The sequence below is a fragment of the Pygocentrus nattereri genome, chromosome 30 (genome assembly GCF_015220715.1).
Source record: "Pygocentrus nattereri isolate fPygNat1 chromosome 30, fPygNat1.pri, whole genome shotgun sequence".
Taxonomy (NCBI): domain Eukaryota; kingdom Metazoa; phylum Chordata; class Actinopteri; order Characiformes; family Serrasalmidae; genus Pygocentrus; species Pygocentrus nattereri.
The window spans coordinates 1,099,408-1,242,188 of NC_051240.1; the positions used below are offsets into that span (position 1 = coordinate 1,099,408).

The window sequence follows — 142,781 nt, forward strand, 5'->3', positions numbered from 1 at the left end:
AAAACTGCACTGCTGTTTACCTGTACTGCATTGAGAGCATGGCGTTTTTCCTCTAGCTCAACAGCTTGGGACTCCCCCTGCTGGGAAACCGCCTGAAGTGCAGTACTCAGAGAGAATTCCTGCTCACCACCACTGCAGAGAACACATTACAATGTGTGTGGCAGAGCGAACAGAACAAATGTAAGAGAGGACTGAGGTTATTGGAAAATAACTCTGTTTTCTATAACTATGCCATATGGGCCAATCACAAACAAAGCTTTCAAAATGACCACTGTTAAAAATCTTAAAAAGGATATGACGTGCATTTTTTTAATGCATATATCTATGTGCATTTTATATATCTTAGATATAGTTAGTGTTCAACCGAAGTGGTAAATTGAACCATCATAAATGTTTTTTTTTTTTTTGGTGAAAGGGCTACTGACCCTGGCCATGCACCATAAAGCATGTCAAACTAAAAGTCCTTTGTTTCTGGTTGAGCCACCTGACATTTGAAGAACTCGAGGACAAAGGTTTTCAGTGATTTGAGTGGTTAAAAAATGGTCTTATTTGGCAACGTTTTATATATATACGTTTTATTTATATATATACCTAAAATAATGCCAAACAATTTCATATAATTACCTTTTTAAACAGTTAATTTAATCAACGTGTATGATATCGAAATGTACACATGCTAGGCTAACATTATTTCTGTTTTTTTGTTTACGGTAGACGCTTAACGTCATTTGCTAAAAAAAAATAAACAAGCACTGCCTGTCAGAAACGCAACTAAGGGACCCAGATGTAAGAAACTGTGTATAGAAGTACGCTTTGGGAACGGTCGCGCAAACTGAACTTCTCAGAACCGGGAAAGCCTTAAAGCTTTTAACGTTACCTCGACATTTCTGCTCCGTCGCTGGACGAAGGTTAGCTGTTAGCTGTTAGCTGGGAGTGGGAGAAGGGGCCGCGGCAGGACGGCTATAGAGGGGCGTGTTACTGCGGGCCGCTCCGACCGACCTCCCTCCCTCCGAAGCTCCAGGGACTCAATTCCAGATGGGTGGGGTTTCTGCAGCGCTCCAGTGGTGCCAGAAACTGGGAAATAACCGTTTCTCCTCCTGTAAATGTCGATGCGACAGCGAGAGGCTTCTCGAGAAAGCCGCATTTACCAGTAGCTAGTTTACGAGATGTGACGTATAAGGTCAACCTTTCACCTTTTACACGAGTGAAAAACGCTGGACCTGAAGTGGATGAGAAGAACATAAATAACGCTTTTTAGACCCGTGTCAGATTTCTGTGTAACACGGGTAATAAAAGGCCGGATTGTGTTCTCCGCCATGCTGTTTCAGTGCGGTGGTCGTGTTTACTAACGTTGGTTAATCGGCCCCCCGATGAGCCGCGGGTCCAGCCCTGATGGCGATTTGTGTTCGACTTGTTTATCTAACCGCTGATTGCTTATCAGACATCGAAACACTGGTCCATAGTTCGGCTCTGTTGAACTCGGCTCAGAAACGGGGGAAATGTGGCGTAACGGTCATCGCGCGTTCATAGTGTCTGATTATTGTACTTCTGACAGATTATCAAACCTCAGAAAATGTAAAATCATGAAATGTATAGTGATGCTATATTTATTTCATATTGCCCAGCCCTAAATCCAGCCATGGCAGTTTCTTGGCAGAGACGACCAGATTTTGATTTAAAGCAGGTACAATCGTGAAAAAACTGGGACGTCCTATTAAACAGTTCTTTATTGGGAGAGATATGTCATATCAGTCTTTGATCTTTCAAACAATCTATAGATAAAGGTGATGTGTTTACATTACTTTTGCAAAAACGATGAAACTTTGACTATAATTTATTTAACAGTATAACCTCAGTTTTTGCTTTGAGTAGCATCATCTTTACAGCCGTCTCTTTGTGTGTTGTTTTTCTGTGTCGTGTTGTTTGCAGCGCAGAGACGCCAGGCAGGGTGGGCAATGGCCCACCTAATGAGGGCTGAAATCTCTGTGCCACCTTGATGAAATCCACATTGCATCCAGAAATGCAAATGTGCAGAAAAGCCATTTTTAACAAGCTTTGGATTAGGCACTTCAGAATATCAAAAGCAACCCCTGAAAAGCTATGTGCCACGATCGGACCGTCTGTTGGGCTGATCAGTCCCCACTTAGGTCTTGATACATCATTGTGTATTTGAAAAGCCCTTTTCCATCACTCTTTTTCCACATTGAGGTGTTCTTGAGCAAGACACCTAACCCCCAACTGCTCCCTGGACACTGCGGATTGGGCTGCCCACCACTCCAGGCAAGTGTGCTCGCTGCCCCCTAGTGTGTGTGTATTCACTAGTGTGTATGTGGTGTTTAACTTCACAGATGGGTTAAATGCGGAGGTGGAATTTCCCCGTTTGTGGGATTTAAAAAGTATCACTTAACTTTTTGAGTTCCGGCCTTTTTTCATTCAGGCTTCGTCTTTTGCACATTTTCAAAATTCGCAAAAAACTGGTGGAAAACCTGCTACATTTTACTCGAGTGTCCTCGAGTGTACACAAGAAAGTATTCATAGTGGATTCTATGAAGGAGCAAAGCAGCCCCAAAGCATGACCACCTCCATGCTGAACAATGAGGTTCTTGTGCTCAAATGCTGTTTGGTTTGCGCCAAACATGTCTTCTGTTACTGTACCCAAATAATTCAACTTTGGATTCATGTGTCCAAATCACATTGATCCAGACATCATGGTCTTTGTCTGCGCGTTTTCTAGCGTTGTTCTTACCCCGATTTTTTTTTTCCAGTAGTGTTTTTCTCCTTGCACACCTCTCATCAGAATCGAGCTTTTGCAGTCTCTTTCTGATGGTACAATGTACTTTGACATCAACTGCGGCTAGAGCTACCTGTTGGTCCCGTGATGACATTTTAGAATTTTTGGTGACTTCTTTACACATCTTGTGGACTGCTCTTGGGCTGAGCTTGCTAGGATGGCCTGATGTGGCTATGCTGACAGTTGTTTTAAATGTGCTCCACTTGTGAATTGTTTTCCAGGCAGTGGAATGGCTGGTTTCTAGTTGTATTGAGATCTTTTTAAATCCCTTCACAGACTCATATGCATCTACACAACCTTCTTTCTGAAGGCCTCAGAGAGCTCTTTGCGTCTCCTCATGGTGGTACTACTCACTTCAACAGTCAAGAGCAAACCAAAGAACAGATCTGAAGTTTAAACGACAGCCTCCTCCAAAATTCTCTCTTACAATGTTTTAATCATTTGCACCTGATGTGGCTCACCTGATTTCTATTTTTTGGCATTTTAAGTAATAATAAATGTAGGGGTGTTAAAAAAGACAGGTTTTCATGGGGTGTTATACTTTTATCACATATCTATAGGCTATTTGTTAGCAATGTTCTGTGTCTTTGGAAGAAGCACAGCCCTGCAACATCACAGACCATATCTCACTTAGGTTAGATTTTTTTGGAAAGGCCATGAGCCATTTCTGGTGTTTGTTTCCAAAAAGCCCAATTTTAGAGCAAACCACATAATCTGGTTCCAATTACAGGTGCTTACATTTGTTGTTTGATGACAGCAGTGACACAATAGTCTGTTGGCACAGAGGTGGCATCTAGCGGTTGTCCAACTGTGGAGAAAGTTCAGCCTCTCAAACCACTCACTGTGCTGTGGGAGGCAAAATTACACATGCAACCCTCTCTAGGCATCATTTGTAAATATACTGCTGTGTTTCTTTTGCAAGCTGTTAAATGTTCTCCTAATCTTAATCATTTCAGCCCCTATATGAACTCCTATATGAAATGAAACCCCCTATATGAAATCTTATTTTTTGGTCCTGCCTTAAACTCAAGTTTACAAACAATTTTCAAGTCTATTTCTCGTTTCTCCATGTTGAACAGAATTGCTAGTCTTTTTAATCAGATGGAGCTGCCGGGTAGAAGGAGAAGAGGTAGACCTCAGAGAAGGTTTATGGATGTAGTGAAGGTGGACACGGAGATGGTTGGTGTGAAAGTAGAAGAGGCAAGATAGGAAGAGGAGAAAGTAGATGGGGCAAGATGGAGGCAGATGGTCCGCTCTGGCGACCCCTAAAGGGAGCAGCCGAAAGAAGAAGAAGAAGAAGAGTTCTGATAGTTTTCTAACATAGGTTTATCTAACTGATCATTTCCTTTGTTTAATCTCCGTGGTAAACTTGTATTATTTAGATTGTAATTTCACTCTCTAGTGTCATCCAGAGTATTAGTTCATATTTGTGACAAGAAACAGTCCCTGAAGACGTAAAGGATATGCTTAAAAAGATCAAATGTGATTGACAATATGTCAGTTGCATTATGTTCATTATAGGAGTGCCAGTATATGCGATGAATGTTTTTTGTAAGGACCTTTATCTTTTGATCATTTTAACTTACTGAAATTTGAATTATGTCATATTTGTTTATGCAGACAACAAAAAATTAACATTTACAGCATCCTTACCTACCTTTCTGCTTTATGGTCTGCACAAATTAATCTTTTCGATACCTCCAGATGTTCCATCTCAGGAAATTCATTATAGATACCAAAGATTCAGCAAAATAGGCTCATCATTGTGGGAAATACTGGAAGGAACATGGATTATATTTTTGACACTTACTTGCTCTCTCTACTTTCCATGTGCCCCTCAGTTTTGTGGTTTCTATAGCATACGTAGCATATGTAAAGCATGCGTTTCTTTTTCCTTCTTTTTTTTCTTCCCCATCAAAATGGGACACTCAAATAAAAAAGAACATTATTAATAGGCTGCTAGCACTGCTCTGTAGGCGACCCTGCCAGTTTTGCAGAGGAGTGGTAAAGTTCAGCAACCTTACTGCTGGTCTTTAGTTAACTTTAAGGCATCATATGCTTTCAAAATGCATGAGTATGCAAAATTGAGGTCTATGGGCTAAGTGCTAGGGGCAAGGGGTGCAATGGGATTGCACTTTCACTTATTAAGTTCAATTCCTTGGCATGGAGTTATTAGGATAGTCCATTGTAGATGCCTTACATTTAACTTACATTCAATCAAATACACTATATTACCAAAAGTATTCGCTCATCTGCCTTCACACACTTATGAACTTGAGTGACATCCCATTCTTAATCCATAGGGTTTAATATGATGTCCACCCAGCCGTTGCAGCTATAACAGCTTCAATTCTTCTGGGAAGGCTTTCCACAAGGGTTAGGAGAAGCGGATTTGTGAGGTCAGACATTGATGAGAAGGCCTGGCTTTCAGTCTCTGCTCTAATTCATCCCAAAGGTGTTCTGTCGAGTTGAGGTCAGGACTCTGTGCAGGCCAGTCAAGTTCTTCCACACCAAACTGGCTCATCCGTGTCTTTCTGGACCTTGATTTGTGCACTGGTGCGCAATCATGTTGGAACAGGAAGGGGCCGTCCCCAAACTGTTCCCACAAAGTTGGGAGCATGAACTTGTCCAAAATCTCTTGGTGCTGAAGCTTTAAGAGTTCCTTTCACTGGAACTAAGGGGCCGAGCCCAACCCCTGAAAAACACCCCCACACCATGATCCCACCTCCACCAAACTTTACACTTGGCACAACGCAATCAAACGTACTGTTCTCCTGGCAACCGCGAAACCCAGACTCGTCCATTGGATTGCCAGACAGAGAAGCATGAATCATCGCTCCAGTCTCCACTGCTCTACAGTTCAGTGGTGGTGCTCTACACCACTACATTCGACACTTTGCATTGCGCTTGGTGATGTAAGGCTTGGATACCCATTCCATGAAGCTCTCTACGCTGCTCTTGAGCTGAACTGAAGGCCACATGAAATTTGGAGGTCTGTAGTGATTGACTCTGCAGAAAGTCGGTGACCTCTGCGCACTATGCCCCTCAGCATCCGCTGACCGCTCTGTCATTTTACGTGGCCGACCACTTCGTGGCTGAGTTGCTGTCGTTCCCAATCGCTTCCGCTTTGTTATAATCCCACTGACAGTTGACTGTGGAATATTTTGTAGTGAGGAAATTTCACGACTAGACTTGTTGCACAGGTGGCATCCGATCACACAGGAATTCACTTCAATTAACTTCATATTAACTTCAGTTAACGCACAGGAATTCAATGTAAAGCGAACCTGCCCACAACTATACCTCTTAGCCATACTATACCATTACTAGTACTGTTGCCACACCACACATTACCAAAATAACATTTTTAATCTTATCTGTTAAAACATTTACTTCTTACTTTTATATACGTCAATATGTTAGTAACATTTTATTATTTTATTATTAAAATAATACAATGACAGTAGCTTTATAGACACAATTTTAATGTTTTATAAGGATCGCCCAGTTGTTAAAAACTGATGCAAGACAATTTCAACATGATTTGACATTCTGAAAATATAATATATATCACTCAAATGTGTTAGATAAGTCTGATTTTCTTGCTGTTTGTCTCTGTGCAGGAAGCATTGTGCAGTAAGGGGTACAGTCTTCCTAAGCTCAGCAAAAATGGGATCAGTCTCAGGCTCCAGCCAGTGTAGTCATAACAGGATAGTGAGTCAGCGGGGCATTCCCCTCATGAATCAAACCAACCACAACAACCTCTGCTTGGTATTCGTCACTCCTAATCACGTTTTTCCTCCTTAACACGTCAGTGGTCTTAATTTGTGCTGGTAGACATATTTTGGGCGTTTCCTGCTTGCTTGTTTTTTTAGATAAATAGCATAATTCTAGCATAACCAAGCACCGGGGTATTTCCCAATGAAAAATAGAAAAAATAAGACAGAAAATAAAGCTGAGGAGCTTGTGCAATTAAGTTGTCTTGGAGTTCTCCTTGTGAAGCCCTTGGTTTTGCTCAGTATTGCATTTTTCAGAACTTATGAACATTCAAAATAGCTAGGTCTACTTTAGAAGTTTTTACTTCTGGAAGTTCTTGATGAAATTGATATTTTGGCATTGTACGCACATTAGATTTAGAATGGAACTGTGACCAAGGCGTAGACTAGGTGTTTCAGGCTAGGTGTACAGTTTAGTACATTTTTAAGAAGCACAATGCACTGATGAGCTATCCAAAGACTAGGACTAGACATTTTAGACAGATGGGCAGAAGATTAATAAGTACCAGAGTTTTGGACAGAGGAAGAAAAAAAAAAGGTGTTCCTTATGTTCAAAACCGTACCACTTAATCTGTGAAACCAATGCATCTGATGTAGCCAATCAAGCCCTTCTGAATAAGTTAATTAGCTAGAGCTTGTGTGAAACTAGACTCTGAGGGAAGGTAGATCTCTGGAAGCAGGGTTGTTGACCACTGGTGTAGATACAGCTAAAATGCTAAGAAGCCAAATGCTTCAAAACATACTAAAGCAACTTATAGTATTTTTCAGGGCCAAATTTGAATGTGTTTTATTTCAAATTTGTCACCCAACTGTATTTCAGTGGTTCTTGAGTGGGATACGTATACTTTTAAGTATTCTCTGACGCAAAACAAGCTCATCAGGAAATAATGCCCTGTTAAAAATTGGATTAGATGTGTTGTGGCAGGGAATATATAGAACTGTGTGCAGGGCAGAGGGTCTCCAGGACTGCTAGACTCACTGATGTATTTCATCACTGTGCGTTTTGCCTGTAACTATAGACCGCTAGACATCATGACATTGGGGTGACGGGGTCAGTAAAGTTATACTATAGAGTAAAGACAAGCCTAATCTGCAAAAACCATTTAGTATCAGTGTCACACTAATACCACACTCACACCATTTGTAAGCACCAGATCTCAAAAGTGAAAGTGTACCCATGCCAGAAGTTGAGCTATGTTTGCTTTTCTTCAGTGATTCAACTTCAGACTCTTTTTCTCTTGCCAGCAATCATATTAATAAATCCTCTACTGTAGACCAATAAGCATTCCACAATATATAATTCTGTTTTAAAAGGGTGTGCATCAGCAAAGTGAACACCAACAACAGTTGGAGTCCAAGAGAACATCCAGTCTTTATTCATTTCACTGAAAAGGAAAATGATTTGCAAGGTAGTGTATAAAATAATACAAATGGTAAAACTGATTAAACAGGTAGGATATTTTTGTGAAACAAAAGCCCAGTTTTGGCTCAGCAGTGCCATAGTATATAAAAATATACAATATGCATTGAGATACATATCTGAGTCACACTATGCCATGTAAAAGTGTGTTAAAACTTAAATATTAAGAGAACTCAAATTACTTAACAGTAGTATACAATGTTACACAGCAACAAGAAATGAACACAGGGAACTTCTTTTTTCTTTTTTAACAATGGTGTATATTTAACAGTTAACAAAAGTATGTGGACACTCTTAATTATTAAGTTTCAGCTTAATGACATTAAAAGTGGCACTATCATAAGATGCCACTCTTGCCACAAGTTAGATTGTGAAATTTCTGCCCTGCTAGAACTGCCCCAGTCAATTGTAAGTACTATTACTGTGAAATGGATCTCATCTAAGAGCAACAGCTCAGCCACCAAGTGGTACAGGTGTTTGCTCAAACTCAGAGATCCGGGCTGCCGGGTTTTTGAGGTGTATAGCGTGTAAAAATCGCCTATGCTCGACGCCAGGAGAATGCTTTTTAGATAGAATGTCCAGCCAGCTCATATAGGTGTGATGACCAAATGATCACATAGTTTGGCAATATAGTGTATTTGTTTCTATAATGTCACAGAATGTCTTTAAGGGTATCTCAAGTATGGAAAAAAATAAATATAGAATCAGGTAAACAGTTTGAGAAACACACAGTCTTCAAAGCTACATTTCACTGCTTACCCTAAAAGCCCCAAAGTAGCTGCCTTCAGCTTCTGGGTCAAGCATCCAAGAGTTTGAAACACTCACATATAAACCTTCTCCAGCCCGTAGTGAAAACACCCCGCTTTGTTGTTGACAGCACATGTGATAAGTCCCTCGCTTCCAACGCCATGTGTTCCCACTTTTCATTAGCAGTGCTGACTTTAAGGGGGAACTGAGTGACAAGCGCTCCTGGAACACATACTGTATTAGCTGCACTCCTTCATCAGACGGTGATATGGTTGGTGACCTTTTCGAATGACCGCCTTGTGCTGACTCAGGACCTACCTCCAGAATGTCATAGTAACGAAAACATGTTTTGGCATACACGTAGTACAGGCCTGATTCCTGAACAAGGATCCGTCCATTGTGATATCCAAAATGGTGAAGGTTGCCTTGCTCAGAGTTCCAGTGGATGATAGCGGCATGGACTTTCCCTAATAATAAAAGCAGAGAAAGGTTAGTGAAGAGCTACCAAACATTGTTAGTATTTACTGCTGTGGTCAACACTTCTAGTTTCTTTCATATGACTAGCCACATAGTAAAATTTTAATGAAACATTCTACACAATGTTGTGCCAGAATTGTGTGTTTCACACAAAACTGAATCTGATTGTGGATATGATGTAAGCCATGTATCCACAGAATACAGGTTCTATCAGTCAAAGGTGCTGCGTGTGATTAAAGTATTGTTAGGCACTAATCCAATTGGCCAATTTCAGCAAAAAATACTGGGCAAGATATCAAAAACTAAAAATGAACAAATCTGATCCGATCCTGTAACAAAGTTCAAATCAATTACAAATATCTCAGACTCAAGTAAAGCTCCATATGGTGTGGTTAGTTTTAATGCAGTGTTACAACTAATCCAGCCAAAGAAAATAACGCAAGAAGTTCATTTTCCCCACATATAAATGCAAACAAGTCTTTTGAGAATGCTGTACTCACACATGAATTGAAAATGTATTACAGATTAAACACATTTCAGTTTTATCAGGTTGGTCCTTGTTCTACTCTGTGGTCAATAGCAAACACACCAGTGCTTGCCACGGCCTCTTTTCATCACTGAATTTAATACATATATTTTTCTGTATTTCATCTGGTTAAAACATTGTGTTGAATGAATCAGTTTACCTTTTCTAGTTAATGTTACAACTCGCCCCTCTGTGTGTTATAGTTAATAACCTATGTGGTAAGTTCTGTTTTCAGCTGAATAGTTCACAAACAGTAGGTGCTCCAAGTAATGTCTACATTTTCACTTGTAGCAGCTTGCCTGTTCAAAATAAAATAATGGGCCTTACTGAAATGTTTTAAAAATGATTCAGAAGGCCAAAGACAAAATGTCACATTGTGCCCTACTCTCCCATAACTGCGTTTGCCTTGATAAAAAGGCAACATGTCTTATTTTAAACAAAGAAGCAAATTTCCACTTTTATTTTTTTTTTAGGAAGTATTCTTTGAGAATGTCATAGAAATTCTGACACTGTTTTGTCAAATAAAACTGCCAGGATTTGTACATGGATTAGTCCACAACTTGACACACCAAGCTGACTGAGAGAGCGTAATCTGAGTAGTGCCAGGGCAAGTAGCAACATTCACTACCAACAGTAATTTTAACTGTTTTTGAATTTTAAAGTGAGTAATTTTTGAATACTGTAGTACCAAGGAGAAAATCATTTGTTCTGAATAGACAAAAAGCTCAAAAGGTGCTTCGATAATAGATTAAAATCAAATCATGGGATTGCGTGTTCATGGGCAGTTTTACTTTTTGTTGGGTAATAATGAACATTTTAAAGATTTCATGCTTTACTGTTCGTTTTTAAGTAGTCTTTTTACCCAGGAAGCCTTTCACCACTGGAGTTTTGAGATATTTTTGTTAACCTCAAGCAAACATAGACACTTGAATATTGTACGATAACGGTGTTTTTTACTTTGTATGTTGCAGGTTTACAGACTATCGTAGATCCTGCTACAGAGACTTGTTCCCTTTTGCACAGGTACATTGTGTGTGTGTGTCAGCCATCAGCTGTGGTCTTTGCAGTACGTTCGAGTGCAAATTTATAAAAATAGAAAAGAGCCAATGGTGTCTAAGGGAAAGCTATCATCAGTTGGCCTTCGCTGCTGCTAGTTCTTCATTTTTGGCTTAAAGTGTCTGGGCCTTTATTTTATTTTTATTTATTTATTTATTTATTTATTTCCCCCCCAATTTAGTCGTTTCCAATTCCACCCGCTATTAGGACTCCCCCAATCACAGGATACTACCAACGCTAGGAGGATGAAGGCTAGCACAGGCTTCCTCCAAGACCTGTGAAACCAGCCACCACTTCTTTTCGAACTGTCGCTCACGCGACGTCACGGGACAGCCGAACGCGCTTGGAGGAAAACGCCAACCGCCGGATCTGTTACGTCAGCTAACAGATGCCTGCACTAACCAGCATCGTGCTGAGTGATGGGAGGAGAAGGGGGGCCATCCTACCCACCCAGAGAGAGCGAGGCCAATTGTGCTCTCTTGGATTCCCGGGTACGGACGGCTGTAGCATCACCAGGGATCAAACTCACGATCTCCTCCTGACCGGGCCAACGCTTAGACAGTTGCGCCACTCAAGAGCTGGAGTGTCTGGGCCTTTAGAAGTCAAGTAACCATATTCTTTTTACATAAATCTTGACTTGGTTCATGTTGAGGATCTTAAAATTTTGAAAGGGACCTGGACGCACTAAGCCGACTGCTGGCCATCAGATGCTGTCAGGCGGTCAGTGTGCAACCGTCACCCTTAGTTTGCTGTACGCCCCATCCTGCTGGCTCTGGCTCAAATTTGTAAACTAACAGTACCAAAGTATAATACCACCAATGAGAACATATGACTATATAAGAGCTCCAACATAAAAGCATGGGACACTCAGTTCTTTAATGGTCTTGTTTTTATATATCTTCATAAGTATGTATAATGAGTATTTCACTGTTAAATGTACAGACATTTATCTGTAAGTAGCCTTTTTAACCCACCGATCACAACAGTGATTCACACCTCAAGTGTAGTTCCAACATCATTGTACCATGTATTCCTTACTACGCTGCAGGACAACCATGCATGTCAGCTCTCTGCTGTAGTCTTTGTGGTGTGTTCAAGTGCAAATTTTCAGAAGAGACATAGGACCTTTTGTAAAGGATTCTATAAAGCACCAAAAAGAGTTCTTCTATTGCTACAAGCTTGGCAACATCACAGTAGAAGAACTCTTTCTGATGCTATAGAGAACACATTTCAAAGAGTTCTATAAGGAACCATATATGACATTCTCCATCAATCTGAAAAGCTTTTTCACTATGCAAAGAACCATTTAAGGGTAAGGTTCTTTGAGTCTTCGTGGTTCTATGAAGAATCATTTTCTTCACTAAAGAACCCTTGATGAACCATCTTTTTAAAGAATGTACAGCCTTAGTTTATGCTAGTTTTTTCTTGAGTTGAGCCTTTAAACACAAATTCAGTGAAAGATTCTTTAAGGAACCAAAAGTCAAGTCTTTGTCAAGCCCCCAAACATTTTATCATCTTCATTTTTAAATGGAATTCCAATGACTTTTTTTATTTTTATTTTGCACAATTCCGTCGATGAATCGTTCGAAGGGATAGGAACTGGAGGCTGATGTCTACAATGCAAAATAGCCATTTTTTCTATTATCCAAAATGACCAAAAAACGTGCATATGTTTTCATGGTATTTATATGTAATATTCATAATGGTAAAAATGGTGGTAGTTAGGTTGTAATAGTGCTGCTATGTTGCCTTACAACACTGTGCATGTATCTTGGTCATAAAGAGCTTGAAAAAACTGGGTCTAAACTTTCTCAAACTTGAAAATGCTTTGTAATAAGCAGCGTATTAATAAGCAGTTCATCTCATAGGTTTGTGTAAAAGCTTTTTTGAAGGTAGCCTTCAAATGTCCTTCAAAGATCCGGTCACTATCAGCATCCCTGAGAACAATTCTGACGGCACGTTTCTCCACAATAGTGCATTTCACATCAAACCAGTCTGAATGGCATCGATTTAGTCATGCCAACTAAAATCGGTGGAATTCCGACTGGGTTACAGAGACACTGCTTCCAGTGTTGGCACTCACTCTGTACATGTCCGCTGGCTGGTTTGATTGGCAGGTGAGCTGCTGGGGTGATGTTCTTGTTTTTCCTCTGAACTTTGGGTTCTGCTCTGGCCTTGGCGTGTCTGAATGCATCAGCTGGGACGAGATCGGTGGGAACAACCTGAATTATGGGAAGTGATTTCTAAGTGAGTCTATGTTTATATTGCCAATCAAATCTTGACTCAAACATTCACATAACTTCCTACCTCTGTGTTCCCCTGTAGCGCTGTGGAGGAGTCTGCCTGGAAAAAATTAGCGCATGTGAAACAAACAGATCCACTGCCGGGAATATGATTAATGGAAAAAGTGCACATCAGATTAAAGCTTCTCTGAGCACCACCACCTGGCATTCTGCTGACTGGTCTCTCTCCTGCTGCGTGCTGATGTAATTAGGTGCTTTGTCAGTCACAGATGTTAAGTCACGCCAGGCCCTTTACAAACTCGAATGAAGGATGTAGCGTTTTGAGTTGGAACTTAACTTTGAGATGCTTTATAAATGCAATGAACATTCAGAATGATAGCAATATGATGGATTGCATAGTAGTATGCAATAATGCACATGGTGGCTGTCTGCAGAGAACTGCAGAGAGCCGCAGCTCATGTTTCAATGAAAAAATCCTGAGTAAGCAATATTATATTGCAATAGCATGTATCTGCTGTAAAGCATGGCCACAGTAGTTGCTGCTGGCATACCAGCCAATGCTCCTCGAACAGAGAGAGAGGAGAGCTAGAGAACAAGAGAGCTTCTGAAGAGGGCAGATGGCTTCACACATTCACGAGTGAACATGAAACGTTTAGTTAAGTCATTTAAGAAGTACTCAGAGTTGTACCTGAGGTATATGCCCGGTCAAGTGTAACAGGACTGCAACACTGGAGACAATCTGTACAAATCCAATGACCGTGAGCGCGATAAACACGGCCGTTTTGCCGCTCCACTGCGGTGAGCGCCGCTGCTGAAGGTCCAGCTCACAGGTATCCATGTCTGTGCTCTCCGCAACGGGCATCATTCAACGGTCAGCTCTTCGCTGATTGCTGACAAAGTTACCGAGCGGACGGCGCGACCTCCTCCGGCTGTAGAGGGAGGAGGGAGGGAGGGGCGGTAGGTTGTGCCATTTCCTGTCTTCAAAAACTTGTGCATGCTGCCTGAAAGGGTGAGCTGAGTACAAGGAAAAGCGCTGATCGGTGGAAAGTTTTCATAATACAGCTACTTTACATATTTCGTGGAAATCTGTTTAGAGGATCCATCACTTTAAAATGACTTATCAATAGCCAGACTAGGTTTTAGTCACGCGTCGCTGGAGCTTTTTACAGGGCTGCTAAAACGTCTGGAGCGGGGCGCTACACGTTTATGTCAGCTACCGTGTACAGTGAATGTGCTGCGCCGCCTCTTTGCCGCTCGCTAAAGAGAGTAGACGCAGAGAGACGTGTACGTCTACTGCTGAGCACCAGTACTGGCGACTGTTTTCAGTGAAAAGTAGCCAAGTCCCCATTTACACCCAGTCTGGAGTATCAGGATTAGACGCGTTTAAAACAGATACAAATCTGACCTCATCAAACCACTTTAAAGTGGGTTCTGAGACGCATCTGAGCGACATGCATAAAACACGTCCATTTCTCAGTGCCGTGCGTCATTCTGTAGTCCTCCTAGCGTTGGGCATACCATATTAGGAACTCCGGGTCTAAGCCACATTTCTCTGCGGCCAGAATGAATAGGGTTTTCGAAAAGTCGCCTCTATCGCATCCTGTGTTAAATAAAAATGTTCAGAACCCGATACATTTTCTCCTGTGTACATTTTTGCATCATGCTGTACAAACACACAAGGCAGAACATGGGACTGCTTAGCCCATGGGATGGGCACAGGGGTGAACAACCGTGAAAACTCATGAAAAGCAGACTGCAGACTGGCAGACCAAGGGACCGTAGCACATGGGAGGAAGCCTGCGGTAACTTGCATCACCATAGATTAAGCTTGGTTGAGGTGGCCTGAAGTTCTTGGGCCCAATTTATGCCCAGCATGACCCAGGGGAGTGAAGCTGTAATCACAGATAGTGGCCCAGAATCTGGCTTTCACAGAGCAATGGGACCACTCACACAACCTGTTGGCCTGGGGGGCTGGTAAACTGAGGGCCACAGTCTGAGGAGATGTCTGATACGGACACTAGTGCCATTTGAGCATTGTGGAAAGGAACATCCACCAGATGCAGACTGGTGATTGCTGCCCTGTAGGCTTGTACATCACGTCAGCCACCTTAGCCACTGAGATCTGTGATTAGTGAATGTCTAGGTGCACAGCATCCATGACTGGGCTGGACACATAGAGGTCTTGGCCATGGCAAACACCAGCATTTCGTAGTCCCCAAACACAACAAACAGACGGTGTGGTATTTGCATTCGTTGGTGTGGATTTGGATTGAAGAATGCAAGAGGTTGCTAAGTGCCATTGACCCATTGCTTGTATACTGTCCCCACAGCATAGTCTGATGCATCTGTGGTGATAGCGATGGATGCGTCAGGTGAGAGGTGCGGCAGCATAGTAGCATCCGCCAGCACACGCTCTGTGACATCAAATGGCAGGAGTCTTTAGCAACACTGAGCTTGACTGGGTCCAGTCCTGCTGCGAGCATGAATGGACGGGCCAGCAGTGGTGAAGTGGTGCTTGATCCTGTGCTTGCTGCTGTCTGGTATGAATGTGGGGTCCATCATATCTGGAACCTCAGAAAGCAGAACTGAGAAATCATCTGAGATGGAGAGTGTGCTGGACAACCTGAGAGAGCTGGAGCAGCTGGGTGAACACAGGAAAGAGCTGAATGTCCCTGGACTGACATGGGAATGGAGCTGCTGTTGGTGGCCTTGAAGACCAGGTCCATGCACCCTGACTTCACATCTAAGTCTGAAGCAGGCAAGACACTCACCTGGGTGCCTGTGTCACAGAGGAAACAATGCCTGGAGTCAGTGTCTGTGAGAAAGCAGCTTGAACTTTGTTTTACAGCCTCTTGAAGCTGCAGGATGAACAGCATTTCTTGGCTTTGGCTCGGAAGCACATACGTCAGAACCAGAGAGCTGTGATAGGTGCATGGCCACGTGACACTGCTGCCTGACTGAGAATAGTCAGCCTCTCTATCCAGTGCGCAATAGTCATAAAGAGGTGAGCTCACCTAAGCCACACGAGCAGGCAGATGTTGCTCTCTATAAAACTTGGTCCAAACTTGGTCCAAACTTGGTCACCCTAGAAGCTTAGGAATAGCCTAAATTAGGCACTTGGAGAAGAATTTGGAGAAGGCTTACCACTCTGGAAGCAATATTAGTGTTCAGCGTAGCAACGACACAATAATACTTCGTTTCATCCTCCGTGATTTTCCAAATGGCTGAGCCTCAGCTTGGGCAAACCAAATGGCAGCATGTTGTTCCCAAAACTTAGTTTTGCTCCATTAATTTGACAGCTTCAGCATTCACTGCCATGTTGAAAACTACAAGGAAGTGTCTGAAGAGACCTTTGGGTCACTAATGAAGTTGTTATGAAGTTGTTTTGAGGCAAAGAGGCAAAATGAAGCTTTGTAACAAAAAAATGATCCCACCAGTAGTGAACTGAACAGTGGTCCCTCGGAAGTGGATGGGGACCCACAGGTTTTTGCCAGACAGGTTCAACTGTTTAATGCAGACCCAAAAATGGGCTGAGTGTTCAAACATGTTAAAGCAGAGTGAACTAAAGAATAGTTTGATAGGTCCGCACCAAACAAGGTAGGAGAAAGCGCCCTGAGAAAGCTCGTTATCTCTGATTAACTGTCTGCATTGTGTGCTGTCTCATACTGATGACGTTTAATTAGCCTTTGACTGCGATATATGCCACTACAAACTATGGCCTCACACTGAGTACAGGCCTGTGGACCACTAGAGGGTGCTTTGTGGCCCACTGGTGGCAGCCTATAGAAACCATGCACTAGATGACAGCTTCATTCTGCTTAATTCGGCCGCATTCAGCCCAGATAAAACCTAGCAGACTGTTATTTAAACAGAAATGGTAGTGCGTTGAACACGGTTGTGGTACAGAACTGTTATAAATAAGGCAGCTGAGCAGGCCATTCTTGCCGTCCTTTTTGAAGAACTTTCTGAATCTGATGAAATGAGTTTAAATATGACAAACATGTCTTATAACATTAATTGTTATTCATGCATTATTAGGATCCATTGTGTGCACAGCCTTTTTAATATGGCAAGTCTTATTAAAGGTTTATAAACATCGCTGTTCATTGGATGGTAAGTATGGATTGGTAGCAGTGTTATGCAACAGTCATTACAGTTGCTCGGCCTACGTGACAGCGGCACATCACAGTTTCCCATTGCAGATTAAACTTAAATGATCAGGAAACCAGCTGGAGTGCTTATAAATACAAACAAGTCCATTCGTCCCCAAATTCTCAGTGTTTGTATTAAAATCTTTCTCTTTGCCTTTTTGTTAGCTACTAGCTAGGCGAGACTGCTGTCTGTGTTGCTATGGTGAACAGCAGTGCCAAGTGCCAACCTTCAGGGTTAAAGGGTAATTACAGCATTAAAGACCATTTATTGTTAAAACAGTGTTAGCACAAACAGCAGAGCTTTTCTTTACTGCAAAGGAGGATTTTTACCTAAAAATCTACTGTGGAGCCCCAACAGGGCAGGGCAGTCAACCCCTGTTCTAGGGGTTCCTGACACACAATTGTGAAGTATTCCTAGCACCTGCCCCCCTTGTACCACGCCTGTCAGGAGTTTACATGATATGTATAAAAATGAATCCATGTATCCAATCCAGTCCAGTCCTGTTGCATGCCACTACTCTGACTTGGTGACAAGGATAAACGTCCCCTGAGAATGTATAGTGAGGAGAACTGCCACTCAGTCATGTCTTCAGGATTTTTCAACACTAGAGGGCATCCAAACTAAATGGGTTTCTGTTAAGCATTTAAGCAAAATCATAGTTTGTAAATGCTTAAACATCTCATATAGATGAATGCATTCCCCTGGGAGATGATCCCCAAGCTCTATGGGCTTAATAGTCCTTTCTTTTGTTTTGGCTGTAGATTAATAAAAAGATCTTTTAAAGTAGTCTGTATCTATCAGGATATACAAAGTGGTAGAATACCAAACTTTTGCCAATGACCAGATAGTTTTAAGAAGTGTTCTTCTAAGCAACCTTGGTATTGTCTGGCTTGTATTGTCTAGTATGGCTTGGTCTGGACGGGAATGGGCTATGGTTGGTTAATCTGCAGAGGGCACTGTTTTGCATCAAGGTGGCAGAGACGACGCCCTCTGCGAAGCTCCACCCCCCCACCCCCCCCACCCCCCCCAACAAACCAGAATGGTCACTCTGGTTGACCAGCATGCCCAACATATACTGTTTTTACTAGTGACCAGCTATGCTTGTTTATGCTGTTTTTTTCTTAGCAGGGCAGCCAAACACATTTACCTAATTGAACCTGGGGTTCAATCCTTATCAGGGCAAGCACCCTACACTACACCAATAAGAGTCCTTGTGCAAGACTCCTAACACCACCTTGGCCTACCTGTGTAAAATGATCAGCCAAGTGTCGTAAATAAAACAGACCATTAGAACCACTGGAATTAAAACCTGATGGTTTTACGTTCTAATAGGAATAGGTTTAATGGTTACCAAATGTGACAACTAGTTTCCTGTAGGATACCTTTAGATCCCAGAAAACCATCAACAGCACCTAAAATCAGCCCCAGAACACCAGCTACTCCATTAGAATCCTTTCTGCTGTGACACCAATCCTTCCTTAAAACACAATACCAGTGATGATTGGATGTCGGCAGAAATTTTTAATAGTTTCTATGGGTTTTTTTTTCTCAGAAGGGATGTCAGTGCAAATTTAAAAATGTTTGGTTTAAAAATTCTGGACCCTTTCCACCAGGATCATTGAGCCACTGGAAATATCTCAGATGAGGCCATTTGTTTGTGTGCATGTTTGTTTGTTTACTGTCGTTGCACCTCCTACCCCAATATTTGTAATGCTTCAGGGTGAGCACAGCAGAACATACTTCCACAAGAAATCACTTAATTACATTAAAAACATTATTAACTTTCCAAAAACACACAAAACACTTTTTTTTCGCTGAAGGTAATTTTGTTTAGTGTTCTTAAACACTCGCACGGTCTCAGAGGCCTCCCATTGGCTGGAAACTACATATCCCAGAAACCCAAGCACTTAACTACTTCCTATTGACCTTGCACAACAGAAATCCTCCGTGTGTGTCGTTTTCCTCTCAAATGTGACTGACTGCACATTTATTTCATCATGTCGCTGGACTTTTACTACGGAAGCTTCTAACTGGGTGGTTCTTTATTCTGTCCATATATTCGCCTAAAGCAGCGAGTGGCCAGTCAAGCCCCCGACTGCTGCTCGGACTGGTGAGGCGTGTTTAATGCGGTGTTTAGGTCTGTGTGAGTGAAGCCTTTGGGTTGAACTCTGTAATTTCACATGGATTGGAGGCAAACCTTCTAGACAAACGTGTCATGAGTGCACACAGATGGACACGTTTGTGTGTGCGAAGCTTTCTCTCAAACAGCGTTACAGCCTCCTTGGCACCATTTGCTCGAAAACGGGTTTCAGAAATCGGACGGTTCGACCTGACGCGAAGGTGCTGTTATAAAGGATGCAGAGGAGAAGACCTGCTGAGGAATGAAGCAGTCCAGAGACACCTGCAGCGACTGCTGGGCGAGTACAGGTCTGTTTCGAGCAGCTTACAGAGCGAAGCTGTGAGCGATTCTGAAAGAAGGCTGCTAAACCGAAGACTGGTCGAGCTGTCGTCGGTGGCAGACACGTTTCAGAGCTGTGAGAGGGCGCTGAAGGAGCTGGCAGAGGTGGAGGCTCATCTGCAGAGTAAGCGTCCTCGAATGCGTTGCGGTTTTAGGCAGCCGGTAGGGGTCGCCAATGTGCAATAAGACGCTTGGTGGTAGTGATGCTGTTAGACGTTCTTGCCTTGCCTGTTATTTGCCCTACGCCAGTTTAAAAACTCCTCTCATATGAAATATAAAAGGTACCACAGATGGAGAAACTGAAGACAGGCAGATGATGGAGCTCTTAAGAGACGAACAACATGAAATTGAGAAGAGAATAAAGAAGTTAAATAGAAAAGTGAGTCCTCCCCCCACACACACACTTTTTTGCCATTTGCTGGCGTCTGTAATTAATATAAATGTCACACTGTATAAGCTGTCGCTATATAACTATGATTTCTCAGTTGGTGCAGACACTGGTGCCAAGTGATGCGCAAGATGACAGTAGTGTAATTCTAGAGGTTGCAGCAGGGAGAACTACCGGAGGTGAGCATCTCTCCCACCTGTTCTTTGCCTCTTGATTTTTCAAATATAAATATTCAATTATTATTATTATTATTATTATTTATAGTCTCTGGTTTGCCTCAGGGGACATTTGTCAGCAGTTCACGCGGGAGATATTTGATATGTACCAGGGCTTTGCCAGCTATAAAGATTGGGACTTTGAAGTCTTCAGTTATGCTTCGTCTGATTATGGTACAGTACATGTCTCCTTTTCCTCTTTTTATTCACCCGCAGACCCTGCGGAGTTTTCCTTCTTATAAATTGAATGTAACGTATGAAGCATGTAGGATCACTGTTTTGCAGATTGGTTAACTGGTACCCGCTTTCATTCATCTTAGGAGGTCTTCACCATGCAGCAGTGAGGATTACAGGAGAGGATGTGTATCGCTGGTTGAAGTTTGAGGGTGGAACGCACAGGGTCCAAAGGATACCGGAGGTGGGACTGTCATCCCGCATGCAGCGTATCCATACTGGAACCATGACTGTTATAGTTCTGCCTGACCCTAGTGATGTAAGTATGAATTTGGTCATCTTGGACTACTCGCAACTTAAGACATGCACTACCGTATTACTAGTACTGAAAAAAAAAAACATATTTACGGGTAACCAGAGGAAAATATTTAAAATAATATCCCCTCTTATTCTTGTGTGGTTCTCCTACGCATGTTTAGGTGAGATTTGAGCAATTTTCTCCTGTTTCTATAATTCGGCTCCTGAGATTTTTTCCTCACACCAGCCTTGGCTGAATAATGCTTACATAAGAAAAGGTCTCTTCATTTTCTTCAGTATCTCTTTCTGTATCTCATATCATTCAGCAGTCTGTCAGTGTAGACAGAATTTGTGTCCCGAACGTCTTACGATGAAATGCAGAGTTCTTTTTATTTTCCTGGGTGGGATGTAAGTGTAGATAAGATGCCCGCTGAGAAACTGCTCGAGCAATTTCACAAGTTAACAAAGATGGTCCAAAGCTCAAAGTTTCCTTGGGTTTATATGTCTAAGCATTAGCTTACCTTACATGTTAACAGATATTAGATACATTGGATATCTAACAGGCATTAGAAACAGAATATATAAAAACAAAAACAGTCTAGTTTATTTTACAACATGGGTGGGGAGCTCCGGTGCTGGAGGATTGAATAGTTTCATAGTTTGGTGAGTCAGCTAATCAGTTTTGGTTCAGATTCATTTTTAATTGTGCAGATTTTCACAAGCCCAGTCGTGGAATGCAGGATTAACATTTCATGTGTTGTGATCACCCCTCAAAGGTCGACATAGCCATCGATCCTAAAGACCTGCGAATAGACACATTTAGATCAAGAGGAGCCGGTGGCCAGAGTGTCAACACTACAGACAGTGCTGTCAGGATAGTTCACCTCCCCACAGGTTCGGCCATATGGTTTTAATCATTTGTATTTCTGTAATATGTAATTATAACAGATATCGTTTAGTGATTATTGTGGCATGGCTATGGTGCAGTGTGTTCTTGATCTATTGTAGGCACTGTAGCAGAATGCCAGCAGTCCCGCTCTCAGCTACAGAACCGCGACGCAGCAATGCGTGTCCTCAAAGCACGGCTTTATCAAAACACCTTGGGCCGGCAGGTGGAAGAGAGACACACAGCACGTAAACAGCAGGTGTGTTACAGTTGATTAGAATCAGATTATTTTATGGAGTAAAGTTTGATTCACCAAACTAATGTCCATTATGTTTTAACTACACTTAACAAACTTGGAGCCTTTTTTTGTTTCTGCGTAATTGTCATTGAGATGTAAACAGAGTCATTTTGAGTAGTCCGATGTCTCATGCTCCATTCTTTAAGCTTATCTTAAACCTATGGTAAAACAATGTTGTGGGCATCAGTAGCGCATTCCTAAGCATTCTCTGTAATGACTTGGTGTGGTACTTCTTAGAGGCCTTGCTCCTAGGTGGACCTCATGACGCTGTTTGTACTCGTCATCCATCTTTAGCAGCGCCCTGGCAGTCAGGAGATATGGATACTGGTTAAGTACATAATGGAGGTTATTTACGTAGTTGAAGAGTAGTGAGAAGAGCCAGGTCCCTGAGAATGTTCAGCATGTGCCAAGTCCTTATGTACTCACATTGTATGAAACACACCCTGTGCAAGTATGGGTATGTAAGCATCAAACATCCACCTGGACTAATCTAGACCCTTTCCAACATCTAGTGTGACTTCGTTTGCATACGCTCTCAGTTTGCCATAGTGCAGCAGAAGTACATCCACTTTTAGCACCAGCGTGGTGATTATCCACTATTCACAAACCGCTGTGACATACGTAAACATCCTTAACTCTGCTAGTAATTTGGAGCTTGCTACTAGCTAACTCTACCTGTACTAGCTGCTTGCTTTCAAAATCAACAGCACAAAGCAAATTATTTAGCTCATTATGGAAGTAGAGAGCAGGTGGAAGAGAATCTGGAGAGGTGGAGGTTTGCACTGGAGAGGAGAGGAACGAAGGTCAGTAGAGACAAGACGGAATAAATCAAATCAAATCAAATTTATTTATATAGCGCTTTTTACAACTGATGTTGTCACAAAGCAGCTTTACAAAAATGGGAATCACAGCACAGAGAATCAGACAAAACACTGAACATAATATACAGAATATACAGAACCCCCGTGAGCGCTGAGGCAAGGAAAAACTCCCTCAGAGCTGGAGGAGGAAGAAACCTCGGGAGGACCAAGACTCACATCTAAAGGGGGGACCATCCTACCACTGGTCAGACAACTTATAAGTTAAACATTGAAAAGTCAATTTTACATCCATGCAGTTCTAATATATTCAGGTGTGTATAATCAACAGTGGAAACAATTAGAGTTCATATAGATTTGGATGTGATCTGTAGTGGAGAAGCTGCGTTCCAGAAACTTCCATCAGTCTGGTCAATCAGGGGGACAGGGGGACTTGAGGGTGGGACATCCATCAGTATTGGGCCGGACCGGTGGACAGTCAGTAACTCGGAGGAAGGAAAGATTTAGGAATTAGTTTAGACTGGATTTATGAAGAACAGAAAATGTAAAAAATTATCAGAGTGTGACTAACGACTCCGGCAGGTCTGAATATAACAGCCTAACTAAAGGGAGAGAGCCAGAAGGTAACATAGACACGGAGGCTCCCTGAGACACTGGCATTCACCCACTCCACCGTCCACAAACCTGAGTGACTGCATGTAGTGAGTGACAGCAGCACCAGCATCTCAGTTTACCCACAATTCACTATGTCCATGAACCCCTGGATCTGCAGCCTTATCTAAAGGGAATTAACATTAACTACCAAAAGCTAAACTAAACAAGTAAGTTTTTAGTCTAGACTTAAAGATTGAGACTGTGTCTGAGTCCCGAACATTATCGGGGAGATTATTCCAGAGTTGGGGCGCTTTATAAGAGAAAGCTCTTCCTCCTGCAGAGCTTCTCTGAATTTTGGGAACTACTAGGAAGCCAGCACCCTGTGATCTAAGTAATCGTGGTGGTTCATAATAGGAGATAAGGTCTCTCAGATACTCAGGAGCGAGCCCATGTAGGGCTTTATACGTTAACAGGAGAATTTTATAGTCTATGCGGAATTTGACTGGAAGCCAGTGAAGAGCTGATAGGACTGGACTAATATGGTCAAATTTTCTAGTTTTAGTAAGGACCCTGGCTGCAGCATTTTGAACTAGCTGAAGTTTATTTAAGTTACTGCTAGAACATCCTGACAGTAGCGCATTACAGTAGTCTAGCCTTGACGTAATGAAGGCATGTACTAATTCTTCTGCGTCATGTAAGGATAAAGCATTTCTTAGCTTGGCGATGTTACGGAGATGTAGAAAAGCTGTTTTAGTAACATTAGATATGTGTTTATCAAATGCTAGATCTGAATCTATGATAACGCCAAGATTTTTAGCTGTTGAACCAGGTGTGACTGAGAAGTCGGCCAGATTCAACATTAGGTGTGATAATTTATTTCTAGCAGCTTTAGGGCCTAATAGAAGAACTTCTGTTTTATCACTATTTAATAGAAGAAAGTTGTGTGACATCCATGATTTCACATCTTTTACGCAATCCTCCATTTTCTTTATTCTCTGTTTGTCATCAGGTTTGGCTGATATGAAGAGCTGCGTGTCGTCTGCATAACAATGAAAATTAACATTATGTTTTCTAATAACTTTGCCCAGGGGGAGCATGTATAACGTAAATAATAACGGTCCTAAGATAGAGCCTTGTGGAACTCCATATCTAACCTTTGTATAATTGGAGGGTATATTATTTACCCTCACAAACTGAAAACGATCGGTCAAGTATGATTTGAACCACGATAAGGCAGTTCCAGTTATACCGACCATTTTCTCTAATCTTTCTAGGAGGATATTATGATCTATTGTATCAAAAGCTGCGCTCAGATCAAGAAGTACCAGTAAAGAAACGCAGCCTTGGTCAGCGGCAAGAAGCAGATCATTTGTTATCTTAACTAGAGCTGTCTCAGTGCTATGATGAGGCCTAAATCCAGATTGGAATTTTTCATAGATCTGGTTTCTTTGCAGATAAGAGCCAAGTTGTTGGGCCACGGCCTTTTCTAAAATCTTAGAAATAAATGGTAAATTTGAAATAGGTCTATAGTTAGATAGTACACTAGGATCAAGATTTGGTTTCTTGATCAAAGGTTTAATTACTGCTAGTTTAAAGGCTTTGGGAACATACCCCAGGTTTAATGATGAGTTTACTATTGTTAATAGTGGTTTAATTATGTCTGGTAATACCTGTTTTAATAGTTTTGTGGGAACTGCATCAAGTGTACAGGTTGTGCAGTTTGATGAGGAGATAATTTTCTCCAGTTCTAAATGATGTAGTGGGTTAAAAACTTCCAACCTGACTTCGGTAGCTGGATTTTGTTCTATATCAGCCACACCAGATGACAGACAAGATGTGCTATTTATCTGTTGAACTTTGTCCCGAATATTTTCGATTTTATTATCAAAATAGTCCATAAAAGCATTGCTAGTGTGGATTGCTGGAATCTGAGGATCAGTACCTGCCTGATTTTTAGTCAGTTTAGAAATAACACTAAAGAGAACTCTAGGGTTGTTTTTATTAATCTCGATCTGAGAGGCCAGATACTCTGAGCGGGCTTTATTAATTTCTCTTCTATATTCAACAATACTGTCTTTCCAAGCAGAGTGGAATACTTCCAGTTTGGTTGATCGCCATTTTCGCTCAAAATTTCGTACTAATTGCTTTAAATACATGTGTGTGAATGAGAGGGAGGCAGGTGGAAAGGTGAAGATGCAAGGAGTAGAGGTCGTAAAGGTGGATGACTTCAAATATCTTGGGTCAACCATCCAGAGCAATGGACAGTGTAGAAAAGAGGTGAAGAAGAGGGTGCAGGCAGGATGGAGTGGGTGGAGACGGGTGTCAGGGCTGATGTGTGACAGAAGAATAGCAGCAAGAGTGAAAGGGAAGGTCTACAAGACAGCAGTGCGTCCTGCTATGATGTTTGGTTTGGAGACTGTGGCTCTGTTTAAAAGACAGGAGGCTGAGCTGGAGGTGGCGGAGATGAAGATTAGAAATGAGCAGATCAGAGGGATAGTGAAGGTGGAGCAGTTTGGAGATAAAGCCAGAGAGGCCAGGTTGAGATGGTTTGGACATGTGTTGAGGAGGAATAGTGGATATATTGGGCAAAGAATGTTGGAGATGGAGCTGCCGGGTAGAAGGAGAAGAGGTAGACCTCAGAGAAGGTTTATGGATGTAGTGAAGGTGGACATGGAGATGGTTGGTGTGAAAGTAGAGGAGGCAGTGGATAGGGCAAGATGGAGGCAGATGATCCGCTGTGGCGACCCCTAAAGGGAGCAGCCGAAAGAAGAAGAAGAAGATTATGGAATTTTCAACTGAAGATGATTTGGCTCCACCCATCAAAAAGTGGATAAAATCACACAGCTTGGCCAGCAAGCTGTAAAGCTTGCTGTTGCAGTTGTGAAGCTAGTAAAGTTGGTACTGTCCATCTCCTCAGTATGAAACGTTAAGCAACGCCTGCTCAATATTGTCCAAGGTTTGAGAAACTCTGGAATGAAATGTACAGAGCAAGCTAACAACTTTGAATTAAAGTTGTCAAGGACCCTGTTAAGTGGATGGAAGCTAAAGTTGGCTTCCCATTGGCTAGCTTGTTTTGCGAATTTTCCCTTAAAACTTAAAAAGTGCAGCAATTACATTCTGGCACCTGTAAAAGCTGATTTTAAGATGGAGTGGGACATTCAGTCAAGGTAACTTAAGCCTTATTTAAAAAGATGAACATCACCCATGCCTGCTAACAGTTCGGTTCCTTGGGAAAGGTATGAAAAGTACCAATATCCCTTCACAGCCTGGAATGATAAAGTTTCTGTAAATAGTCCGCCATAGGGGGCAGTCTCAGGTTAGGGAACCAGCCTCGTGACCGGAAGGTCACCGGTTCGATCCCCAGAGCTGACAGCACATGACTGAGGTGTCCTTGAGCAAGACACCTAACCCCCAACTGCTCCCCAGGTGCTGCGGATTGGGCTGCCCACCGCTCCGGGCAAGTGTGCTCACTGCCCCCTAGTGTGTGTGTGCTCACTAGTGTGTATGTGGTGTTTCACTTCATGGATGGGTTAAATGCGGAGGTGAAATTTCCCCATTGTGGGACTAATAAGTGTCTCCTTTATTATTATTATTTCCATTGCTGTTGCTCTGTTGTCGTTGATACCTGGTAGACTAGTGGGCTGGTGTTTGTAAATTTTAGAGGCATAAATATTAATAAGTCAAGACTACGGTGTAACAGTTTAGGATTTTTGAATTGACTCATTTTTCTGCCCTCTTTTTCAAATGCAAGGTTAGTATTTGAAGGAAGAAATAAGTGGTTTTTGTCTTTGTTTACATCCAACAATTGAGTCATGCAGATTTTTTTTAAATAATGGAATTTCTCTCTTCCTCCAATGAACATGCTTCATGTTGAATCTTTCTTTAGGTGGGAACTCGATCACAGTCGGAAAGAATACGGACTTATCATTTCAGCCAGGACAGAGTGACAGACCACCGGATTGGCTATGTTACCCGTGACATAAAGGTGGTTGCTCAAATCAATTGTACTCTGGCCATCAAAGGTTTGAGGCTGTTCTAACTGTGTTTAATACAAATGAACTGGATTTCTTTGTTGGTTTCACATAATGAAGTCTAATAAAGAGTAACCAGCTTTATTTTGAGGAAAGCAAAAGTGAAAATATGGAGATCGTGCTCTCTTGGGAATAATGCCAGTGCATTTTATCCACTTGAGTCAGCCCTTATCAGCACTCAGATCCTTAAAAACCTCTTAGGTGTTCATTTGCTCTCAACAGTAGAATAGAAGAATGTCGAATCTGAGTCTTACAGAAATATACCTACAGTATAGGAATTCTTCCTTAATTGGAAAGAATCTGAATAATTAAAAAAATAAACAAACTTGATGAGCAGTCGGTGTTGTATATTATATTGTTTTCACAAAGCTGTTCATGGAGAGTCGTACAGTTGTCATATTAAACGTCTCGTCTGTCTTTCTTTCAGGAGTTTATGAGTGGTGGTGAGCTGCTGGAGGACCTGGTATTGGAGCTGCAGGAGCATGCAGAGACAGAGGCCCTTCTGGAGTTGGTGAAGAACACCACAGAGTCGGATAATGCAGATGGCGGTCATGCATAGTCGCAAGATACTCTTTGTTTCAGGACTTCAATTGTAGGGAATTCTTTTTCTCTCTATTATGTGGAGACATGGAGTTTAATGACACACCTTTTTTGCACATTTGTGATCGCATTGCACTGATCCTGACTCTCTGGCACTGTGACTGATATCTCACCTGGGTCTCCCACTCAGAAGCTGACAACTGTTGCACATTGCAAGTCTGTCAAAACATCCATTTATGTGTAAGAGTAAGCAAGTACTATTTTTGTCCATAAATTGCCTACGCTTTAAGATTTGGTGGTGAACGTTGGACAAACAGCTGAAAACATATGTTCTGTTTCTGTTCAAATAAAGGATTTGTAACATGAGTATCTTGGTTGTCAAATGTACAGTGTCATGAATCTTATTTGACCTTAACAGGGAATGCTGGAATTTACTGCTCAGTCTGTTTACTTTTCATTTTTAAAAATGCCTGGAAATACTGAAACATTTTGTAAAATGCTCAGGAATACAGTTTGCAACAGAGTGAAAAAACTAATCCTGTTTTTTTATGTCTTTCTCTGCTTCTGGCAGTAGTGTGTTCACATTTTCACAACTTGTAACTCATTATTTAGAAAGTGGAAATTCTATCTCAATGTCACTATTTTAGGAAGGTAATAATATGAAAAATTATTTTGTAAGCAAAATTTTAATTTTAATTTAATAGATTTAAATTTTTACCTTTTGTTATTTTGAGTTGTCATAATAAATGGTATTTTGATAAAACATTGAGTTAATGATATAAATAACTCAAGATCTTGAGTAAACCGTATTCATTTTGCTATGATAATGTCATAAGATCTTGAGAAAACAAGTGACAATAACTCATTCAGTGGGGGGGCGTGAACCCATGGTTGTTTAGGACTAAATTTTACATTTGAAGTAAGTTGTCTTATCTTAAAATAACATTTTAAGAAAATAAATAATTGTTCTGAGATCCCCAGTTAAACTAAACTGAGAAAGTAAAGGTTTTGTTATACGGCTGCCAGAAGCAGAACGAGAAACCAAAAAAACAAGGCATTTTTTTCTCTTGGGTCGCACATGAATAGGCTTTTATATCATGATCATAAAATGGTTCTCTACAAGTTTTTGTGACATTTTAAATGTCAACTTCAAGCACAACATGCCAATAATAACATGATGAAAGGGCACTGTCTCACTGCACATGCCAATACCCACGTATTAAAACTAAAGGCTAGATCTGGGACAGGGGAAAACGAACATGAGTATTTGAGTCTTTATTTAAAAACTGGAGCTGTTTGACTGAACGCAGTGTACTGACTGTGTAGTCTCATCAAAATGCTCAAGACCAGCGTAATTTGTTATTTGATTAGTATGGGTTAGCATGATTATTAATAGAGGGTGTGGAGAGACTATCAGCTCAGTGCACTCACTCACGCACACCCGCTTACACATCGGCAGCTGGCCTATCTTGCACAAACAGCAGGCCTCCTTGCCTGCAAATGCAACCATGTTTCCAACACCACTATGGCAAATAGGCACATGAATAGGAATGTTGAAGATGAATCTTCTTTCCAAGCCTTTTATTTGTGACTGATGAAGTTTAGAATCTTAAAAACTGACTATAAAACAGTGAAAGCTCTGCATTACTTCTTCGTTTCTGACAGTGTTAACTTCTTTATAATATGTCATTTGTGCAGTGGAGTTTTTAAAGTTAACCCATGAGGGAAATTGGGGAAAAACACACTTTCCATGCCACTCTGCAGATTTACACAATAGGTATAAATATTAGAACATAAACAATAGAGAGGAGCCCACACTAAGGATAACATGAAATCATAGAGGAATGTTTAATAACATGACCAAGTCAATTCCTCTTTCCAACTTTAGAAAAATAATTCTCATACACATCACAAACTGGCAAAAATTACAAAATCTAAAAGCTGGACCAAAACCACGAGGCTATAAAAACTAAAAAGGGCTCAATTTTATCCAACAAACATTTCTAAAGTGGAGGGGGACAGCAGTTAAAGAAGTCTGCAATATGTTTTGATACTTAACCTGATATTCCGTGGATATTGCCATCATCTGCTGACAAAAACATTTTAATGGCAGAACCTAGTCTGAGCCATCTGTACATACTGTCAATAATGTTCATCCAAAACTTTATAGAAACAAACTTTGAGGCATTAAGCTCTCAATCGTCCTTCCCTCTTTGTCGAAAGCTCCTGGATTTTCCATTTTCCGTCTTTCTCTTCTTGAACGTGGCCCCTGCGCTGCTCTCATCGCCCAGAGAGGTGATGGTTCGTTCCTTAAATTTGGTCTTGGGTTGCGAGGGCAAGTCGGAGGGAGTGGATGCAGCAACTCCGCTTTCTGTCTGTGGCAGCTGCAAATCTACATTCTCACTGTATACAGAAGCAACAGGCATTAAAGACTAGTGGTGTTTAAATACAATACTGCAGTGTGCGTCTGTCTGCAGTGTTTTTCAACAAGTCTCATGAGTTGACATGCTAAACCTAGAAAAACATTTTTAATATAATGCATAACGATGATTTAAGGTCAAACAAGACAGCACTGTACTTACAAGGGGTCTTCCTCCTCCTGAATCTGCTCCCACTCTCCGTACGGGTTTGTCTTCCTAGGTTTCTTTGCAGGGGTTTCTTTCACTTCTACAGGTAAAGCTGGTTCTGCTCCAGCTCCATCTCCAACTGCACCTTTTTCCTCCTCCTCTGCTTCTTCCTCTGTTTTTGTCTCTTCCTCAGCCTTCTCTTCTAATGGAGCGCTCTCTTCTTTTCTTTTCTGAAGAGAACATTCCATTTTTATTTTAAATTCCACCAGTAATGCAAGGTCAATTTCAGCAGTATGTCTTGTCTAGTCTTGTCACACAACACAGCTATTATCAAAAGTTTGAAAGCACTTGCTGGAAACCTTTTCCATATAACATATTGGACAATGCTTTAAACTTAGTACGGAACATCAGTCATGAGCCCAGGTTTTGGAAGTCTGCCATCCTGTAGAGTCTAGTTCAAACCACAATCTGCTATACCTGCTTCAGCTAATTAACTTCCTCAACTGGAAGCTGGATCAGATGCACTAACGTTAGGAAATGCAGGTTAGAACTAAACTATGCAGGACATTAGATCTCCAGGAGGAGGAACAGTGACCATTGTAATAGAATATTATCAAATATGCATTAAAAAATCTACTAAATCTTACTCAAAATAGCTTCCCCTTTCAGAACAGCTTCAAACTGTTAGAACCGCTTCAATCAGAAGATATCATGGATAATATAGCTGAGCTGAAAACATGATTTGTCTTCCCAGACTTTTGACTCTGAATTTGGGGTTTTAGACTAAAATCCCCCTGCACTGGGTGACCATTAAAAAGATTTCAGCGTTCATCTAAATTTTTAATGCAGTACACTTCTCATTTGCTTGTATGAAAACAATGCCATAATATGAATCATGAAAGACACTGTTAAATCCATCTGTTTTTAAACTATATATGAATACACTTCTAACCAACATACAGCAATATGACAATATCATTATTATGATCAATTACAACACAAACATTTTAAGCTTATTGGTTGTATCATCAGTAATTAAATTAGCCAGAGGCTGCCAAGTTGTAAAGTTTCCCCTATAGTCAGGTGTAAATTTACTGCAGTTTGTATCTTGACAATGCTGTAAACCTGGTGGTTGGTTAGTGTAGTGGGTAGCAGCTCTGCCTTCTATGCTGTTGACTGGGGTTCAATCCCCACCAGGGCAAGCACCCTACACTATACCAATAAGAGTCCTTGGGCAAGACTCCTAACACCACCTTGGCCTACCTGTGTAAAATGATTGTAAGTCGCTCTGGATAAGAGCGTCAGCCAAATACCATAAATGTAAACTGCAAGGTATTACATATAAGTCTTATGACATGTTTGGCATATTGGACACTCCTTTTGATCAGTAGTGCATGAAGAAAAAAAAATTTTAAGGCACAGTGTAAGATAAACATTTATGTCTCTCACCCTGAAACTGATTTTGGGAACACTGGACTGTTTGGTCTCTGTTGGCTCTGCAGCCTCTTTAGGAGCCTCAGAACTGTCCTCTGAGGAGGAGAGGGGTTCTGGCTGAGGTGTAGATATGGCCTCCTGTTCCGTGTTCTCTTCAGATGAACCTCCCTCTTGAGGCGCGTAGTCAGCTGGCTTTTTCCAGCTAGACTCTGTTGGATTCAAATAACATCAAATGTATCTGACTTCTTTTCTGTAGTCTAAACAACTTTGTGTGACAATGAGGTATTTTGTGAGATACCAAGAAGTGCCAATATCATGATGAAGATGACAGTTTTTTTGTTCATTAAGACACAATGTACATGTGCCCTCAAAAGTACAACAGTGGTCCATTTGGGTACCTTAAATAAGTTTCTCAGAGAAAAGCTGCACGTTTGTATCTTTCAATAACAATGTTTCAAAACAAAAATAAAAATGCTGGAATCAAGACAAGGTGTCTGTACAAATTATAATTTTGAATAAACCTTCAATGGAAAATGGTACAATTATGTTCCATAACTAAAGGTACTGGAGATGTGGCCTTGCGGGTGAGACCTGAGTTAAGTATCTTGTTCCTGAGAGTGTACATATTAGTCAATATCAGTTTGTGGCAGTTCTGTTTATATAGTGAATTCCAGATGCGTTAAGTGTGAAAAGCATTGTGGACATGGAACATTAACTTGAAGTACTATGTGTAAATGGATTCACCTCCAGTCTCTGTGTTGTAATAGTAGGTATATCCATCTGGGCTCACAGCTTCTATCCATGCACTGCCTGAAGAAGCCTGCTGAAAACATACAATATACTCTGTGTATACCTTTAATACATTTATTTAATGGTGCTAAATGACAGTACTTACCCCAGTTTGGTCAGGTGAAACATCTTCACCATGAAACTCTTCTGGTTTTTCCCACTGAGACTCTAAAATAAATTCATTCCATTAAATCGTTGGTGTAAAGCAGGGTTCATCTGTTCTGGTGTTGGAGTTCAGCAGTTTGGTAATTTCCCTGCTTAAAAACCCAGACTACACCTGATAATTAACTGATGAGTTGAATGAAATGTGTTTGAACAAGGAAAGTACTAAAATCTGCTGGATTCCGGCCCTCCTGTACCAGAGAGGCTGACGAGTAAATCACATACCAGGGTTGGTCTGACCCACATAATAAATAAAATCTCCAGCAACTATTGTCTTGTACTGGTTGTGATGTACAGTAAAAACACAATTAAAGAGCAGCTGACCTCCAGTCTGTGTATTGTAGTAGTATGTCTGTCCATCATCAGTTGTCCCCTGTACCCAGGCATCTGATTCACTGCTGTGGCTGGTTTCTATAGTAACTTCAACCGCAGCTTTTTTAGGTTTTGTCCGAGTCCGAACAGGAGCTTCTGAGGCACCTACATAAGATCCAGCAGATATGAATTTCTTATGACAATTCAAACAACTCATTTTTACACTGCTAATGTTAGCATTAATGTCAGCATTCTTAGTGTGATAGAAGTGTTCCTTCTTTAAAGTAACCTGAAATCAATATATATCTTTTTATTTTGTCAGTTCAATTCACTGGTCATGTTGTGATTCCGAACCTATAACTCAGAATCTATAAAAGACAAGATTCTTGTTTTCATGTAATATTTGATGAATAATGTGAATTACTTATCGAGCTACGAAACTGTCTTCTGAATTGTCATTACATTACTATGCACCAGCAGGCGAAGAAAATAATATTAACGATAGCATCATGTTCAACCTCTTTTAATGCTCCTTTACAGCTAATGTGTAATATCTGATCAGGTCGTTATTTTAAGTCACACTCCAAAACTAGCTTATGATTTTATTGCACCTGTCCAAACATTTCCTGCTTTCCTTTAACTTGCCGAAGTCTGTTCAAAAGTGCCCAAACAATATCTGAGCATATACAGTAAAGCTGCAAACAAGTATGGTTCTGTAAGAGACTATTCGATTTACATAAATTATTCATTCATGCGCTGCAATGAATGCATTATTCATAACCTGTAAAAACTTTGGAAATGCAGCCTCTGTGGATTTTTCCTATATGGTTGTACTACTTAATACCACTCACAGAGTATTATTGTTACCTGGCTAGTTCAAAACATTCACAAGTGACATTTAATGATAACCTGTGCATCACAGTAACTAACATGGGTGACATGAGTGCTCACAAAATTGCAAATTTGTAGAAAAGATTATGAATAGCTGAAAAGGCATTGAAACTGCAGTCACATGTGATGCTTACAATACAACAGTGATTACTTTTTCCTGTTAATGGCTAAAGTTACAGGCAAAGTTACCTGATTCTCCTTGTAGTCTTTTCATGTCTTCTTGGTATGCTTTCATGGCTGCCTCTTCCATTGCTGCAAACTCCTTGGACATCTTTTCTTCTTTCTTGGCTTTTTCAATGCTCTTCTTTTTAATCTGTAATGAAACATGTGAGGGAGGGGTGTGAGTCCAATAGCAGAGGGTTCATCACAGCGACCCTCTTATCTCTACGCAAATGCAACACAGGCCATAAGCCAAATTACATGAACTTATTTTGGCAAATTGCAGTTTTCACCCCTTAAGCCTAGCTGCCCCTGCTGGTCATAAAGTAAAGAGCAGGAGCCATCATTTCATTTGCTTTCTTCATTTTGTGGCTATTCACCTTATTAACACAGACCTACATGAATTCTGTGTTGGTCAAAGCTGTCGATACATGTTTACACTGCCAGTGGCAGCTAGTGCTTTTTAAAAACATTTACCTCGTCGATTTTGGCGGTGACATTTTGTTTGTGATTCTTGCCCCTCTCGTGAAATTCAATACTCTATCAAGATGAGACAGTGAAGAAACATGACCAAGATCAAACACAATAAAAACAAGCTGAATTATTTGTTGAAGTATTGGGACAGTGGACTGTTACTCACAGGCTTGTTGTCTGCAATCCAGCACTTGCAATACTGGCAGAATTTCCTGGGTTGGGATTTCCAGTAGTCTGCCCTTCATTACACACAAGCGAAAAACGGAAGAAAAGGACGGTCAGATTATTTGCCCTGTTCTTGCAAAATCATCTGAATGACAATAAACAGAGATGTACAAGGAAACCCTGCACTAACAGACGAAAAACATAGGCTACAGGACCAAACGTGCTAATGCTATCCTCCTCAACTGAATAATGTTACTGACCTGGATTTGAATACAAAGTAGTGGGGAAATAAAGACAGTGGGGAAAGAAGACAGTGGGGAAAGAAGACAGTGGGGAAAGAAGACAGTGGGGAAATGGAGACAGTGGGGAAATGGAGACAGTGGGGAAATTAAGACAGTGGGGAAATTAAGACAGTGGGGAAATGGAGACAGTGGGGAAATGGAGACAGTGGGGAAAGAAGACAGTGGGGAAATGGAGACAGTGGAAATGAAGACAGTGGGGAAATGGAGACAGTGGAAATGAAGACAGTGGGGAAATGGAGACAGTGGAAATGAAGACAGTGGGGAAATGAAGACAGTGGAAATGAAGACAGTGGGGAAATGGAGACAGTGGAAATGAAGACAGTGGGGAAACGAAGACGGTGGGGAAACGAAGACGGTGGGGAAACGAAGACAGTGGGGAAACTGAAGACATTGGGGAAACTGAAGACAGTGGGGAAACTGAAGACAGTGGGGAAACAAGACAGTGGGGAAACAAGACAGTGGGGAAACAAGACAGTGGGGGAAAAGAAGACAGTGGGGAAACGAAGACGGTGGGGAAACGAAGACGGTGGGGAAACTGAAGACAGTGGGGAAACTGAAGACAGTGGGGAAACAAGACAGTGGGGGAAAAGAAGACAGTGGGGAAACGAAGACGGTGGGGAAACGAAGACGGTGGGGAAACGAAGACGGTGGGGAAACTGAAGACAGTGGGGAAACTGAAGACAGTGGGGAAACTGAAGACAGTGGGGAAACAAGACAGTGGGGAAACAAGACAGTGGGGAAACGAAGACGGTGGGGAAACAAAGACGGTGGGGAAACTGAAGACGGTGGGGAAACTGAAGACGGTGGGGAAACTGAAGACAGTGGGGAAACAAGACAGTGGGGAAACAAGACAGTGGGGAAACTGAAGACAGTGGGGAAACTGAAGACAGTGGGGGAAAAGAAGACAGTGGGGAAAAGAAGACGGTGGGGAAAAGAAGACGGTGGGGAAACGAAGACGGTGGGGAAACTGAAGACGGTGGGGAAACTGAAGACAGTGGGGAAACTGAAGACGGTGGGGAAAAGAAGACGGTGGGGAAACGAAGACGGTGGGGAAACGAAGACGGTGGGGAAACTGAAGACGGTGGGGAAAAGAAGACAGTGGGGAAACAAGACAGTGGGGAAACAAGACAGTGGGGAAAAGAAGACAGTGGGGAAACTGAAGACGGTGGGGAAAATGAAGACAGTGGGGAAAAGAAGACAGTGGGGAAAAGAAGACAGTGGGGAAACTGAAGACGGTGGGGAAAAGAAGACAGTGGGGAAACAAGACAGTGGGGAAAAGAAGACAGTGGGGAAAAGAAGACAGTGGGGAAACTGAAGACGGTGGGGAAAATGAAGACAGTGGGGAAACTGAAGACAGTGGGGAAATAAAGACAGTGGGGAAATAAAGACAGTGGGGAAACTGAAGACAGTGGGGAAAAGAAGACGGTGGGGAAAAGAAGACATTGGGGAAACTGAAGACAGTGGGGAAAAGAAGACAGTGGGGAAACTGAAGACAGTGGGGAAAAGAAGACGGTGGGGAAAATGAAGACAGTGGGGAAACTGAAGACAGTGGGGAAATAAAGACAGTGGGGAAACTGAAGACAGTGGGGAAAAGAAGACATTGGGGAAACTGAAGACAGTGGGGAAAAGAAGACGGTGGGGAAAATGAAGACAGTGGGGAAATAAAGACAGTGGGGAAAAGAAGACAGTGGGGAAACTGAAGACAGCGGGGAAAAGAAGACAGTGGGGAAACTGAAGACAGTGGGGAAAAGAAGACAGTGGGGAAACTGAAGACAGTGGGAAATGAAGACGGTGGGGAAACTGAAGACAGCGGGAAATGAAGACGGTGGGGAAACTGAAGACAGTGGGGAAAGAAGACAGTCACCACCACAAGTGTCCAATTCACAGTACACACAGCTAGCTAGGCTAGCTAGGTTAGCTAACGTTAGCTGCCCCAGCTAAAGCTTAAAGTTAGAGAAAGTATCACTTTTTAAGAACCTGAGGAGAAACGATGACACCAGTTCTAACCTACATGCAAAGTAAGCACTTACATTTTGAGTGGCTTCGGGTTATCCTTGGCGACACTAGCTAACTGAGCTACACGCTAACCAGCTACATAGCTGAAAACATCCACATCTGGCGCACAAGTGTGACGCTGTGGTTGGGCGACAGACACGCGGGAGAGGGCGCTGCTGCCAGAAGCGGGTTAAACAGCAGCGCTCGGTCAGTTTAGGACAGACCGGCTGTTTCATCACACAGAGCCAAGCTCAATCACACAGAACCCCGCTGCGTGGGGACGAGGCGAGCGCTCGGACGTCAGGCTATAAAGCCACAGCGAGTGGGCGCCACCGTCAAGCCTCCCATATGGTCTAGCGGTTAGGATTCCTGGTTTTCACCCAGGCGGCCCGGGTTCGACTCCCGGTATGGGAAGAGACTGTTTTCTTACCCGGCCATTCTTCTTTCTCTCGTCTATTGAGACGAAAGCCATTAAGCTGTATCTGTGACTGCCTAATCTGAAGTTTAACTCATTTACATGTTTGCATACAGTGTGTTTTTTTGTATACAGTAAACCATCATTCAGGGAAATCCTAATCCCACCATCACAAAAAACGGCTCCATTAAACACACATAACTATAAGAACCCCTTTATTTTCGCTTTACACACACACACACACATTCTTTAAAAGCATTGTAAGTGGAAAAATGTGATACACAGACCAGCGTAATGTGCAAAAGTGAGTAAAGTGTGTTTTAATATATTATGAAGACAAAAAGGAAGATTTGTACAGTGCTACATCTGTGGCTGTCCAAGTTAACCCTTAATCCAGGTGATTCAAATTCAGTCCTTAGAAGAAGAAAAAAAAAAAAAAAAAACAAAACAACAAAAAAAAACCCACACATGAACAGTGTAATACCAAACAATGAAAATGATAATTAGAATGAAAAAACTTCACTTTTACAGTATTTTTAATAACAATTTCATACATAATGTAGTGTTTTACGTTTCTCAAATTGAATATATGCAGTGTAGCTGTTCTTAAATTAGTTTAAATAAAAAAAAAAAGATCACTTGATCTCCTTAACTAAGATTATTATTATTTATGTTCTCACAAACAGTGAAGTCATTGGTTAAAATCATTTTAAATTACAAAAACGAAGAGTTATATTGCAATTGTAAATTCAATGCACTCTATATCAAGTGACTAACTTTTTTGCCAGATTTGTTTAGCAGCATGTTTAGTGTTTCTCCTTTTGGGAAAGCACCAAAAATAGGGATTAACTGATGCATGGCAGTGCGCTACCTCTGTACTTTGTTCTCAAAATACGCCATCAGTGGGTTAGCTCTGTATTCTGTCGGACCTTCAGCAGCTCAAAAGGAATTTAAACAGACTTTTTTCGTTTTTTTGCATACAGAGCTTTGAAAGCAAGCGGAACAGAGGGAGAACTCTGGGATTAAACTCATTATCCATTCACAGATACGAGAGTCATAAAGTCAATCCCCCTCCCAGCCCACCCGGCAAGAACACTTAGTGATGTAGTGAGCAGCCCCAGCCAGCAGGGCGCTCCCTCGTCTCCTCTGTCCCGTCTGCCTGCACTTGACCCGTTAGTAACAGCCATCTCGCCAGTTTGCATCCCGTAGGGCACTGAGGGTTGCCAGGCTCTTTGGTGGTGTCAACAAACTAATAGAAAAAGACAGAGAAGAAAATGAGTACAATATTATACACTGCAATCAGGAAACTACTAAATGGCACAACAGAAGAAACAGAATTGTTTATTTTTACGTTCATTTGAAAAAACTGCATATTTAGCAACATGTCTACAGTAAAAACAATGCTCTATTGACACTTTTAAAGCTACTTTTATATTTATAAAAGACATGTTACTCCTCTTAAAACAAAATGGACAAATTGGGGGCAGGGTTCACAAAAGCTTTCCTGAGTTTACGACGGATCTCAACACAAACTCTACAAACTTCATGAGAATTTAGTTCTATTAAGAAAGTATTCTTGTTTATTTTTATTTTTTTAAAGTAGGCACATTTAATGTCCAGTCGTGTACCAAGTAGAAGGTATTTATTTGTACTATTTCATAACCTAATGTTTGAAAAGAGAACAATAAAATTAAAAGTCTGGAGTCAAGACAGAAAGGCAGGGTGTGTGGAGTCACTGAAGACAAACTCTTGAGGGTTCCTCCCCAGTGACAACAGGAGTGTTACCCCAGTGACGGTTTAGTACCCACTGATAGTGTAAGGGAAAAAAGCCACATTTAAAAATCCCTTCAGAAGGCAGATTATACTCATTAGCAAACTATTAGCTAACAAACAAATTCTAATTTACTTGTTAATGTGAATTTGATTTTTGAATTTAAGGTAACTTTTTAAACTTCTCGGTACCTTCGCACGGGCTGAGCGAGCTTGCTCCGAGGAGTGGAACTGGTCCCAATAAATGATGCAGGGCGTGGGAGGCCACTGCGGCCAGGAGTCTGAGTACTGCCTCCTTTGCTGGGCAACGGAATGCTACTGCTGGGCAATGGCTGTGAACTGGCTGATGTCGTCACATTGGAGGGCCCTTTAATAGTGGGGCTAACATAAGCAGTGGCCTTGAGTGGTTGGCGTGAGGACAACGGGAAATTCCCAACACTTTGGACCCGATTCTGGAGCTGCCCTGGGGAAGGAACTGAACAAAGGAAATAAAGATGAAAAGTTCTGCAGTGGAATCATCACCAGCAATAACAAAAACATGTGGCAATTCTGTATTACATTTATTACATATTATTATTTCTAACTAATAGCTTCATGAAACAAGGAGGGAAATTATGTTGAAAGTGCAGATTCTGAACTTTCAACCGAGTCTGCATGTGTTTTTGAACACAAAGAAGAGATATTTAATATTTTACCATATCATATTACCATAACAGTGAATCAGGAGAAATCTGAGGACAAGGGCTTACAGGACAATAACAAAATGCCTGTGACCTTTGATTCCTCAGACAGCACTGCATTAAAAACCAACATGCTTCTGTGATGAATGTAAGCACATAAACATATAAGACCACCACATGCTGTGCTTTGAAAGGTGGTCTCGTCAAACTGTTTTTTTTAATGGACATTATGTTCTCCAGAAGACGAAAGCAGGAAAAGGACCATCCCAGCTGTTACCAATACAAAATTTAAAAGCTAGTGTCTGTCATGGTTAGAGGGGTCAGTTAGTACCAATGGCATGGTTAACCTTTTCAGGAACATCCCTGCTTGTTTCATCAAGACACTGCCAAGCCACATTCTGCATGTGTCACAACACCACGGCTTTGTTGTAACAGAGCGCAGGTGCTAGACTGGCCTCACTGCATCCCAGGTCTGTCTCCCACTGAAAAAGTGTGAATTACAAAAGCCCAGTATACGCCAACAGAGACTCTAGGGTGTTGAGCTGCTTAAGTGCCATATCCATTTCAAATAAAAATACTTTTAATACATTTAATAATCTTGTAATTGTTCAGTTTTCAAATGATTACAAGTCAAAAAGACTCCATACTGTCTGCTTTTGTTGACATTCATTTCATTTTCATTACAGCAGAAAGTGAGCCTTACTGGAGGACTGTAGTCTTGCAAGTCCACTGGAGGAGTCAAAGCTTTGACTATTCCGGATGGATGTAGGAGAACCCGTGTGATTGGCTGGACTTGGCACACTCGGCATACTGGGAGCCCTCACCAAGTTGGGCATGCTCCTCCTCAGTTTATCTAGAGCACATCATCATAGGCACTCAGGGATTATGTGGAGAGAGAATGTGCAGATGGGAAAGACGCACATTCACACAGACATGCATGCACAAAGGGTCATAAACTCTCAGACATTAATTGACAGCCAGTATAAAACTGCTTTATACTGATTAAATTATCCATTTTAACTATGGGGAAAATAGCATACATATGATCATATTTACCAGACAAAAGTGTCTAATATAGACTATATAGTACTCTGTATGTCTGTCTTATGTACTTTATAGACATTATAGTGTTTACGTTTTACAGTGGAACACAGTACGTAATACCGTTACAAAAACACAAGGTCCCTACAGTTAAGTCCTCTCACCCTGATTCAGTCATCATCAGCCTACACACTCCAAGAGGAAAAGGACAAGCCAATAAAAGCTTATAGCTCTGCAAGAGGCTTAGAGGCTGGTAAGCAGCGGATGTCTGGCAGGCACAGAGACCGCCATAAACTACAGCGCTAGTGTAAGCTACTCTCCATGTGAAGCAACTAAACATTGGGCAACGTTTTCTTGTCCCAGTATCTTCACTAAAATAAACTTTTACTTGACTTAAAAAAAAAAATAAAAAATCTTATTGAGAAAATACAACAAAAAACATGAATAGATCAAGTTGTGATGTGATTTCAAGAGTTTAAGGGGTTTTACTTACTTCACAGCAATTATTACAGAAAACATTTACCAGAAGTTTGACCACTTACTCTCATACTCAGCTGGATTCCAAACAGGATCCCCAAAGATTGCATAAGATTACAAACCAAATACATAATACACACAATACACAGAGATAGAAACAAAAAGAACCCAATTAAAAACGTCTTCAACAAAGGAGAAATGCTGTGATGCATCTTGCATGCTGTTCTTTTCCCAGTATGTCACCACTGAGGCCTCATTTTTAAAAGAAGCCCTCCAAACCATGTTAAGCTTTTAAGCTTGACATGGCATTTCTTTAACATCTTATAAATTAGCAAATCTGATCAGCCATGAGATGTAAACCCTGGGAAACCATGTTTAGCAAGACCGCAAACAGCCACATAAATGAATCAAACAGAACTGCAAAAACAAGTTAACTGTCACTGCATTTCCACATGGCTACCAGAACATAAGGACATATTACTTTTGTCCTACACCACCAAAAATAAATAAATAAAAGGTTATTTTAAAAGATATTAATTAAGGTTATATAAATCCGTTAAAAAAAAATTATTAAATAGAAGTTACTGGGTCATTTTTGGGACTGTCAAGCGATTAAGTACTTAATAATAAATACATAATTTTTACGGTTAATGATGTTTAACTGTATTTGTTAAAATGTGATCCTAAGAATGCCCCCCCACCCCCATTTACTTTCATCTTATTCACAGAGTACGTATATGAACTTGAATATGAAACTCTAAGCATGGCACATCATTTTCAAGAATTTGCGCACAGCTGTAGTTAGTGGAAACATTCATTTATTTACATTTTATTTTACTGACCGTTCAGAAATTCACGTAAAAATTTGTGAAACCTTTGAATGGAAACCCACTTACTGGCTATCTGAACAGAGTTCTTTTCCGGTCTTCAAACATTTAGATTAAGGGCGCCCAGCCCTGGTCCTGGAGATCTACCAACCTGCCGAGTTGACCTCTAAACATAATCTATTCAACATGACCCAGGTAACAAAAGCCTTCAGCAGCATCTGAATATTAAAGGCCAGGTGTGTTGAAGCTGACCTCTCCAGTGTGGTAGATCTCCAGGACCCAGACTGAGCACCCCTGTTTTAGAGAAACACTAATTTAGCACTTATTGAAATGTCTTTATTTATTATTTAATTATTTTTTTATTTAGGTATTTAACCTACTAAATGTCTTATTTGTGTGGTTTTGTTGCAGTAATAACTTTACAAACATTCAGGTTGAAGTCATTATAACTCATTTATCTCCTCCATGTGAGCAAACTATGGTTTCACTAAGTTGTTCAGAATATTTACTTTGTATACGACAACCATTTTTTCAATGAAATGTTTAAAAATAGATTATTTTACTTATATAAATTATGCTGCAACATTATGGATTCTACTGTAGCAACACAGCATGCAAGCAGCTGGGCTTTAGCCTGCACTACTACAGAAGGTGCGTAGGATTAAACTAGGAAAATTATTAACACTTAATATTTATTTAAAAAAAAAAAAAAAAAAGAAAGAAAGAAAAGAAAATAAAACCTTTGACAGCCCTAGTCTTTATTTGGTCATAAAATGCTCAGTCACCATCACGACGTTATTCCACTCTGAACCCTCTGTTCTCACCTGAGCTGGCTCTGAGGCTGGGCTGCTCAGGTGTAAAAACAGGTGTGCTGAGGCTGGCTGGGATCTGGAAGGGCAGGCTGGTGGGGGTGGAAGGAGTGGATGGAGTAGAGGGGGCACTCATACGCCAGTCTCTGATGCTGGTGAAGGTGTGTGAATGAGGCAGCCCACGCTGTAAGGGTCCAGTCCGGGTCAGACGGGGCTGTGGCGGAGGCAGCTGGCCATAATCTTCATCCTCATCATCCTCTTCCTCTAAATTGCATTCACCCCGCTGTCCAAACTGAAAGGAGAAGCTAGCGCTGCGGCGGCTGTTCACGCAAGCAGAAGCCGAGGTTGTGGCATAGTCCTGGCGAAGACCTTAAGTACAACAGGCACAGTTTGAGTACATTTTACTGTAACCTTGTCTATTTTTTAAAGACAAACACAAAGAACAGTAAACGCTAAGCACAGAATCAAGAAACAGGATCATAATGAATTTCCTTGCCCATAGGTCAGCTTCTTGGTTTTATACAAGTTAACAATGTAAGGCCCAGTTTTTATTTTTTGTTTTTTCTTCAATCTGGGAAACATTCATAGGGCAATGCAGCCATAGATCATGTTTAATCTGTATCACCAAAACAGTCGGCCAGTTCTGGCCTGTTCTAGATACACAAATCTCCACTTATTACTTCCTCTGAGAATTCTAGATTCCCTATTCCATGCCTACTCACCTATAGGCCTGGCAGGTCATCTCTTGGATTTCCTAAAGATTCTTGCAAAAATTTAAAAACTGCGCTCCACGTAGCTTTGAGTCTTTAGTTCATTTTTTTAGTAACAGTTTGCCCCAAAATTTTAATACAGCGACAATAACATTTAATTTAAGATTAGCTAGGTTTATGTTAATACATCACAAAATACTTTAATGTATTGTAGTGTGTACTTTTTATGTCATAGTGTTAACTCTCATCTTTGAAATGAATCCTTTAGTCAGTTTCAAAATGACTGCTGATCACCCAGCCAGCCAGCCTATGATAGGTACTGTCCCTTACTGACTGACTGATCCTCTGTCTGACTCACTATGAAATGCATATGCACAAGCCCTGTCCAAGACAGACAGTAAGTAGCATTATAAATCTAATTACATGAAGCGAAGTCGGCATGCCATGATGTAGGTCAAAATATAAACAATGACATTTTTAATGTTTGCAAATTTGAAGTTAACTAGATCAGAAGCTATGACACCGCTGTTATCAGCAGCCAGAGAAAGTGATTTGTTGTGCATATTTTTACAGTCACAAAAACTAAATATGCTTCACTTTACACAGTATTCTGAGTAACTGAAGACACATGGAAATCATATGGTCACATAATCTTTATCTAAATTAATCTTGCCTAGTTTTGTTTATGCAAAATGTAGTTTTTTTCTACATTTATTTCCAATTAGCCTTTCCTGCATTAAAGATGCTTAACTAAAAAGTATTACACGGAGTCTGCTGAAATTGTTTTTGCTTCAATTTTGACTGGCCAAGCTCTTCCAAGTCCTAGCTAAGCTGGTGTGGGATGACCCAATATTCAGTTGAACTCAATCCCTGCAGTGACCTGCACTCCACTTACTCTCCTCCTGGAGTCGAGCCATCACTTGCACATCAGTGAGGTCCTGCAGCTTGTATCCCAGAGCGATAGAGTCATCCTCAAGCTCGGAGGCACTCAGCTCACTGTCCAACGATGACTGCGGGCTGAAGGGACCACGCCGCAGACTGCGACCTGCAAAGGGCCAGCCACTTGCATGAACAACCAAAGACTAAGCTAAAAGTCAAGTTTTCTAAAGCACGTTCCATGAGACAATACAGAACGGAGCACAGTGATTTGGTGAGGGGAAAGCCGTTGCCATTGCAGAGGATTAACACAGCTCACATACGTTTTAACTCCAAACAACAGAACACATTTAACTTGCGATAACAGCAGAAGCGAACATTAGACCGCCTTACTTGATATGAAACATGGCAAATGACCGGCATGGGTGTCACCATAGTGAGCGTCACTATGGGGAGGGTCACCATGGCAAGGTGGTGATGGATTATGGGATGGCAGCACTGCTTACTGCGACTGGCTGGGTGATAGAGGAAAGTGGGAGTTCTCTCAGCTAGAGGAGAGCGGTCCTTTCCAATTGGGGTCAGGGTCGAAAGGAGAGAGGGATGAAGGGATGAGGGAGTAGATGAAGCTGGACAGAGGAGGAGAGAAAGAAATGCAAACAGGAAGGGCTTACAGTGAAGAAGAAAACATTGAATTCACACAGTATTTCCCATAAGTTTATACATGGCATCAGTAGGCAATCCCATAACTGTGAAAGATACAGATTTTTAAAGATGATAGTTTGTCTTGTATGCTGTGCATTACCTGGTCTCTCACAGGTAGAAGTGCTAGATGCTGGAGTGGAGCAGGATTTTGAGGTTGAAGAGGTGCAGAGAGGGGGAACTCCAACTACACGGCTGTGAGGGAAAGCAGGAGAGGATGGGGAGGAGGAGGAGGAGGAGAATACACCCCTCCATCTATTAACTAAAGGAGAGCAGGTAGAGGAAAGCGGAAAGAGAGTTAGACATTAGCATTAGCATTAACATAATGGTACCTCCTAATTAACATCTCAGACCTGAACGTCTCAAAATCAAAATTCTGCGGATTGTTTTAGGACCGTCATACTCAAATATGAGCTTTTTTCAATATTTCATATTGACAGATTTTTCTCCATGGAGAAAAGCCAACACATCCAACTAAATGCTTCTGAATCTAATAAGGTAACCCATATTCATACGCTGACCAACCTTTTCAACAAATATTCATAAGCCATATATAAAGTATACGAACAACAATTTGGGTCAAGAAACAAATATTTACAAAGTCAACAGTTCAGGGTCAACTGGCTTTACTAGTGTCAAGCTACCTTGCATTCTAGACCAGATTTCAGTCAAAATACTAGCTGGGCTTAAACGGTGTTAAAATGTCATCTCGTTGCACCTTTTATGCTTTCTTAACCACCATTACTGCACTTCCCGCATCTGAAAGGAGTTTTTGACCTAAGGGGCATATGGAACAAATACCCCAGCATTTTCTAGGTTATGTAAGAGCAGGAAAAAGGCAATCTTTGTAAAGAACTACCCCAGAACATCTCATCTAGTGCCATCAGAAAGCCTCAGAATGGGTACTGACAAGGAGCCAGAGTACACATCTGTTCCCTCAGGCACTGAAAACAAAGCAGCATTCAGGGTGTAACAGGAGGAAGCATGTGCGTCTCAATGCAAGTCATTCACAAAGGGCCACTGACCAGAAGCCAGAACGTAACAGCTTTGTAAACACACACATACGCTTATATTCAAACTAGCATCTTTTAAGCTGTACACTTGTGTTAATCCAAATATATATTGTATTCATAAATATGTGTATTTACACTTTGGCTGCTCAGTACATCATTTTTTAATGATAAAGACCAGCTCTGGCAATGTTAACACTATCAAAAGCTGCACAATGCAAATGAGCCCTTTCGATGCTCGCAGCATCTTGAATAACGTTATGTCACAGATGAGCTTCTGTGAGCGTTCATTTACATGATCCAACAATGATCCAACACTTAGTCAAAATAATGCAGGTCTGTCTTTATCCTTGTTACATAACGGTGGTTATATTATATTTGACTTAGCTATATAGTATTTTCATCTGTATCTTGCAGCCATAATCAGCACATTAAAAGATAATATGCTGCAGTCCAGCTATAAAATAAGAGCTGTGTCTGTGCCTATGTTGACCTATTAGAAAATAAGTAGGTTATGGAACCTGTCAACGGGAACTGTACAAGCCACTTGGCATCAAGAGAAGATTCCTTTCATGTAAACAGTTTCCATGGTTACCGCTCCCAGTCTCTTGCTACTGAATATAGCATCAAGAGTGGGCCAGACATCATGGGCTCTCCTCTCTGTGGTAACAAAACCAAACCATGGCCACATTAACAAGTTGTCTGATAATGATATTCGTGAAAATAAGACCAGTGTTATGGAGTTCTAATAAGTGGCCAACACAAACACCACTTGACAAACTTCAGCATATTCCTTACTGAGCATGATGTACAGCTGCTTCAACTGAGAACGTCAGCCTCCCTTTACCAGCTTGCAGCTTTAATCCCTATTAATCTATTACAATCTTCCCCCAAGTGAGTGCACCGTCACACCCATTCACTTTTCAAGGCCATGGCCTCATACATCACAACATGCAACACACTTCAGCTCTGCAGCTACACTACTTGCACATAACCTGCCTGCAAGACAAAGAAAATACTAGTATTTATGTAGTCACTACAAATTGTGATATGCTTTGCAATTTACTAAAATCATTTCCCTTGAACTCTTAAAGTGAGGTGGTTAAAGACTGTACAATTTTTTTGACCAAATTTATTACATTTATTGGATTATGTGACCGTCTTGATTCATCAGAGTGCAAAAAAGCCAAAGCAACATTAAAAATGGTTGATTATTGCAGTCATATTTCAGGATATCACGAAGACTAAGGCAAAAAGTATCTGCCATGTGCTAACTCAGGTGTTGTACTCGGTTCCTTCCAGGCCACAGCTCTGCAGAGATTAGTCTCTTTCCTCCTCTAAAGGCCACTGCACACAGTCATGTCACGGCACATAGTGCAGCGGTGCTATAGAATGCATGAGAACGCAAATAAATGTCAAGCTCATTTTTACACTCTACTTATATAAATTTATCACAATTGAAATAAGTTTATTACCTCTTCACAAAGTACAGTGTTCAAGGTGAAGGATATGAGGTGGAAAAAACACTACTACACTAGCAACATCAGCCAACAGACCATTAGTGTTTAGCATGTCCAGTAGGGTGGCCTCTCAGCTTCTGTCCGAGAGCAACGCAGAGAAACTTCATGCATTTGCTACAAGCTGCATTGACTACTGTCACGTTCTTCTTACAGGACTACTTAAGAAAACAACGCATACAAAATGCAGCAGCACACATCCAAGAACCAAAACAGAAATGCGCTACAGTCCTCTTTCGGATATTACGCTTCTAAAGTGGAAAAGTATTCCACTTTTTAAACAAGCAGTCAAGCACTTTATAAAACTATATAAAACATTTCAAAATATCTCGCTTTAGTGTTTAATTACAAGACAACAGCCCTTCATCTTTTTATAATTTAAATTTAATACCTAGTTTCTTCTATTGCTATTCAGCTTTATCACCTGTCTGTAAGCAGGTAGAGCTGCCACCAATATGAAGTGCTCTACAAACTTCTAATTCGGCATGATGGCTGGTTCTACGAGAAGATGCAATAACGTGGCTATTGACTGATTGGCTCTACATTTATGTCAATATTGTGCCATCATAGTGCTGTGTCACTTCAAACCCAAAAACTATTCAATCAAATAAGTTATGTTCACTCGCACAAATGCCAAATAAATGAATACAGTCCATTATCTTAAATCCACCACTTAATTAAAAGTCAAAGCTTCAATCTAACACCGGTTTCTAAATGTTAATACGAGCATTAGCTTAGCAGCCAGATCTGCTCATCACAGAACATTCAATTCTAACAGCCTTACTGACAAAAATTTAGATGACTCAAATTTGAGGAAGCGAAGCCGAGCACACTGTTAGGGGAACAGAAAAGTGAAATTAAACCTCATGTGGTGTCTGGAGCTGGAATCTTAGATAAGATAAGCTACCCAGGTCCTTTCTCCTAGCTAACTTAGCTAAAGAGATCCAAACACCCCAGTGCAGGTTCTGCTGCTCTGCTGTTGCAAGTATAGATGGTAAAAACTTATAATAGTGAGAATAAAGTCGAGTGACTGGTGGTGGAGTGAGAAGCCAAAATCAGACCTGTTCTGTAAGAGCTTTAAGCTGCAGCCTGATAACGCGAGTGCACAATGCCTCCCACACAAATTCAAATGACTGGTGCTCAAGTAACAGAAATATAATAAGTAAACGACTTCTAACATCCAACACCAAGAACATAATACAGCAGCTGGTTTGCTTTAAACTTACGCACATCTTTTTTACTTAGTTTTACGAGCAAAGACACAGTGTCATGGTTCCAAGCCACTGTTATTCTAAAGCATCAAAATCTGACCATGGAGAATTTTCAATTTTCTAAACACAAGTTACAAGCCATTTCCAAAAGGTGCTCCGCTTCTGAAAAGAGGAGCAGCAACCAACATTTTTTTCACCTGCGAGTTTAATGTTTGAATGAATTTCCCTTTCACGTCGAATTCCAGCAAACATGGCCACGACAAATGGTGTGTTTATACCATAATGTCTTGTGAGCACAGCTTAATGCTCTAAACACAACTGATGAAGGTCTTGCTAATTAGCTGATGAATTGAATCATGCATTTAATAAGCCCTCAGGTCTGCAGTGCTGTGGCCCACCAGGACTGAAGTCTGACAAGTGTGCTCACTAAAGTCACTACAGAGTCCTAGTGAAGTAGCTTCAGGAAGGCCATCAAGTTTGCAGTACATGTTCCAAAAGTGAGGCTCCACAATGTAAAACCTGATGTGACTGCAGGGCTCAGCACGTGTGAGCTGCAGCTTCATTATTACAGTGAGGTTCACCTGCAAGACGTTTTACACTGCAGTTGTGGATATTCAGGTTTAATCTGCTTTAAAAATGGGTGTATAATGTAAGTAAAGGTTTTAGATTAGATTCGATTCGATTAGATTCAACTTTGTCATTGTGCAGAGTACAAGTACAGGGCCAATGAAATGTAGTTAGCATCTAACCAGAAGTGCAATATATAACATTATTTACATAAAGTGCGGTGGTAACAGTGACCAGTGCATAAATATAACTGTTATATACATGTGTGTACAAGTGAAATGTGAAATATGTAATATGTAATATAAAATATGAAATACAATATAAAATATACAGTGTTATCTATGCAGTGTTATATGTATCTATATATCTGTGTATTAAGTTTATATACAGGAATGTACATATTGAATATATAGTATATAATATACATATATGCATAACACATACATAAAATGAGATACGCAATAATATGATTGTAGGTTATTATATACACATACGTATACAAATATAGACATGTAGATGTAATAGATACTGTACAGATGGTGCATTATGTATGCACTGGGAGCAGCAATACAAATGAAAGTTGTATGAATGAAGTATATCATCAGTGCTGAAGGTGTAGGAAGTGCAGTTTTTTAAAGTGACTGTGTAGCGTTCGTCAGGATAACCGCCTCAGGAAAAAAGCTTTTCCTAAGCCTGCTGGTGCGGGAGCGGAGGCTCCTGTAACGCCTGCCAGCTGGTAAGAGGCTGAAAAGTCTATGATTTGAGTGGGTAACATCTTTGATGATGTTTCTTGCCCTGCCCATGCAGCGTCTGTTCTATATGTCCTCGATGGTGGGTAAATCGGTGCCTGTGATGCGCTGCGCCGTTTTTACTACCCGCTGGAGTGCTTTGCGGTCAGCAGCGCAGCAACTGCCGTACCATACAGAGATGCAGTTGGTGAGTATGCTCTCAATGGTACAGCGGTAAAAGTTCACCAGGATCCTGGGAGACAGGTGAGCTTTCTTGAGGCTCCGCAGAAAATAAAGGCGCTGCTGCGCCTTCTTGATGAGGATGGAGGAGTTCAAGGACCAGGTGAGATCCTTGGAGATGTGGAGACCAAGGAACTTGAAGCTGGACACCTGGTCCACTGCAACTCCACTGATGGAGATGGGGGTGTGAGCCTGGTTCCTAGTCCGTCTGATATGTGGTTTATGTGGTTAAACCACCTGAAAATTTGGGCAAGTTGGTTTGACTAAATTTACTCTGTAAATAATGATACTGCAACAAAAATCCTTTATAGTTTAGGACTAAGCTAGGCTTCCTCTTTTAGTTAAAGCACAGAGTGGCAGACTTCTCTGGCTTATCCTGTGAAATGTGACAGGAACCGCAAGCTGTGAGCTTTGCTCACGTCTACAGGGCTGGCGTTCTACAGTCTCATCAGCATCCTCAGCTGCCTGCTTTCACCAACAGACCTTTGTGTGAAATGAGAGTGTGCAAAGTTTCACGTGATGACAAAATGGACCTTTGTTCACACAGTCTAAATGCATTACAGTGCTACATAATCAGATATCAATTAAGGGGCGTAATTACTACCTAATTCTAACTAACACGGTGCAATGCAGCACAGTAGTAGTGACAGGTGTACCAGTTCGGTATACTGGTCAAAACTCTTGCTCTGGCATAAGTAACAACTTTTGTAGAGGCAGGCCACAAATAAATGCAGATAAACAACAGATAACAGCATAAACAACAGTAATGCCATCCCTATTAGCTGTATGCCCAACTCAGGGACATTTCAGTCACATTTAAAATAAACAAAACATAGCAGACCCTGTCTAGTCTGCTGCATCTAAAGTAGTCCACTGAAGGGATTAACCTTAGCCCACCATTGACACCAGACGAACTGCTGCACTTTCAGCTGCATTAGAGGAGGCTATAGCAATAAGCCGTCGATCACCTGGTACTGATAATATGAACGACTAATGTTTTCCAGTCCGAATATCAGAGGTAAGAGCATTTAGGGTGACTTGAAAAATTTGCTGAAGCTAATCATGATTTCTTTCAATTCAAATTCAAACAAAAAAGCCACAGTAGAAGAAGTATAAGAACTTTAGCCTTGTAGAAATTAATACTTCGGCTGTTAAAAATAATTCTTATTAAAATATAGAGGGACACTTCAGAATAATAAGCCCATACTAACCTTTAGAAACATGTTTATATGCACATTTGCATGAGAAATAGTGTGACCATACAAGCAAATAAATAAATAAATAAATCCAGCCTACTTTCTTGATTCTGTTGTGCAACCAGCGTTCAGACGGCCCATACATAATGACTGGAACTCCTGTGGAACGACTGTTTTGATACAAACACTAATGACTTAATTTTCTAGACAAAGAGGAAACTTTCTTCCAACGTCCAGTGGCTCAAAAAGAACTCCAGCGACAATATAATCATGTCCAATTCTGGCAAACCAAACTTTTGTGTACTTGTATAGCCTACCTGACTCAAGTCTCTGACATAGTGATCGCCTAGTTGCTTCTGCCTCTGGTTGAGGATGGTCAAGCACATGCCTGCACCACTGCAGAGGGTCTCCACCAGACCACAAACATGACATGGAGGATGAATATAGCCTGGGAAGAGAACAAAAGAAATTGTTCAAAGCTGTGGGCAAACAGAAATTGTTCAGGAGCATCTACTTTCAGCGTGGAGAGATTTTTAACGAAAGTGTTTTATTGCTTCCACAGTAGAGAGAAACAAAGGAAGACTAAAAGAAGAAATGTCACATTTGAAAGCAAAACACTGAACACAGACTTGACTCAGCTCAGAGGATACTCCATTATTAGTACGCCAGATCTTCAGACGCCTCCGAGAAACACATTTTTAGAAGTCGGCTAATCTCTGGCTGTGAGCCTGCCCTTTCACGACACGCTAACCCATGACATGTCACTAAATAACCTGCTGGCCTTAGTGGCCATGTCCCTCAACCTACACCTTCTCAACAAGATCACAGATATTTAAAAAGACACGTAATGAGAAGCCATCAGACGCTTCAGCATGTGATCTTTATTTTCTCATTTTCTTCTTCAAGACACAGTAAGGCTTCTTTGGGAGAACATCTCCATAAACACTCACTGAGAGCAAGAACTTCATCTCGAATTTGGCGAGGACCGAGGAACCTCGCAACAGCAGCTCCTAAAGCATCGATAGCAGAGTCTGAGATTATGGTGGGCTGCTGCCATAGCAAGTACAAACTGCGTCTCACGCGAGTGGAGATGTTACAAACACGTGAAATACAAAACACTTGAAGCCTAATATGACAAGCCTACAGAATGTAGGACAGGCTTCTCAAACTTATCCCCAAGGCCATTCTTAATGTGCCAGTTAATCAACCAGATAAACCCTAGCAATACCATGACTTTCACCTAAAAATGTTTTATGACCGGAGAGAAAAAAGCAGAACAGCTAGGAGGCCGAGTGGGGCGGCCGGGTGCGGATGTATGTCAGATTTTCTGCTTGAGTGACTATGGTTTTGGAAATTGGTTCAATTATCATCTTCACTCTCCATTCTCATTCATCTGACAAGTAGGTCAAAGAGTTTTCTTTTACTGGCTGGTACAGGGTCCACTGGAAACACTCCATGACCACTCATATGACTATTCAGAAATCAAACAAAGAAAGGGCCTCATGTACTACTAACTCAACCAGTAGTCCCAAACACACTACAATAGTAAGCCACAGATTTAGGCTCTCAGTCCAGCTTTGACCAGGCCTGCTTCAGCCAAACAGCACACGGATATAATACACTTCCCCAAGATTTAGTTAAACGGACTCGTTTATTGTGACAGCGTTAAGGAGTGGATGGAAGTGATCACATATGGTCCAACAGCAACATTTGAAATGACCATTCAAAAAAACCGAGCAACAGAGGTGCCATGTGCTAATTCAACCTGTAAAATTTAAACAATACAGCCACAGCTACGTCTGCTCGAGCAAGGCGGCTCGCTGACGTCCCGTCTTTTCCCGTCCCTGCGGTGTTCACTGCTATCAGTTGAGGAGAGAACGAGATGCATCAGAACTGCTGTAAACAGCGGGTCTCGTTCGCTGAGGCTGTGGAAGCGAAATGTTCGGGGGCGAACAGGAGGACAAAAGCAGGGACACGATTCAACGGCATGCCTACCAGGTCTCATCGGACTCCTGGCTGAACTGGAAAATAGAATCCAGGTCCAGCAAGTCCACCTCGTCCAACACGGTGGGCTCAGACGCCAGACCCGTGTCCTGCTCCGCCTCCTCCGCAGTGTCAGCGGCGGAGTGCGGCTGGAAATACGGGAAAGGCTCCTCGGGCGCGCAGCACGGGGGCAGGGCGGAGTGGATGGAGAAGCCGGGCCCGGAGCAGAAACCTCCGGAGGAAAAGAGGGACAGCGGAGGTGGCGGCGAGGGCAGAGAGCGGGGGCTCGCGAGCGTGTTCACGGCGTGCGCGCGCGTCCTCAGCTGCTCGTTCTGCCGCTCGAGCTTCCTCACGAGCTCCTGCAGCTTCTTCACCTCTATCTCCGCGTTCACGACGCCACAGCTGCCGTCCGCCGTTATTCGGGGCTTCAGCACCGCGGCCTCCATTGGGCTAGAAAAGCTGTGAGAATAATGAACGTAATAAAGTAATATGGTGGCCGGGTCCTCACTGTCCCCCGCCGCCTCGCCGTGATTTCAGGCGGCGCGTGTGACTCCCGCCGTGGCCCCGCCCATGGCGCTGAACGCGGCTCGTCCAATGAGCTCCGCGGAATCATCAAGACCACGCCCGCCTCTGCCCTGCAGACCAGTGTGACCTCTGGCGTCGAGACGAAGAACTGCAGGCGAGAGCGCTAATTGGCAGTAATTTCAGTGGAAAAATGGGTTTCTTAGCGAGAGCAGACGTAAGAAGCGTATAACATATTCCTCAAGACGAGAGCACAAGAACATTACTATCACATTATTCTCCCTATTTATTAACATTCTAACCTGTATTAAGCAATCATGACGTGAAACATACTGTACTGGTAAATCATTTGATTTACTAGTACAGAAGAAAATGGGGAATGTACAATGCACTGTTATTGTTCTATCGCGTTATTTCACAAAATATTAAAAATCTCACTCAGTTTTTTTATGTTTTTATTATTCATGTCTGCATACAAAGTCATGAAGTTGAATTAAAAAGTTGAGCAAGTCGTTAAAAACACCACGCTCTTACACGTAGAGCAGACTACATACACATACAGTGGGTTTCTATATGTTTTATATGTGTGTTTTATATGATTCATTACAATTTAGATGTAACATATCGTAGAAACCTTAGTCAAGTTTTGAAGGCTAAGTTTCTTTTTTTCGTTTCAGGTCAAAAATAGAAAACTTCCCATTCATGAAGGCTCATCCTGTTTTCCGTACATTACATTTCTGTGAAGTATTCTGCGTTATTTTTGAGTGTTTCATTGTAGATCTCGAAAGGCTTCAGTAATGTCCATTAGAGCAAACATCAATTGCCCTGTGCTGGAGCTCTGCTGGTTTCATGGCACAACAACTGTAAAGGAAAGTAAAGATCCAGGACAGCACATTCATAAATCCATAGGTTCATTTGAGATTTCAACAGGACCAAATAAAAGCTTTTTACACATGGAAGAAGTCCTTTATTACACCACTGTAAAACATCTACTATAGACACTTTTTTGCAAGTTGTGTTTACATCATATGAAATATTAGAGAAAGTAAACCACACGTATCTTTTTTTTCTAATGCTCATAATCATTCATTTCTTACAACCATGACTTCCAGCACAAATCTCGTTATATCCTTTTCCCCTTGTAAACACGTCAAAGAAAAACACCACATACTTGCTACCAAATATATTCAATGTTTTTGGATCCAGCAGTTCGGTATGTTGCTTTCTTTTTTTGTAGTGACCAACACTGTCTCCATATCTTCAGTGAAACCACTGATCTGAAAAAGAGATAATGAAAGACTATGATGTGTGTTTGCTGACTTATTTATTAGGGTTCAACTGATATCAACACCACATCTATGGCATCAATACTGGCACTTAAATGCAGTGTCCATATCGGCATCGGGAAAACGATGCCACAAAGCAATGGACAGACGGAACTTAGCAACATATCGGTGATGTGGGATTGACGAGCAGGATGAAAAATGCTAATGACAAGAACCGTGCTGTAACGCAGCACTGCTGTGTCTGATCCACTTGTACCAGTGCAACACACTAACACACCAGTGTCACTACAGTGCTGAGAACAATTCACTACCCAAATAAACCTCCTCTGTGGTGGTCCTGACCATTGAAGAACAGGGTAAAAGGGGGCAAACAAAGTAAAGAGTGGACTACAGTTGAAAAAGAAGAAAGAAAAAGATGGACTACAGTTTGCAATTGTAGATCTACAAACCGCACCTATGCGGCAAGTGGAGCTGATAAATATCGATATCAGAAAGGAAGAAATGCTATCGGTGCATCCCTAGTGTGTATGTATGCTTACGCAATAAAAGATGTGACTGACTGGGTGTTTGAGAGTGAGGTGTTACCTTTGGTCTTCTTGTAGCAGTTTTCGCAGTTTATCTTTTCTCTGTGCACCCACAGAGTGGCGCCTGCCTCCAGACTCCCCAGAGAACGATAGCACAGCTCACACTGTGAAATGAAGGGACACAGAGGCATATGTGACCGTTTCTGTCCTTTGTCTCTTCATTTTAAATGTTCCTTTAAACTTTTTTTCACTCCCAAAGGAATGGTGCAATATTTTTAGATGCTCTAGAATTCAGCTTTGAAGAAAATGAACAGAAACTGCAGCCCAACAGAACCAAATCAGAATAATATATGAGATCCAGCTGATGCAGAATTCCTTATAAATGTAAGGTACGTAAATGAGAGAGTGGGTGGGTAGAACAGAGAGATGGAGAGGATAGAGAGTATAAAAGAAGAAAGAATAAAGGAAATGAGAGGAGAAAAGTGCAGGGGACAGAGAGGTTGTGAAGAACTGAAGCAGAGATGGGATGTGTTAAAGACAGCTGTAGTAAATTAGATGGGTGGAGATCAGTGGTGAGAGGGCGTGACCCATCATCATCATCATCATCATCATCTTTTCTCTTGCGTACACTACCATTCAAAAGTTTGGAATCACTGTTTTCAATAATGTAAAACCAAGTCAGTTGCAGATAGATGCACACTAGACTTCAAATAGCTAGTATGAAGTTAGCTTCATAAAAATCTTTGTACTTTTTTTTGTGTCCAGAATGTCAAAAAGAGCTAGATCCATAATAACTGAAGGCTCCACAGAACTGCGAAAGAAGTCTCAACAAAATTAATATACACAATGCCTCATATTCATGGAGCATCTCAAACAGACAACCTGACAGAAAAATGATTATAAATAGACAATTACGGTATGCTACTATTCATTTCATAACTTCTTGTTGTTCCAAAAAGTTTAATATTAAATAATACATCATAATAAAATATTATGCATTAGATATGCTAATAAAAATATGATAATAAAATACATTCTGGTAGTTAAAATACCTTCTGGTAGTGATATCCTAAAATATTTCAAGAACTGAGCAAAATGATTATTAATCTGACAAGTGATTCCCAACCTTTGAAGAGTGGTGTATAAGAACAGCTTTTTGGCCAAGAGGCAAATGGGCTACGGCAGTCGTGGGCTGGAGGTTAGGGATCCAGCCTCGTGACCGGAAGGTCGCCAGTTCGATCCCCAGAGCCGACAGCACATGACTGAGGTGTCCTCGAGCAAGACACCTAACCCCCAACTGCTCCCCGGGCGCTGCGGATAGGGCTGCCCACCTCTCTGGGCAAGTGTGCTCACTGCCCCCTAGTGTGTGTGCGCTCACTAGTGTGTATGTGGTGTTTCACTTCACAGATGGGTTAAATGCGGAGGTGAAATTTCCCCGTTGTGGGACTAATAAGGGTCACTTAAACTTAAAAAATTCCAGTGAGGAATGCAGAAAAATTTTAAATCAAGTTTTTTAAATGTGCACCATTACATTACATTTTATTACTAAAGTGTGATTTAATATCTTTTATATGGACCATTCTACCAAACTTTTTCAAATCAAATTGGTTCTACCAAACTTTTAACTGACCTGCTTTGAGTGACCCCATACCTTAATTATGGTTATTTTATTAAAACAAATGATAGAAGAAAACAATCATTACACTACTGAAGCTTCACCAAATGCTCTGAGCAGAGTACTCAGGAACATTAGAACACAAGTTCATGACTGGCACATGCAGCTTAGAACAGCTGTACATGCAAAAATGAATAATATATATGAATATATCTATTAAAACACAAAGAGTTTACTTAATATAGGAAAATGTGCGCTTCAGCAGTGACTCTTAAGGTGACAAACTGATTTTCAGAGTTTGGGATGCATTTATTTCAAAACGATGGAATGTAACTGCTCTTTGACTTGAGTCAAGACAGTGTGCTTACTGATGGAGTAGTGCCCTTTCAGACTCTTTCAGTCTCAGTTTAAACTTGACTCCTAATCTTTCACAACAAAACCAGTCTCTGACACATCTTCTAAATGTACCTTGAAGCAGGATGTGTGACTGAAGATCTGAAGGTCATCCAAAATCATCCGCTCTCCTCCAGAAATGTTTTTACCACAGAATGAGCAGAGATCTCTTTTGCCCACAATCCTGTTGGATGGACACCACTATCAGCTTAGACTTAACAGTAGATGATCTGTGAAACGATTTTCACTTTACATTTTGCCAGGAACTGTGGTGCTGGGAACGTATCTAACTGACCTGGTTGACAGCTGTGTGAGTGGTGGTGAATTCACAGAAAGTGAAGGCAGAGTTTGGGATGTCGTTGGACTCTGTTTGGCACTTGTTCTGAGCGCTGTACTGTAAAAAATCAGGAATACCGACAAAACAATTAAACTACCCTGTAGGTCAACTTTGATGGTGTGGCCTTAGAGCTTAGAGACTGTATTTGTATTAAACCCATTTGTTATCATGCACAATTTTTTTCAGCCATGCTCCTGCTCAGCACATTTCAACCTACTGGCCACACCTGGTCCAGCTCACTACGTAAACACATAAACCAAACTTGTCACGTAACAGATAAGATCAATCTGGAGATGTCAGTGTGAAAATCACCAAATTGTGCTGGATACCAATCCTCCGAGACAGGAGGTAAATACCCCTGCTGTAGCCTTTCATGCAAATTCTGACAGAGCCACTCTGCAGACTCCTCCCAGCTTAGCACTGACTTCACTGTGCCTGATACACTTGTACCAGCACCACACCCACCATCAAATCATTACTATGCCAGTGTCACTACTGTGAATAATATCTGGCCAACAGTGGTCAGAAATTGACCAATGCTAAATGAGTAAAGGATAGCTTAAAACTTCTGCAGTAACAGATGGGATACAGTCTGTCAATGCATACTTTGTAGTGGCCCTAGAAAGTAAATGGAGCTCATAAATTGGCCAATGAGTGGAAGTACAAGGTGGGTGTTTCTATTAAAGTGAACAGTGAGTGTATGCCATTATGTCAAAATATAGAAAGTATATTTAGCTATTTTGCTGGAAATTGAATGGAATTTTCGTGTAACTCTCTTACCTGGTATTGTATGCTGGCTGAGATGAAATATAGCCCGGAGAATCAGACAGGATTTTTGGGCTACATGAAAAAGAAAGAGACTGATTAGATTATTGATTCGCCTCCTTCATATTTTGAGTAGAGTCTGAACTGAAGACATTCTAAACAATATTTTACACTTGTGCAAATATGTTTATAGTCAATGGATAATAAATAACATTTACAAACTTTAATGACACATAATAATTGAAATAACTCTATACTGGCATAGTCTGTCTTTGACAAGACAAACAAGCAAATAAGTAGGTTTGGATTTGTATTCAATTATTAAAAGGCCAGGACCCACTGACAGGTCCAGACTTCCATTCCTCACTCCTATAACTCAAGGAACAACCTGGCCAGTTTGCATAGCTACAACCCCAATTCCAGTGAAGTTGGGACGTTGTGTAAAACATAAATAAAAACAGAATGCGATGATTTGCAAATCCTTTTCAACCTATATTCACTTGAATACACTACAAAGACGAGATATTTGATGTTCAAACAGATAAACTTGGTTGTTTTTTTAACAAATATTCACTCATTTTGAATTTGATGCCTGCAACACGTTCCAAAGAAGTTGGGACAGGGGCGTGTTTCCCACTGTGTTACATCACCTTTCCTTTAACACTCAATAAGCGTTTGGGAACTGAGGACACTGATTGTTGAAGCTTTGTAGGTGGAATTCTTTCCCATTCTTGCTTGATGTACAGCTTCAGCTGCTCAGCAGTCCGGGGGTCTCCGTTGTTGTGTTTTGCTTCATAATGCGCCACACATTTTCAATGGGAGACCAGTCTGGACTGCAGGCAGTGTTGATATGTGGCTTCGCTTTGCATGGCGGAGTTTTAACTTGCACTTGTAGATGGAGCGACGAACTGAGTTCACTGACAGTGGTTTTCTGAAGTGTTCTGAAGTGCCCCCCCCACACCTCTGAGTTTTGTACAATACTGTGTAAAATGGCCAATATAGACTATAAGTATAAAGTATAAGGTAGGTGTTTCTAACAAGCTGAAAAACGCGGGGGTGTAATTATGTAGATGGAAAATATCTTTGATCTATAGCTATTTTGAATGGTAATAGATTGTTATGCATAATTTTCATTTCCAGTGTATCTACTTTCTGTATGACTTTCTTACCTGGCAGTGTTTGCCAGCTGAGATGAATTATAGCTGGGAGTATCAGAAGGACTTTTTGAGCTAAGAAAGAAAAGACAACATTGATTAGATGATCGATTCATCTTCTTCCTTTGAGAAGAGACATAATTATAAAGGTCATATAAACAACATGTTAGGCTTTTTGCTGATATGACATAGTCAGTCTTTGTTTAGATTGACAAAGACAAAAAATATAGCTCAGAGTAAATACTGAGCTAAAGTAAATACGTTTGGGTTTATATTATCCCCTTAAACCCACAGACACATCCAGACCTCCATTCTTCATTCTTACAATTTTGGAATAACTTGCCCAGGTTGCACTGTATCTTGTGTAATTATAAGCCCTGAATAATAAACCCTAGGATGTAAATGAATAAAAAAAATTAATCTTAAAGTACCTGATCAGTGAAAGTAGCCAAAGAACTAAAGAACTCCAAACCACCATTTCCTAAGGTAATTAGCCAAATAATGTAAGGTCAGGCCTGTCCAATAGAAGAGGTAAGGAACGTTTCTATTGGACAGTCCTTACTTTAGGCTTAAATTATGCAGCTTTACTCAGAAATGCATAAAACGCACATAAAATACATAAAATGTTTTCTATGACCTTGCCGGCAGTGTTCTTATCCAGAACTCTGAGTACAGTCTGACAGACACAGTATAATGAATGAAGGTACGACATCATTCATAGATTTGAAAACGAATGTCAATCAATTCAACAAAGAACAGGCAACCAGTGCAGTTACTCAAGTTCTCTCTTTCAGTTGTACAAGATAGCACTTTAGCAGAATCTGCCCAGTAAACAGGTTGGTGCGTTAGCAGGGGTGTCATTAGAAATGTATGGATTGGGGCAAAGCCTTTACTTAGGGGGTCTGAGAGTGTGCTTCCCAAAATGTCTGTTCATAATGAACCTTTTGAGTAGCAGTAGGTGGAAATATGCCTATGTGGTCAAGTTAGAACACAGTAGATGTGTCTTTTCATAGTTTTCATTAAGCACAGATCTTGTACAACTTGAATATTATATCTATACACAGACCGCAGCTCAAACAATGGTATTAAAGTAAAGGAATGTTATCTCCTCTCTCTTAGATAAGCTGCAGCTACTACATATGTTCTCCAAATGCACAGATTGTAGGTCAGTTTGTGCAACCAGTGAGAGTGTGATTTGCAGTTGCACTTACATGTTTACCAGTCTAGGTGACATGCTCATAGTGACATTTGACAGCACAAATATGCACACATACACAAACATATAGTGAATTTGACATGATGGTGCAGTTGAAGAATCAATGAAAAATATCGATGTGAACTAATAAATATACATTTTTTTGGTTTGGGGTGGCCTAAATAACATTTAGGGAAGGCTAAAGCCTGAAACTAGCCCAACAACACCCCTGTGTGGTAGTCCATAGTGTTGAAGTGAGTATAACAGTAGTGAAAGTGAAAGTGACAACGCAGCGTTAATATGCCTTGAAAAGAAATCTCACCTGACAGGGTTTGTGTGCACAGTGGGAGACACTGTAGGAATCAATAGATCAGCAGGTTTGTCCAGCGCATTACTGAAAAAGAACATGTATTATAAGCAATACTAAGTTGTGTCTTTATTAGGTAGGTTATGAATAAACATCCCAATGATGGTAAATAATTGTACATTTTTGTAATCCAAGTTTTTACCTGGGAGCTTTACCACTGCTTGCAGCTGGGTCAGGGGTAGGTGATTTTGTTGTTGATGTAATAGTTGTAGTAGATTTTGATGCAGCATTGCTGTGGGTATAAATTCAGATGTGATCTCATGATACATACGTTTTTCTTTCGTTGTGGTATTAAATAGTAATTCAATGCTGTCACGTCTTTGCTCGTAGCTCTTTGAGAACAGTTCTTTTCAGACCACATCATGCATCTTTTTGTATTAAGGTCGCATACAAGCTCATAAAGAAGATCTGGTTCATGTTTAGATCTCAAATACAAAATCAACACTATACTGATGAAGATACACTATATGGTCAAAAGTATGTGGACTATCACAACCCTAACCCTAACCTTATGGACTTTCTCCCGTATCTATAACAGTCTCCACTGTTCAGGGAAGGCTTTCCACAATGCTTTGGAGTCGAGCGAATTTGTGCTAATTCAGTCAAAAGGTCAAATCCAGAGTTATCCATCAGACTGGCTGACAGTCGTTTCCACTGCTTCCGAATCCAGTGGACTGGACAATAACAGCGCTTACAGTTGACTGGGGCAGGACCAGCAAGGCAGAAAATTAACAAACAGATTTGTGGCAAAGGAAGTATCCTACTCTCCCACTTTTAAGGTCATTGAACTTTTTCTTAGTATGGCCTGTTGTACTGTGAGTCTTTAGAGACTGCACTGCTATGTGCTGCGAAGACAATCATCAGATTCATCTGAGCAGAGAAGAAATCCATAGCAAAAGTGACGTTACAAAATATTATGTTCCGTAGCATTGAACTGGTCTTAGTTGAACGCAAACAGGTGAAGTTTCTTACCTGGTTACGGTTACTGTAGTAGATTGTGGTGTAGAGGGTTTGATTTCACTCTTAGTGCTGTGACAAAACAACAGAATTATGCACTGTTTTACTGATTCCACTGAGGAGTGATTTGTTCTGCCATGAGAGAACACTTACATTGGAGAAGTAACAGCTTTAGTTGACGGTGCTGGTGATAGAGGAGCACTGTTGTTACTGCAGAGAAAGATGAGTAGATTCAGTCTTAGTAGCTTTTCTTTCAACATGAACATAAATTACAAATCAAAGTAAGTGGGGAAATCAAACAGACATTTTTGATATCTCCTCTATCTCTATATAAATGAAAAGTCAATAGAGTGGACTAGTTTATTTTTAAGTCAGTAAGACCAACCCATTGGTGAAATCTTTAGGAGGCTCCTTTGACACTGGAGACTTCTCATCCATGGATATTTTAACAGGAGTTAATCTTTGGCCAAGAAGACAAATAAGACAATATCAGAATGAAGATAAACAAACTGCAGAGCAAATCATAGATGGTATGGAACCTGAACACAATGTCATTATTGTCTTGTTTGGCGTGATTCCCCCATTAGTGCCCCTTTCATCTCTGAAAGCTAAATTTGCATATTATGTCACTATAGCACATCACATTGACTATCTATTGGTCTAAAGCTTTATTTGTGTATTAATTAAAATTTATTTTTCATTGTTTTACTCTCACTCTGTTTATTACTTATTACATTTTTTCTATTGCCTTTCGAGTCATCCTCGAAAGGGTAAATAAATAAGATTTGGGGGGGCGTTGCTATAGAATTTGTCATGGCTTCCAAGCCATGCATCTGGTTGAATTACATAATTACATAGTTTCTGGTGAACCCCTTAAAATCCCAGGCTTATTACATACGAAGGCTTATTATTCAGCAACTACAGGGACTTCAATGCAAACTGGTTGAGTTATCCTGTACATAAGGGAGCCAAGTAAAGTTTTAAATGAGTTTGCATTTGGGAGCAAAATCAGAACTTCTATGTTATTTCACTTACGCTTTCTCGCTTGAATTGGCACCTGAGAACACTCGAGCTGTAAAACTTTTAGAGGTCGTCATAAGCGTGGGATTCCTATAAGAAAAACATATAAGCAAGGCCATATGCAGATGGGTGCTTTTTGAGATTGTGCTTTGCTGCGAGCTCTTACTTGGCAGGGACTGGAGGTTTCTTTGGGGTGGTGGGAGTCGGACTGGTGGCAACAGTCACAGAGCTCTTTGGAGTTGCAGTAGGCCTTAAGTAGATGAAAACAGAAGACAGTAAACATGAAAAGCATTTACGAGGAGAGAATGTAGAGAAAACGTGAAGACTTTAGGAGTAGAGAACATGGGGTCTGTACATAACCGATCCAACAACAACAGGTAAAGGAAGAATCTCACTGTTGTCAGAAGAAAACCTTGTATCTTTAAAATGGTAACTTTACAGGAGAAGGGAAAAACCTACTTTACTTTTACTATAAGTCAATGGAACCAGACTTTTTCCAAGTCATTTTGGGTCATTTCTTTTAGTCCATTCATCATGAAATTTGCATACAATGTAAAGAGCAACAGGTATTTTCTCATTATGCCAAAAACTGAAAAACATTAAAAAAATGGAGATATGAGGTTTTGCTCTGACAACAGCCATATATTACCTCAACATGGGACCTGCAACATGTATGTTAAGGGAAGCCCCAATCTCAAGGTGAATTTGTTATATGTTAACTGCCAGTCAATGTGTGTTCATGGCAATAAAGTTAAAAAACAATTCATTGGTCAGGACGTCGAGAGCTGAAGAGACCTAACACAAACTATAAGCATATTTACAAAGTGACAGTGGAATCAACCAATCACATTGTGATTTCCAAAAAGCAGGACTAATGTTGTGAGGAAAAACATCATTCTAAGCCTTCTGGAAGTCCTAGATACGTAACTCACAAACTTTGAGTAAAAAATATCTGGATTTAATCTAGAATGGCCAATAAATGTTCATGCGAATCACCACTAGCTTAACAGTAACAAACTGCCAGAATCCCACAAGCAAAAATTGGCATTATTGAAAAAGGTGGGTTTGTCCTTCATGTTTGACAGAGTTTTGACATTCATGACTCAAATTGTTGAAGGCCTGGCTCTAACAGTCACATTACGCCATTGACTGTTTTATTATTTCTTATACTGATTGAATTGAAGTACCTCACATTCATGAAGAATCTCAGAACATATGTATTTATAAGTCTTTGAGGTATAACTGCCCTTCTTCAGGTAAAAAGGATTGGTCCCTATCCTTTTTTTTAAAATATAGGGCCAAATGAGCCTCAAAATACACATAATCTTATCTTCTAATAATCATTCATACGTTTGATGGAGGTGTAGCAAAACTTAAACTAGGCAAATATAATTTTGAAAACCAGCCAATTCCAGTTAATTCATCTGTTGTTCCAGTTATTCACTCTGAAATGAACTAAAAACAACATGGAGCACCAGTAAATATAAGTCTTTGTATGACTTCTATTCAAGAAAATACATAACATGACCTGCCAAAGGCTAAGTGTGTTGACTTGAAATGAACCTATAGAGAGCTTCATAAACAAGTAGGCTACTGTACGAATACCAGACCAACCTGCTTTTATCTGGCAACTCCTGACTCACATTAAATCTGCCTAAATGATAATTACAGAAGAGAGACAACAAGACTTTCATTGATGTGTCAGACATGACTAACACTAAAGCCTTTCAGTCTATTGTAATGAGGAAACATACTTCTTAGTGAGGGAGTTGACCGAGGCACTTGGGGACACTGGGTTGGTCAGGGTGGCCTCTGCCGGCTTGCTGTGGTAGAAAACACAGAGAATGTGAAGAAAATTATGCCACCCCAGGGAGGTTTAACAATTTGTCTACAGTAAAATTTAATACTGTAGTAGTAATTTAGTTCAAGAGCCAGAGAGTTATTTAATTTTATTAAAGTTATAAAGTCATTATACTTCATTTCCAGTCTAAGCAGCCATTAAGTACAAGCTATTTACTTTAGTACCGTCTTGGCACTAGTCTTTTTTATCTACCTTTGACTGTTGTTCTGAGTTTTGAGAAGGACGCCTCTGCCATAGTTAGGATCCACACTGCAAATCCAAATGATATCTTAGTTGTAAGTATGTGTGATGGCTGGATGATTGTGTGTATTTGTGTGTCTAGATTGTGTCTTACTCCACTGGTTCGTCTTCCTCCATGTCTCTTTTAATCCAGCTGTTGTCTTTTAGTAGACCTGTTCTTCGTTTGGTTGTGTCTTTGATGGCCTGAGTGGGACGAACACCTGCAAAGTAATACATGATGATAAATCTACACTATTCACCCAAACATACATTGACACACATGCATACTCAGACACACACACACACACACACACACACACACACACACCACACACACAGTCCCCAAATACATTCAGACAGTTCTCAAATATAGGGCTAATATACCGGACTGAGAAGCAGCAGCAGACAGATAACAAATTAAAGGAAAGGGTTGAATAAATGAGTGGCGAAACATAACGAGTGGAGATGCTTCCAGACGTGCTATAATAAAGCAATTAACGTCTTACCATGTTCTGGCATGTACAAAAATTCCTTGGACTTTATTTTATTATTACTTATTTTTTTTTTATTGACATCATTGGTGCACAACGGCAATACCTGAGACTGCTCAACTGGCTAGTGTTTCAGGATGAACGGTGCCTGCATTTAGATCTATGAACTAGACAGAAATAAATCAAGTTGAAAATATGTTTAGTGCTGTGCTGGCATGGTTTGGGTCTATATGTCCCTGATATGAAGGAAGGATCACTGCACATCAATTCATACTGACTGATCACTTTCATCTTATGATGAAACAGTTTTATTCTCATAGGAGTGGTCTCATCCTGGAAGAGACCACTCCTATGAGAATAAAAATGTTCCTCATCAAAAGGTCACTAAATGTTTTGATTAGTGTCAAAATGATGTAAATCATATGCTGTGGCCTTCTTTCACCAAATCTCAAGCCACACATTTAGGAGACTTTGAACACTTTTAGGAGATTTTGGACCATGTATTAGACAGCATTCTCCACTTCCATCAAAAAACTCTTGTTGAGGGAATATCCCTGTCCGGCTGTAGAAGTGATTTTGCGCCATTGTCCGGGTGTAGAAGTGGTTTTGGGCCATTGTCCAGTTGTAGAAGTGGTTTTGGGCCATTGTCCGGTTGTACAAGTGGTTTTGGGCCATTGTCCGGCTGTAGAAGTGGTTTTGGGCCATTGTCCAGTTTTATAAGTGGTTTTGGGCCATTGTCCGGTTGTACAAGTGGTTTTGGGCCATTGTCCAGTTGTACAAGTGGTTTTGGGCCATTGTCCGGTTGTACAAGTGGTTTTGGGCCATTGTCTGGTTGTACAAGTGGTTTTGGAAATTCAATTGTTGTAGAAGTGGTTTAGTGGTTCAGGACCATTGTCCTGTTGTCCAAGCCAGACTTTTTTCAACTTCAGTTTCATGTCACATTTGCTTCTAGAATGAACTAATATTTAGTGGAATCCATTCTTCAATCTACCTGCGCAATGTTTTTGCGCCAATGGCTGCCACACAGCCTCTCAAACGTATTGTTGTTATTTTTAAAGATGTATTTACTGCAGAGACTGTGAAGCACACAAACAGAGAAAGAAAATCTTACCAGACTGAAGCGTCTTGTTGGAGGACATCTTGAAACTTTGATTATTTGAATCTGTAAAGATAAAGAATGTTAAGCAGAATAACATTAGTTCTATAACTTTACTACAGATCTTGTCACCGCACACACTGGACATGTTTTGGTATGCCTAGCATATATCTACACCTAAAAAGACATTCAAATAAAGATATTGGTGCCTAGCCTCAGTCAGTAATTCTGTACATTTGGTTGACTACTTTTTTCATATGTCTTCAGTTCAGTTTGTTCATTTTTACATGTCTGTCTTTTCAGTCTCATGCATTTTGAGAACAGCAATAAACATATGCCTAAAGCCTCCAACACTAATAACTGCAGCTGACAGACCAGTTTTAGTACTACATCAAGGGCAGGTTTTCAAATGCACCTTCTAAATCATGCAATATTAATCTTTACACTTTTAAAATAAACTCAGTATAGTTGAATCCTTGGGGTTGCTAGAGGAAAAATAAAAACAAAAATGTGCAACATGAATCAGAGTGCTTCAGCTTCAAGCATGCAGACATAACATTGTAGGCAACAACTGACCAAATAGCACATTTTCATTGCATAGATTTGCATGTAGGCCTCCAGATTAGCTTGATTAGTAACTGACTAAATCACCTAATTAAAGTTGTGAACTTCAATATAAAATAAAGGTTTGAGAACTGATTTTTGTCAAACGTATAGTTGTAAATTTACAAGGAATTTTTACACTATTAAAAAAAGAGGGTATTAAACTGTCAGTGAGGTGGAACGTACTCAGTACTTTTAGTTAGAGAAATAGATGGAGAAGTTGAAATTATAGATTAAATTATATATGTCTTGTCATCAGGCTTTTAATCGTATTGTTCTGTTTTAAAACAGTAGTCTATGAAAGAGAGTCTATGAAATCTCTCTCCCCTGAGGACAAACTTATTAAAGCTACACAACCGGACCTGGAAATCACTGTACATTTGAGGTTGGGTTTACATTGTTTGTACTCTGAATGAAAAATATACCTGCATAGTACCTTTATTTCTGACAGTGTACGTTATATGGAGGTTCTTAAAACATACTTAAAACTTGTATGTATATATATATATATATATATATATATATATACACACACACACACACACACACACATATATATATATATGTGTATATATACACACACACACACACACACACATAATTTGTGTACACACACAACCATATGAATACATTTACATAAATTAAAATAGAAGAATAATGCAGCTCTATGGGCCCTTTAAGAAAGTGGAAGGTGTGACTGGGCGGGTGCTCGTCCTCTGTCTACATACATGAAAGGAATGTGAGTTATTAATAAGAATAAATATAATAATAATGGGCAATAACAGTCAATCAATGCTCTATTCACTGTATATTGTAGCAATTTTAGGTTTTATTACTTGCTGCAGTTATATATTCTTTTACATACAACATCGCTGTGCACACTAGCTTGTTAAGTGTGGGAAAGTTTTATGAGCCTGATGCCATTCATTTTTTGTGGCGATTTGTAGGCGTTTATATTCTTGTCGCACCCATTGTTCAACTGTTTTTGCTCTCTGAGTTTGACCTGAAACAACCTTTCCTTATGACGCACGGAGACACACCCACCCACACAAACACCTGCACAATTATCGCCACCTCTCCCAATTAGCACATGCTTCGAAGACTACATTATTCCGTCCTAGTCTGTCTATTTACAACTGTTAAGTGCCTTTAGACTCTTGCCTAATGCACATAAACCAGCCTTTTATTCTTTCTGACATTTTATGCATTGTTATTGCACTCTAACGTAAGTAACACAAGTTGTTTGTAAAACTATTACTTAATTGTTCTTTTCCAGTTGTTCTTTTCGTTTATTTGTTATAAAGCCTTGAGACAATATCTTTTGACATCAAAGCCATCAAAGCACAGACAAGTGGCTCATGCTGATCCAACGCCTGTAAAACTATTTGAAAGTAAGCATGAACAGGCAGACATGAATATTTGAGAGTATAGAAGAGTATAAACTACTCAAAACATGTGTATATACAAAACAACAACCAGTTCACTGCTACCATGGTAAAACCTCATAACTCAACCCACACCAAACAGCACATAATTACTAGAAAATAGGCTAAGAATGTCCTATAAAGTTGCCAATTTGGAGTTCTGGGGTTGTCTTATGAAAGCAGTGATCTACAGATACAGATAAACATTTGAAGGTGTTCAATAGACACTTAATATGAAACACCGTTCACTTTACTGATCCCACTCACCTCTTTCAGAGGATCCGCAGTGAGTAACTGGTGAAAGGATGCACGTCTTTCTCAGTCTGCCCTGCCACAGGGAGAGAGCTAGATTTAAACAGCAGTGCAGTCCACGCCTCAAACCAGAAAGGTGAGTTTTCTTTCTCATGTCTTCTCAAGCAGTCTGTCTATCTGTAAAAGCACTTTGTTCCAATTCAAGAATATCATTGTTTGCTAGTTTTTTCTGTCTCTTATGCTGCACTTCATCAGAGACATTTTGAACGGTCTTGAATTGTCTTACCCCACTAATTTGTTCTCCTCATGACACTCGGACATTAAAATACAAACAAAAACATCAAAATAAACTACTACAAATGGCACAGGAGCATCCATAAACCTCAACACTTATTATGTATGCAAAAATCTATGAATATGCATAATTATGCAAATTGTAAATACCCCTTTCCAACTCCACTCTGTTAGCCTACTACACTGTATGATGTCTTTATGTTTGAACAGATGAAACAGGGCAGAAATAAAGCTCCCACTGTAACTTTAATAATCAGAATGACACTGTCTTTCTGTCACTTCCGCACTAGTCACACAATTTCACTTGATCAGATGAGCTGTTCTCTAAATTTGCGTCAGTGAAACTTCATGGGCTGTAAGCATCAGACCACACCTCATATTCGACCCCAGTGGTGTTGCCATAGCACTTGAGGCCTGAAGCAACATAACAAGGAGCAACAAGTTCTCCCTCCCTCTCGACTCAGGTTTTAAATGCTTAAAAGTATGTTAATAGTACAGATATATAGTGGAAGAAATATATATAATTTAACAGTATTAGTTGCAGCCTGCTCAGAACTGTTTATAGCATGTCAGATGACAGTGATTGACAGTGGCATCTCCCTGGCAATGTGAACAATGTGGCACCAGCGGCAGTGGTGAGTGACACCACCAACGATGTTAGCAATGCAGGCAGCAGGCAGGATTGATGTGGTTCAGCCCTACCTGTTTGAGCCTTCTAAATTTTAAGGATTGGCCGCTGGCCTCCCGCTGCCTCTCACAGCACATCCTAACATTAGCACATATTAGTATAATTGACTGTCGTCATAAGTACTATGTAGCACCCCACTGATCACTGTTTTCAGAGGTACTTAGAGAGCCTGTGTCTTCAGCAAAAAAAATAAGATCTATATGTCAGTCTGTATAACCACAAATTTCAATCAGATATTTACAGTGGTGGTGATAGAAGCCAGATGTCTGAAGAGTTTAATGCTTCTACAAGCTATGCAACAGAAAGTTAGTAATGGTTATGAATACATATCCTGATGTCCAAGTGAGGTTTTTGCCTTGTGTATATGTATGTATATATATATATATATATATATATATATATATATATATATATATATATATATATATATACACACACACACACACACATTCATAGTGCAGGTTAACAGGTCATTTTGGATATTACAACCCCAATTCCAATGAAGTTGGGACGTTGTGTAAAACAAATAAAAACAAAATACGATGATTTGCAAATCCTTTTCAACCTATATTCAACTGAATACACTACAAAGACAAAATATTTAATGTTCAAACAGGATAAACTTTATAGTTTTTTGCAAATATTCACTCATTTTGAATTTGATGCCTGCAACATGTTCCAAAGAAGTTGGGACAGGGGCAACAAAAGACTGGGAAAGTTGAGGAATGCTCAAAACACACCTGTTTGGAACATTCCACAGATGAGCAGGTTAATTGGAAACAGGTGAGTGTCATGATTGGGCATAAAGGGAGCATCCCTGAAAGGCTCAGTCGTTCACAAGCAAGGACGGGCGAGGTTCACCACTTTGTGAACAACATTGACGAGAACAATGTTTCTCAACGCGCAATTGCAAGGAATTTAGGGATTTCATCATCTACAGGCCATAATATCATCAAAAGATTCAGAGAATCTGGAGAAATCGCTGCAAGTAAGCAGCAAGGCAGAAAACCAGCACTGAATGCCCGTGACCTTCGACCCCTCAGGTGGCACTGCATTAAAAACCCACATCATTCTGTAACGGATATTCCCACATGGGCTCAGGAACACTTCGGAAAACCACTGTCAGTGAACTCAGTTCGTCGCTCCATCTACAAGTGCAAATTAAAACTCTGCCATGCAAAGCGAAGCCACATATCAACACCACCCAGAAATGCCGCCGGCTTCTCTGGGCCCGAGCTCATCTGAGATGGACTGACGCAGAGTGGAAAAGTGTCCTGTGGTCTGACGCGTCCACATTTCACACTGTTTTTGGAAATCATGGACGTCGTGTCCTCCGGGCCAAAGAGGAAAAGGACTGTCTGGATTGTTTTCAGCTCAAAGTTCAAAAGCCAGCATCTCTGATGGTGTGGGGGGTGTTAGTGCCCATGGCAGGGGTAACTGGCACATCTGTGAAGGCACCATGCTGAATGCTGAAATGTACATACAGGTTTTGGAGCAACATCTGCTGCCATCCAAGCAGCGTCTTTTTCAGGGACGTCCTGCTTATTTCAGCAAGACGATGCCAAGCCACATTCTGCACGTGTTACAACAGCGTGGCTTCATAGTAAAAGAGTGCAGGTACTAGACTGGCCTGCCTGCAGTCCAGACCGTCTCCCATTGAAAATGTGTGGCACATTATGAAGCGCAAAATACGACAACAGAGACCCCCGGACTGCTGAGCAGCTGAAGCTGGACATCAAGCAGGAATGGGAAAGAATTCCACCTACAAAGCTTCAACAATTACTGTCCTCAGTTCACAAATGCTTATCGAGTGTTTAAAGGAAAGGTGATGTAACACAGTGGGAAACACGCCTCTGTCCCAACTTCGTTGGAACGTGTTGCAGGCATTAAATTCAAAATGAGTGAATATTTGCAAAAAACAATAAAGTTTATCTGTTTGAACATTAAATATCTTGTCTTTGTAGTGTATTCAATTGAATATCGGTTGAGGATTTGCAAATCATCACATTCTGTTTTCATTTATGTTTTACACAACATCCCGACTTCATTGGAATTGGGGTTATACAAAAAAATGTGGTGTAGACCTCATAACCCCTGGTTCCTATCACCACCACTGTAGAGAAATCCAAGTCTGTACATTTCCCTACAATGCATCATTTCATCTCAAACCACTCTGAATGATTTTCTTTGCATCTCAATGATTGAGGTATGCAGACATTTTAAATCATCTATGGAACTCCCCTTTAAGGTGCTCCTACTGCTGACACAGGTGTTCAGTTGCGCAGACACAGTTTGTATCTTTATAGAAAGGCATTATTACTAGACTGGGATGCCTTGAAGTAGCTGCACAATGCCTAATGCCAAGCATCAGCTACCTCTCCAGCATTAGGCTGTGGAGCAGAGGAACTGTGTTCTCTCCAGTGATGGATCTTCTTACAGTACCTTTGGGATGAGTTGGAGTGGGATTTGCAATCTTCAATCATCCAACATCAGTATCTGACCTCACTGTGGCTGAATGCAATCAAATCTTCATAGTAAAGTTCTAACATCTAATGTAAATTCTTCTGAGAAAACTAGATGCTTTTACTGCAGCAAAGGGAGGGATAAACTCCCTATTAATACCATTGATTTCAGAGGAAATATTGGACGAGCAGGTGTGTTCAAACTGTTTCCTAGCAAGAAACTTATTCAAGCAAGTTTCCCAGACATAGATTAAGCTTAGTCTTGGACTAAATTTCAGTGACAATAGAGAATTCTCTCTGGAAATTCTTTTTAGTCTAGGCTTAGCTGACATATGTAAATACAGACATGCACAAACAGTTCTTAGGGATTTGAAAGTCGCATTATTTTTTCTCCAATCTGGAAAGACGAGGAATCAAGGGAACCCAACATTAGCATACAGGTTTTGTCACAATCCACAAGCAACATGTTCAAACATGCCATATCGCATATTCATGTGAAGGTGAGACATGAATCAGTGTCGCTTTATCACAATTTACTAGGTTCTTTTTGTTTCTTCTGCTGCATCTCTCATTGGGATATTGGGAATAGTTCTGAAACCTTCTTTCAGCGTGAGCCAAACTCTAAAAGAGCTTGTCAGCATTATTAAGTTTCCAACCTGAATTTCAGTTCAAAGATATAACAAGTTAAATTTAAGTACACAGATCATAGATGGACCATTCTCCTGAATTTAGTTCAAACTGCAGTCCCACAGTAACCAAAAAAATTAAGATATTAGGTATTTGGAAGGATTATTGTCACACTACCCAGTTTCACCAATGTCTCAGACCAACCTGTAAACGCCAACTCTCATGATTCATCAGGTTCTGACATCATAGTCCCACTGTCCACCAAACACAAGCAGTTTCATTTGTCGTTTGGATTCTGCCTTGTACTTTGGTTTTCTTTTGACCTGCGTATATTTAGTGACTCTGCTCCCTGGTTCTCCATGTATCTGTTTATTGTGCTCACAGTTCTGACGTGGCCTTGTTTATTAACCACTCCCCTTTGAAAATAAAACACAAGTATTTGTTTTACTTCTGAGAGCATCTGGTCCGTCTGCCTTTTATGAGAAGTATGGTGTGATCTGTTTAATCCCAATGCATTCATATTAAAAAGATTAATATAAATCACCATTTATAGGGTCTTTCTGTTGGGAACTGTCTGTCCCAAACCACAATCCCTACATTTCAACTAGTGATAACAAAAATTTTAAACATTGTATGAATTTTTTCTTATTTTTCAAGTGATTTTATTGATTTTGTCTATTCGAAGATAAAAGACGTGATTGATCAAATGTTTTAAAAACTTTATTTTAAAAATGCTGTCTTCATTAGATCCTCATCAAGCCTTTGACAGAGTCGAATGGGACTACTTATGGTTGGTTCTGGATAGGTTTGGTTTTGGCTCTGCATTAATTTCTATGATTGAAGTTTTCTATAATTCTCCTACGGCATCTGTGCTTACAAGTGATCAAAAATCCAGAGCAAGACAAGGGTGCCCCTTCTTGCCTACTCTCTTGGTCTAGAGCCCCCTGCCCAGGCTGTTAAACAAAGCACTCTCATGAGGCCTATAACAGTACATGGTACTGTACATCACATTTGACATGAAATTTGACAAGCATATGAAATGCTTCTATATTTGTTTAATACAGATTCTTCTATTAAACATCTCTGAAATTATTTTACATATTCAAATCATTCTCAGGGTATGAGATTAACTGGTCTAAATCAAAACCCAAGCCATTAAATAACATGGTCAAGTCATTACAGTTACCCCTATCACTTCCTATCAGTAATTAATTTACATATTTCAAATGAAAATCTATTCATCATCATCAATGACAATAAAAGAACATTTTAATTCCCTAATGCACAAGATCTCAGCTGACCTAGATCAATGGAGCTCAACTAAGGCTTCACTTGCAGGAAGAATTTCTGCTATTAAAATGAAATTCCTTCCGCAAATTTATTTTCTCCTTTTTAAGCTTTCTCTGTCTCTTCCCCTAAATCCAACGATGAAGTAAACACTTCAATATCTAAATTCATATGGGATGGGAAGCGTGCCAGAATGATCCAAATCTAAATTTCTATTATATGTCTATTCATCTTAGGGCTTTGGCCACTTGGTCAAATGCAGAGTTTATAGGTGACTCATTGACAAACCTCATAGGCTGCAAGGCTTGCCCCACACTGAATATTATTAAGACCACATTAAAACGCCACTATGATTTACCTCTGTGGACAACCTTTTGTACACCCCACTTGGAGGAAAAGGGGTATTTTTACCTTTGATAATTTGTTCAACAATTCTGATTTATGCACATATTCAGATATTGCAACCCCATTTCCAAAAAAGTTGGGATGCTGTGCAGAATGTAAATAAAAACAGAAGGCAATTATATGCAAATCATGTAAAGCATATTTTTAAAGGAAAATAATACAAAGACAACATATCTGTCACAAACTGCTTCACACACAGTATTCATTTGGCCTTGTCCCCTTTCACACAGATTTCTCCAGATTCTCTGAATCTTTTAATGAAATGATGTGCTGTAGATGATGAAAAGCAAACGTTCCTTGCTATTTCATGTTGAAAAATGTTATTCTTGAATTGTTGCACTATTCAATTGTGCAGTCTTTCACAGAGTGGTGAACCGCTCCTCATCTTTACTTCTGAAAGCCACACTGGGATACTTTTTTATACCCAATCATGTTACTAACCTATTGCCAATTAACCATCAGGTGTTTTTTAAGCATTACACAACTTTACCAGCATTTTGTTGCCCCTGTCCCAACTTTTATGGAACATGTTGTTGGCATTAAATTCAAAATGGGCACATACTTTTCAAAAAATGATAAAATTGCTGTTTCCGCATTTGATGTGTTGCCTTTTATATTATTTTCAATTAAATATGTGGGTTAAATGATTTTCATTGCATTTAGTTTTTATTTACATTTTGCACAGTGTCACAACTTTTTGGGAAGCGGCGTTGTAAAAAAGTTTTAGTCTGTAGGTGGAGCTTTATTTTAGCCACACCCCTGTATTTTAGAGCAGGAAGTGCTCCATGTCCTTCACAGCCTCGTTGCGAGCAGTTAGATCCCACTATTTTGAAGTAAATGTGTCCCAAAGTCTAAAAGTCAGTGTATAACATTGTCACTACCAAAACACGTATTTTAGCTTTTTTATATTTTAATGAAAAATTATATAATCGCATGTGTTTGCTAGTCATTTACTGGCTAGCAAAATTAGCTAGTATTGTCACTACTAATCTTCAACCATTTGTTTTAATAAAATATACATAAATGATGTATAGAGCCATTTTAAGCAAAACAATTGATCTCTAAAGTCACGTAAACGGTTTTTTAAACTCTGTCTTTAAACCAGTTTGGTATAATGATCCATACATATCTGTATTCTCATCTGATTAACAACTGCAGTTATTCCCAGTAATGTCTCTGATGGCACTGTGGGCTACCCTCATGCATTAAGTCACCAAAACAGCTGTTTAAAATGAGGTTTTCTTGGTGCCTGTGACACAAAACTGCAAGCTCAAACATAAATGGGGGCAGTCGTGGGCTGGAGGTTAGGGATCTGGCCCTGTGAAGGTCGCCGGTTTGATCCCCAGAGCTGACAGTCCATGACTGAGGTGTCCTTGAGCAAGACACCTAACCCCCAACTGCTCCCCGGGCGCCATGGATAGGGCTGCCCACCGCTCCGGGCAAGTGTGCTCACTGCCCCCAAGTGTGTGTGTCTATTCACTAGTGTGTATATAGTGTTTCACTTCACGGATGGGTTAAATGCGGAGGTGGAATTCCCCCGTTTGTGGGATTAATAAAGTATCACTAAATGAAGAACTATTCTTCAGGATACCTTCATTCACTGTTGCATTGCTCTCTCACTTATGTAAAGTGGCACAACTAAACAGCAGCTTTATGTGGATAGTCTACTGCTGATGCTTTGTAGACACTTCAGTTACATTTAGCTCACATCCAACTAAATATCTCATCTTAAATAGATAAATAACTCATCTTAATTTTCCCCAAGCCAAAACCAAGGCCTAACGTTCACCTTAACCTCAACCCAAAACTTAAAGAACCTTGTCACTGGTCTAAATCCTATCCCTAACCATAACACTGCAAAACAATCTGTAAGAAAATATGTAAATTGCCAATGATGGTAAAATCTGTGAAACTGCAGTGATCAAGTCCTTCCAGAGCTGAATGTGTGTTGCGGCAGGAAAACACAAACGGCGGCATTATTAACCCCCGAAAGCGCGGCTCCCTCCCTCCAGAAGAGCGTTTCTATCTGGCGCCCCCTAATGGAAGGACCCCGAACCGCAGACTCCACTGTTTACCCACAGTCCGTCGCTCTCTCCCCCCAACCACAACACATCGCCATTTTCGCGTCGCTCGGAGTGGATCAAGCCGAAGTAACTAGGTCACAAGACTGGGGCGAAATATACAGGGAGGAATTTCAACCAACACCACGGATTCCGTTCGTCAGTCCCGCAGCTCTCATCACAGGCTCGACTCGACTGAGAGCAAATGGTTGTGATCGGTTGTCCCGCTCGAATGAAGTATTCAAGCGCAGGCCCGGGCTGATGTGACAAGCGAGCGCCGTTTCAACTGCGACTTGAACATTAATCAGGTAGGCGGAGGAGCGGGGCCGGGGGGCCGTCTGTTTACCGCCTTGCCTGTGTTCTCTGAACGCTTGCGAGCGGTTTTGCTGCACCGCTTTCTGTGCAGGGGGTTCTGACAGGCGGCTACGGTCGCGTTTGATTTGCTTGATAACCCAGTGTAATGTAATGGCTCGGCTAGCTGGCTAACGTTAGCCGCTGGCGGATGCTCTGTCCTGGCGGACATTGAATGTGTTCGCTTGATGGAAAGCAAGTAAAGCCGGCGTCGTTTAAAAGGTTACACGCGTTATTCAACGATTAAGCGAACTAGTGTCTCCCAGTTATGCGTGTATAGCCCTAAACTATTGAAGCTGTCGCCACGCTAAGCTAATATTTACGATTGCCCTGGGTTAGGGGGCGTGGAAGCTTAAGGGTCGACTCTGATCTGTTTTCAGAGTCGGTGTTGTGTATTGCCCAAAACACAAAACGGCTTTTTATAGGAATTCACGAAATATCCGTGAGGGAATAAGCTACAGTCTGTATTTAGCGATAGCCAGGTTAGGTTAGATAGGTTAGCGAGGTAGCTAACTGACTGACATACGCAGCAGCGGTAGCTTAGCTAACTAACGGTGCTTAAATGAAAAAATGCCGTCGTTTCGTCGTCTTCGGATAAAGCGAGGTCATTAATTAAAGCGAGAATCACCGTCGTTTTGTATTTTAAACTGCATTTCCAGTAAAAGAGCTGCTTGTAGTGTTTATACCGTAGTACCGCTTTTCAACAAGGTAGCCTGCTCTTCAAGCAGGGCTGGGAACCGCTGCTGTATTATATCCTTTCACTTCATTGCTTTTCGTGCAGTGATGAAACTCCAGTCTCAGACCTTTTGTCCCTGCTTTTTCAATAGAATGAAAAGAGGGCAGAAAAGAGGAGAGCAGCAGGAGGACGGGAACAGTCCCAGCTCTGACCCCGGCCCTGGCTCCGGCTCCAGGTCTGGCTCACCTGAATCGTGCAAGAGGCTCCGCCGAGATGGTTCAGAGGGACCAGTGCAGGAGCAGGGGAGCTACAACCCAGAGGACACAGCGGACTGGGGCTGTCTGCCTCAGGAAATTCTGCTACAGGTTTTACAGTACCTGCCCCTGCTGGATCGGGCCTTCGCCTCGCAGGTGTGCAGGAGCTGGAACCAAGCGTTCCACATGCCTGAGCTCTGGAGGTGCTTCGAGTTTGAGCTCACTCAGCCAGCCACCTCCTACCTGAAGGCCACACACCCTGACCTCATCAAGCAGATCATCAAGAGACACTCCAACCATCTGCAGTATGTCAGCTTCAAGGTGAGGGCTGCCTGCATGTGACTGTTTTCTATATTTAAAAATGGGGGCTTGTGAAATCTGTAGTCTCACATTCAGTGCTCTGTGGAACTCGCAGGTGGACAGCAGCACAGAGTCTGCAGAAGCAGCCTGTGATATCCTGTCTCAGCTGGTTAATTGCTCACTGAAAACCCTGGGTCTCATCTCCATGGCTCGGCCCAGCTTCATGGAGCTGCCCAAGGTAAACAACAGACTCATGTGCACGTCTCTCTTGAGTGGCTGAATTGTGTGTTCTTGAGGATTAGTGCAACTTTTCAGCAACACTTGAAAACAAAGACATATAAGGAAATTTTGCATTATCCGAAGAATTTTCTGAATTACATTTGCCAAAATGTTTACTACATGCAGCATGTAATGTGTGTTTGTGGTCAGGTGTTTGGTATTCAGACGTGTTCTTTACTTTAATTGCATAACTCTGGCTGAGAGTTGAACTAAACCAAGAAATCAGAAGAAGCTAAAGGAGCAGCCAAATACCTAAAAGAGATCTGAATTCCAGCAACATTAACATTTTGCTTAATAAAGTGCAATGTAATGAAGCTGATATGGCTCATGTCCTCTCAAGGTGTTTCTATTAAGGATGGAAGGTAGGAGGATGAATTTGGAAGTCACTTATTGTACTTACCCGTCTTTTCCTTTCCATCAGTCTCACTTCATCTCGGCCCTGACAGTGGTGTTTGTCAACTCCAAGTCCCTGTCCTCTCTGAAGATTGATGACACACCAGTAGATGACCCGTCACTCAAGGTTCTTGTGGCTAACAACAGTGACACACTCAAACTACTGAAGATGAGTAGTTGCCCTCATGTTTCACCTGCAGGTAAGAGGGAGGCAGACAAACTGAAAAAATAGATATTATAAATATTAGATATTAGAAATTATTTTCCACTTGCACAATGCATTTGATGTACATGAAGTATTTGGGTGATGTTCAATGTGTAGAGCAGCGATTTTCTTTTCTGTTTTTTCTGAAGATCTTTTTCAGTTAAAATAATTCCACCCACCTCCAATGCTGCTGTTTGCCTGGTTGCCTGGCTTTGTGCATGCCGTCAGCTCCATCTTTAGTGTGGTAGTCTCCTTCAGGGTTTGTGTGTGGCTGATTTCTCTTTCCTCTCTGGTTCTCTCTCTCTGTTAGGAATCCTTTGTGTGGCTGACCAATGCCACGGGCTGCGTGAGCTAGCCCTGAATTACCACCTCCTGAGCGATGAGCTGCTGTTGGCGCTCTCTTCGGAGCGCCACGTCCATCTTGAGCACCTGCGCATCGATGTGGTGAGTGAAAACCCTGGGCAGCAGTTCCACACCATCAAGAAGAGCAGCTGGGAGGCCATGGTGCGTCACTCACCCAAGTTCAACCTGGTCATGTACTTCTTCCTGTATGAGGACGAGTTTGGGCCATTCTTCCGCGACGAAGTGCCAGTCACACACCTGTACTTTGGCCGCTCTGTGAGCAAGGAGGTGTTGGGCCGTGTTGGCCTGACCTGCCCACGCCTGGTGGAGCTGGTGGTGTGCGCCAATGGGCTGCGGCCTCTGGATGAAGAGCTGATCCGCATTGCAGAGCGCTGCCAGCACCTGTCAGCTATCGGCCTGGGCGAATGCGAGGTGTCTTGCAGCGCTTTCGTGGAGTTTGTGAAGATGTGTGGTCGTCGCCTGTCACAGCTCTCCATCATGGAGGAGGTCCTGGTTCCCGATCACAAGTATGGCCTGGATGATATCCACTGGGAGGTGTCCAAGCACCTGGGCCGGGTCTGGTTCCCCGATATGATGCCCACCTGGTAGGGTTCGGGTCTGTCATCGCTCATACAGCTTTTCCCACCTTTCCAAACGCAGGCCTTGCCCTCTGACATATTCACTCCTTTTGTAAAGGGGAGGTATTCCCAGATAAATGATAAAAGCCCTACATCTAACTGAATTCCAAGTGTTTACTGGGGATTTTGCATTTTTAATTTTAAGGAATGGAATTAAAAAATGACCAGGTCGCTACAGTTTTAAGTACAAATGGGACAGTCACTACAAATAATAAACTGGCCCTTTACACAAATGGACTTTTACAGGTGTGTTTTATATTGTCATTTAAAGAGTCTGAAGGTTGCTTTGGTCTTTGCAAGCTACTCTACTCTGTCATGGCCCTTCTGAATAATATTTCACAATATTATATATGTGTGTGTGTGTGTGTGTATGTATATGTATATATATGTGTGAGTGTGTGTGTGTGTGTGTGTGTGTGTGTGTGTGTGTTTCATTTTCTGTAAGTTTCTTTGTTTCCGCTCAATTTCTGGACCCTTTTTCTTGAAATTGAGCTTTCAATCTCTTGAACAGTCTTGAAAGTGATAGACATGCTATTTGAATCACACATTCACAACAATACCACATCAACAGGATCTTATCAGCAGGTATAAGCATCTGTTACTCGTTACGGTTTTCCAGTCAGCTCAATCCATTGGCATTTCATTGCTGATTTTAGTGGCTTTAGATTTGAGCGTTGATAAGTGTCTCTTTTTTTTTTTTTTTTTTTTTTTTTTTTTTTTTTTTTAGAAAAAGACAAATTCAGAAAAACTTGTAGATTCAAAAGTGATAGAAGGTAGCATAGAAATTCAAGATTATGGTCATTTATAATATCTTTAGCTTCAGAGGCATACTTAAGCACTTTTTACTTAACCAAATGAAGTATGGTGTTTTGTGGGAGTGTAGAGATTAATTATCCAAGCGTATATATTGTATATTTGATACTGTGGGAATATTTCATATGGAAGTGAATGTGGGCTTCAGGCCTAGTTGTTCTTGGAGCAGTTTTAACTAGGGCTGCAACAACGACTACTAAGTAAGAGTTTTCATGATCAAATCGTACATTTAGAGACTTAACCATAGATACATGTAAAGACTTAAACTCTTCACCAGGTGAACTTTTTGGCCAGCATGACTTAATTTGACACCAGTCAGCAGAACCAAGCACAGTTATCATACCCCTCTACCCTGCCACCATAGTGCTACTGTAAATAACATGGTAGACGTTAATACGTTAATAACTGATTTTTGGTGTCATTCACTAGAAACATAAATGAAAGCTACAGGTTATTCATTTCCTAGCTGTAGTGGACTTTTTTCATTGTGTCTGCAGAGTAAATGTCACACAAAGATTAAGCAGCTAGCAGACACAGCCGGGCATCTCAAAAGCAGGACATCGTTTCAGCTAGCCGGTCATTATCTCCTGATATCTAGCTAATGTTCCTAGTTGGTTTGTGTCATCGGCTAGTGCTAACATGTTAGTATTAAAAGGCGTTTAATGTACTGCCACTCCACTGCCGTTCCAGGTAAAACTCCCTTGCCAAATTAAATGTTTATACTTTTGGTTTTTGACCATTTGTATTGTTTCAGTGAACAAGAAACTACTATTAGTTTCTAGTCTTAGTAAGTTTGTAGTAAGTCATAAGGATCCCGTTTTCAGTTGACTGATGCATGTAACTGAATTAACATAGAACGATATGTACAGGTCTAAATGAAAAACACAAGGAAAATGTGGTAAAGCCACATAGGTTCACCCGTTGCCAGTGTCATAATCAACCTATTGCAATTGCTGATTGCTGACGAAATCGTTTGCTGCAGCCCTACCTGAAACACATTCAAGACTGTAACAGGAATAATACGGCAAGAATAGCTGGTTAATGTTGAAAGGAGATCCCTTTTGTCACTTGAAGGTGCACTCCAGCCAAACTGAGAAAATGACCCATCTCTACATCTGTCATAAACATCTGTCATAAACATGCCTATTCGCCTCCTACAGCAAGATTTTCCGGTTGAATTATTAGGAAAACCCCCCATCTGACAACAAGTTTAGGAAAAACCTCCAACCAGTGAAGTGTGTGTGTGTATATGTATATATGTGTGTGTGTGTGTGTGTGTGTGTGTGTGTATATATATATATATATATATATATATATATATATATATATATATATATATATATATATATATATATATATACACACACACACACACATACACACACACACACACACAGGAAGCTGGGAAGATAACTGTACTGCTAGGAAGCTGGATATTGGTGAATTTCTGTATATCTGTGCAGGGCTTGGTTTTAGGCTGGATTGCTCCTTTAACAAGAACCAGCAGGCATGTTGGCTCAGCAGGCCAAGGTACTACTATAACGCAGACGCATGTCACCACTACTGTACCTACATGTTTCATGTTCTCTTGCAGTGTGGTAGAACCTTCTGAATATTTCTGAAAGGATATGAAGCAGGTTGCATGTAACTGAGAAACTGATTTCATGGGTTAAATTCAGGCTTACCAGATTGTCGATGCCCCACATAGTGGTCACTCTGTTTGTAAATACGAAATTGCTGTTCGAGCTGGGACAAGAGGAAGGTTGTACTCGAACCACCTTTGATCGGTCAGGGGAAGTTTTTTTTTATAATTTTTTTTATTTAAAAGCCATTCAGATTCATCGTTGGACGTCCAGGCATCCAAAAGGACTGAAGCAGAAACCCTGGATTTACTGTCTGTCTGCTCATCCCTTGAAAGACCCCTGTATTTTTATTATTCTGTATTAACAGAAGAGTTGTACTTTAAATTGGATTTTCAAGAAGGAAACGCCCTGATTGCTATTTTTATACGGTGCATAAATATTTCATTGTTTTAAGGTGTGAAAGGACAAGACCATTTCCGAATGCTTTTCCGAGTAGGACAGGGTGCTGATGTTTTGTTTTTTTTGGTCTTTTTGCTTCCTCATCACTTGTTTGACATTCTGATTCCCCTTCCATGTAATTTATTTGGATTGTCTTTGTATCTGGTTGTGATTTATTTACACGTGATTGCTGTGTATACTTTCAGAGCTACACCTGTATGAAAATACATTTTTCTTGTAGATAAGCTTTATCTAGCAGAGTGAAGGTGTGGCGTAGGTAGACAAAGAGCAGTATCACAGGTAGCTAATGTGTATTCAGAGTTCATAGTAGACATTCAGTGCGTCTGTGTGGCTCGAATATATATTTTGTCCTCTTGATTTTTAGATTTCTAACTTTCTCATTCCTGAGACTTCGTTCTTTAACAGTACAGTACTCTACACTGAATCACAGCACTGACAAAGGCACGATGTCCATTCAGAAAATTGAAAGCTGGGGCGTTCCAGTTGTCCGATCTGTCCGCAATTCCGGTGTTTGTCTTCAGAATCAGCCCTGGTTGATTTCTCCCTGAACTGGATAGCTTAAGCCAAATGTTGAGGATTGTCCGATTAGAAACGTTCCTTAGCTCTACTGAACGGGCTTGTTTTTGTGGCTTCAGTGACCAGGCGAAACGAGAGATCCTGTTTTGTGAAATCCCTCCAACTTTTTGTTTGGTTTTCCCCCGAAGCAGGAAATAAAGAGACCCATGAGCGTCTAAACAGTCTTTCCTGCAAACATATCTGCTAATTTCCCAAGAACACAGGGCACCCACATATCAGTGCAGATTCTGTGCAGTTTCTTTTACCAGAATAATTAGAGATTAATATTCTTTTCAAATTGCTCCCCCTGCACTTTAGAGAGAATTGTATTCCATAAATGTACATAATAGTATAAGAAACGTATGAATATTGCTCCTGATTATTTTTCTCCATAGTAAATGTAGTTTAATGTAAGCTTGTACTGGAGCGCCGCTCTGTTCTTTCGAGCTTTCTTTAATATCTTTGGCTTCAGTTCAATGAGTGCTTTTATGTATATTTACTTCAGAGTTTTAATCAGAAAAAAGGCGTCCAATGTTGTGGAAACATTTTTGTTGTTGTTTTGGAATAAATTTTTTGTGAATGTAGAATGGTGTTGATTTGTCTTGATTTTCATTAAAGTACATCAAAGATATGGAAAGTTTGAGGGTTTAAAAATAACAAGTTTGCTTTGTTTTCGAACATTTGAGCTTAATGGTTTACGTAATATGGTATTTGATTGGGTGCTATGTTTCCTTCCCACGAGGAGGCAGTGTACCCAGTTTTCTGTGAATGGTAAAGAAGTGCCTGTCTTATATAAAGATATCACTGTTTCCACAATTGCTTAGTCATCGTAATCAAGTGGTACCTAAATTGGTGAAACACTTCTCATAGACGGTTTTTACATGTTTAGTGTATTTTTAAAAAGCTGCTTGTTTTCTTTTGAAAACAGGTGAACATCTGCTTTTCAGCTTAATTTTGTACCTCTGAAGCTTCCATAAAGGTCAGCATATAGCCTTCCACTGCTTTTAGTGGAGACTAGTTTAACCACAAGGTTTCCAGAGAGAATTAAGAAGATGTGGTCTTAAGATGTGGATATCTACTCACCATATACTCGCCAAATCTGCAGAAAGAATCACCAACTGAACCGCATCACCTTTAAGATCAGCGCCATGGATTTCTTTGTTTAGATAAGTGAATGAGCTTGATATACTCGATCATGGAAAGACTTTTAAAGTTTTCAATCAATTTTTAAAAACATTCTACAGAGTGTAAGCATTAAAATGCAGGGTCTTTCAGAACGGGTTGATTTCCAGAGAAACATCAGAACTGAATCAGAATTGTTCACGGTGGTGGTCTACAGGAACCAGAGGATAAAACCAAAGTTTTACACTTAAAGGTTGCAAATCTGATGCCTGAGACGCTGTTTTATGATAGTTTTGAAACAAACTTTTTTTGTTCATAAAATCAAGTCATGGCAGAATGGTGCAAAAAGCATTAAAAGGCAAAATAGTACAGAAAGATTTTCCACTATTTTACCCTTATCAACATCACATATAAAACTCAGAAGACATGCAGGTTCACTGGTCATTTTGTGATCATGATAAAAGGCTGTGAGCCCTGCTTCCTTTCACTACCGCTGTAAAGAGATCCGAGTCTTTATGTTTTTCAGGAACAGTGCAAACAGCGTTTACATCTCAGTGATAGAATTAAGCAAGAATTTTTCTCCTTTAAAACGTATTACTTTCAACGCAGTGACTTGTCACCACCTGTCCTATACACTGAAATATTCAAATATGCATTATCTTGATGGAACAGTATAATACTATAATGTAAAGCGGTGGTCACCAACCCCACTCCTGGAGATCCACCTTCCTGCAGCTCCAACTCAACTTAAGCTCCAACTCTAAGCAACCCATCTAATTCTTTCCTTCAGAAGTCCTTGATTAGCCAGTTTCAGGTTGGACATAAAATGTGCAGGAAGGTGGATCTCCAGGAGAAGAGCTGAATACTCCTGAAATAATGGAATGGACCTCAAGATGGCATCAGGGATTCCCCAAAAGGGAGATGTTCCCGTATGGAAATCTGATATACGGCAATATATGGATGTCAAATATTTGACATTTATCATCATATGGATTTTTCTTATATGGAAATGATTATATAGGCGCACTTAGTAGTTCTACAGTTACAGACTGTAGTCGATCTGTTTCTCTGATACTCTGTTAGCCCCCTTTTACCCTGTTCTTCAGTGGTCAGGACCCCACAGGACCACCACAGATCAGGTATTATTTGGGTGGTGGATCATTCTCAGCACTGCAGAGGCACTGGCGTGAGGGTGTCATGTTAGTGGGTGTTGCGCTGGTATGCGTGGATCAGACTCTGCAGTGCTACTGGAGTTTTTAAACTCTGTGTCCACTCGCTGTCCACTCTATTAGATGCTCTTGTTGGTCAACCTTACAGGTGTAAAGTCATAGAGAGAAGCTCATCTGTTGCTGCAAAGTTCATCTTGGTCATTCTTTAGTCCTTCATCAGTAGTCACAGCATCTTATTTGCCCACTAATATCAGTGTTTACATTTGCATATGAGCTTACATCTTGACAGACTCAGAGACTGATAATGAAGACGAGGATGAGGCCTATGTGTACTATGTTGGCACACTATTATGAATATATAAATACTGAATTCTGCAGATACCGGATGTTTTTCCAGATTCTTTCTATCATATATAAAATTTTATTGCAAGTAGTTTTAAGTATGAAACTGAAGAAAAAATTCAGGCTGAGTTTTACAAGTTCTTTAAGTAATTTCAAGCTAATTTAACTTTAATGTGATTAGATTCAATAGTATTTTCCAATGTAAGAAATAGCTGGCAATGTGGCACACTGAGTAATCTTGTGTAAAAGTAAATGGATAAGAAGCTGAAAAGTTTGAGGGATTTATTCACCTGGGTTGAAACGAATAACTGTAACCCCCTGTAAAGAAAACCTGGTTTTAGCTCATTAAACAGCTGACAACATGGGCAGTAATCTACACAGGTAAATGAATGGATAGCAAGATTCCAAGTGGATGTTGATGGCATTATTCAAATGGGTCCAGAGAAAAATTACATGGTCTAGATGGAGATCCAGTTTTCCGTGTAAGGAAAGCACTTTTAGTTTTATTCTGGCGGAAACTGATTTAGTACTTAAAAAATATCTGTCCTCTTGTTGTCTCGAGCAATAGTGATCACAGGACAATGAATAGGAAACTTTATATTTTTCTGTCTTCTGTCTTCTGTCTTTGTTAGTTTTAGTGTGAGCGTGCATCCCACTCTCAGGGCAATATAAGTCAAATATTAGTCTGGTCCAGGGTGATCCATCCATCCATTTTCTAAGCCGCTTCTCCATCAGGGTCACGGGGGGGTGCTGGAGCCTATCCCAGCAGTCATCAGGCGGAAGGCAGGATACACCCTGGACAGGTTGCCAGTCCATCACAGGGCAGACAGACAGACACTCACACCTAGGGGCAATTTAGCACGTCCAGTTGGCCTGACTGCATGTCTTTGGACTGTGGGAGGAAACCAGAGAACCCAGAGGAACCCCACGCAGACACAGGGAGAACATGCAAACTCCACACAGAGAGGACCGTGGTCGCCCGGCCAGGGAATCGAACCCAGGCCCTCCTCGCTGTGAGGCGATAGCGCTACCCACCACGCCACCGTGCCGCCCGTCCAGAGTGATGTCATAACTAAAAATGACTGGCAGCATATACTAAGAGAGAATTTGAGCTTCCTATTTATTGTCCTTGTGCGCTATTGGCTGGGATGTGTGCCAGTTCTTTCTTATGTATGAAATCATGATGTGAATAATGTCTTCAATATTCACCTGTAATTACAGCTTCCTAATCTCGCCCAAAAATCTGGGCAGCACATTGATTTTGATGCAGTTAATTCTACCTGCGAGAGATAAATGTATCCATTCCTGGAAGTTGAGTTTAAGTTTATTGATCAAGGGTACAAAGTTATGTTTATGCTTCCTAATGCTGAAGCAGCAAAGCATCTCCACACTGTTACATTACCTCTACCATGTTTGACCACATGTATGATGTTCTTACTCTGGAACTCTGTATTAGCTTTATGCCAGATGTTCCACAAAAGTTCCACTTTTGACACAGGACATTATTCCAAAAGGCTTGGGAGTCATCAAGGGTTTTCGGGAAATGTGAGATAAGGCTTTATGTTTATTTTGGATAGCACTGGTTTTCACCGATCCAGTTTTCTCCATTTGGAGATAATGGCTCTCAGTGTGGATCTTAAAAGCCCCAGAGCCTTAAAAATAGCCGGGGATGGGATGTAACGGAATTCAGCATAACAAGTATTCAGCATACTAAAATATTCAGAATTTAGAAATGAAGTATTTACATTTAGTCCATGTTACATTTTCAAATATTCAAAATACAGTTCATTTTACATTTTATAGAGAAAAGTTTTAGAGTATTCATCTACTAAATAAAAACAAATCTCCAAAAGAAGCACCATCAATTCTTGTTAATTAATTATTTTAAAATCAGCACATGGCCTGTTGCAAACTCTACAGAGGATCTCAATTAACAGCTTCTTTGCAAACACTGAAGCTCCTACTGGAGCCTGAGTAGACTGACAAATCAATGTGATGATCAGTTATTAATCTCAGTGTTAATAAACATCTTTGAGGGATCTCCTCCTCCTAATAATCTCCTCTGTAGTGGACATGTGATTAGTTTAGCATTGGTGCTGTACTGGACTCCTGTTTAAGAATGAGGAAAGAGAAAGAGAAAGAAAAAAGGAAATATTGGAATTGGCTTTGTAACCCTTTCCAGATTTACATAACACCGATGTGGTGGTGTGTTAGTGTGTGTTGCGCTGGTCTGAGTGGATCAGACACAGCAGTGCTGCAGGAGTTTTTAAACACCTCAGTGTCGCTGCTGGACTGAGAATAGTCCACCAACCAAAACATCCAGCCAACAGCGTCCTGTGACAACTGAAGAAGGACTAGAGGATGACAACACAAACTATGCTGACCCACATGAGCTGCTGTCCCTGACTTTATATCTACAACGTGAACCAACAAGGTAATAGAGTGGACACAGTGTTTAAAAACTCCAGCAGCACTGCTGTGTCTGATCCACTCGTACCAGCACAGCACACACTAACACCACCACGTCATTATTACTGCAGTGCTGAGAATGATCCACCACTCAAATAGTACCTGCACTGTGAGGGTCCATGGGGGTCCTGACCGCTGAAGAACAGAGTAAAATGGGGTAACAAAGTATTAGAGAAGCAGATGAACCACAGTCTGTAGCTATACAGTAAGTGGAGCTGATAAGATGGACAATGAGTATAGAAATAAGGAGGTGGTCAAGTTATGCCTGATCGGTGTACATTTCTTGTTCATTTCCCCTGATTTATTTTTGGTTTGGTGTGCTGCTTGTTGATGTTTGATTCTGGTAATCCGCTGCAGATGCTTTGTAGATGCTCCGTCTGTTTTTAAACTAACATTCAACAAAATATGAATTAAACATCACTGGAATTAAAGTTGAGTGTGACAGATTCTATTAAATCTAAGCCTAAATCTAACCATAACCTTAATTTCAACCTATACCTACTTCTAAACCTAATGCTTACCCTAATAGGATTGATAATCAACTGTGTATAACCAGAAAGTCTATTTAAGCAATAATGTAACTGTTTGTAGATCATCTACAGACGATCAAAACAAAGTGTGGCCAACAAGAGCTTTAAGTCGACCACGTTGCTGGGTTCTGTTTAAGCGATGTTTAGATTCAGCAGTAAGCAAGCCTGCATTTAGCTAATTTAGATAAATTTGAGTTGAAAGTGGTTGATTGAGAAAGTAAGAGGCAATTACTTTTTTTTTAAACAGTACCATCTGACAAATTTGTCTTTGCTCAAGTCTTAAATTACATTTAGTCTGAAGACCTGAAACAATTAAGTGTGACAAATGTGCAAAAATATAAGAAATCAAGAGGGGGACAAATACTTTTTCACTGCACAACAGGTTGACTAGTCATTTTGGATAGTAAATAAATCAGCACTATTTGTGTTACAGACATTGTAACCCCCGGTTCCTATCAGCCACTAGAAAGAAGTCTGAGTTGCTAGTTTCTCTCCTATAACACACTTCACATTAATCCACTCAGAATGTCTATGTTTACATTTACAGCATTTGGCTGGCGCTCTTACCCAGAGCAACTTACAGTTTGATCATTTTACACAGGCAGGCCAAGGTGGTGTTAGGAGTCTTGCCCAAGGACTCTTATTGGTGTAGTGTAGGGTGCTGACCCTGGTGGGAATTGAACCCCAGTCTACAGTGTAGAAGGCAGAGATGTTACCCACTACACTAACCAACCATCTCAACAACTCAGTCGTGTGGAAAATTTCAAAAACAGAAACCTCTTTAAGAAGCTTTCGTTCTGAAACTTCAGTCTAAAGCAGAAAAATACGGGGAAAGCTGTTAATGAGATTGCATTAAATAAAAAAAAGAAACCGCACGTGCTTTTGCTGTTGAGATGACAACAGAGTATTCACAGCCAATAATCTCAAAATCACATGATAATAAGAGAAAAGGAAGAGTCTAAAAAAGCACATCTTCAGTGTGCCTAGCACTTGTGTCTCGGTATACGACTTGCTTGTGACTGCCACAGTGTCCATGAAATCCCATGTCATGCAATGTTTATGCAGACAAGAATGATGAGGAAACCATTTAAGAAATGAGCAAACACTTCCCAACGGCATGTTTTATGGCTTGTACTACACTTTAGACAAAGCTGATGAAATGGACACAGGTACAGGTTCTTGCCTCAAAAGATCTGCGGGCAGAGAGACGCTGACCCGAAATTCACACAAAAGGAAGGCATGTGACATGCAGCTCTCACGTGTTCTTTTCAAACTGTGTAAAGAGAAAGAACTGCACAAAAAAAGATACGGACTGGATTTAGGCATAAATTCAGACTCATTAACTGGGGATTAAAGAGGTTAATTAGGGGTCCCAGGCCCCTCAGGACCTCTTGTATTTCTCACCTTGATACACTTTGACTTCTCATGCAAAGGATTTGCATTGCAAAGCTTGCTTAGCTATTTGGCTCACTAAGGCTAACCTTGTGAAGGGGGTATGTGTTTCTACTGAAAAACCTTCTTATCCTTGTTACCTGTGTGTGTGTGTGTGTGTGTGTGTGTATGTGTGTGTGTGTGTGTGTGTGTGTGTGTGTATGTGTGTGTGTATCATATGAAGAGCTGAGGGAACATAGGGTCCTGGGAACATTACAGCATGGCAGTAGTTTGACTATAACCAACTTAGCTATTATTTCATTCAGGCAGATAATTAGTTAAATCTGCCTTTGAGGATTCATTCATGACACAGCATTTGATACAGCAGGCCAGAATGAATAAATAAATGGAATTATCAAATTAACCCACTGTGAAACCAGGAATGACACTGTTTTCACAATAAAAGTCCAATCTAGTTTCATTGTTAATATAATAATAATAAAAAATAAAAATAAATAAATAAATAATAATAATAATAATAATTATTATTATTATTGTTGTTATTATTAGTATTATTATTAGTAGTAGTAATAGTATTAATAGTAGTAGTAGTAGTTGCAATTTTTGGTGACAGCACAATTGCTAACAAATATAGACTGAGTGCTAAAATTAGTATGTATATTATGTTGTTAAATGCATAATTGAAAAAATGAGACACATTCTTCTCCTGCATTTTCTCCAACCAGCCCCCCTGGAAGAAGACCACCTGGCTAGTGGCCCCAAGGAAATTTGAGTTTGAGGCCCACTGGTTTGATGCTTACCTGTCAGGCAATAGGTTATTATAGCATCAGGCTATACAAGTTATTGCACTAGCAAACTCTCACTTTGACATTCCGTGCAAAAGGTCCACTTTGGAGAAGCAGATGTTGGTTGGTTTACAAGAAAAATATTAATTAGAATCCCTAAACTATTTTCAACAGGAAATATTACATGTTAATAATAATACATGTTGTTATTATTATTATCACAATTATTATTATCATTTTTTTTTTTTTTTTAAAGAAAATGTCAGTGTTCCATTTACCCGTACTTACTCATACCCAGGGTTGGGATAGCTACTGAAAAATGAGTAGTTAGCTACTTTGTAGCTGCTTTCCCAAAATGTGTAGGTAGCTACAGTTGAGCTCTTTTCCAGAAAGAGCAGCGGCTCCTTTTCAGCTACTTTTAAAGCGCGATTGTCAGAATGTTTGTAAATCTCCACCTGAAACACCAAACAAGCCCAACTGACCGTGTGAACAAGACACTGCATTTAATGATGTGCCAGAAACACACAATTAAAAATCTGCAAATATATAAAAAGATCACCAAAAAGTGTAACCAGCAATCAAACTTACACACCCAAAGGCGTGACATCCAACACAGATTAAGACTAAAGGAAAAATCAAGCATTCCAGGTTTTTCCTAACAAAAATCAACAGTAATAACTGAATAGAAACCGGAGAATTTTGTGAAAAGTTTTGTCTACTGTTGAAATAAAACTGCCCCAATTTAAACATTTCAGCAAGATAATAACATCATGACCACCTCCTTATTTCTACACTCATTGTCCACTTTATCAGCTCCACTTACTGTATAGCTGCACTCTGTAGTTCTACAGTTACAGACTGTAGTCCATCTGTTTCTCTGATACTCTGTTACCCTGTTCTTCAGTGGTGGTCAGGCACTATTAGGGTGGTGAATCATTGTCATTATTGCAGTAACACTGACGTGGTGGTGGTGTGTGTTGCACTGGTCTGAGTGGATCAGACACAGCAGTGCTGCTGGAGTTTTTAAACACCTCAGTGTCACTGCTGGACTGAGAATAGTCCACCAACCAGAAATATCCAGCCAGCAGCATCCTGTGGACAGCAACCTGTGACCACTGATGAAGGACTAGTGGATGATTAGCTCATACTGTACAGCAAGAGATGAGCTGTCATCTCTCTTTTTACATCTACAGGGTGAACTGACAACACAGGTGCATCTAATAGACACCAGCAGCACTGCTGTGTCTGATCCACTCATACCAGCACAACACACACTAACACACCACCACCATGTCAAAGTTACTGCGGTGAGGAGAATGATCCACCACCCAAATACTACCTGCTCTGTGAGGGTCCATGGGGGTCCTGACCACTGAAGAACAGGAGAACAGGGTAAAAGGGGGCTAACAAATTATGACGGACTACAGTCTGTAACTGTAGAACTACAAAGTGCAGCTATACAGTAAGAGGAGCTGATAAACTGGACAATGAGTGTAGAAACAAGGAGGTGCTCATAATGTTATGCCTGATCTGCTGTGGAGCTGCAGAACTAGATTTCTAGGTAAAATAACATAATAATCCTCCTTTGCTGTAAAATCGTTACAACACACAGTTCTAACACAGTTTTCACAATAAATGGTCTTAAAAGCTGGAGTTAATGCAACTGCTGGTCACCATAGCAACGCTGATAACGAAACAGCACAGAGAGAGAAGACGAACATCGATAATTTGGAGATGAATTGACTTATATTTGTATTCACATTTATAATCACTGGTTTCACGTTTAATCTGCAGCAACTCGCGAAGATGAAGTCAGACATCATTTAAGGTGGAACGGGACAATTAGAACGAGAAGCTGGAGAACGAGAAGCGACCTCAACCTCGCAAAAAGTCGAACATTGAGAGACCTTTTACAAGAAAGTGGCGGAGAAGTTTCCTGAGATGTGAGAAAAGCGGCTATGCGCTCTGTGGTTCATTTTCCCGGATTGATTGAAGCCTGTAGCGAAATTGCTACACAAACATTTATAAGCACTGCAGCTACTAAAATATTTAGCTAACTACAAAAAGTAGCGTGCTGCTTAGCTAGCTGCTCCCCCATCCCTGCCCATACCCAACATCTGTGAAGGGTTTCAGTCATTCAGGTCATTGGAGTATCTAGTATGGTAGGTCAAGGTGACTGAACTGGTCAGATGTCTTTAATGTTTCTTTACTCCAGTTGCCTCTCACTCTCATTTATGAATTACATTGGTGTATTAATGCTAGCTGTATTTCTTATCTGTTATATACCCATTTCTTTCTCCTGCAGATGCTAAAAACACAAATCTTCATTCACAAAACTTATAAATCTATTAATATATTCATTAATGTCCGATGAGTCAATAACAGAGTTCAGTTGATTGAGAAATGCATCCGGCCGTCCTAAGTCAACATGCATTTCTACTGGGTTACTAGGGAAACCAGCCCCTTTTTCTCACTTGTACTATGGACTACCTCATTATCTGCCTCCAGTACAAGGGGCAGAGAGGGGGTCACCATGGTAACAGAAGGCATAGCGGCACTGAGGCTCTCTCTAGTGGCTTCAAGCTTTATTACACTTTTCAAGTTAGACACATTGAGTCCATGACTGGCAATATTCCCATTAACCATAAAACCTCAAGTAATGAACTGTGTTTTAATTCATTCCTGCGCTTCTCTTTGGAGAGTCTGGCAAGGCCATGCCATGGTGGCCCTTGAATGACGCTGCTCCACAGTACTGAGATCCTTCTTTAAGTGTGGCGTCACAGACTTACACACTTTGTTAACCAGTTGATGAATCAGCTGCAAAACATGCCTGTTACGCTGATCGCTTGCTAAGTGAGGTCAGTGTCCCGGTGTACTTATCCAGTACTTGGACAGTCAAACAGATGTGTACAACTTGGACTCATTGAGACCTGTGAAGAGACACGACCAGCAACGAGTCATTTCTCCCTGCTTGAAGGTGAAATCCACCATTTATTAAAGTTTCTGCGTAATTTAATGGTTAAAATGTAAAGAAAGCCATTCCGAGTGGTTTGATGTGAAATGCTAGAGAAACTTGCTGAGTCAGAATTATTCACAGTTGTGGTGCTACGTAAAAGATGTTCTCCTCTAAAATCTCCCTCACAGAAAATGACCACATTAAATGGTTACAATTAAGCTACCCGATGACTAAAATGTTGTTTTATGATAGTTTTCTGTTTGGATTTGTCCTAAAACATATTTTTGAAAGCTATTCACGGCAGAGAGGTACAAGCAGGATGTTGTGAGACAAAATAGTCCCCAAAGAAAAACACATTTTACCGATTTTTGGTTATTGAAGATTAACCACTGTTTTTCCTTTAAGCTCATTACATTTCAGCCAAACCTGTAAGATGTGTGACGATTCAATTGTGGTTTTAGATAGTAAATAAAACAACTACATTTTTGTCGTGGACATCATGACCCCCGGTTCCTTTGGCCACCACTACTGAGTCTGTAATTTTCTTTACAGTGCATCATTCCACACGAAACCTCTCTGAGTGACCTTGTTTACAGCTCAGTGACTGAAGTACGCAGAAATAGAGAAAATAAAGGTGTGGAATCCCCCCTTTAAAGTCTGGTTAAGAACAATAAATGAATTCATTCAGAGGATCAGAACATGAAGCTGCTTTTAGTCCTGCGTAACCCTAAAAGACAAACAGGCACTTCCATAGACAGCAAGGCTGGAAACCATCAAATCTGGGAGATGGACGTGACTTTACTTACAGCTGTGCTCACTTTGGTAAATTAGCATCATTGGGTTTGTGCATTTCAGTAGCCCTGTGTGAACACAGAGTAACTAATGCAGTTTTGAATTGCACATAATGATAATGATCTATAAAGTCTAAAGGAAGGCTGTGATTTCCATTCAAAGTACTTGTTCATGTAGGCCTGGAACTCACAGGAGGAATCTTTTCATACAGTGATGTGAAAAAGTAACACACCCCAAGAAAAGTTTAGATCTTTAAATATATTTGGAGATGCAGACATCCAGCCTCCCGGTGGGGGTGTTCCAGGCACGGCCTACCGGGACAAGACCCCGGGGTCGTCCTAGGACCCGATGGAGGGATTATGTCTCCAAGTTGGACTGGGAGTGGCTTGGGGTCCCCGGGAATGAGCTGGAGGAAGGTGTGGGGGAGAGGGCCATCTGGGATTCTCTGCTCTCCCAACTGCTACCACGACCCTGTCTGGACTAGCGGTCAACGATGATGGATGGATGGACATCCAGCCTTCATTTAAACAATGTTGATCGACAAAGGTGGTATAATTTAACAAGTGACGCTTATAATCAACAGTTGTGTCATCCTTTCTATAGCCATAATAAAGAGCAATGCAATGTTCTTATGTGGAAAAGGTAAGTACACCCCCACATATCAGTACTTCAAACATGTCTCATTGAACTGGGGTGCTTCCCGATCAGGTGCTAAGGATTAAAATACCTTCGGAGAATATCATGTTTTAAGTGAAACTTCAGATCTGGTCTGGTTTGCCCTTTGTTATTGGAGTGTGTGATATCATGCTAAGATTAAAAGAGCTCTCTGGTGCTGACAGAAAGAAGGTTGTAAATGCCTTTGAGTCTGGGAAGGGCTTTAAGAAAATATCCAAAGTATTTTAAATCAATCATTCCTCTGTCCAGAAGATCATCTGCAATTGGAGAACATTTAAAACCACTGCCAACTCGTCCAGGACAGGTGGCCCCAGCAAGTTTAACCCAAGAGCAGACTAGATGATGCTGAAGGAACTCTAAGAACCCCAAAACTTTATCACAGGCACTACAGGTAGCTCTACAGTTGATGAAAAAGCTACCTACATAAGCTACCTACATAAAGGTGCGCCAGGAGGACCCTTACATAGCACCAAAAAGGGGTCTTCTATTGTTATGATGTCAAGCATTTAATCATGCAAAGGACTCTTTGAGTGTTCATGGATGTACGTAGAACCATTTTCTTTATTTAAATACCCTTGAAGATCCATCATTTTTAGGTGTGTAGGAAGGCACCAGGACTTTTGGAGCAATGTGCTATGGACAGACTAATCAAAGACAGAGTTGTTTGGCCCCAGTACCGAAGCCATGTTTGGTGAAAACCAAAGCATTGGATCAGAAGAAACTCACAGCAAATCTAAAAGCATGGCGGGAGAACGGTTATGGTTTGGGGCTGCTTTGCTGCCTCAGGGCCAACTTTCAATCACAGAATCGACCAAGAATCGACCTCTTTCATACTTTGCGTAAGGAGAATGTGAGACTGTAAAAAAGTTGAAGAAGTGGACCTTCAGGATCAGGATAATGTTCCCAATAATGCATCAGGATAATGTTCCCAAACACACGAGTATATCTACCAAGAAATGGCTCAGAGGGAAGAACTTGAGGGTTATGAAATGGCCTAGCTGGAACCTAGACCTGAATCCCATTGAAGTGCTATGGGGTTGGGACCGGATGGGCTGTCCATGCAAGAAACCCCTTAAACATTGCACAGCTGAAAGTAATTTGCATGGAGGAGAGGGCAACAATTTCTTCCAGTAGGTGTAATAAACTGGTAGACAGTCGCGGGAAAAGGCCCACATAAAGCCATTTCTGCCAGAGAGGGCAGTACCAGTTACTATAGCCAGGGCCTTCCTTTTTCAACAAACATCACATGTTTTTCAAAATAAATGATTGCAGTGTCCAATTTCCATCGTTTTCCCCCTATTACATAACATTTATTTGTACATATTTGGAACTGGATATCAAATAATGATATATCTACATACGTCGAAAAGAGAAATACTTCATGGGGTGTATTTACTTCTTCACGTGGCTGTCTGAGAGTTAGAGAGCTGTGTTCCTCACAACCCAAGAATGATCTTAATTCACTCATTCAAATGGCTGTTTATATAAATGAAGCCTCCATAAATCACACTCTACTGTCAGCTTTTATCTAAGCCATCCTTCCAAACAGGCAGCAATTATGTGTTACACACAGGCCTATAATACACCAAATGAAGAGGCAATGAAACAATTAATGCTTATTTTATGAGCTGCATATTCCCTCTCCATGGCCATTGAATGAAAATGGCATAATTAAACACAAAATATCTCACAGATGCTTTCAGAAATGTCAGAACATGGCCTGGCTGCCTTCCTCGGGTTAGGCACACAGCCCTCAGTTATCTCTGCCCAGGAACGCAGAAGTTAAGACATAACTATGTGTTCTGCAGGCCCCCACATCCTGCGGTGCTAAATAAAGGCACGTTAGTGAGGGGAAAGAAACTTAATGATTAGGAAAGTTCCTGCATGGTAGTGTAATCATCCTTTGGTGGTTCGGGAAACGATTCTGATCAGACTAATTCTGTGGTCGTTCATCAGAAAAGTGGAGTCTAACGAGCTCGACGTGGCTCTTGATTTATTAATGACTGCGGATTAGCCCTCCTGTTTCATCAGCCGTTACGTGTGGCCTTTGACATCCTATTCATCAGCGTCAGGAGCGCGAACCCATTCGCAGTTGGTTGCGATGTTTAAGTGTCATTTCTGGCCCGAGAAGCTGATTTCAACACATTATCCTACAGTCTTCGAGATTACAGGTATTACATGTAGGGAACAGAGCGATGTACAGAAAATCGTGCGGGCGCTGACGTAAGGCGACAGGCAGCCAGCATATGCGGAGCGCTCTGGATGTGCTTATCAGGGATTGGTGCTTTGTACTAACGTCCGACTAGTGAACGAATCGTTCATTCGAACCGATTCCGTTCAAGAATTCGATCGAACCGGTACACGAGTTCCAACTCAATTGAACCGCTTTGTAGCTTTCCAATTAAACCTATAAATCACAACACAAACAGCACGTTGAAACGGACTATTAACCCTATATTTTAATTTAGTTTAATGCCACCTCAGTAGACAGCTGGGTTCAGCCATCGCTAAGTACTAAGAAAGACTTCCAAAGTTGATATGACTCCACTGACGTAAGTGAACCGAAGTAGCAGGTATAAAACCTCTTCGTCTGTGAATGAATGAATCGCGCGTTCGAGTCATGAAGCAGGCAGTTCGAAGGAATCGGTTCAGTACACTGAATCGATCTTCCCATCACTGGTGTTTTGTGAGGATGGATTTTCAGGCGTTGGGGGATTAGGAAACTGTTTCTCCTATAATGAGACAGCCCGCCCTTCTCTCGACATTTCGGCTCAAGCGGGCACTGCTTTTCATTGGAGTCATCCGGGAATTCGCGCGCGTCGGTGTAGCCATTTTGGCTCTCCGGCTCCCAGTTTCTTAACCGTCAGTGGGAGGAGCCTGAGGAGTCTGAACTGGAGTAGCATCAGAGCTGGAGAGAGGCGCTCAGGCAGCGGAGAAAACCGAGAGCCGTAGAGAATTCGGGACATTTTTCGCGGTGTAAGCCGCATCCATTGAAGCCAGGGTGTGTACTTGAAATTTTCAGAGGGCAGCCATGTGTGTCTTCGGGGAGGAATGTAAGCGGCTGTGTTTTTTTTGCTAGCTAACGGGATATTCGAGAAAGCTTCGCTACACTGGGCGTGCTTAGCGCAATACCGCGCTGTGTCCCGGGCAGGCGTATAAATCCTGCTGGCTAGCACAGACTGCCAACCATTTTCGGCAGAGCTTAGCATCTAGCTGCTTTGGCAGCGGTGCTACGGATGTTGCGACCAAATCCAGGACCACTGGTTTTGGTTTTCCGTGACTCGAGCGACAGCGTCGTCTTCGACAGCGTTATATCGCGGGTTTAATAGGCATCCCACGGCACGTCGGTCGTCGACACGAATCTGGGGATTAAGGAGCCGGGTTGCTAGACAAGGAGGGAGAAGGTGGGGCGGAGGAGTATCAAAGCCGGACCGAACGGACCAAACGGACCGAATATACGGTGCGAGAACCAAGCTGGCTAACTAGCTAACCTAGCTAGCCTCCTAGCCGTTCTGTGTTATTGGCATTTTGTGGGAATAATTCGGGAGGGGAAAATATCTTCTCTTATTTCCTTAGATACGACCTCGGCGTTTCCGAACCCTCGGCTGGACTGCGCATCTCATCGCAGAGCTGTGACCGTTGATATTTTTTGAATCACAAATCACGGCTTTGGACGGATTTTCCAGACTCTAGCCTCCATACCCGCCGGACCATGGCTGACGACGACGTGCTCTTTGAAGATGTGTACGAGCTGTGCGAGGTGATCGGAAAGTGAGTATCTGAATGGAGTGATTTTCTACCGTGTCCGCCTTTTTTGCAGGCGAGGCTGCCTGGGCGCTCGGTTTTGTTGGCTTGTGGGTTATGCTGGCGCGAATTTGTGGGTTTCCAGTGGTCCCCCGCCTTGGCTTCGGTGACAGCCATGTTCATCGATTAGCTCTCCGTATACGGGCTCCTTTGGAAATTTTGGTAATTAGCTAATTATCTTGAGAGATGATGAACGTCGCCTTCCATTTTACCAGCACTGACTATAATGCGTTAAAATGCGATAAAAAATATCGCATGTGGTTTGGATCAGTGTGAGGTGCAGTCTTGGTCCACACATGTAGGTTTTTATTCCGTTAAACGCTGCCTGGTCTGTTTTGTAAACGCTGGAGAGCTGAGTGAGGCTGGGCAGGACGCCACTGAGAGAAAACGCCGGACTTTCCTTTCTCTCATCTAGTTAGCTGTTCAGAAATGCCACAGTTTGCAGGTGTGGTGTCTAAAGCTTTCTGGGCTCTTCCCTCACCACCACTCTCTGAGGCCCACAGACTGCTGACTTCTACCAGTTAACCTGCTGCTCTGTAGTCCAGACTCGTTTGCTATTCACATTAATTTTGTCAAGCTAAATTGATGGGAAAACGGTTTTGTCCAATGAGGCAATGGAATGGATTCATTCTGAGAGATGGACGAGCTTTTTAAAGAAATCCAAACGTCTGTTACCCCTGTTAAAGCACGCAGTGTATCACTCAATGGGAATGTACTGAGAGTTTCTAGCGTGTCAGTAAAGAGAGGACGTCTCAGCTTTTACCCACCACACAGTAAAGCATGCACACAGAGGAAGCTGCACTGTCAGGCCTGATTCGTGTGTGTGTGAAACGTTTCTCAATGGAGAACGACATGCGAGCTTCAGATAATCAGAGGAGCCGGAGCCCATGGGAGGGGATGACCATCGTTTGAAAGACCTCTTCTGATACCCATTTGAGTGTCGCAGCCACTTCACATATCCTGTCATTTGCATATCATATCGCTGGTGTCCGAACAAAACCTCAGATCTCCGAAAAAGGTGACTTTACAGGAGAAGGAAAAAACATACTTTACTTTTAATGCAAGTCAATGGAACCAGACGTTTTTCCAAGTCATTGTGGGTCGGTTCTTTTGGCCCGTTCTTTATGAGATTTACACACAATGTAAAGGGCACAAGGAATTTTCAACTCGTCAAAAACCGAGAAATGACAAAAATGAAGATGCAAGGTTTTTTTTTTTTCCCGACAGCAGCGATATGGATATTGCATTCTCTAGATTATTTTATTCTCAGCTCTGTGTGTGAACTTTATAGATCTAGCCCTCTCAGCTTTTATGTAGTCGTTGAATTAGGGAGGGTATACCCAGGTTATCTCATACTGTTCAAGGTGCCAGTATTCAAATACTGGAACTGCCATTTGGGTTTTCATTATGTTGCAGCATTCAAAGTCACTGAGAAAACAGGGCCGGTGAACACGTACCTGTTATCTGTCATATAGGGCTGTGTCCTTTTCTAGCTCTCTATATTGACTGACTCTGACCATAGCGTGCCTTAATCTTTGCACTTAAGAAGCCTGCAGTGTATTTTCACCGTTCACTCGTGTGGGATTCGAAGTGGAGATGGTCAGCATTTGTTATTATTTGTACTGCTGGTACTTCTGGGGTGCTCCTGTATTTGCTGACCAGCAGTCAGACAGCCAGCATAATCCGTAATCATAGTATAAAGGCACAACGTGGGCAGATACAAGGAAGAGAGCCAGAACTGCAGGATCCTGAGATTTCTTTATTACCCACTGGCTCCATAGAAGTGAATTGAGAGTTTTCAACCCAGAGCACTGACATGTTCTTCACTGCATCGTGGTGGCCTCACCATTGCTGAATCTCCTTCGGGATCAATAAAGTATCTACCTACCTCCCTCACATGAATTTAAACCGTAGTCTTTACTGTAGTAAACTGTAAACTGAGTGGTGTGTAATAATTTAGAATCTAAGGCCAAGTAGGTTTGTTTCAGAAGAGCGATGTAGGAGTGCAGGATATGATTAACTTTGCAATATCATATCCTATTCTGTATATACATAAGTCTAGTCTGTCTGTGAATGATGACAGGGGTGACATGATGGATGTAATTACTACGACATGCTGTCTCATATCTGACAGCTGTGAGTATCATACTACAGAAGCCATTGACCCGCATGTCTTTCATATGGCAAGCCCTTGTCAGTGGAGTCCCCTCCCCCATTAGGGTCAGTCACTCCTGTGTGGACACACACTCACACACTCCACATTTCCTTTGGCCGTACTCTTTTTTTTTTTTTTTTTTTTTTTTTTGCGTAAGAGAGTTTCTTTCTCTGCTACGGTTCTTGGACAGCCTGTAGCATGTAGGGGCAATTTGGGGTAAGCAAACTGCTTTACTTGGTTTCTGCATTGACATTGATGGTGCAACATTGTCCGTGTTTAATGGTTTGCAAAGTGATGCAATGTAAGCCTGAATTATCAGTTGAAGTGTGTTCATCAGTACACGGTGAAGCCTGAGTGAGATTGATCACCGTTAAGCACCGTGACTGGTACAGTTCAGTCTCCTAGCTGACTTGTGGCTGAAGTCTGACTGCCTGGAATAGCACGATGTGAGAACTCAGTAAAGCCATTGCTCCTGTCAAGATGATAAACTATGTGTGACTTAATGAGCCACTGAAACAAAACCGATGTCACTGGAGCAGTGTAGAGTATTGTTTCTTCTGAGGTGGTCCATTCTGATATAGAAAACCCTTGCGCTGTGCTACTTCTATCCGATTGGTGCTATATATGAGCAAATTGATGATGTGTCCGGTTCAGATCTAGGCCAAGCCAGGTTTGAAGAATCCTCTGATTGGACTTTACCCCAGTTTGCCAAGGTAGTTCAGGTTGTTTTGAATGCTAATTGTGAATACTGACTAGAAGCAGTTTGGTTCAAATTTGTTCAAAGCAGCGGGTTTATAATTATAGGATATCCCAACACAGTATGGGGCTTAGTTTTAACTTTCAAGGCAGTGAAACCATTCTGTGATATGGCTCAAATATTATAGCAGCAAAAACCTTTTATCCTAAGGATGACAAATAGAAAAAGGTCATGTATTGTGTTGGGTGTTCATGCAGTTCTGCAGTAACCCCTGCTTTGGGCTGTGTGAGAGCTGAACTGGTTTGCTTTGGCTTCAGGTTTTTATGGTTTGGTTCCAGAGATTTTAATGTCATTACTACTGAGTGCTGATGAGGTGTTGTAATTGGTATTGCGCAGGAGACCCCATATTCTCACTATGCGCTTTCTACCGTTTTGCATTGTACTGTTACAGAAAAACAGCTGGGGATCATCAGTATAACTGGATATATAAGGCTTAGAGGAGCTGCACCAAATAGCTGAAACAATACATGAGTTTCTCCTAGTCGTAGTTGGTTGTGTGAAGCACCTACCATGTAAGAGCGCCCTGTAGGTCCATAGTTACTGATTGAAGCATTGTAGCATTACCAGATGTGCCAACCAGGGCTCAGTCTCCTAAATGCTTGTTAGTGTTAATGTCATCTGAGCTGATAAGAGAGAGTGTTCAGTTTGATGCTCTGTCTACCATAAGAATCTTCTTTCTGCTAAGATGCTTCGAGGAAATCCAACCAAGGAAAGTGTGTCTAATGTGACTAGTAAGTGCCCAGTAGGTGTACAAGTTTAAAAACCCCCAGCAACCCAGCTGTGACTGGTACACTGGTACCTGTCCAACACACACTACCATGTCACCACCATGTTGGTGTCACTGCTGTGCTGAGAACGAACCACCACACAAGTCATATCTGTTCAGCAGTGGTCTTGTGCTGTGCCCTTTCCACTGATGGCAACTAATGGCCACAGTCAATAATTTGAAACATACAAAGGACATCTTTATGGTACATGTAAAACATGAGTAGCCCTGTTGGTGTTTTATGTGATGTTTCTCAAATTTTGTGCATTGTTCCTGTACCTCTTCTTTTGTCTTTAGTCCCAGTTGGATGGCATGCCTGCCATGTGACGTGTCAAAGACTCAGCATCAGTAATTGATGTGATGTAGCGTGTGAAAAAACCTCATCAATGCCCTTTCATAAGTTATATTTACGATTGAGCACCTTCATAGTCATTTTGAGCCTGCTCAGTATGCAGAAAAACGGAAACACTGATAGTGAATACGTGAGTGGGACACTTATTTTTAATGCTGTGATTTGAGGGATTTAATGAAAATACTGGGTAACTCTTTAATTGCTGTTGTTTTGCTGGATTTTAGTTAACGACCTTGATATCTGACCATTTGTGCTGTTGTCGGTGCTACTAGTTTGAATCTTAAATGCTTCTTGACAGCCTCTTTGGTCGCACCAGTATGTATGACTTGGGACACATTTAGCAACATTATGCAGATGTGTGAATCATTTTGTAAGGGCATCATTTAGAGAAGTTGATCTAGGCTTTTTTTTTATTTAAAATTTACTCTAAATTAAAGTTTTGAAGGATGGTACATATGGCAAGTTGAGTGCACCAGTTTGTATATTTTGTACGTGGAGTTTCTTACTAAACTGTCTGCTTGGCTTGTGGAATTATCCACGTTCATGTCTAGTTTTTTTTCATAGTTTAAATCTGATTGTTCTTGTCCTTGATATGATAAGTTGATGGGCATGAGTGATCAGTCAAGTGAGTAGTTGCTATGCAACCACTATTGGTCTAGTAAAATCTACTTAAAAAGTTGAGTGTGCGAGTAATGCACAGTAAAGGTCGGGAGCAGATGGCGAAATCTGGGCCATCGGTAAACTAAACCGCCCTGGGCGATAAAATGATAATGATAATTATCATGATATAACTTTTTTCCTTGACAGAGCGATAAGAAAGGTGTGATGACTCTGATAAAATACGCCGTTCTCACTCTTCCACATTCTGTTGAAAAGGCCTGGCTTTGTTTTCTGCTGCAAGGAAAGCGACACAGCTCTGCTGTCGCCAGGAGAGGGCGCACTTCTGAATTAAAAATAATCTTTCCTTTCTTAAATTATGACTATTACAAAAACTGCAGCAGTGCTTTTTCAGCTGATAAAAACAACTTTCTCTCTCAGTCCCGTCACAGATTTGTGAATTGTTCCACTGTTTGGTGAGTGTTTGTCATGTTCTGACCATAAAGGATAAGACCACCCATGAGCAAAAATCTGCCTTCAAACTTGAAAGAAATAATGACTTGACATTTGTTATGATATGTATCGATATCGAACAATATGAATTTTGTTTATCGTGATAACATTTTTGGCCATATCGCCCAGCTCTACCTTGAGTTTATAAACCAGTTCAGTTATCCAAGCTGCTTGTCATCCTGGGTCACCAGGAGTGCTGGAGCCTATCCCAGTGGTCATTCAGTGGAAGGCAGGAAATATGTCAGTCCATCACAGAGCGCGCACACACACACACACACACACACACACACACACACACACACACTCACCCGGTGGCAATTTGGCCTGTCCAGTTCACCTGACTCCATGTCTTAGGACTGTGGGAGGAAACCAGAGCAGATATTGGGAGAACACATGTTCTTCAAACAGAAAGGACTGCCTGGCCGGGGAATTGAACCCAGGCCCTTCTTGCTGTGAGGCAACAGCGCTACCCATTGTGCAGTTATGTTTTGTTGTGAATTATTCTCATATTTTGTTTGTAATTTTTGCAGCAAATTTGCAGTCAATCAAATGTGCAGTTGATGGTAACATGCAGATAAAATTTTCAAATTCTTTGTGGTATTACAGCTCATGACACGGTAGTACGGCCGTTTACCTCTCCTGTCTTGAGCGAATCTGGTAGGTTTCGTCACTCTGTGTGTGCAAGAGTGGCTTACTTAAACAGAAAGAGGTGTGATGCGTAGGGCAGGTCAATCCAGTGCCACAACAGACCTGCGTGAAACAAGGTGATATGTATTTAGCAATTGGCGAAAGTTTTTTTTTATGTGATGTGTAATGATGTGCATTCTGACTAATTTTGATATTTGAGTATCCACAAGAGGTAATAAACGGATACCCTCTCAAAAATGTCCAGAAAAGCTACTGAGGAAAGTGTGTTCTTTTAGGTGATGGCACTGGTGTTAAGAGGCAAAAATCAGTAGAACAAAAAGGGACATCAGCAGCTTTTGCCTTTTAATATGTTACAACTACAGCCAACTGATGCAGCAGTGGGTGCTGATGAGGACTCGTCTTGCACACAAGGTATTTGCTGCGCAGTGGACGATGCTCCAACATGGTAGTTGCAAGTGCTCAAGTATCCTTTCACATCACGTTATGTGCCGTTCATAATTATTTTTAAGCAGCTGCCTAATTTCCTGCATAGTAAAGAAAAGAAAGCCCAGCAGTGTATCTGTTATTACAGTGAATAAAAAGTACTCATGCACATCAAGTTTTAGTTACCAAATAAACTTTTTTTAATGTTACAAGACTCAACCACAAAATTGCTTGAAATGCCAGTCAATCTGTTAAACAACAGGATCAAAATAGTAGGACGAAGGATGGTCTGTGACTGCATCGGCCTCGGTTTAATCTGGTTATATCAATCTGATGCTGGCAGCCGTCCCAAGAGCAGCCTTACTGTCTTTATGCCTAAATCGAACAGAACCCCTCGAGTGCCTGTCGTAAGTACTGGGACCATGAAACCTGTTCTGTCTTTTCATTTTCTTTTTCATACCTTAGTACAACTTTTTATTTATTTATTTTTTTGTTGAAAAATATTAATTCTCTTAGTTTAACAGCAAAAATGGTCAAAGTTAGCCATCTCCAATTTTTCTCAGTGTCAGCGGCTGAGTCAGCGTTTATGTGAAACAGCTGGAGCACCCCTGCTGTGGGTGGGCTTATGGACTCAAATTGGCTGGGAGGGAGGTGTGGAGGATGCTACGGGAGACATTGTTGTACACACATCCTGCAGAGCGCTGAGCGCAGCTCCCAGCCCAGCCCTGATCCGTGTTAATGAGCACACATGCATTCGGCGTCTGACAGATCGCTGGTTGTTCAGATATCAACAGAGTAGAGGAGAGAGAGATTTTGCCCTTGGTCAAACGCGTCTATCCAGCTATCGCGTCTAGTCTTTGTTAGCGTGGGGCTGCATGCGTGCCTTTTAAATCGGAGTAAACAGTGCGATGTGTTTGGCCAGTCTCCGAAGCCTGTGCTGAGGCTCTGAAGCCAGGCGGAGGTAATTTGAGCCGTCTCTCCTAATAATGAATCTGAAGCTGTAGGCATGAGAATGAGGGGCCGCCACTGTGGCTCGGCTCTTCTCATTAGTGCCCAGGGAGCCTGGCTGCTCAAACCCCGAACCTGCAGCACGATGGTTTTGGCAGCTCTGCTGTCCGCATTTAGGCCAGCCGTTAATTGCATGGTGGGTCAGATTTGATCCCTGTGATGCAGCTGCTTTATCATTCCAATTGTACCCTCCCAATCTAAATCCAAACAAAAATGTTAGTGTGTGTGTGTGTGTGTGTGTGTGTGTGTGTGTGTGTGTGTGTGTGTGTGTGTGTGTGTGTGTGTGTGTGTGTGTGTGTGTGTGTGTGTACATTTTAGCTGGGCCTGTTTTTTAGGAAAATAGCTCCTGCTATAAGTACTTCCCATAAGGAAAATGGGGTGTACATCTGTTGTGACTAATCATGAGGGTGGTTTTTGTTTTTGTTTTTTTTTTTTTTTTTTTTTTTTTTTTTTGGGTGTGTGTGTGTTTTTGAGAAGTTCGTATGTAGTGACTGGGACAATATTTGCCCCTCTCTGAGGCTCAGGGTAAAGACGGTAAGATGAGCCTTGCTGCAATAAAGACATCAGCTGCGATTATGCTCGATTTGATTTATAGTCGCAAATGGCCCCTTGAAGCAATCAGTACAGATTCAGCTTATCAATGATTTAACATGTGAAAGCTGACACTAAACCCAAAACCTCTCTTCGCTCAGGCCTCACCTCATTCATTCATTCATTCATTCATTCATTCATTCAGTCGAAGTCGCAAATGTATTCGAGGATAATTCCACTGATATTTCTAAGTGACTGCATGATTAAATTGTTGATGTAAACAAAGTCGTTGAGTGGTCCGCTGTGAAGTGGTTCTTTGTAGAGAAATTTACAGACCCAGATTTCTTCACAGTGGTGGTGATGGGAACCAGAGGTCACCATGTCTACAATGCAAATACAGCCATTTTTTATTATGCAGAACCACTTAGCCATTGAATTATGCAGAGATTTGAAAACTTTTGTCAGAATTCCTCTTCAAGCATCCTCTAATTGCTTAACAGATACCGTCTACTTCAGTGAGCCTTCCGTTACTGCTGGAAAATCCACAATGCAGTCATCCCAATAAACTGTAATAGATGCTTTTACCAAAAGACTTCCATCCCGGTCCTCCTGCCTGTGAATTAGATACACCGTGGTAATGTTTTGAGATGGTTTGATGCAGAGCTAAATAATTGTTTATGTCAAAGTTGCAATCAGAGTGGACATTGCTATTCTGATTATATCACAGATTATTCAAAATGATTTATTTAACCTTTAAATGAAGAGCTCAGGAATTGATAGTCTGGCTGGTCACACTACATTTGATGTTGAAAAAAATGGTTGTGGTGGACTTTTTTGCCAAAATATAAATGGACCTGCAGCTTAATTGACAGAAAACAAGCACATTTAAATTGCAGTTGCAATAATGGTTAGAAAAATCGCAATTAGATTCATCCCTTGATGATATTAATGTCTAGTTCTAGCTTGTGTGCAAAATCCATCTGGTACACACCTCCAATACCTTGAAGTCCTGGCAGTGTAGCATTATCTTCATTATCGTTTCTTTAGAAACATTTCACTGATCTATCAAAACAAATTGTTGCTGTGGTCTGTCAAAGCCGTGTAATATGAAAAACTCATGGAGATGGACAAATCGATCATATAAGTATTGGTACTGGACCAAATATGCAATAGGCCAGCCCTGCTTGAGGCCCCATGGCCACAGGACCCTGTAGCTCCTTGTTCAAATACCTTTTGATTTTTGCTGAAGATCTGAAGGACTGAAGATCTGAAGGACTGAAGATCTGAAGGACTGAAGATCTGAAGGACTGAAGATCTGAAGGACTGAAGATCTGAAGGACTGAAGATCTAAAGGACTGAAGATCTAAAGGACTGAAGATCTACTCTCCCAGATTTTTTTTTTTTTTAAGGAAGAAAACACACTTCAAAACTTTTGAAAAAGAATAGACATTAATTTATTAATGGCATCTTTCACAATGAAACTGACAGACTGCGACACTGCATTAATTAATTAATTAATTAATTAATTAATTAATTTTTTAAAATCTGCATACTGCATAAATTTTTTTTTTTTTGTTTAATGACCAGTCAGCGCTCCAGTGTCACGGTTGCAGCTCAAACCGCCGCAGAACGGCTCTTCTTGCTTGTAGCAGAGCAGAAAAATTATACAGAAAGCAAACGCTCACTTAAAAACAAATGCGGCGGTTAAAGACAGTGTAGGGTAGATGAGAGCTGGAAGGTATGAATGACCGTCCGACTGTTACAGCGACTGTATTTAACTGTAGTTCGTTTTTACTGAGAGGAGCAACAAGCAGAGCCTCAAACGGCCCCGCTGAGGAAATACAGCTAGGTTTTGTAAGAGGCAGTGGGACCGTCGTCTTTGTAGAAAGGGATGGTACCTACTGTAAATTTAAGGTGGAACTTAGTTTAAGGTAGCCCTAAAATTAACATGGAACAAAATTTAAGGTGGAACTTCATTCACAGTAGCACCTATGCACCTATGTTTTGTTGCAGGGCTTTATAGAAAAACGAGTTTTCAGTGTTTAGACAGAAAAACGATTTTTTGAAATTGCATCTTTTTTCAAAATTGGTGTAAAACACTGAACGATCTGTCACCATAGACCCTGGGTTTGTTCGGTTTTATGTTATGTTTACTGTAATTATAGATTTGATTCCTTTTTCAGAGGTAAATCTGTAACGTTGGTATTTAATGGGAAGGAAATAGTAGTGGGTAATGTACCAGTTGGAATTCTTCCGTAGGTGTTGGTTTCACCGTAGCCAGATAACATAATGTACACACAGCGCAAGACGAGCATAGTGCCCCTTTAATGTTACCTGAATTCCTGAGCCAGACTTCTTTCAGTAATCACTCGTCTCCTGTTGTGTGGTCAGCTACAGTCTGAGGCAGTGTTAGTTCAGGTTATTAGAGAGGGAGTGAACATCAGATGGACATGTGGAAGAAATCGCTGGGCTCTTGGGGTAGTGATGGTCTTGAGGCCTTGGTGTAATTGTATGCAAACTCCATGCAGAGAGGACCCCGGTCGCCCAGCTGGGGACTCGAACCCAGGCCCTCCTTGCTGTGAGCCACCGCGCCACCGTAGTTAACGGTGTTAAGCATCAGTGTTTATATACATGTTTTTATATATATATATATATAGATACAGCAAGCAAATGCCGTTCAGTCTGGCTTGGTATATTTTCTTTGTGACACAGAACATGGATTTTATCAAAATAAAATATTTAAAAGTAGATTTGTGTAAATATCAAGATTTATAAGCTAGTTAGGTTAGAGGCAGTTGGTGTCTATATCGGTACTGATTTCAGAGACCAGCTGAAATTGTTCATAGTTCTGCTGTTAGATGAAAGAGGCAACGTTGCAGCAGCATCCAGTACAACGCTGGTAAACGCTGAAACCAGCGAGCTGCTTCTTGTAGTATTTTTACTTCAGTTTTCATAAAGCTAGAAAGCGCAAGGCTGCACCGATATACTGTTTCATTCCAACACGGTCTCACGGTGAGAACAGAATTATGTCAATGTAATTTGTGAAGCTCTTCTTTAAGGATGGCTTTGGGTACCTAACAGCTCTCTGACTTCTCAGTAAACGTCTTTGAGGTGCCACAGCTCATCCTTCATTGTCACAAATAACTGCCGAATCCTTATTCGAAACTCAGTGAGCCGTTCTATAAATTAGCATTGGTTCGAAGTGGAGATTAGAGCTTTAGCAGCACATTGTTATTCAAGGACAAAAAGTGAGAGACGGAGAGAGAAAGAGACCTTCGCTATTTCAGGAAGCTCTTGAGATCACAGGTCTGTCATGGTCAACCACATGACAAAATGCAGATGAGTCGTCTCTCTGACCCGGTGTCTGGCCTCTGTAGCGGTTGACGGCTGGATCTGCTCCCTTTCTGCTCCACTGCTTTGTCACATCAAAGATTCGAACAACTTTCTTCTACTGCTTCAGGTCAAAGGTCAGTCTCTTTAAACCATGAGATCTGTTAAGTTTCATGCAGTTCTGTAAAGTGGGCAAGGTCATATTTTCATACCTTAAATATATTAGACTAGGTAGTGATTGTAATGAGGTAATGAAGGTGGGCAGTGCTGGATTTGGTGTTTGCGATTTGTAGAAATACATTTTACGTCCTGCTTCATGTGACACTGGCTGTGTTTACCTGCAGATCTTTGCCAGTCTGATTGAACACAGTCAGATTACAGACTCAGACTGAGGTGTTTACTGTCTCTCAGTTCAACAGGCTCATGAAAATCTTCGTTTACATGCTCGCTACAAGTAATCCGACGCAAAGTGACGCGCATGCGTGGAGCAGCACTGAGAGTAAACGTTACCATGACAGCGAACATCACGTGAGGTCCAGTCAGAGTGAGAGGAGTTTCCAGCAGTCCGCTTGTGTGTTTAATTGGTTTAAACTGATGTCAGACTCAGAAAAACGCCCTTCACCTGTCCTTATAAAGGAAGCGGCGAGAGGAAGACGTCGTGCTCTGAGACACATAAGCCGGCCGTCCGTCCCACCGCCGTCTTTTAAAGCTCAGGGTATAAAGCTCGTCTCCTCTGTAGACCAGTTTCTGCTCCGCCGTGCTGAACGGTATAAACCTCTCGCTGTGACGCGCCGCGCATGCGAAGAACGTTCTTACACCTTCCGATAGGGAACGCAATCGGATTCAGGCGTTTACACGGCTATTATTCTAATATTTAACAGGTTATTTAGAGGTTTACCCACCTCGTTCAATCAGATAGAAATTGTATTCCGAATGGCCTCAATTGGACTAGACTATTCCGATTGAGGTGTTTACATGGACGTATTCTATTCCGATTGAGCTATTATAGTCGGATTATTAACGGATTATTAGGCTGCATGTAAACGTGGCTGTTGTGACACTGTCTCTATTTGGATTGAAATAGTTGATCAGGAGGACATCTGTGAAATCATCTTACACGTCCCCTAAGTGATAAATCTTGCACATCCGGACGGCAATAAAATAACTTCAGGAGCTGTTCAGTGTTGAGCTGCAGTTTCTATGAAGCTGAATGTTTTGCTTCACAGGTGGCTATATGATCACACGTTTTCGTGTCAGAAGTTGGTGTGGTGGTGCAGATACAGTATTGCTTTGATGAAAGTGTTGCTACATGTGAATATAAAGTGGCTTATATATGTAGCTACAATTTATAATCCCTCTCTCCATCAGCATGCAAGATCTCTCCTCTCTGGTCGACTGTTTATTCGACTTTTTTTTTTTTTTTTTTTTTGTTCTCTTGCTCTGTTTTGGAAAATATTAAATATGAATGTGTGCCAGAGGACTAAATACAGAGGGTAGAAGCAATGTGACATTTGCCTGGAAAATTCAACAAAAACATGGAAGTGTGTATCCGGGAGGGACTAAATTTATCAGCTGACGGTCAAGTTTGGTGAACAGTAGGCAATATAGCCTGTAATTTTCTCAGGAGGCAAGAGAAAAACACTGGCTGAACATGGGCTGATCCGGAGGTACAGTCACAGAGGGGCGCCTGCAAAAGAGAAAATAAAAGCAAATTTAGTTGTCTGGGTAAAATTGTGTTTAGATTACATTACCTGACACGTGCGAATGACTACAAGACAAAACACAAAGGACTGTTTCCAAAACTTCAGGGAAATCTGAGTAACAGTTACTGTTGTCTTTGTGAAGCAAAAAGAGATGTCATGCTTGTTTGGGACTGCTGGGTTTGTCGTGGGCTCCCCTTCGCTGAGCTGATGATCAAGCACTTTCTCTTCTGCCTGTACTTTAAAGAACGTCTCTGTAAGACGTGTTTTAGGTGTGTTCATACAGCTTTGTTCTGCTATTTTTGGAACAAGCTCTTAAAAAAACGGTATCAAACAAACAGTGAAAGTGGATCGTGAGCCTTCCCCGGTATTCGCTGATCCCCAGTCGACTCTTTAATGTTTGAGGATGAACTGCGAGAGCGCTGAAGAGATGGCAGAGAGACGAGAGAGTGAGAGAGACGCGCACATATATATGCTCCCTCTTCCCTGCTGTCTGCTGATTTAAACATTTAAAGGGTAAATATCTTGGGCTACAGGTACAGCCCAGCACCCAAACACCTCCCTACCCAATAGCATATTTTCTTAGATTCATCTTCATCCTTTCATGAATAAACATAAACACTTTGCTTTGCAAATGCAGCCTTTTTAATGTGATTTCCTTTGGTTGCTAAAGATAATCGAATACAAAAGCCTCAATGGCAGTGAAAGTGTGAGGGATAGTTACCATCTAAAGAAAGTATTTACAGGAAAACTCAACCATGTACTCAAAAATCATGTCTCGCTCTCTTTTTTCCACTCACTATGTTGGGGTTTGTTGATCAACCACTGAACTTGTGTCATCAAACCGATCTGCTGGGACAGACAGGCTTTGGTGATTGTTGCTGCCCTGATGGGCTTCTTTATGGATCGCTAGATCACTGACCGTTTCGGCTCTGTGTCCACCTGCATATAAGCGTTCTTTAGTATCTTGCCCAGGACATGCGAAATATTTATTAACAGCAGGTTTTATAGCAGCGGTCAAAATCGTGGGCTGGAGGTTAGGGATCTGGCCCTGTGACCAGAAGGTCGCCGGTTCGATCCCCAGGGCCGACAGTCCATGACTGAGGTGTCCTTGAGCAAGACACCTAACCCCCAACTGCTCCCCGGGTGCTGCGGATTGGGCTGCCCACCGCTCCGGGCAAGTGTGCTCACTGCCCCCTAGTGTGTGTGTGGTGTTTCACTTCATGGATGGGTTAAATGCGGAGGTGGAATTTCCCCGTTTGTGGGATCAAAAAAGTATCACTTATGGAATTTACATCGTGTGATTATCATAATCATATGAAATTAGCTGTCAGGACATTTTAGTGTCATGATATTGCAGTTTCCCCTAAACTTCCAGTCTTTCTGGAAATCATATTGACCCAGATTCTATGTATCGATGTATTGACTAGATGCTCTTATGCCTGTTTCCGCTGTATAACCTAAAAATGTCTTTCAATTAGGGCCCAACCAATAGGAAAAGTTGGTGCTTGGTACTGATACCCAGAACTCATAATACAGCGTATTTTTATATTTATATTTTAGATAGAAAAGTCATATTGCAATAGTTTTAGCTTAGCAGTACTTTTCTGAGAAGATTTCCAGTTTTTTTAGCCACATTTGTTAACTATGGGCTTTAAATTAGAACAATAAAGAAATTATAATTAAAACAATAAAACATTTTGCGAACACAGTCACACAAAGTTGCCTCAATCGTTAAAAGTAATGGACACCCATGCAGTTGACCACACAGCATCCTGTTTGTGGTAGTTGTTTGTGGTGCTGTGGGGAGCGGCGAGCCAGTTAATTTACCCTCAGAACACTTTGCAAATGTTATACTGGCATTTATATCAAGAAAACACTAGGCTCAACCAGGCTTACGCTTGATCTGATACCTTTTTGTCTAAGGCTGTTTGGTCTGATGTTCAGTTACACCAGATCTGAGACATGGTGATGGGTTTTCTCGAGACTCGAAGTCGTTTAGACTGAAGAATGATGTTGTTCTGACTCTGAGGTCTAAGGATGTCCTAAAATGTTTCATTTTTTAGTTTTGCCAGGATGTTTGGAGAAAGAAATGGCAAAAGAGGTTTGCATTTACATTTTATTGCTTTAATTAGAATTTCTTTTTGGGCTGGATTTGCCTCCCACATTTAAAGGGGTTGAGCTACTCAGAATCCTTTTGATTTCCATTAAATATTGTTTATTATTTTTCATCAGTTTTCTTCATTAAGTTTTATGTTAAACTGTCATGGTTAGGATTGGATATGTAACTTTGTGATGAGTTTGAATAATAAGGATCGTTTCTGTAGGTCATTATAAAGCTGTATTCAGCAGTCTGAATATTCTCCACAATTATCAAATCAAATTGTTTGTCACATCACATTTAACACAGGTGGTGAGTGTAACTCTTAGGTGCGTAGCCCCCTTTATAGAATTTAATGTATATCTAAGAATAAAAAAAGAGATATACACTATATTGCCAAAAGTATTTGTTCGTTTGACTTCACATGAACTCGAGTGAGATTCCATTCTTAATCCATAGGGTTTAATATGATGTCGGCCCACCCTTTGCAGCTATAACAGCTTCAACTCTTCTGGGAAGGCCTGAGTTGCTGAGTTAGACTAATTTGGAATATTTAGTAGCGAGGAAATTTCACGACGACTGGAATTCACTGAGCTCCTGAGAGCGACCCATTTTTTCACTAATGTCTGTAGAAGCAGTCTGCAGGCCTAGGGGCTCGGCTTTATACACCTGTGGCCATGGAAGTGATTGGAACACCTGAGTTCAGTGATTTGTATGGGTGAGCGAATACTTTTGGCAATATAGTGTATATACCAACTCTGAATATACACAATATACACTAGAATTGCACTATTCCAATGTACAGTTGCACAGTAATAAATTATGAAATAAAACTATGAAATGTGCTGCTGTACACATTCTGTATGTGTGGTTAGTCTGAGGTAGATAATAAATGAGATGCAGGTACACAGGGATAGAATATTGACATAGAAATCTTCCAGATTATACAAGAGATGGATAGAACATGCACAACATGTCACTGTATATGTGTAAGTACAGATTTGCAAGATTGAAGGTGCGGAGGATCAGAGTGAGTCTGATGAGGTGTGGATAAGGTGTAGATTGTCCATGGAGATGATGACTCAGCAGTGCCAGGCCTATAGACTGATACACCAGCACTACTGGCTGTTCAGCAGCCTGATGGCCTGGGGGAAGAAACTGTCTCGGAACTGGCTGGTTCTGGATTTTAGGCTTCTGTACCTCCTCCCGCTTGGCAGCTGACAGAACAGACAGTTGCTTGGGTGGGTGGAGTCCAATCTAGGAGGTTTGGGAGCTGGACCCCGGTGATGTGCTGGGCTGTCCACACCACCCTCTGCAGAGCTTTCCACTCAATGGCAGTGCAGTTTCCATACCAGGTGGTGATGGAGCCTGTGTAGCATGTTCAGAGGATGCAGGGGTTCATGCCAAACCTCTTAGGTAGAAGAGGCGCTGTTGTGCCTTCTTTACCACCCATGTGGTGTGTTTGCTCCATGTCAGTTCCTCTGAAATGTGAACACTGAGGAACTTGAAGCTGCTGACCCTCTCTACACTCGCTCCGTTGATGGTGATGAGTTGTGCACTCTCTATCTTGCTTCCTGAAGTCCACTAGGAGTTCCTTGGTTTTATTAACATTGAGAGAGGGGTTGTTCTCCTGGCATCAGTGTGTCAGGAAGCTGACCTCTTCTCTGTAGGCCCCCTTGTTGTCATTGGAGATCAGGCCAACGATTGTGGCGTCATTTGTAAATTTGATGATGACATTGGAGCTTTGTCTGGCTGAGCAGTCGTGGGTGTACAGGGAGTGCAAGAGAGGGCTGAGCAGACAGCCCTGAGGAGCTCCGGTGTTAAGGGTCAGTGAGGAGGTGGTGACGTTGCCCATCTTTACCACCTGGTGTCAGCCCGTCAGGAAGTTCAGGATCCAGCTGCACCGAGAACTGTCCAGACCCAGATCCCGAAGCTTAATGTCGAGCCTTGAGGGCACGATGGTGTTGTATGTGAGAAGGCTGTTTGTGGACTGCAGCTCTGCGTTCATGTTCTTTTTGTCCAGATGGGAGAGGGCAGTGTTTAGAGTCAGTTGACTCGGCAGGGGCGGGGACTCTTTCCGTGAGTGCGGTGCGATTTGCTTGTTATTTATGGAACAAGTTTCCTTCTTAAAGTCCGTTATTGCGTTTAACCCCTCCCACAGGCTTCTCATGTTGGTGGTGTTTAACTGTGACTCCACTTTAGCCCTGTGCTCACGTTTGGCTGCTCTTATGGACTTGTGGGGAGCATAGCTCATCGGGTGTTTCCTGATTTAAAAGCAGCGGTATGTGCCTGCAGAGCTGCACAGGCCTCACAGTTAAGCCATGGCTTCTGACTGGGGTAAATACAAACTGTTTTTTGGGCCCAACATCTTCTATACACTTTTTGATGAACCTGGTAATTGAGTCTGCATATTTGGTCTCCTGCCTGTTAGCAGCCTCGTACAGCTTCCCGAGCGCCAGGTCTGTATCAGCATGTGGTGGGATGTACACGGTGGTGACAATGACCCCTGAAAAAAACAGTGGTCTGCACGAGATGATTAGATATTCCAGGTCTGGGGAGCAGAAAGACTCAATGATGTGTACATTTCTCTGATCACACAAAACATTTTTGATGTCGGTGGCCTTGTTGGGAATCTCCGCTGAAAGCCAGGTCTCTGTGAGGCAGATTATACAGCAGTCCCGTATTTGTTGCTGGAAAGAGATCTGTGCCCTGAGTTGTCCGATTTTGTTGTCCAGGGACTGCACGTTTGCCAGTAGTATGCTGGGGAGTGTGGGGCGATTAGCACGCCGTCTCAGACCGACCAGAACGCTGTCTCTCCTGCCCCTTTTCCGGTGTTTGCAGCGTTTCCTCGGCCCACTTGAACGGGGCTTTAAGGTTCCCAAACAATGGATCTGCATTCAGGAACTTAAAGTCCAGTTTTCGGTGAGTGATCATTGAACCGATTTGCAAAAGTGTTTGTCTGTCGTAAATGAAGGTGCTGGCAACATTTATTGTGTAAAAGTAGTTACAAATAAAAACAATATTAACAAAGAACTAACAAGTGAAGGCAGCTCGCAACACGGCATCCATGCTTGGTACCATCTTGGATCGAACCACAAAGGGAGCTGTTGGCACTCAAGATGCTTTAGCCTTACAGTGCTCAGAGGAGATTTCAGATATGCTATCAGCTGTGGAGATGGAGGAGTCTGACAGAATTGCTGCCTTCCTTGATAGCTGTGATTATAGCAAAAGATAATTAAGTTAAGTAATTAAGTAAGCGAAAACCTTTGTTTGGCAGGGTGTTTTCAAGGGCTGGACCTGTATATTCAACTATTTGGATATTCTAAATGGCTAAATGTATCATATATTCAGTTATGGTGAACTGCAAAGTACTAATGTTTGGAGTTCCTGAGAGAAGCTTGGACGACTCAGTTGTGGTTCATAATGCAGCTTTATTAATTTGTTGAAAACAGTGCCAAACACAGCCGCCCCATCAGTCCAACTCTTCAGGATAAAAGTCCTTGTATGAACAAACCTGAATCAAACCTAATATAAACATCTCTTTAAAAAAACTGAATTACAACTTGGCGTGGCAACGCCAGAGGATATTTGGTCAGCACATTCTTGTAATATACTTCAGCTAGCACTTCCCCATGGAGGTCTAATCCAGTTAGCCAGTTGTGCTGTTGATGGTCACTGCAGCACAATTCACGAGGCAAGACTAAGAACAATCTGTAAAGGAGGAGGTTCATCGCTGTGCTGTGAAATTGGTTTCTTGGGTTGGTTTTGACCTGTTTGGAAATGTTGTAGAGATTGTAGGTCTCACACTAACAAAGCAGGCAAAAGGATGCCAATTAATAATTGTGGCTCTCATCAAATACCTGTGTTGGCGCATCAGTACTTCATTATGTTAAATTAAACGTGCTGGTGAAGGAATTTAACAAATCCATGTTGTTACTGTTTAACATTGGTGTAACTTTGTTTTGAAAGTAGCTCACAAGGTATCAGCTACTTTGTCCAGAATAAGTACTGCGTGTTATTTTTTTAATGTATTTATATTCATTTGTGTCTCTTCTAGTCTTTATATGGTGCTTTCACAAGCAAAGCCAACTTAATCCCAGGCTAAATGGTTTAAATAATGTGCTTAGTTGCCTAACACCTCAAAGTATATTAGGCTCACAATGTACTCATAATCCACAATAGACAAGCATATTGACAGGGTGTCTTAGCTCATACTTTCATGTAGGTTTTTTTCACCGTGAGTTTGTGTTGCCAGACTTCATTTCAGTTAATGAAGGCTCTTCTTTTCTCTTTTCTGCTTTTTGCGTCTTTTGCTCCCTTGCTTGAAGCTGGATGGTTTTTTTTTTTTTCTGTCGACGCCTCAGCATAGCTCGTGGCGGTGATGTAACATGGCCATTGTTACGTCTAGCTGTCGCCATCAGTGTTCCCACTCAAGTTTCTCGGATTACTCTGATGCTGACGTCTGCAGCAGGGTGGGTGGGTGGGTGGGTGTGTGTTTTTTTTTTTTTTTTTTTTTTTTTTTTTTTTCCCTGTGTGTGTGTGTGTGTTTTTTTTTTTTTTTTTTTGTGTGTGTGTGTGTGTGTGCGCGTGTGCGTGCGGGCGCGGGCGCGGGCGCATGTCTTTCAGCAAGCAGGTTCTCTCCCCTCAGCCTGCACTGCTTTGTAGCAGTATGATTAAGTAGAACAGAGGCTCTGATGTCAGTTAATTAGCCATTTGTTTGCTTTTCCTCATGATCAGTACAGTAACATTAGTACAAGTGGGGAAATCAAAATATAAGAAAAAATCCTTATGCTCTGACGTATATTAGAGATTTAGGTGAACTAAAGGATATAATAATGCACTTAAGCAGCTCTGATATATATATATATATATATATATATATATATATATATATATATATATATATATATATATATATATATATATATATATATATATATTTTTTTTTTGGCATTTGGAGTTAACAGAATTTAAAGGGGAAGCTTGGTAGGACACAGACGTATCCTGTGAGCTTTGTTGTTGTGACTTCTTGTTTTTCCATTAACCTCTATTAAAAATGCAATTCTTCCTCCCGCAAGTACAGACTGATGTGCATTTTAATGAAAAAAACCCAGAAAACATTCTTTGCATGCTGCATACTTGGTTGTATCTAGTCCAGTTGTCTTCAAGTGGCCATACCTTTCTCAGTCACTTTATCCTTTGCTGACACGTGTGATGTCTGTTGTTGACGTGTTTCTAATCAGCACTCAGTCAACTTTGTGGAAAAAGGTCCGGAAAGGTGACCTTATTGTTGGCTGTCCCCCTTTTTTTTCTTTACTGCAGCTGACTAGTAGTCTAATTTGACAAGTTCTTTGTATAATATATGAAATCTTTTTCTATATCTAAAGATGGACCGATACCAATTTTTCCTCAAACAGCACCGTTAACTGATGTTTATGTAGCAGCTGATTGGCTTGTAAGCTACCTAGATATGATTAAATCATGTGTACAATACATAACTAGTATTTACTGTTATGTCTAACAATTTAAGTGTAAAACATTTATTGTGCAAAAGTTAAATACAGTTCAGAACAAAATATAGATATATTTTACAATATATATTGGAGCAACGTATGCTGCTTTTTCAGGGAAGGCCTTGCTTATTTCAGCAAGACAAAGCCAAACCTCGTTCTGCCCTAAAGCATGGCTCTGTAGAAGAAGAGTCTGGATGCTAAACTGGCCTGCCTGCAGTCCAGACCTGTCACCACTGAAAATATTTCACACTATGAAACGGAAAATACAACAAAGGAGAATCCAAATTGATGAGCGGCTGAAATCCTAAATCAAGGCAACGATTTATCATCGACGTTAGTGATAATTGTTGCGGCCCACTTCACCAACTCCGCTGCCAGTGCTGCATTTAAGTGCCAGGATCACCGCCGGTACAGATGTGACAACCGTGTTGCTGCAACATTGCCGTAGACGTGCCTGATTGATCTGAATTCTGTTTGTTTCGATTTTGAATAGTTTCCCAGTAGGATCTGACGAAAGAGGGCAAAGGCAAAAAGTGTTTTGTCTTCAGCAGCCCGGTGTTTTCAGAGGGCACTATATGTGAGTCACTGCTGTAATCTCTTCATCCATATCCACTATATCTAGTGTTCACGCTTGGGCAAATTCTAACGCAGCCGTCACGTAGACTTGTGACTGAAAACACAGATAAAAAGCGCCGATACCCAGCTGGTTCATTTAAATTGTACAGTATTGGTCTAGAGCGATGTTGGTAATTTAGATGGAAAAATGACCTGTAATTCATCTGTATTTATAAATAATTCATGGACCTGAGAGATTTCCACAAAGACTCTGGTTGACTCATAAATAAGGCCATTGTAAGCTGGAGATGTACCATCGTTTGTGCTGTGGAAAACAGTTCTGTGTTTGAGGTTTTGTTATAGAGATGGAAGAGATATGAATAATCTCTCTGTCTCTTGTAGGGACTCCATTCCTCTTCAGAGTTGGGCTCCGCCTGAACTACTTATTTTCATCTTTTTTTTTTTTTTTAAATCTCATTCTTGTTCTCTCTTTGCTTTCATTTTCTTTCTTTTTCTGCCCCTCAGTCTGTGCTGGTGGAATGACATCAATTTTTCGGAGTCTCTGAGAGGTCTTAATTGAAAATATTACAGTAAATATTATGTATTATTGTTCATATTCGAAAAAAGGATCAATGTTAATCAATTAATACCGGAGTAATGTTCAAAATACACACCATTTGCCTGGGATCATCTGCTGAATTCTATATTAATGCACCAAAAGTGGGACTGTGGAATGGGAACTGATAGTTGGGGCCGGACATAAACATGTACAGTTGTTCATTTGGTCAGGTTACACATTTTTGTTGATTTTTCCAAGAAAAAAAAAAGAAAATTAAGACCATTTCTGCATGGAAAAAACCTTACTGTGATGTACACTATATTGCCAAAAGTATTCGCTTGTCTGCCATCACATTCACATGAACTTGAGGGACATCCCATGCTTAATCCATAGGGTTTAATATGATGTCGGCCCACCCTTTGCAGATATAGCAGCTTCAGCTCTTCTGGGAAGGCCTGAGTTGCTGAGTTGCCCAGTTACTTCTACTTGGTTATAATACCGCTGACAGTTGACTATGGAATATTTATTTGCAAGGAAATTTCAGCTCCTGAGAGTGACCCAGTCTTCAGATGTTTAAGTGTTCAATATGTTTTATTTTAAATTGTTTCTTTACCTTACTCACCTAAATGTGTCAGTTCCCAAATTAAGGAGAGAACTTTAAACTAAAGGCAACCTTTCTTATCAGTTTTTGTTTACAAATTTTTTTTTTTTTTTAGATTATTTACATTTATGGCATTTGGCTGACGCTCTTATCCAGAGCGACTTACAATTTGATCATTTTACACAGGTAGTCGAAGGTGGTGTTAGGAGTCTTGCCCAAGGACTCTTATTGGTATAGTGTAGGGTGCTTACCCAGGTGGGGATTGAACCCCAGTCTACAGTGTAGAAGGCAGAGGTGTTACCCACTACACTAACCAACCACTGATCAAGAGTTAGAGCACTGTAAAAGTGACTGCATTTTCACTTAAAAAGTAAGTAACCCGGTTAATTAATTAATTTATTTTTTTTATTTTACTATGAAGTTTGTGACTATTAGGCCTTTCCCCCAGGATTTAAACGGCCGTTTAGTGCCGATTATGAACAAGTGTAAGAAATAACTAGGAATGGTAATACCTACCAATTTGTACCTCTATTTCATTATGGAGTCCAGCTCTATTCAGTTGTATAGTTCATCATAAATGCATTTGTAATGCTCATTTATGTTTTTGTAGCCTTATAGTTTCCATTTTTGTTGCAGTTTTGTTTAATCCATTTTATGCTTTCTAGGAAAGCAACCAGTTATTTCTTCCAAAAGAAGGTTATTTATCTGAAAGACAACAGGAGTGATGACCAGAAAAGGGTCATCTGTAAATGATTTTAGAAATAAATTAGAAGTTAGAGTTAGCGGTGAATAAAATTTTATTGATTATTTTTTTGTTAAATGTACTGTAATGCAACAATTTGTTTTGTATTTTGAAATTTGCATAGTTACACTCCTAGTCAGGAATGTTAACAAAAAGTTCATCACATAAGGCTAATCTAAATTCAGGGTTTTGGTTTCAGGCCTGCACTTTTCTTGTCATGACGCGCGTGTGACAGAGCACAGACCTGCCGCGCTGAGAGACATATATGGAAGTTTCTCGCCCTCTCTCGCCCTCTCTCGCCCTCTCTCGCCCTCTCTCGCCCTCTCTCGCCCTCTCTCGCCCTCTCTCGCCCTCTCTCGCCCTCTCTCCCTCGCCCTCTCGCTCTCGCCCTCTCTCTTTCTCTCTCTCCCTCGCCCTCTCTCTTTCTCTCTCTCCCTCGCCCTCTCTCTTTCTCTCTCTCCTTCGCCCTCTCTCTTTCTCTCTCTCTCCTTCGCCCTCTCTCTTTCTCTCTCTCTCCTTCGCCCTCTCTCTTTCTCTCTCTCTCTCCCTCGCCCTCTCTCTCTCTCTCTCTCTCTCTCTCTCTCTCTCTCTCTCTCCCTCGCCCCCTCTCTCTCTCTCTCTCTCTCTCTCTCTCTCTCTCTCTCTCTCTCTCTCTCTCTCTCTCTCTCTCTCTCTCTCTCTCTCTCTCTCTCTCTCTCTCTCCCTCGCCCTCTCTTTCTCTCTCTCTCTCTCTCCCTCGCCCTCTCTTTCTCTCTCTCTCTCTCTCTCTCTCTCCCTCGCCCTCTCTCTCCCTCGCCCTCTCTTTCTCTCTCTCTCTCTCTCTCTCCCTCGCCCTCTCTCTTTCTCTCTCTCTCTCTCTCTCTCTCTCTCTCTCTCTCTCTCTCTCTCTCTCTCTCTCCCTCTCCCTCTCCCTCGCCCTCTCTCTTTCTCTCTCTCTCTCTCTCTCTCTCTCTCTCTCTCTCTCTCTCTCTCTCTCTCTCTCTCTCTCTCTCTCTCTCTCTCTCCCTCTCCCTCGCCCTCTCTCTCTCTCTCTCTCTCTCTCTCTCCCTCGCTCTCTCTCTCTCTCTCTCTCTCTCTCTCTCCCTCGCCCTCTCTCTTTCTCTCTCTCTCTCCCTCGCCCTCTCTCTCGCCCTCCCTCCCATCTCCCTCTTTTCCTTCCCCACCTATCAATTATTTTATTTCCGCGATATTTCCATAGTCATTATGATGTGAATGTGTATTTTCATCAGCTCTGAACTCGGTGCTGAGCTCGTCTTTGCTTCACTAATGATCAAGCCTTTATTTTATGCTTTGGGTATGTTTGCTTTATTCATGTCTTTTATAGCCCTGGACTTCTGTGCTCTAATTATGCAGGCTTGTGTGACTGTAAGTCTGTCTGTGTCCCTAGAATAACCCTGTGTGGTGAGTGTGGTGTCAGTAATGTGTGTTACTTGAGCTATGGCACCGTGTGGTTAAAGGCTGGAGGTGTTACAGCCTCGCCCAGCTGAATATGCCTCATATGCTTGCATTTAGAGTGAAACTGTACACCCACGCCACTGAGAAATATCTACTGGTCAGGCACAACTATCTATGCGTTGGCGAGTTTGATCCCTGTTGACGCTGCAGTCTACTGCCGAAAAGATGCTGGCTGGCTTCATGATTTGGAGGAATCTTTCTTTTTCTCATGCGGGTCAGTTCAGTAGTGTGATGTGTTCCAGCTGATGTTGTGTATATAGTATATACCACATTAAAGGACAACATGAATGACCAAATATTAAAATGTTCAATATTTAAAGATCTGGACAGTAATTCTGATATGGGCACTTTTACCTGCAATCGGAATGTACTTACTTTTTTTTTTGTTTTTCTTTTTGAGAGTTTTCACTTTTAAAGAGTTTTTATTAAGAGTTATATAATGGTGTAAAATAATCAGCGCAACACAAAATTTGAGAATTAAGAATTAAAGTCACAGATATTAATGAATGAATTCTGAATATTTTTTCCTTTATTTTATTTATTTATTTATTTTTTGTCATTGTGTTGGCTTGGTAATGGGCCTACCACAGTCATGAAATTTTAGTTGAAAAGAATTAATACCAGTTTAAATAGGCCTATTTGGTAACTTTGTGATACTCCACTTTGTTTGGTCTTATAGTTAAAATTCTGTAACAATAGCTCTACATGGTAGGAATGCACTAATATCGGAGTCATACTGGCTAGATGTTTAGATTTGACTAGATTGTTTCTGACATGGATAGCTTGTGTTTCTGATGCCGTTCAGCTTTGAACAGATTTGTTGAAGATGCCGTAGCAGTGATCGTCAGTTATTTGCCAAAGTAATTTGAGTTGGTCAGTCCCTCAGCATCTGTGTTTGTGTTTTCCAGGGGGCCGTTTAGTGTTGTGCGCAGATGCATCAACAGGGACACGGGGCAGCAGTTTGCTGTGAAGATTGTGGATGTGGCCAGTTTTACCTCCAGCCCTGGACTCAGCACAGAAGGTGAGATTGCATAGTTAAAAACACGTGCATGTGCACACACACACACACACACACACACACACACACACACACACACACACACACACACACACACACACACACACACACACACAATGTATGTGCATTTTAGGCATGTAAGGATATTATTTAATTTTTTTATTTTTTTTTGCTTAGAAGAAATGCCATATCATTAGAGTAAATGCAGATAAAGATGAATACAGTGAAGACTAACAAGATTTATTTATTTTTTTGCCCGAAAAAGTGGTTCCTATCTTGAGCGCTTCCTCTTGATGACCCCAGCCTTTGCATAGATTTGTTGAATTCCATCACCAACACACTTGATTTAATGGTATGAATGGTTGGGGCAGTCGTGGGCTGGAGGTTAGGGAACCAGCCTCGTGACCGGAAGGTCGCCGGATCGATCCCCAGAGCCGACAGCACATGACTGAGGTGTCCTTGAGCAAGACACCTAACCCCCAACTGCTCCCCGGGTGCTGCGCATTGGGCTGCCCACCGCTCTGGGCAAGTGTGCTCACTGCCCCCTAGTGTGTGTGTGTGTATTCACTAGTGTGTATGTGGTGTTTCACTTCACTGATGGGTTAAATGCGGAGGTGAAATTTCCCCGTTGTGGGACTAATAAGGGTCACTTAATCTTAATCTTAATCTTAAGAAGCATTGTCAAAGCAGGTGTTTGGATTATATTATGACTACAAAAAGTGGCAGGCTGTCACAAGGTGAGGTACAAAGTTAAATCATTATTTTACTTTTTCATACAATTAATGTTTTCAGATCAAGTAAACACTTGCTTAATAAATATATATATATACACACATATATATATATATATATATATATATATATATATATATATATATATATATATATATATATATATATATATATATATATATATATATACATACACACACACACACACACACACACACACACACACACACACACACACACACAATTTGTCACTTCAGTTGTGTGGCCACTTATATATTTTTATTTCACTGTATTTTTGTGCTATCGACATATTGAGGTGTGTGTGTACACGCCTGGTGTCCTGGGCATTGTCCTGCTGGGTTGGCACTGTTGTGTGTTTTGGCTGCAACACACAGCCATCTGGGAGTGTGTGTGTGTGTCCAGCATGGACAGAACAGTGATGGAAAGAAAGCCGGAGGTAGAACTGCACTATTGTGACATAAATCAGCGGTCATAGTATTTGACAGTGATTTGCAGATTGCATTTCAGGACATGTTTGTCATATTCCATGATCCATAATGTAATAATGTGAAGGCTATGCAACAACTGCTCTTATTCATCAATGAAAGATATTTGTTGCTGAGCAATTACTGATCAATCGTTTGGCACAAAAGTATTGTCACCAATCCAAATAATTGAATTCAGGTGTTTCAATCACTTCCATGGCCACAGGTGTATAAAACCTAGTACCTAGCAGGCCTGCAGACTGCTTCTACAGACATTAGTGAAAGAATGGGTCGCTCTCAGGAGCTCAGTGAATTCCAGTGTGGTACCATGATGGGATGCCACCTGTGCAACAAGTCCAGCCATGAAATTTCCTCGTTACTAAATATTCCCCATTCAACTGTCAGTGGTATTATAACAAAGTGGAAATTATTGGGAATGACCGCAACTGAGCCATCAAGTGGTCGTCCACGTAAAATGACAGAGCGGTCAGCGGATGCTGAGGCACGTAGTGCGCAGAGGTCACCAACTTTCTGCAGAGTCCATCACTACAGACCTTCAGACTTCATGTGGCCTTCAGATCAGCTCAAGAACAGCGTAGAGAGCTTCATGGAATGGGTTTCCATGGCCGAGCAGCTACATCCAAGCCTTACATCACCAAGCGCAGTTATGGTTTGGGGTTGTTTTTCAGGAGTTGGGCTCGGCCCCTTAGTTCCAGTAAAAGGAACTCTTAATGCTTCAGCAGATCGAGATTTTGGACAATTTCGTGCTTCCAACTTTGTGTTCCAACATGACTGCACACCAGTGCACAAAGCAAGGTCTATAAAGACATGGATGAGCGAGTTTGGTGTGGAAGAACCTGACTGGCCTGCAACCCCATAGAACACCTTTGGGATGAGTTAGAGCGGAGACTCTGAGCCAGGTCTTCTAGTCCAACATCAGTGTCTGACTTCACAAATGCGCTTCTGAAAGAATTCTAAGATTTGTAGTAAATGGAAAAATTGCCCCTTGTAGTGTAAAAACACTAGTCCAAAAGGAGTTTTGCCAATTTATTGGATGAAACCGCTGGACACAACAATTTTATGATAATGAAGGAAAATATGTCTGTGCTTATGCACTAAACAACAGGTCAGAGTATTCAGCCTTCTTGGAGCGAGTGGGCGGAGTTCTAGAAAAGGTCCCGCCTACAGACTCTATAGTCTTTTTGGGAGACTTCATTGCTCACGTTGGCAATGACTGGGAGACCTGGAGAGGCGTGATTGGGAAGAGTGGCCTGCCCTGATCTAAACCCGAAAGGTGAATTGTTATTGGACTTCTGTGCCAGGCATAGATTGTCCCTAACGAACACCAAGTTCGAACACAAGGATGTTCATAAGTGTACATGGTACCAGAGCTCCTTGGGTCAAAGGTCAATGATCAACTTTGTTGTTGTTTCATCTGACATATTTTCTGGACATTCGGGTGAGGAGAGGTGCTGAGCTGTCAAATCATCACCGTCTGGTGGTGAGTTGGATCAGATGGCAGGGATGACTGATGGTCAGACCCGGTAGGCCCAAGCGAATAGTGAGGGTGTGCTGGGAACAACTGTCAGAGGCTCCTGTTCAGAATGATTTCAACTCCCACCTCTGGGAGAGTTTTTCTCATGTCCTGGCGGAGGTAGGGGACATGGAGTCTGAATGGACCTTGTTCAAAACCTCCATTGTGGAAGCTGCCAGGCGTAGATGTGGCCAAAAGCTTGTGGGTGCCTGTCGGGGGCGGTAACCCAAGAACCTCCTGGTGAATGCCGGTGGTGAGGGTGGGCGCCAAGCTGAAGAAAGAGGCCTTTAGGGACTGGTTGGCCCGTAGGACTCCCGATTCAGCAGATACTGACTAGCAAAAAAGGTGGCAGCAGTGAAATCCAGGACATGGCAGGGGTTTGGTGAGGACATGGAAAAAGACTTTTGTTCGGCCTCAAGGAGGTTTTGGACACTTGTCCGGCGACTCAGGAGTGGTCGGGGTGGCTGCGCCCAAGCTGTATTCGGCAAGGGTGGCGAAACTCTGACTTCAAATGAGGATATTGTCGGTCGGCATTTTGAGGAACTCCTTAATCTGGGAGACGTGCCTCCCTCGCGGGAATCGGGGCCAGAGGCTTCTGGGGTGTCAAGTTCCATTTCCCTGGTGGAGGTCACTGAGGTAGTTGGTAAGCTCCTCAGTGGCAAGGCACCAGGGATGGATGAGATTTGTCCAGAAACTCTTAAGGCCCTGGATATTGTGGGGCTGTCGTGGCTAACACGCTTCTGCAATATTGTATGGACCTCGTGAACAGTACCCTTGGACTCTCAGACTGGGGTGGTTGTCCCTATTTTTAAAAAGGGGGACCGGAGGGTGTGAGCCAACTATCGGGGTATCACACTGCTCAGCCTCCCTGGGAAAGTCTATGTCAAGGTGCTGGAAAGGAGACTCCAACCGATAGTTGAACTTCAGATTGAGGAGGAACAATGCAGATTCAACCCCGGTCATAGAACAGTGGACCAACTTTTCACCCTCTCACAGATTGTTGAGGGGGTGTGGGAGTTTACCAACCCTGTCTACATGTGTTTTGTGGACTTGGAGAAGGCTTATGACCATGTTCCCCAAGATATCTTGTGGGAGGTCCTCTGGGAGTATGGGGTCCTGGGGCTACTACTCCCCCTGGACGCCTCTCAGTCGGGGTGTACCAGGCACAGCCTACCGGGACAAGACCACGGGGTTGTCCTAGGACCTGCTGGGGGGATTGGCCTGCAGGAAGTTGGCCTGGGAGCGGCTTGAGGCCCCGGGAATGAGCTGGAGGAAGTTGTGGGGGACAGGGTCGTCTGGGATTGTCTGCTCTCTCAACTGCTACCGCGACCCTATCTGGACTGAGCGGTATAATAAATGAAATTGGCTTGAGAGCCTTTAAAGCGCCCATCACCCCAGCGAAACTGTGTGTGCTGCTGCTCCTTCTCCTCTCCCAAGTCTCAACTCTCTGTGCTCTGCCTCGGAACTCTCTCTTCCCGGATTTATGCACTGGCGTATCCGAAATGGCCTCTTGGCCAATCGGTGCTCGCCATGAGACAAGCCCTTATTGTCGAAGCCGATGAACCCGTGATCTTCGTACCACCTAAAACTAAAGATGAAATGTCATCAATTGATGTGAAGTGTGTGTGTGTGTGTGTGTGTGTGTGTGTGTGTGTGTGTGTGTGTGATGTGCAGACTTCGTGGAGCCTAACTTGTACGTGACATCCTCCTGTTCCCTTGATAGAGCGGCCTTGGACATCTGCTTTGACCTAGATTAGTTCGGCCAGAGATACCGTAAAGATAAACTCAAGACACAAGAAAAACATCTAACTAATTTTTTTTAAATAACTGGCACACTAAGATTCATGCATTTATGAAACTTTAATAACACTCCTGTAATTATTATATTTCTGAGTCTTTAATACCATTGAATAACACATAGTTGGGTGCAAGATCTCCAGATCTCTTACAGAACGGTCAAAAATTCCCATAAACACACTCCTAAACCTTGTGAAAAGCCTGCCCAGAAGAGTTGAATCTGTTATAGCTGCAAAGGGTGGACCGACATCATATTAAACCCTATGGATTAAGAATGGGATGTCACTCAATTTCATATGCATGTGAAGGCAGACGACTGTATGCTTTTGGCAATATAGTGTATGTGTCCTGCTTGTGTCTCTCTGTGTATGTGTGAACACTAAGGATGGGACAGTATGAACATTGTCTTATTATAACATCATTTATATCACTAAAACATAATTTAAAAAAAAATTGTAATTCTGTACTGAACATTTTTAAGCAGCTCATTCATCATTTCAGTAGAGGTGTTATGTTGTACATTTATATATTATATTGTACATTAAACAGGTAAATTATGTTGATATAATTTTGTTTAAAGGAATGATTTAGACAAAAATTCAGTTTTTCACAATTTTCCACTTGCCTGAATTGTATTCGGTGAGCTAAGATATAGTTGGTGTCCAAAATTTTGCTTCTTTAGCACTAGAATTACGAGGCTGATGTTTCTAAGAAATAGTTTTAGTTCTTAGTGACAAGACTGCACGATCTTAATGAAGACCTGCTGGTGGTCTGAGAAGGTTTGAAGATGCTTTTAGTGGTTATCAGTGTTGAAGTCATAGCTCCAACGTTAAAGTAAAACAGCACACGTTGTACATGAAAGGTTTCCCCTGTGGGAAGTGGGGAAATTGTTTTTGATTTTTCACTGAACCATTTCTTTTAACTTATCATAACTCTTTGGAATTTAAACCAGTACATGACTCTCCTGCACTGCTTACTGTTTACTGTTACTTTTCAGACATGCATTGTATTAGTGTGTGCTGTACTGGAAGACTGTGACAGTGGTTTGTTCGCTTCCGCCATGACTTCATAAAAAGACAGTTAAAGCCTGTTACACCTGCGTCTTTGGTGATCTGATCATAGGTGGTCAGTGCTGGGTGAAGGGGTTACAGCCACCTATGGGGATGGTTAGGTTTGCAGTTGACCACGCAGTATTTGAAATGTGAAGTTTCTCTAGCAGCCACAAAGGTTAATCACGTGTTATCACAGCAGAGATGACCGCAGCTACTTTGTTTAACCTTAGTATGTCTTTTTTTCCTATTTGTGTGTAAGTTGTTTTTGTTTTAATGAAGTTCAGTGAGAGCAACATGGTGAATGTACACGTTAACCTTTGTCCTAAGTCTAACCGTAAGTGATCATTGGAGGCGCATTTGAGACCCAAGGAAACATCAGCTGTGAATAGCTGCACTTCTTGTTGATCAGATGATAATCACTCATGTGAACAGGGCCCAATTCTGCATGGTAATCAGAATTATTAATATCTGATCAAATACGACTGTCATTAGCTTTTACTGTTCCTTCCGTAGTAAGCACTCAGTGTGAGGGCTTGTGGCTTTCAACAGAGCAGTACTTTCCACTCTGTGTGTGTTCTGTGTTGGGCTGCAGTGTGACCTCTTTGAGTCACTGTGCTAGAAAACTGAGAATGTCTTTGTAGGCTTAATTTTCAGGGTGTCCGTATTGGACAGGAATAATTACGAGGAACTGGGAGCAAGTTTTAATTTAGAGGCGGCCTGAAAGGTGAAAGGTGCCAGAAAGGTTTTTCAGAATTTCTGTGGAATCCAATAGATGAGATGTAAACAGAGTTATTTGGAGGGGTTTGCTGTGAAATGGTTTATTGTAAAGAGACGTAAATTCACATTTCCATACAGTGGCGATGACAGGAAGCAGGAGTCGCAATGTCTACAATAGAATTTTATTTACTATCCAAAATGGAAACTAAATGTGTTGTCTGAGCTTTTTATATACACTGAACAGAAATATAAGCACAACACGTTTTCCTGAGAATAATTTACTTTGAAAACGATTTCCCATACAAGTGTGTTGTGGCCACCATTTGCCTGAAGCAGCATGATCTATTACTACCTATGTTTACTTGGAAGCTAACACTAATTGTGCTGTTAAATCAAATGTCTGTGGTCACACAGAACTGTTAGAGTTAAGCTGAGCCACATGGTCTTCATGACAATGAAAATATATATAAAAAAATAACTACATAGTTAATGATTTGCTCAGCGCTGCCGTCTAAACATGCTAGAACGCCAAGGTAGAAGTTATAATTTTTTTTTGTTTTATTTTAAGTCGTCAGATGCCTCATAATGAATGTCTTTACAGCTTTCTTTTATGAATACTTATCTGTTTCAGCCCAACACACCCAATTTTGGTTGTTATAGCACAAAATGACTCTGAAATCTGTTGACAGTGGAAAATGATTAGTCAGTTATCTCAAATAAATGCAATAGACAGTAGTAACATAAGTTAAGTGATACTTTTTAAATCCCACCTCCGCATTTAACCCATCCGTGAAGTGAAACACCACATACACACTAGTGAACACACACACTAGGGGGCAGTGAGCACACTTACCCGGAGCGGTGGGCAGCCCAATCCACGGCGCCCAGGGAGCAGTTGGGGGTTAGGTGTTTTGCTCAAGGACACCTCAGTCATGGACTGTCGGCCCTGGGGATTGAACCGGCAACCTTCCGGTCACAGGGCCAGATCCCTAACCTCCAGCCCACGACTGCCCCAAACATGGAAAGCTTTTCAGTGTGTTGCGAGGTGTGGTTGTGGTGTGTGGTATTGTAGATACCCAGCATGAATTTATGATTCATTCAACTCAGCTGCCTATTTTTTAATTTACTTTTCCTATAGATTAACAATAATTATTTCATCTAATTTTTTGTGTTTATCTTAAAAAAAAAAAAAAAAAAAGAGAAATGAAAACTAATGTAACAACAAAAATTCTTGAGTATTCAAATTATTTGGGCCAGCCCTAGTATTGAGGTGGTCTTTTTGAAGCCCCCAGGCTTTGGTTTTCATGGCTTTAATCTGTGTGCCAGATTGTGATCAGGATGGAGGCTCACGGCCTGGTCACTATAAACGCCCACTTCGCAGGGCCACGCTTCTCTTCCATTTCCTCTAGGCAGCACCTCACAGCAGCCCTTTGCACATGCAATTTTCCGGCGTTAGTCCGGTCATAGGATGTTTAGCTGATTGGTGAGTGGCCAGATCTGCTGTGATAATGTATTATGCTTTACAGCGCAGCCCATTGCTGCCTTTTCGAGGATTTTTAGGAGAGAACTGAATTGTATTTCCTTTAATGAAGGAGCACATGCAAGCAGCTGAGCTATAGCTCTGTGGTGGCACATTGCTCTGTCTCCAGCTACTACTGATGTTTCAGTAGTGCTGCACACCGCCACTTAGCACGCTTTGATGTCTGATTGAAGAAAATACTACAGAGAAGTGAGAATGAAAAGGAGGCCTGAGGTATTTCCTCTTTGAAAACACTAGTGTGTGCCAACTGGGTCGCATAGGAAAACAGTGGCTAGGGAAGAGAGGAGGAGAGAGGAGCAGAGAGTAGTATGATGCAGAGCTACGTGCCTTTTTTGGTTATTTTACCAAAGTCTGTCTCATTTGAAAGACCAATTGAGCCCTGATGTTAGACCTACCCACTTAGCTCTGTCCTCTGTGTTGATTTGTTAGACAGTCTGTCCTTAAAGGGGCATTCCTCACTGATGTGGTGTGGAGTTGTAGTTACATTGTGTTGGGCGAAGAAAAACCCTCTGTTACCGTCTAGTGTGGGATGCAGCAGTGTGTGAATGGACCAGAATGAATCACTGCTCCCTCTAGCGTCCACTTGGGGTTTAACGGAGTGACGTCAGCCTGTCTGGCTGGAGCACAATGGAACAGTATGAATGTGAATGATGAGGGATGTCATGCAGTCTGTGTTGTCTGCGAATATGAAGCCCACTCAGCAGAATATACTTTCACTCATGTTGCTCTCAGCAGTACTACAACACAAACACAGGAGATTTGTAGTTTACTACAGTTTACGATGGTAAACAGAAGGTTTTGTATTATATATATTTTTATTTTTTTGTGTTTTAATACCTTCAGATTGATTAGTCATATTGAAAAATGATGATTTTGTCCTGTCTTTTTCTCTTTGTAGATCTGAAGCGAGAGGCTAGTATCTGTCACATGCTGAAACACCCTCACATTGTAGAGCTACTGGAGACCTACAGTTCAGATGGAATGCTCTACATGGTTTTTGAGTTGTAAGTGTGTCAACACGATAATGCTGGGCAATGTAATGTCTGTACCTGGTATACTGGTTTTCATGTCTCGCTGTACTGAGTTTGTTTTTGCAGTATTGATGGTTTAATTTTAACTGGATAAAAATACATAAAAAACTAAGAGCAAGCTTCGTTTGTGGCACAGTGCTTTACTCTGGCTCATATAGTACTATAGTCATAGTAATTAAGACAAAGTATTTAATTTGAAGTATCTAATTTATTTAATTTACACAATTTTCCACCTAATCTCATAGATGTAATCCATCAGCCGAGCTGCCTGAAATCCAAATTCATTTTTTTTTTTTTTTTTTGCAGTTGAGTGGCTAAACAAGCACTAGAACTCAAGTCACCCAAATTGCTCATATAGTTTAATAAAAATACATCACCAGAACTTCTCTCAAGCTGCATCCAGGTCCTAATAAAGCTCCTAAAGACATTCTGATGTGGTTTAGGACACAATATGACCTACTGTGACCTAAAAAAAAACCTCATCATTAAAATTATCGGGGTGGCCATCCTGTTCAGGCAACGGGACGTGTATTCAAAAATCAACTCATGAGTAGCATTGCTGATCTAGAATCTGTATTTGTGACCACAACTGTCATAAATGTAAGTTACGACTGTTTTGTGAATACCAGGCCTGGATTTGTCTGAAATTGCTGCATGTTAGGGGTGCAGTTCAGTAAGTCCTACTGCATCCCAGAATAAACTGACATGTTTGCACAGTCGGGATGAGGTTGCGCAGACCTGAGTGTGAGGTTGTGGCGGGTTGCGAGAAGTTTTGGTGAAACATTTTAACAGAAACAGTTTTGGCTGTTTGTGGCATTATTGAGTCTAGAGCTCTTTTTATTAGCAGCATTAGTCTCACAGCTCCAGTTCTAAACTTGAATATCACCTTATAGTAATACTGTGATGTATCTGTAAAATATCATTACATTTAATTTCATCAATACAGCTGAGCGCAGGTCCATGGCTTCATTCATGATGAAAATTTAACACACTGTATAGAGCAGCTAGCATTTTTTTAATACTGTAGAAAAAATGTAGGATGAAATGAAGATCTGAGCGATAATGTATATTCCTTTCTTGCTTTTTCTTCAGTATGGATGGAGCAGACCTTTGTTTTGAGATTGTGAAGAGGGCAGATGCAGGCTTTGTGTACAGTGAGGCTGTGGCCAGGTACGTCCCCATCCGCAAGGCTTCAAATGCTCTTTTCCACTTTATTCACCAATTTTTTTTTCCCTGAAAGACTAGGTGGTAGAAAAATGTGGTTTCTGATGTTTTCTTTTTTCTTTCCTGCCTTTTCTGTCTGTCTCTCTCCCCTTTGGCAGCCACTACATGCGGCAAATATTGGAGGCACTGCGTTATTGTCATGACAACAATGTAATTCACAGAGATGTGAAGGTAAGACCTGGCTTGTATGAATCAGTGATATCTGAGCACTCATTACTGTAACCCCTTAAACCTTTAAGAGCTTCTTTAATGATCTTCATGTTTGTCTTTAAACAGATTAGGCTATCACAAAGCCCTACGTTTAATTAGGTTGAATAATAAAAGTAATGTTTAAAAAAATCGTAACATTGAAAAAAATATCAGAGTTCGTATTTTAAGTCAACGTGAAGGAACATGTATTGGAGACTAAGGAACTTCTTGTTCTTTGTCCAGTACTTATAAATGCTTTATTAACAGTTCATTAAGCTTTATTCATTCATAATGGCTTGTATTAGTATGTAAATGGAGCTATGTTTTGTGAAAATTATGAATAATTGCTTTATTATTAACAATGCCCAATAAAAGCTTTAAGACTTTCATGTCGAGTTGGGCAATTTGATGATATTTTATCATTGTGAAAAATTGTCACAGCATCATAAGTACTTAAAGAATACTGACTGGCTATGCTCACTACAAAGTGAGCATATTAAGGCCTGTTTAATTGGTTTTAGTGCAGTTAAATTTGTACAACATAGACAAAATCATTGTAGATGAAGGTTTATTACTATTGTTAGTGTTTTTAAACATGGCACTACAGGGTCTGTTTAGACTGTTCTCAAATATCACAAAAATTAAGTATTTTCATGCATTTTGTGTATATTATTGTATCATATTGTGTATCATGATATATTTTTGCCAGATTGCTCATCTTTTTTTTCCCATTTTTTTCCTGCCTCTGTAAAGTGACATTGACTTTGTGAAAGGCGCTATACAAATTTAACTTTATTAACATTATTATTATTGATGATGATGATGATGATGATGATGATGATGATGATGATGATGATGATGAGTTAAGTGATACTTTTTAATCCCACAAACGGGGAAATTCTACCTCTACATTTAACCCATTCGTAAAGCGAAACACCGCATGCACACTAGGGGGCAGTGAGCACACTTGCCCGGAGCGGTGGGCAGCCCTATCCACGGCGCTTGCTCAAGGACACTTCAGTCACGTACTGTCGGCTCTGGGGATTAAACCGGCAACCATCCGGTTATAGGGCCAGTTCTCTAACCTCCAGCCCTGAATGACTTGCAGTGACTTCTGCAATTTCCCCCTGGGATCTATAAAGGAATCTGAATCTGAATCTTATTCTGAATAAGAAAGTCTTAAAGTATTTATTTTGCACTATTACAACTAGTAATAATGTAATAACAACTGCAAGTTTACATAATCTCCAGTTATATGCTAATCCAGCCATAAAGACTAAGAATGACTATTAATGCATAGTAATAAGACCACTTTCCGTACTGAAGAAGAGCAGTGCCCTAACAAACCCCTGATATATGTTCCTTATTTGCTTCTTGCTAGGTGCACTTTCTCTGCTGCTATTCAGTTGCTTGAACAACTGCTGACGATGCGGTTTAGCTGGATGTGTGTGCTTCTGCAAATGTTGTCTCTTTTTTTTTTTTTTTTAACATGTTGGTTGCAAAATAGGAAACCACATTTCTTTTTTTGATGGTAGCTTTTTCCTTTTTTGTTGACCCCCATATTTTGATCTTGAGTGTAAAATGTGTTAAGATGGCTACTGAGTATCACACTGTTCTATGTTGTGTGTGTGTGTGTGCACATGTGTGCACATGTGTGCACGTGTGTGTACGTGTGTGTGTGTGGGTGTGGGTGGGTGGGTGTGTGTGTGTGTTTGATGCACACAGTTTCACAGAATTGCACAGTGTACACTAGCATAGAACAGTGTGCTTGGATAGCACGGAAGTCCCCTTCTAATGAGACAGAAGTCTGTGATTAAAGTGGGATTACTGTCTGAGACCCGCCTCAGGGCCAGGACAGATGGTCAGTTGGGCTCCTTTTGCACACTGGACAGAGACTTGCTCCATCTTCTCTGATCGATTGCTTTAGTCTGACAAGCACAAACGTGGAGTCATGAGGGATTAAAAGGCTTTTGTGTGTCTGCTGCTTGGAGTCTGTCTGTCAGTCTGTCTGATGGATTGGTACACTTTTTAGGGCTGTATTAGGGATGTAAATGATTAACCAGTTACCTATAAATAAACAGTTGTTCAGGTAGTGCTATTGGTTTAAAAAAAAACAAACAAACAACAACATTCATTTAGTTTTGTTTTCATTGTCAATACACAACAGTTCCTATTAGCAATTGGTTGTGCTAAACAGACTTACTAAAAAAAAAAAAGTAAGCATGCAGCTAAATATAGTGCTGTGACCAAATATAGTGACCATTTTTTCTGCTGTCTGTAGCAGTATGTTATAACTGCTTTAACACCTTAAAGAAATGGCTATAAGCAGTAAGACAGAGAGAGTGTGCACAACCGTGCAAGGAAATCACACATGGGTGTGCAAATACATAGCAGGTTGTGGTGGACGCTGACAGCTCTTGAGAGCCGCTGGTATATATAGGCAAAGCTGGTCAGTCATGAATATTTTTTACTTGGGCTAGTAATGACTAGTAAATAGAACTTTAGAATACAGACCTTTTAGTTGCCCTTCGTTATACTCCAGTCATTTCATCAGCTTGTTTGTTTTTGGTAATATAAGTTCATGATTATTATAGTTAGTCGGCCCCTTAGTTTAAACCATAGAAGAAAGACCTTTTAATATTGGGTGCATTAGTACAGGATTCAGTTTATGTGTCTGCTCATAGGAATGTGTATATCAAGCATTTTAGAATGAACTGGAACTAGATTTGATCCTCGATTATAAGAAAACGGAAACGTCCCAGAAAAAAAAAATCAATAATGTTCCTTATAGTATACAATAGTCATTTGGATATGTGAGAGTCTTGATCTGTGATCTGCTGTGTTAGGTAACTTATTTGGCAAGTGTCCACAGCTGGTACTGACTTCCTGAAAAACACTCATTCAATGAATTTTCAGCAAGAGATGTTGAATTTCTTCATGTGTATATATGAGCATATGTCTTACTTTGCCATGAAACATCTCCCACCACCATCCATCTGATTACAAGATATTACAAAATCCCAGTGAAGCATAATCATTTCTTTGCTATTTCCTTTTTGTTGTGAAGCAATCTCAAGGCATGTCCTTTGGATGGAGGGTTTGAGATCGGAGGGTGGTGATGAGCCCTATACTCCCGCGGGGCGTAGCCAGCACAGTGGTGGAGGCCTGAGACATAGATGTCCTGCGTAACTCTGTGGTAGAACTGTTGATGATCGTGGTGGTGTCATGCCTCACACAGAACACCTGGGACACGGCTTTAACTGTGGCCTTGCGCACCGAGCCTGAGAGCATGAAGTACATGACTGGGTCTAGGCAGCTGTTGAGTGCCGAAAAAAGTAGCATGACCTCATTGGTTCGATCTATGAGGCGGCGCGTTTCGCAGGATGTCTCGCTGAGCTGGGACTGGATGTAGAAACCCCTGAAGGAATGGTAGGGCACGAAGCAGATGGTGAACAGAAACAGCACCACAAAGGACTTTTTAGCTGTACGACTGTAGCGTGTAGCGTTGGGCAGGTCTGGTTTGTCACGAGATGCCCGCAGTAGGCGCCAGGCAATCCGCCCGTATGAAACCACCAGCAGCAAGAACACCATCCAGAAGACAGCCACCAGGAGGAGGTTGAAGTAGGCCTTGCCCCGGGCATTTGTGCGTGTCTTATACTGGAAGCACTTTCCCTGCTCCTCATTGCCCTCAGCTAGAGCGATCATGGGCACCACAGCCACCAGAGAGAACACCCACAAAATTCCACACACTGCTATGCTCCAGTTGCTGCCCTTCAGCAAACGGCGGCAGCAGGCCACCCGTACCCCTTGTATCTTTATGTAGCGGTCTAGGCTGATGAGGCCAAGCAGTGTGATGCTCACATACATGTTCATGTAGAAGAGGTTGCCCACCACCTTGCACATGCGTGGGCCCAGTGGCCAGTGGTTGCCCAGCATGTGGTAGAGGATGCGAAAGGGTAGGCAGGCCACCAGTACAAGGTCAGCCAGGGCTACGTTGATGAGGAAGACCCGGACAGAGTTGCGGCGGGAGTGCAGGAAGAAGAAGACCCACAGGGCTAGAATGTTACCCAACAGGCCAAACAAGAAGAGGAGGGAGTAGAAGATGGCAAAAGGCACTTGCAGGGATTCTTCCTCTAAAGAACATGACTGGTTGAGTTCTGAGTTCGTAGGCAGAGTGAAGGACGTGTTTAAGAGTACACCAGTGAAGTTAGAAGTGGTCATTCCGTATGCGTTATCTTCCCTTTTTCGAAATCGAGGGTTCATATGTAGAAGTAATTGTGCAGCTTATATTTTCAGCCCTGTAGGAGGAAGGAGAGAAATTGTTTAAATTTATGGCTTTGGCAAATGAGAATTTTTTTTTTTGCCCTAGCAAATGAGAAAGCAAAAGAAAATACTGGCTCTCCCATAGCAGGTTCTCATCCAGACACCAGTGCAGAGGACCATAAACTATGCCTAGGCATAAATCCCAGATTCCCAGTAGCATACACACTTCCACTGCATGTTCATATGCTTCATCTCTTCCCAGCCATTCCACTATACTCCTTCCAGTTTTCCATTTGAGATATATATTTATATTGGACCATTTAACTTTTCCTGAACCATTCAAAAATTCATGCGTTTGGGGAACGCTGGCGCGTACTTAATTTGGAACCTTGCTTTATTTAATCCATGTGTAGAATCAGATTTTATATCTCTATGAACGAATCCAGCACTGTACTAAGAGCAAACCAGCAATTTTACAATCATGGAGCGTTTCTGGTTTCTGCTGACAAGTAAGAGATTTCACATGCTTTTTATTTTGCATCATTTAAAGATTTTCTCTTCCTGCTCTCAACGAAGGATGCACAATTTCTCTCACGGATTTTTAATGTATTTAGAATAATCTTGAGTGTCACTTACCCTTCATGGCAGAAACGGCAGTTCTTTCTCTTTGCCTCTGTGTGTGCTTGCCCGTCAGTCGTTTTCCAGTCAGTTTTGTTTCTAATCAGTTTCCAAGTTGCTGTCTTCTTTTTTTCCTCTTTTCAAGGCTCTGGGATTGGAGATGTATGTGACATATCTCGCTCTCTCTCTCGCTCTCTCTCTTTCTCTCTCTCTCTCGCTCTCTCTCTTTCTCTCTCTCTCGCTCTCTCTCTCGCTCTCTCTCTCGCTCTCTCTCTCGCTCTCTCTCGCTCTCTCTCGCTCTCTCTCGCTCTCTCTCGCTCTCTCTGTCTCTCTCTCTCGCACTCTCTGTCTCTCTCTCTCGCACTCTCTTTGTCTCTCTCGCTCTCTTTCTCACACTTTTTGTCTCTCTGTGTCTTTCTCTGACTCTCTTTCTTGCTCTCGGTCCGTCCTTGCCTTACACTCTTCTGCTGGTTGTCCTTCCTTCTCTCTGTCTGAGTGCTGCTGTGTCGTCTCACTTGTAGAGGAAGGGGGAGAAAAGGCAGATGAAGACAAAACCACAAACAAAAAAAAGTGGTCACATTTTGAACAGCAGTTGAAAAGCTTGTTCAGCTTATACACACTAGTCTGCCCTCTGAATCTTAATAAGAAAATAACAAAGCGTGATTTATTTATTTATTTATTTATTTATTTTTTAACAGGTTAACCTTATTCAATAAGGGTTACAAGTAAAAGTAAAAAATAAAACGCTGATAAAATAAGACAGAAAATGTGCTTAAGTCAAACTTGGTCGTGCTTACATGACTGTTAAAGTGTCAAACATCACGGAGGTTCAGATCAAAGCATCACTGTCTTAAAGCAAAGGTGAAGCTTTACTTACCACATATGCACTTACCAGTATGAAGTAAGTACACATGAATACCAGGCGTTTCTGTGGATTTGTCTGTTACTTTTACTATATATATATATAAATGTAAATAAAAACAACATTGTTGTGGCACTGTGTGCATTTTCTCCCCTGGACTGTTTGTGTGTCAAGTCTGAATGTAGCTGTTGAACGCTAAAGGATGGAATGGAAAAGGCACATCGTCTGCGCTGCTTTTGACTTTTTTGTAATGTCTCTGTCTCTGTACTAGTACACAAGTTTTGAAAAGCAATTTTTTTAAGTGTTAACGCAGGATAATGCTAGCTGATCGCACTTAATCCTGTGATCCAGTGTCTGATCGATTCATTGATGGTTATTGTGTTTAAATGTCTGAAGGCTAAAGATTGCATTCAGAACAGACGTATTGCCAGCTAGGTTTATGAGAACAAAGCGGGAGCACTGTAGAAGGCTTCATATTCTTCATTAGATGTATGTCATCATTCTGACAGCTTGCGGTACACAATGACAGGATCTTAGTTTGTTTGATTCACACTTGGTGCAGAACTTGTTGCTTGAACTTTGAAGAACTTTGATGTCGTGTGGGTGCTGTAATGGGGTAAAATGAGTTTAGACTGCAGGAGTTGGCCTTAGTCAATTAATCAAATGAATAGAGAAGTAATTGCCGATTGCAGCCTACAGTTGAAGCAGAAGTTTGAACACCCTTTATTTTCA

General features: G+C 41.2%; 9 protein-coding genes and 1 non-coding gene across 27 annotated transcripts in view; 4 read left to right on the top strand and 6 right to left on the bottom strand.

Annotated features, from left to right (window-relative positions):
- Positions 1–1,151, bottom strand: part of LOC108436399 (coiled-coil domain-containing protein 122) — a 3,597-nt gene extending 2,446 nt beyond the window's left edge. Inside the window, exons 1-2 of the mRNA XM_017712856.2 lie at positions 878–1,151; positions 21–132 (exon numbers count right to left, since the gene is read on the bottom strand). Coding sequence (XP_017568345.1) covers positions 21–132; positions 878–885 — 120 coding nt within the window. The 5' untranslated portion in view covers positions 886–1,151. The remainder of the gene's footprint in view (positions 1–20; positions 133–877) is intronic.
- A 6,601-nt stretch (positions 1,152–7,752) lies between these two features.
- On the bottom strand, positions 7,753–13,917 carry LOC119262943 (tumor necrosis factor ligand superfamily member 11-like). Of its 3 annotated transcripts, none has more exons than XM_037536578.1 (4): positions 13,725–13,917; positions 13,101–13,136; positions 12,877–13,015; positions 7,753–9,201 (listed from the first exon to the last, which is right to left on the bottom strand). In XM_037536578.1, the coding sequence occupies exons 1-4, from the start codon at positions 13,899–13,901 to the stop codon at positions 8,729–8,731; spliced, it is 825 nt and encodes a 274-aa protein (XP_037392475.1). In that variant the 5' UTR covers positions 13,902–13,917; the 3' UTR covers positions 7,753–8,728. The 3 variants fall into 3 exon arrangements, with proteins under 3 accessions (XP_037392475.1, XP_037392476.1, XP_037392477.1); XM_037536579.1 differs by having other exon boundaries at positions 8,907–9,201; positions 13,101–13,132; XM_037536580.1 differs by having other exon boundaries at positions 8,907–9,201; positions 12,877–12,990.
- Positions 13,918–19,119: 5,202 nt separating this feature from the next.
- mtrf1 (mitochondrial translational release factor 1) lies at positions 19,120–28,256 on the top strand. Its single transcript, XM_017712933.1, has 9 exons — positions 19,120–19,770; positions 19,928–20,025; positions 20,132–20,213; positions 20,316–20,423; positions 20,570–20,742; positions 21,497–21,614; positions 21,729–21,865; positions 27,203–27,301; positions 27,775–28,256. The coding sequence occupies exons 1-9, from the start codon at positions 19,404–19,406 to the stop codon at positions 27,904–27,906; spliced, it is 1,314 nt and encodes a 437-aa protein (XP_017568422.1). The 5' UTR covers positions 19,120–19,403; the 3' UTR covers positions 27,907–28,256.
- Positions 28,257–29,451: 1,195 nt separating this feature from the next.
- On the bottom strand, positions 29,452–37,377 carry wbp4 (WW domain binding protein 4). Of its 4 annotated transcripts, none has more exons than XM_017712934.2 (10): positions 37,173–37,368; positions 34,842–34,914; positions 34,679–34,741; positions 34,232–34,355; positions 33,164–33,316; positions 32,784–32,845; positions 32,633–32,711; positions 31,904–32,097; positions 30,470–30,684; positions 29,452–30,290 (listed from the first exon to the last, which is right to left on the bottom strand). In XM_017712934.2, coding segments are annotated over exons 1-10 (1,173 nt in total). In that variant the 5' UTR covers positions 37,175–37,368; the 3' UTR covers positions 29,452–30,082. The 4 variants fall into 4 exon arrangements, with proteins under 4 accessions (XP_017568423.1, XP_017568424.1, XP_017568425.1 ...); XM_017712935.2 differs by having other exon boundaries at positions 32,633–32,708; positions 37,173–37,365; XM_017712936.2 differs by lacking the exon at positions 33,164–33,316 and having other exon boundaries at positions 37,173–37,377.
- Positions 37,378–37,479: 102 nt separating this feature from the next.
- trnae-uuc lies at positions 37,480–37,551 on the top strand. Its single transcript has one exon. It is a non-coding gene; the product is annotated as a tRNA-Glu (tRNA).
- Positions 37,552–37,750: 199 nt separating this feature from the next.
- On the bottom strand, positions 37,751–54,448 carry LOC108436443 (SLAIN motif-containing protein 1-like). 4 transcript variants are annotated; one of them, XM_017712939.2, is made up of 10 exons: positions 53,906–54,448; positions 52,228–52,358; positions 45,545–45,703; positions 45,249–45,368; positions 44,762–44,911; positions 43,172–43,525; positions 41,586–41,597; positions 40,706–40,855; positions 39,515–39,797; positions 37,751–38,801 (listed from the first exon to the last, which is right to left on the bottom strand). In XM_017712939.2, exons 1-10 carry the CDS (start codon positions 54,337–54,339, stop codon positions 38,726–38,728), a joined length of 1,869 nt encoding a protein of 622 aa, XP_017568428.1. In that variant the 5' UTR covers positions 54,340–54,448; the 3' UTR covers positions 37,751–38,725. The 4 variants fall into 4 exon arrangements, with proteins under 4 accessions (XP_017568428.1, XP_037392274.1, XP_017568429.1 ...); XM_037536377.1 differs by lacking the exon at positions 45,249–45,368; XM_017712940.2 differs by lacking the exon at positions 41,586–41,597 and having other exon boundaries at positions 53,906–54,447.
- Positions 54,449–54,853: 405 nt separating this feature from the next.
- On the bottom strand, positions 54,854–79,150 carry LOC108436445 (proteoglycan 4). The gene is made up of 19 exons (XM_017712944.1): positions 79,071–79,150; positions 69,990–70,050; positions 67,711–67,761; positions 66,224–66,329; positions 66,082–66,138; positions 65,783–65,851; positions 64,195–64,278; positions 64,044–64,118; positions 63,394–63,468; positions 63,162–63,218; positions 63,024–63,080; positions 62,194–62,283; positions 62,007–62,078; positions 60,505–60,564; positions 59,351–59,410; positions 58,529–58,627; positions 58,309–58,417; positions 56,287–56,389; positions 54,854–55,692 (listed from the first exon to the last, which is right to left on the bottom strand). Exons 3-19 carry the CDS (start codon positions 67,736–67,738, stop codon positions 55,676–55,678), a joined length of 1,218 nt encoding a protein of 405 aa, XP_017568433.1. The 5' UTR covers positions 67,739–67,761; positions 69,990–70,050; positions 79,071–79,150; the 3' UTR covers positions 54,854–55,675.
- On the top strand, positions 77,788–81,472 carry fbxl3b (F-box and leucine-rich repeat protein 3b). The gene is made up of 5 exons (XM_017712943.2): positions 77,788–78,105; positions 78,976–79,399; positions 79,494–79,616; positions 80,079–80,250; positions 80,566–81,472. The coding sequence occupies exons 2-5, from the start codon at positions 78,977–78,979 to the stop codon at positions 81,204–81,206; spliced, it is 1,359 nt and encodes a 452-aa protein (XP_017568432.1). The 5' UTR covers positions 77,788–78,105; position 78,976; the 3' UTR covers positions 81,207–81,472.
- Positions 81,473–99,764: 18,292 nt separating this feature from the next.
- Positions 99,765–142,781, top strand: part of caskb (calcium/calmodulin-dependent serine protein kinase b) — a 75,992-nt gene continuing 32,975 nt past the window's right edge. For 7 of the 10 annotated variants that reach the window (XM_037536419.1, XM_037536421.1, XM_037536424.1 and 4 more), the window contains exons 1-6: positions 99,765–100,337; positions 100,454–100,648; positions 125,896–126,008; positions 134,761–134,866; positions 135,986–136,063; positions 136,216–136,288. In XM_037536419.1, coding sequence (XP_037392316.1) covers positions 100,590–100,648; positions 125,896–126,008; positions 134,761–134,866; positions 135,986–136,063; positions 136,216–136,288 — 429 coding nt within the window. In that variant the 5' untranslated portion in view covers positions 99,765–100,337; positions 100,454–100,589. Of the gene's footprint in view, positions 100,338–100,453; positions 100,649–125,895; positions 126,009–134,760; positions 134,867–135,985; positions 136,064–136,215; positions 136,289–142,781 lie in introns of those variants that run through there. The other 3 variants (XM_037536425.1, XM_037536427.1, XM_037536428.1) reach the window with 1 other exon arrangement.
- LOC108412428 (probable G-protein coupled receptor 34) lies at positions 138,437–141,473 on the bottom strand. The gene is made up of 2 exons (XM_017684440.2): positions 141,206–141,473; positions 138,437–140,604 (listed from the first exon to the last, which is right to left on the bottom strand). Exon 2 carries the CDS (start codon positions 140,567–140,569, stop codon positions 139,379–139,381), a length of 1,191 nt encoding a protein of 396 aa, XP_017539929.1. The 5' UTR covers positions 140,570–140,604; positions 141,206–141,473; the 3' UTR covers positions 138,437–139,378.

Coding starts and splice junctions, on each gene's coding strand:
- LOC108436445 (XM_017712944.1), bottom strand. CDS start 67,738: ATGTCCTCCAACAAGACGCTTCAGTCTG. Junction 62,284..63,023: donor ACTACAGTAACCGTAACCAG/GTAAGAAACTTC, acceptor TTATACCCACAG/CAATGCTGCATCAAAATCTA. Junction 60,565..62,006: donor GTGCACACAAACCCTGTCAG/GTGAGATTTCTT, acceptor TTTCTTTCTTAG/CTCAAAAAGTCCTTCTGATA.
- wbp4 (XM_017712934.2), bottom strand. Junction 32,712..32,783: donor TTTCACCTGACCAAACTGGG/GTAAGTACTGTC, acceptor GTATGTTTTCAG/CAGGCTTCTTCAGGCAGTGC. Junction 30,685..31,903: donor TTCCCAAAATCAGTTTCAGG/GTGAGAGACATA, acceptor TGTTCTCTTCAG/AAAAGAAAAGAAGAGAGCGC.
- LOC119262943 (XM_037536578.1), bottom strand. CDS start 13,901: ATGATGCCCGTTGCGGAGAGCACAGACATGGATACCTGTGAGCTGGAC. Junction 13,137..13,724: donor TGACCGGGCATATACCTCAG/GTACAACTCTGA, acceptor AATTTTTTCCAG/GCAGACTCCTCCACAGCGCT. Junction 13,016..13,100: donor CGCTACAGGGGAACACAGAG/GTAGGAAGTTAT, acceptor CCCATAATTCAG/GTTGTTCCCACCGATCTCGT.
- LOC108436443 (XM_017712939.2), bottom strand. CDS start 54,339: ATGGAGGCCGCGGTGCTGAAGCCCCGAATAACGGCGGACGGCAGCTGT. Junction 52,359..53,905: donor CAGGAGTCCGATGAGACCTG/GTAGGCATGCCG, acceptor TTCTCTTCCCAG/GCTATATTCATCCTCCATGT. Junction 44,912..45,248: donor CTATCACCCAGCCAGTCGCA/GTAAGCAGTGCT, acceptor GGCCCTTTGCAG/GTCGCAGTCTGCGGCGTGGT.
- mtrf1 (XM_017712933.1), top strand. CDS start 19,404: ATGAGTGCACACAGATGGACACGTTTGTGTGTGCGAAGCTTTCTCTCA. Junction 20,424..20,569: donor TTATGCTTCGTCTGATTATG/GTACAGTACATG, acceptor CATTCATCTTAG/GAGGTCTTCACCATGCAGCA. Junction 21,615..21,728: donor GATAGTTCACCTCCCCACAG/GTTCGGCCATAT, acceptor GATCTATTGTAG/GCACTGTAGCAGAATGCCAG.
- LOC108412428 (XM_017684440.2), bottom strand. CDS start 140,569: ATGAACCCTCGATTTCGAAAAAGGGAAGATAACGCATACGGAATGACC.
- fbxl3b (XM_017712943.2), top strand. CDS start 78,977: ATGAAAAGAGGGCAGAAAAGAGGAGAGCAGCAGGAGGACGGGAACAGT. Junction 79,617..80,078: donor GCTTCATGGAGCTGCCCAAG/GTAAACAACAGA, acceptor CCTTTCCATCAG/TCTCACTTCATCTCGGCCCT. Junction 80,251..80,565: donor CCCTCATGTTTCACCTGCAG/GTAAGAGGGAGG, acceptor TCTCTCTGTTAG/GAATCCTTTGTGTGGCTGAC.